The sequence below is a fragment of the Carassius auratus genome, chromosome 44 (assembly GCF_003368295.1).
Source record: "Carassius auratus strain Wakin chromosome 44, ASM336829v1, whole genome shotgun sequence".
Taxonomy (NCBI): Eukaryota; Metazoa; Chordata; class Actinopteri; order Cypriniformes; family Cyprinidae; genus Carassius; species Carassius auratus.
The window spans coordinates 12082292-12183299 of NC_039286.1; the positions used below are offsets into that span (position 1 = coordinate 12082292).

Here is a 101008-nt window from a genome sequence, read left to right on the forward strand (position 1 = left end):
GAACTGTTTTTTCATCGTTCTTCTCAAAGGGAAGCCAGCCATCACTATGTGACTTTGAGGCCATGATTATCTGTCTTCTTATCTGTCTTTTGAGGCATCAAGTGGGAAGCTAACCAATCAGAGATCAGGGCGCCGCCCAGCGTGCTGCCATAACCAATCAAAATAATAATAATAATAATTTCGATCATCGATTACGTGATCGATCATCGCTGTCACGCTCGAGTACTCGAGTACTCGATCACTGTTGCACATCCCTAATTAAATGACTCCATCATAATAATGATTGACTGCGTTTCTCCTCAGATGAGAAGTGTGTGAACATGGGTGAGCAGCTGAAGTTAGATGTTCTGTTGTCAGAAGCTGATAAAGTGCAGCATCAGAGCAGAAGAAGCACCGAGTGGATGAAGGTCTGGAGCAGAAGTGATGGAGTTCAGAGCCAAAGAATCAGCATCAGAGATAGAAACATGATCATTAGTAACTTTACAGCCAGAGACACAGGATCATACAGAGTCCTGGAGCCTTCAGGAGAAACCTTGATCACAGTCACAATCAGAGGTGAGAGAAACTCAGTGATGTGTAGAAATATTATCTTTAAACAGCAAATTCAGACTAAACTGTGAGACTTACCTTTCAATATTCTGTACAGAACCAAAGGAAACACTGGAGCACACTGATGACACTAAATGTGACGGTGAGTGAAACAGGAGGCATCGAGAGCTTCACAAATCTGTTAAAGAGTGAATGTCAAACTGAAAGAAGTGCTCTGTCTCTACTTCTCTCTTCAGCTGTCGTCTCTTGGATTGCACTGACTGTGGTTGTGCTTCTGCTGGCTCTGATTCTGACTGCTGTCACGTTACACAAGCGTCTGCTCAGAGGTTATACCTGCGCTGTCTCTCCAGAAGCACTGAGGGCCCATAATGATGTCTGCTGAGGGCCCCACAGACTCTGATTAAACTGGAGAGGTGTGCAGGACATTAGTGACCTCACTGCTGGACACTACTGAACTCACCAACACTTCAACAGATTCCGTGGATCAAAATCATGCAGAAACCCTGTAGTCTAGATGGAAATAGGGGTCCACGCGCACCCCCCGGCTTTTTTTATGCCACCTGATTTTTTTAAATCCTTAAAGTGTCTATTTTCATAATCTGCCAGGTGCCAAGCTGAAATAATGTCCCAAAGGGTTATTTTTTAACCCTTTGCTGCACCCAAACGGATCCCAAAAAATCGAAAAATGATATAGAAAGTGGCATAACATTAGAAGTAAACAACATACAGAGACAAATGAACACATTTTCCCATACAATTCTGACCCCAGGAATGTAAATGAATGGTTATTTTTGAGATATCTAAATATGATTTAAAGTGGCATAACTTTTAATGTAAATGACTCACAGAGACAAATGGCCACATTTTTCAATACAATTCTGACCCCAGAAATAGTTATTTGTCATGTTTTATAACCATCTGTGCTCAAAAAGAGCAAACAAAGTTCATTTTATTATACTTAACAGCCTGAAATAGGGTTTATTTGAACCTTTTACTTCACCTATCCTGAACCTAAAGAAATTTAAAATTAGTTTTACTTTTGAAGTTAACAAAACAAAGCAATTTAACTTAAATTTAAATAAATAAATAAATAACTACAGAAAAAATCCAAAAAGTTGACGGAGCATAAACTGCAAGTTTTTTAATTTTGGGGCTTTGCAGCTGGTGGTCGTCGGTTCATACCTGCAGATCGCCATCTCCCACTGCTCTCTCTTTTGGAAAAATTTCAGTAAGTATTTGAAACTATAATTAAGATATACCTTTGTAGTCATAACTTAAAGTGATTTTTCAACAGTTTTTACTATAATCACAAGCTTCCGGAAATCGAATCTGTATTCTTGACTAGCAGTGCTTTTCAGGCTCAATACTTCATACATACTTACCAAGGGAAAAATTAAACATTGTAACACAGCCGAAGTGCCTCCAAAGAGGATTCGTTCCCTAACACGTATTTTACATGTCTCAACTCTTTCTGAGTATGGTCATTTTACAACACTCAACACATGCAGGTGGGGAGGGCAAGCGAGAAGCTATCATATCTACACAATATATGAGATATGAGACTCTGTGAAGACGTCAGTTCACAGAACACATGAGGGATATTTGTGAACAGGTTCCATTGAAATTTGAGGACTTGTCTCTGGATACAATTGGCTATCACCAATACTGCTATAAAAGCTTTACAGGGAAAATACACTAACCTAAAGGATTTTTAGGAACACCATACTAACACTGTTTGACCCCCTTTCGCCTTCAGAACTGCCTTAATTATACGTGGCATTGATTCAACAAGTTGCTGAACGCATTCTTTAGAAATGTTGGCCCATATTGATAGGAGAGCATCTTGCAGTTGATGGAGATTTGTGGGATGCACATCCAGGGCACGAAGCTCCCGTTCCACCACATCCCAAAGATGCTCTATTGGGTTGAGATTTGGTGACTGTGGGGGCCATTTTAGTACAGTGAACTCATTGTCATGTTCAAGAAACCAATCTGAAATGATTCGAGCTTTGTGACATGGTGCATTAGCCATCGGAGGATGGGTACATGGTGGTCATAAAGGGATGGACATGGTCAGAAACAATGCTCAGGTAGGCCGTGGCATTTAAACGATGCCCAATTGGCACTAAGGGGCCTAAAGTGTGCCAAGAAAACATCCCCCACACCATTACACCCCCACCACCAGTCTGCACAGTGGTAACAAGGCATGATGGATCCATGTTCTCATTCTGTTTACACCAAATTCTGATTCTACCATCTGAATGTCTCAACAGATATCGAGACTCATCAGACCAGGCAACATTTTTCCAGTCTTCAACTGTCCAATTTTGGTGAGCTCATGCAAATTGAGCTTTTTCCTATTTGAAGTGGAGGTGAGTGGTACCCTGTGGGGTCTTCTGCTGTTGTAGCCCATCCGCCTCAAGGTTGTGCGTGTTGTGGCTTCACAAATGCTTTGCTGCATATCTCGGTTTGTAACGAGTGGTTATTTCAGTCAAAGTTGCTCTTCTATCAGCTTGAATCAGTCGGCCCATTCTCCTCTGACCTCTAGAATCAACAAGGCATTTTCTCCCCCAGGACTGACACATACTGGATGTTTTTCCCTTTTCACACTATTCTTTGTAAACCCTAGAAATGGTTGCCTGTGAAAATCCCAGTAACTGAGCAGATTGTGAAATACTCAGACTGGCCCGTCTGGCACCAACAGTGGTGTCAAAAGTCTTGACATTCATTACTCAAGTAGAAGTATATAGGGTTTAAAAAGACTTTTGTAGAAGTTGAAGTATCAACTCAAACTTTTTACTCAAGTAAAAGTGTAAAAGTACTGGTTTAAAAAACTACTTAAAGTATAAAAGTAAAAGTAATGTAAGGGAAAAAATGCTATTAAGAACAAAAGCTTGGGCCGCACCACAGGGGCCTATTGTGCACTACCACACCTCCTCAAAAACATTTTTCTAAAGGCCATAATGACTATAATGTTATATTAAAATTAGAGGTGGGCATAGATTAATTTTTTTAATCTAGATTAATCTCACTGTGATCTTGAAATTAATCTAGATTAAAATGGGTCATTCGAATTCTGCCGACGGCATTCAGAATATGTGTGTTACCCAAATAAAATTGACAAACAGTAAGTCTTTGAGAAGGGGTTTATCAAGCTAGGTGGTGCATTAGAAATGTACATCTCCTGTTTCCAAAATGCATCATAAGCAGCTTGAAAAAGCTGTAAACTAATTCCACATTGCACAAGGTGCAAACAACCTTACGCCTGTTTCACACATACTCCTTCTGCAGTGTGTATGCGTTGCATATTTTTTTACGCACCCATGTTAACGGATTCCAGTTGCATTCCAGGAGCGTTGTGTCTGCAGCAGTGCAGCGATCGTTTACATACCGAGGAGCGAACTGCAAACACGTCCTTTGTGAAAGCACATCGAGTCCGTGCTGCACCACATACGTAACGCACACGGACTGCATACGCACTGCAGACGGATTATGTGTGAAACAGGCGTGAGCAGGGCGTAGCTGTGTGTGTGAAACAGGCGTGAGCAGGGCGTAGCTGTGTGTGTGAAACAGGCGTGAGCAGGGCGTAGCTGTGTGTGTGAAACAGGCGTGAGCAGGCCGTAGCTGAGTGTGTGAAACAGGCGTGAGCAGGGCGTAGCTGTGTGTGTGAAACAGGCGTGAGCAGGGCGTAGCTGTGTGTGTGAAACAGGCGTGAGCAGGGCGTAGCTGTGTGTGTGAAACAGGCGTGAGCAGGGCGTAGCTGAGTGTGTGAAACAGGCGTGAGCAGGGCGTAGCTGAGTGTGTGAAACAGGCGTGAGCAGGGCGTAGCTGAGTGTGTGAAACAGGCGTGAGCAGGGCGTAGCTGAGTGTGTGAAACAGGCGTGAGCAGGCCGTAGCTGTGTGTGTGAAACAGGCGTGAGCAGGGCGTAGCTGTGTGTGTGAAACAGGCGTGAGCAGGCCGTAGCTGAGTGTGTGAAACAGGCGTGAGCAGGGCGTAGCTGAGTGTGTGAAACAGGCGTGAGCAGGCCGTAGCTGTGTGTGTGAAACAGGCGTGAGCAGGCCGTAGCTGTGTGTGTGAAACAGGCGTGAGCAGGCCGTAGCTGAGTGTGTGAAACAGGCGTGAGCAGGCCGTAGCTGAGTGTGTGAAACAGGCGTGAGCAGGCCGTAGCTGTGTGTGTGAAACAGGCGTGAGCAGGGCGTAGCTGTGTGTGTGAAACAGGCGTGAGCAGGCCGTAGCTGAGTGTGTGAAACAGGCGTGAGCAGGGCGTAGCTGAGTGTGTGAAACAGGCGTGAGCAGGCCGTAGCTGTGTGTGTGAAACAGGCGTGAGCAGGCCGTAGCTGTGTGTGTGAAACAGGCGTGAGCAGGCCGTAGCTGTGTGTGTGAAACAGGCGTGAGCAGGGCGTAGCTGTGTGTGTGAAACAGGCGTGAGCAGGGCGTAGCTGAGTGTGTGAAACAGGCGTGAGCAGGCCGTAGCTGTGTGTGTGAAACAGGCGTGAGCAGGCCGTAGCTGAGTGTGTGAAACAGGCGTGAGCAGGCCGTAGCTGTGTGTGTGAAACAGGCGTGAGCAGGCCGTAGCTGAGTGTGTGAAACAGGCGTGAGCAGGGCGTAGCTGAGTGTGTGAAACAGGCGTGAGCAGGCCGTAGCTGAGTGTGTGAAACAGGCGTGAGCAGGCCGTAGCTGAGTGTGTGAAACAGGCGTGAGCAGGGCGTAGCTGAGTGTGTGAAACAGGCGTGAGCAGGCCGTAGCTGTGTGTGTGAAACAGGCGTGAGCAGGGCGTAGCTGTGTGTGTGAAACAGGCGTGAGCAGGGCGTAGCTGAGTGTGTGAAACAGGCGTGAGCAGGCCGTAGCTGAGTGTGTGAAACAGGCGTGAGCAGGGCGTAGCTGTGTGTGTGAAACAGGCGTGAGCAGGCCGTAGCTGAGTGTGTGAAACAGGCGTGAGCAGGCCGTAGCTGAGTGTGTGAAACAGGCGTGAGCAGGGCGTAGCTGAGTGTGTGAAACAGGCGTGAGCAGGCCGTAGCTGTGTGTGTGAAACAGGCGTGAGCAGGCCGTAGCTGTGTGTGTGAAACAGGCGTGAGCAGGGCGTAGCTGAGTGTGTGAAACAGGCGTGAGCAGGGCGTAACTGAGTGTGTGAAACAGGCGTGAGCATGGCGTAGCTGAGTGTGTGAAACAGGCGTGAGCAGGGCGTAGCTGAGTGTGTGAAACAGGCGTGAGCAGGGCGTAGCTGAGTGTGTGAAACAGGCGTGAGCAGGGCGTAGCTGAGTGTGTGAAACAGGCGTGAGCAGGGCGTAGCTGAGTGTGTGAAACAGGCGTGAGCAGGCCGTAGCTGAGTGTGTGAAACAGGCGTGAGCAGGGCGTAGCTGAGTGTGTGAAACAGGCGTGAGCAGGCCGTAGCTGTGTGTGTGAAACAGGCGTGAGCAGGCCGTAGCTGTGTGTGTGAAACAGGCGTGAGCAGGGCGTAGCTGAGTGTGTGAAACAGGCGTGAGCAGGGCGTAACTGAGTGTGTGAAACAGGCGTGAGCATGGCGTAGCTGAGTGTGTGAAACAGGCGTGAGCAGGGCGTAGCTGAGTGTGTGAAACAGGCGTGAGCAGGGCGTAGCTGAGTGTGTGAAACAGGCGTGAGCAGGGCGTAGCTGAGTGTGTGAAACAGGCGTGAGCAGGGCGTAGCTGAGTGTGTGAAACAGGCGTGAGCAGGGCGTAGCTGAGTGTGTGAAACAGGCGTGAGCAGGGCGTAGCTGTGTGTGTGAAACAGGCGTGAGCAGGCCGTAGCTGTGTGTGTGAAACAGGCGTGAGCAGGCCGTAGCTGTGTGTGTGAAACAGGCGTGAGCAGGCCGTAGCTGTGTGTGTGAAACAGGCGTGAGCAGGGCGTAGCTGAGTGTGTGAAACAGGCGTGAGCAGGGCGTAACTGAGTGTGTGAAACAGGCGTGAGCATGGCGTAGCTGAGTGTGTGAAACAGGCGTGAGCAGGGCGTAGCTGAGTGTGTGAAACAGGCGTGAGCAGGGCGTAGCTGAGTGTGTGAAACAGGCGTGAGCAGGGCGTAGCTGAGTGTGTGAAACAGGCGTGAGCAGGGCGTAGCTGAGTGTGTGAAACAGGCGTGAGCAGGGCGTAGCTGTGTGTGTGAAACAGGCGTGAGCAGGCCGTAGCTGTGTGTGTGAAACAGGCGTGAGCAGGCCGTAGCTGTGTGTGTGAAACAGGCGTGAGCAGGGCGTAGCTGAGTGTGTGAAACAGGCGTGAGCAGGCCGTAGCTGTGTGTGTGAAACAGGCGTGAGCAGGCCGTAGCTGTGTGTGTGAAACAGGCGTGAGCAGGCCGTAGCTGAGTGTGTGAAACAGGCGTGAGCAGGGCGTAGCTGAGTGTGTGAAACAGGCGTGAGCAGGCCGTAGCTGTGTGTGTGAAACAGGCGTGAGCAGGGCGTAGCTGAGTGTGTGAAACAGGCGTGAGCAGGGCGTAGCTGAGTGTGTGAAACAGGCGTGAGCAGGCCGTAGCTGAGTGTGTGAAACAGGCGTGAGCAGGCCGTAGCTGAGTGTGTGAAACAGGCGTGAGCAGGCCGTAGCTGTGTGTGTGAAACAGGCGTGAGCAGGGCGTAGCTGAGTGTGTGAAACAGGCGTGAGCAGGGCGTAGCTGAGTGTGTGAAACAGGCGTGAGCAGGGCGTAGCTGTGTGTGTGAAACAGGCGTGAGCAGGCCGTAGCTGTGTGTGTGAAACAGGCGTGAGCAGGCCGTAGCTGAGTGTGTGAAACAGGCGTGAGCAGGGCGTAGCTGAGTGTGTGAAACAGGCGTGAGCAGGCCGTAGCTGTGTGTGTGAAACAGGCGTGAGCAGGCCGTAGCTGTGTGTGTGAAACAGGCGTGAGCATGGCGTAGCTGAGTGTGTGAAACAGGCGTGAGCAGGCCGTAGCTGAGTGTGTGAAACAGGCGTGAGCAGGGCGTAGCTGAGTGTGTGAAACAGGCGTGAGCAGGCCGTAGCTGAGTGTGTGAAACAGGCGTGAGCAGGGCGTAGCTGAGTGTGTGAAACAGGCGTGAGCAGGCCGTAGCTGTGTGTGTGAAACAGGCGTGAGCAGGCCGTAGCTGAGTGTGTGAAACAGGCGTGAGCAGGCCGTAGCTGTGTGTGTGAAACAGGCGTGAGCAGGCCGTAGCTGAGTGTGTGAAACAGGCGTGAGCAGGCCGTAGCTGAGTGTGTGAAACAGGCGTGAGCAGGCCGTAGCTGTGTGTGTGAAACAGGCGTGAGCAGGGCGTAGCTGAGTGTGTGAAACAGGCGTGAGCAGGGCGTAGCTGAGTGTGTGAAACAGGCGTGAGCAGGGCGTAGCTGAGTGTGTGAAACAGGCGTGAGCAGGGCGTAGCTGAGTGTGTGAAACAGGCGTGAGCAGGCCGTAGCTGTGTGTGTGAAACAGGCGTGAGCAGGGCGTAGCTGAGTGTGTGAAACAGGCGTGAGCAGGCCGTAGCTGTGTGTGTGAAACAGGCGTGAGCAGGCCGTAGCTGTGTGTGTGAAACAGGCGTGAGCAGGCCGTAGCTGTGTGTGTGAAACAGGCGTGAGCAGGGCGTAGCTGAGTGTGTGAAACAGGCGTGAGCAGGGCGTAGCTGTGTGTGTGAAACAGGCGTGAGCAGGCCGTAGCTGTGTGTGTGAAACAGGCGTGAGCAGGCCGTAGCTGTGTGTGTGAAACAGGCGTGAGCAGGCCGTAGCTGTGTGTGTGAAACAGGCGTGAGCAGGCCGTAGCTGAGTGTGTGAAACAGGCGTGAGCAGGGCGTAGCTGAGTGTGTGAAACAGGCGTGAGCAGGGCGTAGCTGAGTGTGTGAAACAGGCGTGAGCAGGCCGTAGCTGTGTGTGTGAAACAGGCGTGAGCAGGGCGTAGCTGAGTGTGTGAAACAGGCGTGAGCAGGGCGTAGCTGTGTGTGTGAAACAGGCGTGAGCAGGGCGTAGCTGTGTGTGTGAAACAGGCGTGAGCAGGGCGTAGCTGAGTGTGTGAAACAGGCGTGAGCAGGGCGTAGCTGAGTGTGTGAAACAGGCGTGAGCAGGGCGTAGCTGAGTGTGTGAAACAGGCGTGAGCAGGGTGTAGCTGTGTGTGTGAAACAGGCGTGAGCAGGCCGTAGCTGGGGTCAGCGGGGACACAGTGAAGGTTGTACCAGTGGGCCCTGTTTGAAATTGTTTGTAGGTGTCAATGTACAGAAACTAAATAATTAAATGTAAAAAAGCACTGGATAGTCTTCAATATAAAAATGAAATATACAATCAAACATTTATTCAGACACCTTCAACATTTCTCACATTATTACAGTTTTGCTATATATAAACTATATATATATATATATCTGGTGTCTGAATATTTTTTGGTTTGACTGTTAAAAGAGCAGTGAGTGATTTTCATTTTCTTGGATTAACATTACAGCAGCCAGCAGCTAAAATAGGCGCGGTCCCTTTAGAGACGATGAACGCATCCAATACAATACACATCCCATTTTTTTCCTCAACTGTTTACTTTCACTTAAGAAATAACTGACAGTTTTTTCGAGCATAATTTCCAAGGTGGATATTTTGACATATTTCGTATGTATTTGATCAAAACACTTGAACACGCTTATTTTTAGCGTCTCGAGACACCTTTCTCTGCGTGAGCCCTGAACACCAGAACACCGCGAGTACTGAATTGGGCTCTTTCACATTTTTTGTTTGTTCAAACTGCGATTTGTATTTGTTCGTTCAGGTGCAGGAGGGACTTTGAGGAGAACTTCGCAGAAGAGAGCTTCAGTTCAGTGTCGCTGTCCGTGATACGCGTCTCTCTCTCTCATACGCACCTAACACGGCACGCGAGTTACCAGCTACTCTGTTCAGTTTTTCCGTGTCTTGTGTTTGGATGCTTTAATGTTTAAGGGAAGGGAAGTCGTGGCCTAATGGTTAGAGAGTTGGACTCCGAATCGAAGGGTTGTGGGTTCTAGTCTCTGGCCGGACGGAATTGTGGGTGGGGGGAGTACATGTACAGTTCTCTCTCCACCTTCAATACCACGACTTAGGTGCCCTTGAGCAAGGCATCGAACCCCCAACTGCTCCCCGGGCGCCGCAGCATAAAACATTGTCAATCGCGTCATCAATCGCAAACGATAATTTATTAAAACTCATTTATTAAAACTAATTTATTAAAACGTCTCGCTACAGCAACTACCTAAAGTAGCTTAATTTGCAGAGGACGAAGAGAAAGCACCCATTTGGTAAATGAGCCAGTGAGAAATAATAACTTTTAAGTAGGGTCCAGTGCCATTTCGATACTTTCAAAATGGTACCGGTGCCTAAACGGTGCCTGAACTGATACTTAAAAAAAAAAAAAAAAAAAGAACCACAAAAAAACTATGGATAATTTTAAAGAACATTACAAATATTTAAAATAAATCCATAGCTTTCACCTTGGATGCTCTCATTTCCCATGTTGTGCTTCCCTTAATCTAAGGCTAATAAATGTATTTCACAATCTGGGTCATTATTTAATACAAAACCACACATAATATTTCTACTGTATCTCTGTCACTCACTCTGATATTTAGTTAACATGAGTGCTGTCTGTCACTGTCTTAAATCAGTTCTGTGAATGACTGTATGCTCATTCTTTATAAAGTAGCTACAATCTCGTTTTTAAAATACAGTACTGTGCAAAAGTCTTATGGAAAAGAAAAATTTGTATTTTCACCCCAAAAAAGGGTTTTAAGCCAGTTATTTATATCTTTTGCTGTGTGTCAGTAGGAATTAGTTTGCCATTAATTTTAATAATAATCTAGTGCAATTTTGAATGCACAAGCAGTCTGACAACTGCAAAATGAATGTTTGGAAATGGAAACTGATATTTAATACTGACACACTACAGCAAAATATATAAATAACTGTCCGAACACCATTCTTTTAAGTGAAAATACTAACGTGCCTAAGACATTTGCACAGTAGCTAGTGTATGAATAAAGTACGTATGATTAAATTAAGTATATTTAAATAAGTGTAATTAAAGTATGTGTTCGTTCATATGTGATGAGTGGTGACAAGCGAAAACTTACAGTAGATGAGAAAGCGACTCCTCCCTTGTGACCGTTTGTAAACTGTATTTATGTCAAAGAACTGCACAGATATGGATTCTAGCAATCTATCGATAAACACACACCTCATGTCCTCTGTCTCTGTTTGAGCTCGCGCTGCTCCGCGCGGTCTGCGGATTGAAGAGTGCGCTGAAAGACGGGGAGGAGACTGGTCTGACGCCGGTTTCATATGAAATTTAAGCGGACTGACTCTGAGGCTAACCGCTCCAGAGTTCGTTTGAAAGCATACGGAGACAACCTCTTCAAGCAGGTCTCGGTATGCTTGTTTGGTCCACTTTTGGTGCGCACCTGAGTGCGATTGCTGTGTTCTCACCTGCCCAATCGAACCGCACCAAAGGGAGAAACGCTCTCTGGTACGATTTAACCAAACTAAATGAGGCAGGTGTGAAAGCACCCTTAAAGGGGGGGTGAAATGCTCGTTTTCACTCAATATCCTGTTAATCTTGAGTACCTATAGAGTAGTACTGCATCCTTCATAACTCCAAAAAGTCTTTAGTTTTATTATATTCATAAGAGAAAGATAGTCTGTACCGATTTTTCCCGGAAAAACAGGAGCGCCTAGAGGCGTGTCGTGTGGGCGGAGCTAAAGAATCACGAGCGACAGTAGGCTTTTGTGTTGAGCGAGTCTGGAAGCTGTGACAGCTGTGAAGGCTGAAACTGAACGAGAGCAGCAGTAGCAAAGGCTTCTCTATGTGGTATGTACTGAAACTGTATATATTTGCTTAGTGATTTTGGAAAATGACTAAGTTCCACTTTGTTATATATATATATATATATATATATATACGTTTCCATAAAGAAGCTAATTGTTCACTTTATAGACGTAGCTGTTGTGATTAGTAATTAATTAGTTATTCTTCATTAGTTGGCCATAGTTCCAAAGTAGTTCTCAATGACGATATTTTTCTTTAGTAATTATCAAATACCTAATAAGGAACTACCTATGTCCTAAATGAGCTATTACTTACTGCTTAGTTAATCTTGCTTCTATATTAGTTAATAGTATTAAGTTAAGTGTTAATGTAGTACTACCTATTACTTCCTGCGTAGCTACTTATTAACAACGGACCATTATTTTAAAGCGTTACCAATTGCATTAATGAGAAATTGAACAGGTGTTCCTAATAATCCTTTAGGTGAGTGTAGATCTTTTACAAGTGTCAAAGGCTTCTACATCTGGTGGATCATTATCATTGAAAAGGGACTCTCTGCGCCATGTCAAATCACTGTCAGTTCAATCTGAAGGAGCTCCAAGAAGTTGTTCCTTCTTGTTTCCCAATTAGTGTTTTCTGTGACAAAGCAAAATCCAAGTTCAAGGGCAAGACTGAATAGCTTGCAAAGTTTCAAAGTTGGAAACACAAGGAACCAGCCGGGAAAGTTATTGAACCTAGGCTCTTTATCGCAAGGTGCAGGGCAATGACCTATTTGTATTGGAAGCTAAGCATCATCCATCATGCAGAAACAACTTCAACACAGAGTACCAAACCCATGAGCGGTGAAGGGAGAGAGTAGAAAATGCAGCAGACAACACTGACAGGCCCAGAAGATAGCAGAACATAACAAGTCATATTGTGTGGTAAAGGATTACATTCTTAGGAATGTGATTGAATGCAAAGAGGTTGTCCAGCTAAGATCCATATGCAACTTGTACATGAAGACATTGGAAAATCAAGGTTTTCCTAATCCTGAATACCGCAGTGAGAAATTGGCAAGACGGTTACAGGGAGACAAAGACATCTCTCATGAACTCACATTCTCCAAGGTGCATCAACATGAGTGTATGAAGTCGAACCTCATATACAGGTACAGCTCAGCATTACTGTAGATGAAGCAGTTGGATGTGCATACAATCTTGGAACAGCTGACCAACTTCAAGAAGCAGCACACACACTCCATTCTCTACACATCTTTGGCCATTTTTTGCTATTTTTGTCCAGAAATAAGGTCAATATGTTGTCAAATGTCAAAAATAACCAGTCCATTAAATTCCTGGGGTCAGAATTGTGTTGAAAAATGTGTTAATTTGTCTCTGTATGTTGTTTACTTCTAATGTTATGCCACCTTCTATATCATTTTTTGATTTTTCGGGTTCCGGTCTGGTGCAGCAAAGGGTTAAAAAAGAACCCTTTGGGACATTATTTCAGCTTGGCACCTGGCTGATTATGAAAATAGACACTTTAAGGATTTTAAAAAGTCAGGTGGCATAAAAAAAGCCGGGGGGTGCGCGTGGACCCCTATTTCCATCTAGACTACTGTCTTCAGAGTCAACAGATCTGCAAGATCAACAAGATTCTCTCAACATATTTCTGCTGTATATTTGTAATGTTCAGTGTGTGTGCATGTTTAGACCAGAGCTCTACATCAGGAATCAGTTTAACTCTATCTGCATTCAGTATTTGTGTGAAACTGACTGAAAGATCTGGACAGATCACTTCTACCAATCCGTATTCATTAACTAGGAATTATTGTTTCTATTCTAATCCACTAACAGAAAAACATAGTAAAGTATTTATAATATGATATAAATATAATTATAATATAAACAGTAAGCATGTATATCTGTGCCAATCTGTGAAAAACAGTGTGCTTGTAAATATGTATATTTATTACTTTTTTTCTATTTAAATATATACAGTTATTTTTATATGTTGCTTTCGTTTGTTTATTTGGGGATTTGCATTATTCTTTGTAAATCTGCTGTGAAAGAGTAAATATTAAACTGTTTTTGTAAGAAACATTTTTTATTGGTGTTGATTTGTTGGTTTGTATTTATATATGAATTAAATAGTTTTAATATTTTTTTTTACTAAGTTCAGAAAAATAATGCTTTATTGTCTTGATAACATTATGATCAAATATGTAGATGTTAAATTAGTTTACATCTGCTGCTCAAACTGTTGAGATCAGACTGAAATCATCAGAGATCTTGTTGAAAATGAACTTCATCTGTCTGTATCTGGACTCAACACATCTTCAGCTTTCACAGAATAACCAGCAGAGGACAATAAAGACCAATACTCTCCTTTAGTGGGAGGAGCCAAACACATACTTCCTCTGTGATGCATTCGGTTTTGTTTTCACTCATGTCTCAGTAAACGCCCAGTGCTTTTCGAAATGTAACGCATGTAGAATGTAAAACTCCTGCTGAACGTTTACAATGTAAGTTATTTTATCCTTTTAAATATAAGCTTGTATGTTTTGTGCTATTATACCAATCGTTGTGTCTATTTGTAAAAAAGGGTTGCCTGCTAACATGCTACTGATGCTAACGTTAAGGAAATGAGTGAACATGTTTACCGTTATGCTAATGAACGAAGATAATGATGATGATGTTTTTTACTACTGTGGTTATTAATGTATTTATTAAAATGTTCTACATTGATCACTCAATTCAAATGATTTCTACGTTGATTTGAGGATTGTTCGGTTACTCTGTGTCTGTTTGTGTCCATCATGTTGACTCAGATCTCAGATGATTACACACACACAGACACACTGATAATGTTTGTAGTCTGTGTATTGTGTGAGTTGTGTAGTATTTTCTCTCTCAGATCAGTGTTTTCTGTCTGTATTAATGTGTTTGTGATGTGTGTCTGTATCTGTCTCTTATTCTCATCAGGTTCAGATGCTTCAATCTTCTTCTGCTGCTGTTTTGTCTGGTTTATCACAGCGGTCAGTGTCATTTATGTTCATAAACTCTATTTATTCTTGGTGTTCAGTGTCAGATAGAGTTATTCTAGTCAATTATTTCTCTGTTGTGTCTCTCAACCAAGACTTTTGTTAACATTTGTGGATTAATGTGGAGATTTCACTGATTTATCTGCTGTTCATTTATTAATAAACATTGTTCAGGAATTCATTACAATTGCTCTCTTACATCTGATACAGCTTTATATTATTTTCATCAACATTTGCTAATATTGCTCTCTCTTATTTCCCTCATTTATATTTTTTTATATATTTTGAGAGTCTAGATGAAGAGCACAAAGACAAAATAGATCATGTCTCTGATGAGCAATGAACATCCTTAATATTTACATTCATTTCTGATCTTAAATATTAGAGAAACTCCTCCATCAGTTCAGAGATGATGAATTAACTTCCACTGAGATGAAATATCTGCAGCAGAGGAGAATATAGCTGAATAAATTAACTCTTAACTAGATTGTTTTATAATAACATTAATTAAAGAGAATAGACAGAAACACATTTATTTTTCAGTATTGATATTTTCTATTGATTGAATATTATACTGTATTTGCAGGAAACACATCTAAACCTGTGTCAGGAAAAAAGAGAGGAAACATCACACTCAGATGTGGACATGAAGACAATAATATTGTTCACATTAAGTTATTCACTCCATCAAGAGAAATAGATGTGTGTGAGACTGAAGAATGTAGTGGACGAGTGTTTAAAGAAGGAAACTGTGACGTCGTCATCAAGAATCTGATCTTCAGTGACGCTGGGAAGAACATTTTGAGAATCTATTACAATAATGATCGGACAGACCTGGAGTACCAACTTCATATTGATGGTGAAGACTAAACTGATCAAACATCAGCATCTGCTTCTTTAAATGATTACATCTGGTCACCAATCATAAATCTGTGTTTATGGTCTTGATTGATTGACAGCATTATAATAATGATTAATATCTTTCTGTTTCTCCTCAGATGAGATTTCTGTGAAAACAGGCGAGGAGCTAAAGATGTCTGTTCTGGTGTCTGATGCTGATAAAGTGAAGACAAACTCTAGTGGAGAGTGGAAGGAGGTTTGGACGAGAGATCACGGGGTTCAGAGCGACCGAATGAATGATGATAATGATGGAAACCTGATCATTCAATCATTTCTGGACAGTGATGCAGGAACATACAGAGTTCTGGACACTGAAGGAGAAATCTTGATCACAGTCACAGTCACAATCACAGGTGAGAAACTCAGATATGAGGAAATATTATTTATAAAGCTGAGGTTTATTCATCATGATCTGAACATTGACAGAAATATTGATATTAAACTGTGTGAATTACCTTTCAGCATCTGGTACAGAATCACCGGAAAAACACAAAAATGACACTGGACAACACAGTAAGTTACACAGACATTGAGAGCTTTACAAAATCATCAAGCAAGTTTAATAATGATTTTTTTTTAAATATATGCTCTCTTCCCATCTTCCTCTCTTCCATCTGTAGAGAACTGGATTGTGTCAGTTGTCGTGTGTTTGGTGATTCTGGCTGTGATTGTGATTGTGATTTCTGTCTTCATATGGAGACGTCAGCACAGAGATCACACACAGGTTCAGGAGAATACAGAGAACACACAGGAACTGGAGAAACTATAATGATCTTCACTGAACACCTGAGATCCACTGGTTACTTGTGATGTGTCTTCAGTGCCGAGACGACTCTGTCACATATAACAGCTGCCGGAGAGATATGTGTGGTTAAAATATATGATGTGTGAGCTGACATTATTAAGAGATGAAGTCTAGTAGAAAGCAGTTAGTATAATCTGAGATCATCAGAGATAAAGATGATCATCTTCATGTTGATTAGCACTGATCGTTGACTCTGAGATCAGCAGAATATGAATATGATCCTCACAGTATAACAGAGTAACTGATCTCCTGATTGTTCTGTCATTTCTGTATTTCTATGCATGTTTTGAACACATCTGTTGAAATATGTGTCAATGTGAGGAAGAGGACACACAAAGTTTCTTTCCATTTGAAACCGTGCTCGAAAAAAAACAAAAACAAATTATATTGGTTCACTCCGAGCAGAATCGATATTTTAACGTTTCTGTTCTGCGTTCCTCTGATATTATTACCGTTCCGAAACCGGTTTGGGAGGAAGAAATACCGGTTAATAACGTTATTTTGAAAAAAAAAATATTATTTGCCTATTATTTGCCTAATAATAATAATTTAATAATAATAATAATAATAAAGTATAGCTTTTTCCTTATTCAAAAAAAAGGATAAAAATAGAGATCTAACGCTTACAGTTTACAGCTTGCACCAGATTTTGTCCAAATGTAAGCTAGGCCTACTCAAAAAAAATTAAAAAAAATAATAATAAATAAAAAATCTATCAACACTTTAAAAGTATTTTTAAGATATTTAAAAAATGTTTACTGCATTGTTAAAAAAAAAAAACACTTCTATAAGATTGCGTTTTGAGAGTAAAAAAAAACAAAAAACATAAGTCACGGCTAACATTGCATTTTATAAGCCCTATTACTTTTCCTAAATAATGAAGGATAAAATGCCTGTAGTATAAAGCAAAATGTTTAAAAACATTATAAAAGCAGTTATTAGTTTCTCTTCAAATCAAATCCTCTAAAGTTTAGGCTATAAAAACCTCAATCCAAAAACTAATTAATGTAAGATGAAGCTGACGCCTACCTCTCTCAGAAGGAAACAAGATGCATTAAGAGCTGGGGGTGAAAACTTTAGGAATATGAAGAGCAATGTAAATTGTACTTAATTTGTGTACCGGGAAACATACAAGTATCTTCTGTTGCTTACGAAGGGCAGAACTATATTTCAACAAAATAAGACAAATTTGGCCATCTTCATCGTGTTCAAAAGTTTTCACCCCCCAGCTCTTAATGCATCTTGTTTCCTTCTGGAGCATCAGTGAATGTTTGAATCTTTTTAAATAGTTGTGTTTGAGTCCCTCAAATGTCCTCAGTGTGATAAGATGTATCTCAAAATCATAAAGTCACTGCTGGAAAGGGTTCAAATATGCAAAGATGCTGGAAAACTGAAGAATCTGCAGGAGCTTAAAGATTTTTCTGAAGAACGCTGCTCAGTTTAACTGTTCAGAACAAACAAGGGACTCATGCACAACCATCACAAAACAGAAAGACAGCCGAGGATCATCAGGTAACAGAACACAGTACTAACAACCAAGGGTTCACAAACTTTTGAGGGGGTTATTTTAATAGTTTCAAAAAAACATTTTTGTCTTGTGGAATAAATGTTAATATATTTTATGTACTATATCTTACACAGGACAGTACTAAATAAAAAAATAACATTCATTTCTTATGATCTCTCTTATTTTTTGAAAATTACTCATATTTTCACAGATTCTGCAAGGGGTGCACAAACTTTCGAGTTAAGTGTGCATGATGGTGTTGACAAATGGAGCTGATAAACAAGAAGCAGCTGCCAATGAACTGGAGAGATCCAAAATGAGCTTTTAAAATACTGCAAATTCAGAAATTACTGCCGCATCAACGAAGCATTAATAGTGGACCAATACATACAGAAGAAAAACAAATGAATATGCAATCTTAACACAAATATAAAGTAAAGAGGTCAGTGGTATAAGAGGAATGACAAATAGTTGTTTTAAGTGCGCACACAACAAACGTTAACAGAATTTAAAAAATAAATGGACTTCTGACAAGCCCCCTGAAATAGTCAGGCCTAACCTAAAGATTCATTTTGTGACAAGTTTTGTTTTTGGCTAGAAAAAGACTCAGGAAAAAACCAAGCACGTGTCAGAGCCAGCAAAAGCCATATAAAGAGTAAGTGAATAAAGTGAGAAGTGCTGTTTCCCACAGTGAACCTATCGTGGTAAAGTTCTTCTATAGGGAGGTATGAGTTGTGCTTTATCAACACCGCCATCATTTCACACACCACTGTGTCATGTAATACATAAATCCTGAAGCAGAAGATGCTAATATACATTTTACCATCGAGTCAGTGTTTCATTCATTATCTGGCTCAGCTCGTGTTCATCTTCAGTTCTCTCTTCACAGCAGTTCAGTCAATACTGTTTGAGTTCATGAATTACTCCGGGATATTGGTTTGTTTGAACTCAGAGGGAGTGTCAGACACATTAAAAAAGTTAACAGCTTAAGTAATTTGTGGATTAATGCGTATTGGAGACGCAAACCGTTTAAAACGATTCAGTTCGATTTGGTGAAATGGTTCAAAAAGATCCGGTTACATCGAATGATTCATTCACGAACCAGATTTCACAAACTGCTTTGTTTTGCACTGTCTTACAACAGACACGGAAGAGAAGACAGTGTGCTTGTAAATATCTATATTTTGTAAAAAAAAAAAAAAAAAAAAAAAATCTGTATATGTTTATATTTATATGTTGCTTTTGTTTGTTTAATTGGGGATTCGAATTATTATTTGTAAATATGCTGTGAAAGAGTAAATATTAAACAATTTTTGTAAGAAACATTTTTCTTGGGGTTGATTTGTTGGTTTGTATTTATGAATAAATAAAATAGTTTTAATATTTTATTAAACTAAGTTCAAAACAATAATGCTTTATTGATAATATTATGATAAAATATGTTGAACAAACTGTTGAGATCAGACTGAAATCATCAGAGATCTTGTTGAAAATGAACTTCATCTGTCTGTATCTGGACTCAACACATCTTCAGCTTTAACAGAATAACCAGCAGAGGACAATAAAGACCAGTCATACTCCTTTAGTGGGAGGAGCCAGCCATACAGTGGGAGGAGCCAAACACATACTTCCTCTGTGATGCATTCGGTTTTGTTTTCACTCATGTCTCGGTAAACGCCCAGTGGTTTTCTAAATGTAACGCATGTAGAATGTAAAACTTCTGCTGAACGTTTACAATGTAAGTTATTTTATCCTTTTAAATATAAAGCTTGTATGTTTTGTGTTATTGTAACAATCGTTGTGTTTATTTGTGAGAAAGGCTTGCCTGCTAACCTGCTAATGATGCTAACGCTTAGGAAATGAGTGAACATGTTTAACTTTATTCTGATAAACTAAGATTGTGATGATGGTTTTTACTACTGTGATTATTAATGGAATTATTCAAATGTTCTACATTGATCACTCAATTCAAATTACTTACGTTGATGTGAGGATTGTTTGGTTACTCTGTGTCCGTTTGTGTCCATCATGTTGACTCAGATCTCAGATGATTAAGAAACACACACACACTGATAATGTTAGTAGTCTGTGTATTGTGTGAGTTGTGTAGTGTTTTCTCTCTCAGATCAGTGTTTTCTGTCTGTATTAATGTGTCTGTATCTGTCTCTTATTCTCATCAGGTTCAGATGCTTCAATCTTCTTCTGCTGCTGTTTTGTCAGGTTTATCACAGCGGTCAGTGTCATTTATGTTCAGAAACTCTATTTATTCTTGGTGTTCAGTGTCAGATAGAGTTATTCTAGTCAATTATTTCTCTGTTGTGTCTCAACCAAGACTTTTGTGAACATTTGTGGATTGATGTGGAGATTTCACTGATTTATCTGCTGTTCATTTATTTATAAAAATTGTTCAGGAATTCATTACAACTGCTCTCTTACATCTGATACAGCTTTATATTAATTTCATCATAATTTAAAAAGTTAAAATGAGGCACTGCTAATATTGCTCGGTTATATTTCCCTCATTTATATTTTTAATTCATATTTTAAAACAAATATCTGGTTGCTGCAAAGAAAGTAACTTTTTTCAGTTCTGTCTTCATTATTATAAACGATTGCTGTATTTTTTGTTAAAAGCAGGAAGAGTTGAATCTCAGGTGTTTGTAAGGTAAAGCTCTGGAAGCTCATTTAGATTCTGATGAAGCTGCTGTTTTCTGTTCATTCATGAAGCAGATCTCATTAGTCATTAGTGCTTGAGATTCAGCATTTAATGATTTTATTTCATGTAGAGACGATGAAGAAACCTGAGGTTGAGAGTCTAGATGAAGAGCACAAAGACAAAATAGATCATGTTTCTGATGAGCAATGAACATCCTTAATATTTACATTCATTTCTGATCTTAAATATTAGAGAAACTCCTCCATCAGTTCACAGCTGATGAATCCACTTCCACTGCCATGAAATATCTGCAGCAGAGGAGAATATAGCTGAATAAATTAACTCTTAACTAGATTGTCTTATAATAACATTAATTAAAGAGAATAGACAGAAACACATTTATTTTTCAGTATTGATACTTTCTAATGATTTAATATTTACTTTATTTGCAGAAACCTCCTCTATATCTGTGTCTGGAAAAAAGAGAGGAAACATCAGACTCAGATGTGAACATGAGGACGATAATATTGTTTACATTGAGTTATTCAGTGAGTCAGGAATCATATCTGTGTGTGAGACTGAAGAATGTAGAGGACGAGTGTTTAAAGAAGGAAACTGTGACGTCGTCATCAAGAATCTGATCTTCAGTGACGCTGGGAAATACTCTTTGAGAATCATTTACAATAATGATCAGACAGAGCTGAAGCCAAAAAAGGAGTGGAAGTTCGATCTTCATATTCATGGTGAAGACTAAACTGATCAAACATCAGCATCTGCTTCTTTAAATGATTACATTTGGTCACCAATCATAAATCTGTGTTTATGGTCTTGATTGATTGACAGCATTATAATAATGATTAATGTCTTTCTGTTTCTCCTCAGATGAGATTTCTGTGAAAACAGGCGAGGAGCTAAAGATGTCTGTTCTGGTGTCTAATGCTGATAAAGTGAAGACAAACTCTAGTGGAGAGTGGAAGGAGGTTTGGACGAGAGATCACGGGGTTCAGAGCGACCGAATGAATGATGATAATGATGGAAACCTGACCATTAAATCATTTCTGGACAGTGATGCAGGAACATACAGAGTTCTGGACACTGAAGGAGAAATCTTGATCACAGTCACAGGTGAGAGAAACTCAGATATGAGGAAATATTATTTATAAAGCTGAGGTTTATTCATCATGATCTGAACATTGACAGAAATATTGATATTAAACTGTGTGACTTACCTTTCAGCATCTGGTACAGAATCACCGGAAACACACAAAAATGACACTGGACAACACAGTAAGTTACACAGACATTGAGAGCTTTACAAAATCATCAAGCAAGTTTAATAATGATTTTTTTTAAATATATGCTCTCTTCCCATCTTCCTCTTCCATCTGTAGAGAACTGGATTGTGTCAGTTGTCGTGTGTTTGGTGATTCTGGTTGTGGCTGTGATTGTGATTTCTGTCATCATATGGAGACGTCAGCACAGAGATCACACACAGGTTCAGGAGAATACAGAGAACACACAGGAACTGGAGAAACTATAATGATCTTCACTGAACACCTGAGATCCACTGGTTACTTGTGATGTGTCTTCAGTGCCGAGACGACTCTGTCACATATAACAGCTGCCGGAGAGATATGTGTGGTTAAAAATATATGATGTGTGAGCTGACATTATTAAGAGATGAAGTCTAGTAGAAAGCAGTTAGTATTATCTGAGATCATCAGAGATAAAGATGATCAGCTTCATGTTGATTAGCACTGATCGTTCACTCTGAGATCAGCAGAATATGATCCTCACAGTATAACAGAGGAACTGATCTCCTGGGGCCCGTTCTTGGTACGTCGCTAACTCAGTTAGCTGGATTTGATTGTTGATGATTTGATCTTGGATCATTTGGTTCTTCGAAGCTCATCCCAGAGCTGCTGTCATAGCAACAGGTCCGTTAGCTTAAACCTGCTCGGGAGCAGCTTATTTCATGTAAACAGGATTAGATCGCTTCTGTTCAACAAGAACTGATACTCAAAATATGTCTGCCACCACCGCAAGAGTATCGTACTGATCCAGGGACAATAATTTAAAATAATATTACGCAACCCACATCCAGTGGTAAATATATTCAATTCCAAACATCATGAAATTAACACATCAACCTCAAATAGATATTATTTTAACATGGTCTAAAAGGATCTGTTTTTATAATCTCACTCCAGATGCATCATTGCGAGGGTCTTTTAATGTGTTAAGAGTTCAGAAGGGAGAAACAATCAGTCTGAACTGCAGCATGACAAAACGATATGAAATCGCCTGGTATCACCTCAGATCTGAAGGACTCATTCTACTCTTTTCTGGTGGCAAGAGAAAGGCCATTATATATATTTTCTTGATATTTCAGTGTATATGTGTGTGTATATATAATTGGATTTCAGAGTACATTTTTAAGTCACAAAAATACAAAAGTTTGGATGCAGTGAATTGTTTTCTTGATCTGAAAAACAAATTATAAAAACGCTCAAATATCATTATGCAAAATCTCTGTTGCATAAAGAACAAAAAGTCACAGAAGCTCATCTTAACTCACTCTTCCATGTACAACTAAAACAACTTTGTATTTGTGTGTGTTTAATAATTTGTTCATATATTTATAGGTCTTTCTGTAACAGAAGTGCCAAAAGAGGTTGATGTCATAGGTAACACTTTGGTTCATATCTTTGTTGTTCATTTAATTTTCTAACTGCTGTGGAGATCCAACACTAATTCTAGTTTTCAGTTAACACTTTCTGGTTCTTCAATTCTTCTCTACCTCTCTGTAGATGGAGTGACTACGAAAGAGAGGGCGTTGATGTTTGGTGGTGTTGGTCTGGCAATTGCTGTGTTTTTTCTGGCTACAATCATTGCAGGAGGAATCATTCACTATCACGGCTGGCAGAAAGGATGGAGCGCAGCCAAACGCTCATCTCTGATTCGTCACAATTCAGCTAAATGACACATTTGTATGCTTTATTTTCCTGTCTGAGCTTTGCACTGCAAGCTAAACCAGAAATACTATACTACAAACTAAAATAAATGTCTAAATGCTTTTCCTGTTGGCCAGATCAAATTTTACATTGTTTTGACAAATGTCACCTTTTTCGGACACAAAATCAGATCGTGCTATTTCTCTTAAAACACAACTGACTTCAAACTTTCAGAGAAATGGGCTTCAACCCTTTGCAATGAACAACAAGCTGAGATTAAGAAAAAGTCCCTTACGAAAAAGAAGTTTATTCAAATGTGCTATTAGTATACTTCTTTTAAACTTAAAATAGGAAAGTATGCTTTTCGTTTACTTGTATGTACATCTCAGAAATTGGCTTTATGTACTCCTCATAAATATACTTAAAGTGACATTTAAGTATGATTGACTTACATTTCAAATTTGTGTAAGAACATTTGAGTTATACTCCTAGAATCTGTGTTTTCATTATTATACAGTAGAGGGCGCTAGTACACATCTTCTTCACAGAATCCCCCCCCCCCCAAAAAAAAAACAAGTGAAGAAGAAAAAAGAAACAGCAGATACTAACACATGTAACACGATCATCTGACATGAAACAGCATCAAAACTATAACGTTATGGAATAAAATGTCTACCGAATAAGAGGTTATAATTACAGTCCAGCTTTGGGGTGTTGATTGACTTCATCTACGTTATGATTATCATTCTGAGTTCAATTCATAGACTTTTTTCAGCTTTTGTTAAAAAAAAAATTTTTTTTATTTTTATGAAACACATTAAAGTGTTTTTAAAAAAATAACGCATGAAGCTAGAATAAAATGTGTTTAAAAGCAGATACCATGTTCTTTTTTTTTTTTTTTTGGATGTTTTGTATGTTCAGATATGAATATATATACATATTAAAACCTAAATATAGTATATTATATAGTAGTATATTAAGTATAGTAGTATACTTAAACTATGATGTAAAGTTCACTTAAAGAAAACTTATGAGTACTACTAAACTAGTACTAGTTCTAGACTATACTTTAAAGTGTACTAAGTATTTAATTAGTAAACTATCAGTGTACCTATAAGTTAACTTTTAGTATAACTGCAGTACAAACTACAAACATAGAGGTAAACCAGTTGTGTACTCAAAGTTTGCTACTGTTATACTTAAGGTATACTTTTATATACTAGAAATTTAGTCCCAAGGAGTATTGAAACAGTACACTTACAAGAACACTACTAGAACACTGATATTTGTATACTTACTACATAAAGTATACAAAAATATATACTTGAACTTCACTTAAGTATGCTTAATAAAATAAACTTGAAGTATAACACTTTTTCGGGGGAATAAATAACTTAAGATTTTTTGTAAAAAAATAAATAAATTGGGGTGGGGGGCATAACTTGATTAAATAAAGATGAGTTCATAGATAAATTTATTGGTAAAAGTTCTGATATGATAAACAGCAGCAAAACTAACAAATACAATGTATTTGTGCATTCCCTGAGCTTATAAACCTCTTCAAACACAATTGTGGTGTGTGTTAAATGATGTCAGATTTGTTCTCACATTTACAGAAGAACAACAACAAAAAAAGTTTCACATCAAGTTTCACAGTGAGCAATCATTTCCTAAAATGACTGCATTAAAATCATACAACTAAAATATGAGGGGAAAACAGGTCTGTCCGTCAGGCATGACGCTCACTTACACAAGAAAATGTTACTTGTGCTAAGAAATCACTATTTTTAGACAAGTCTAATAAAATGAAAACATTAATAAGAGTTTAAATCATTGGAAATATAGGAAGATGCCCTTTTAACAGCGTGATTTACAGCTACACTGTTTACTAAGGAAGTCCTAAGAGGCCATGGATTATACGAAATTTTTCTTTCTCATTTTGACTACGACTTAACGACTTAATTATCTTGTGATCTTGACATAAGTTATTTTCTCGTGATTACGACATAACAAAAGCTGATTATCAGGACTTATCACTCGTAAAAGCTTTGTTCGTCTTCCGAACACAATTAAAGATATTTTGGCTGAAAACCGGGAGGCTTGTGATTGATTCAAACATAACGTTATAAAGCGATGACAATAAGTTTTGCATATAGCTCAGATTTGCAAAAACAAAAAATGCATTCTCTATGCTACACTCAAACAGAGATAGGCCCATGGATAAGAATTGTGTGCGTACTCCACCCATGAGAGTTTCTTACTCCACGAGGATGGGTTTTGAGATACCAAACACCACAACATACGTTCCAAATCTTGGTTGGCCCTCTCCATCTGACCATTACTCTGGGGATGAAACCCAGAAGAAAGACTAACAGTCGCCCCTTACAAACGACAAAATTCTTTCCAAAATTTGGAAACAAACTGAGGCCCCCTGTCAGAGACCATGTCTACTGGGAGGCCATAAATACCAATGAATGAATGATCAATGACAGCAACCACTGTTTCTCTGGCTGAGGGTAATTTGGGCAGAGGAACAAAATGAGTTGCCTTCGAGAACCGGTCCACCACAGTCAAAACTACCATGTTACCCTGTGACGGCGGGAGTCCCAAACAAAATCTAGCGAAATGTGGGACCAGGGTCTCGAAGGAACCGACAGCAGCTGAAGGAGTCCAGCAGGGGGTCGACAGGAAACCTTAGAAGTGGCACAGACAGAGCAAGCCAAAACAAAATGACATATATCCCTGGCCATAGAGTGCCAACAGAACCGCTGTTTGACAAGAAATACTGTACGATTTATCCCTGGATGACAAGCTACTTCGGAACAATGGCCCCAATGGATGACATCGGACCATAATTCTTCTGGCAAAAATAAACTAATCTGTGGACATCCAGGCGGAGCATTACCCCTTCTAAGGCCCCTATGGACCTTCGACTCGATCTCCCAAGTCATACCAAATACCACAATGTCATGTGGCACGATAGATACGGTGGGAGCCTGCCTAGAATTTAACCTTTTAGCAGAAATGTTCCTCCGAACCCTCCAACCAATGACATCATTCTTCCAAAGCGAGCTTAACTGCCAGCAACTCTCTATTACCAATGTCATAATTACATTCGGCAGGAGAAAAATGATGAGAATAATATGCTCAAGGTGGAATAATATGCTCCGTGGAAGAACGCTGGGAAAGAACTGCACCAGTCCCCACCTCTGATGCCTTGACCTCCTCCATGAACTGGCGGAAGTGGTCAGGGGTCACCAGAATGGGAGCTGAAACAAAGCAGCTCTTTAATTTGCAGAACGCTGTTTCCTCCGCGCTAGACCACCTGAACGTCATCTTGGCAGAGGTTAAGGAAGTCAAAGGTGGCTGGATGTCATTGCTTATAAAACGCCGGTAAAAATTGGCAAAGCCCAGAAACCAAACAGCATAAGATACTCAAAATGCCCCCTGGAGGTATTAAAAGTGGTCTTCCATTCATTCCCCTTTCTTATGCGAACCAAATGATAGGCATTGTGAATATCCAATTTTGTGAAAAATTAAGCACCCTGCAGACTCTCGAAGGCTATAGACATCAACGTTAAAGGGTAGGTATTCTTTACCGTGATACTATTCAACCCTCGATTGTCAATACAAGGACGCAGGGAACCATCTTTGTTTTCCACAAAAAAAAAATCCCGCACCTGCAGGAGAAGAAAGATGAATGATCTTGGCTGCAAGAGAATGAGAAATATATTTCTCCATGGCCTCCCTCTCCGGTACGGAAAGTGAGTATAATCTGCCTTTATGCGGAGAAGTAACTGGCAATAAATCTATTGCACAATCATAAGGATGATGCGGAGGAAGAGAAGCAGCCCGGGACTTACTGAACGCTCCCTTCAGATCAAGATACTCTGCGGGCACGTTTAACAAATCCATATGTTCATCTTGCAACACAGAACAAGACACAGAAGAGCAAGCAGACAACAAACATGATGCATGACAATATTCACTCCAGGATGAGACTGTGCTTAGTTGCCAGTTTATATTGGGATTGTGTAACACTAGCCAGAGGTGACTCAAAACCACAGGAGCCAAAAGGGAATCAGTCAAATAAATAGAAATGGTCTCAATAGTGGCATCGGTGATGGGTGGAAGCGACTGACAAGAGAGGGCACTGACTGAGATAGGTGGACTAAGTGGGACTGCACGAATACCCAGCTTTGACGCTGTCCCACAATCCAAAGAATTACCTTCTGCTCCAGAATCCACCAGGACTTTAAAAAGGTAAAATGTCCCGGCCCCTCCATATTTGAACCGAGAGCAGAGTTACCATGGAGGAGGACTTCTGAGTGGTGACTCCGACCGTCAGTAGCCTCCTTACTAACGGGCTCTGGTTTTTACCGGGCACTGCGCAGCGATGTGACCTGCAGCATCACAGTATAGGCACAGCCTCAGGTTCCTACGCCTGTCCTTTTCCTCTGGAGAAAGGTGAGCTCTGCCCACCTGCATGGGTTCAGGATCGAAGCGGTGATCGGTCATCTTCACCATGGCTGCAAACTGGTCACGCTGGTGTAGTCTGGTGTCCCATCGGATGGCCAGATCGATCAATCCGTAGAGTGAAGTGGGTAATTCCGGGGTGTAAATCTCCTTAACGATCCGGTCAGCCAATCCATGCCTAAACATGTCCCACTGCGCTTCTTAATTCCATTTGCATTCTTCTGCCAATGCGCCAGCTCAATAGAATAATCCGTAACTGATCGATATCCTTGACGTAACTCTGGCAATTCCCTTGCCGCCTCCCTGCCCGATGCAGCCTGATCAAAAACCTTCCTGAGCTCCTCAGAAAATAATTGGAATGATGAACAGCAATGGTGTCCTTGTTCCCACACCGTTGTTCCCCAGAGAGCCGCTCGTCAAGACAGAAGAGTGATGATAAAAGCGACTTTGGACTCCTCTGTAGGAAAAGACGAAGGCTGGAGAGCAATGTGAAGAGAGCAAGTGGTCAAAATTGAACGACATAACAGGGGCTCACCGGAATAAACAGTCGGAGGCGGTAGACGGGGCTCAATGCCTCGGTTGGTGAAATCCACTGGTGAAACCGTCGGAGGATTAAGTGCAGTGGGTTGTTGGGCAGATTCAGGTTTTAACTGTCTGACCTGAGTGGTGAGATCTGAGACCTGCTTGACGAGTGCATGCTCTGCACGACCAGTAGCCATGATTTGCTCCTCCTGCTGTGCAAAACGACTATTGCTGCTGGTGAGAATGTCTCTCAGCTCCGCCATAGTTGCTGGATCCATCTTGGTCAGATCATTCTGTCACGTAAAGAACACAAAATACAATTGCAAGTAGAAGAGTTTATTTGCCGTAATGCAATACAGCAGGGTACTAGAAGCTGTCTCTGTAACACGGAGACTATGAGGCACTGACCCAAACCAACCCAGAGAATATTCCTGGGAAGAGGCGTGGAAGCAAACTGGGTGATCTCCTCAGCTGAGAGCAAGAAGAGAGATCTGAGGACTGAGAGCAAGACCAGCATCTACAACTACGAACAACAATCTGACAACATGCAGTAACAACCACAAGACAGATAAAGACAGGACAGAACCGACATCAGGTGGAGCCATGCTGATTAGCTCTTCAGCCCAATGACTGCTGGAGCAATGCTGAATGAGCAATCAGACAGATAACGAGAAAACAGACGTGTAGAATGAACACACAGATCTATGAACTGTGACAGATTGTGAATGACGTAGTTAAAATTGCATTTGGAAGCAATGTGAAGTCAGCAATACAGTCGCCACCAGTTAAACGGTAACACCAGTATGCCTGAGCATTCACTCTTGAAGCTCTGCCCTCTTCTGAGAAGGGAGGTGGGAGCAACAGTTCATTTGCATTTAAAGGAACAAACACAAAAACGGTGTGTTTTGTGTTTCATGAATAAGTGGCAATTTCAACACACTATAAAAAAATATCTGCAGTGTATTTTGGGCTAAAACATCACATACACATTCTGGGCAGCACAGAAGAAAAGGAAAGTGTCAGTGATTTATTTTAGTGAATATGAAGTGTTAGCTTAGTTTAATTACCATGATTTAAATGTTGACAGCTTATAATTTTATCTCACTGATTATTTCAGTTAGAGCATTCCATTTCATTACATTACATTTCATAAAAGCCATTACAAGGAAACTGCTGTATTTCTGTCGCTTCAAAACCACTTCCTGCTGGCAGAGTTGTATGAAGGTAAAATGATGTCAAAAAGATTTGCATATGCAGGGTAATATTTGTGGAAGTGTACATAAGACTGTAAGCATAAATTAAAGAGAAGAGAAGCTTTGTAAAGGTGTAAATCTTGTTTCAAGCACAATAATTTGTACAGTAAGTGTAATTAATGTATTGTGAAACTGCAGCTTCATTCTAATGCAAAATGATCTGCATTCGTCTGACGTCCATTCTTCCGCACTTACACTTTTAGCACGTTGTTTTTAGGTCATTAGGTTATGTGTTCATACTGAATTTTGAGCTATAGTTTCCTTCTCCTCCTCAACAATCGAAGGAACAGTCATCAGTCAGACAAGCATGAGACAAAGTGATGATGACAAAAAAAGACAGGAGTTTATTGCATAATCTTAGTTGCATATGTTTCAATGCTTAGACCAGTACAAATACAAAAAGTGTTATTTCAGCACAAGCCATAACAATGGTAAAATACTGCTTCACAACAACAACCTCTGAAATGGAGACATTCTCTGATCATTTACTTGTAAAGACAAAAACAAACAGTCACAAGACTAAAAAACAATGCAAAATAATATAAAAAAGTAAAAATTATAAATGACTAATCAATGAAATGAGTATATAAATGGTTTAAATGATTATTATGAATGATTAATGGAATAATAAGATGATTACATGATTAATGATGATGCTGTTGTTTTTGTCATGCTGTTATTGCATTGTTTTGTTCCATATTTCTCATATGTTTATCATAATGCAGTCCTGCCGAGTATATCTAGAATCTGATGTATGAATAAATGATGCACAAGATCTGATTTTAACAGTTTCAATGTTTGACTGACATGCAACAGTTGTTTAAAACATTAGTGATCCACAATGGACATGCACGCACACACACACACACACATACACACACCCAAAAAGTGTTCACCAAATTTATATAGAGAAGAATAAACATTTTTATCCAACATTAATAAGTCTTTTATAAAAGAATTAAGTGTTTCTATAGTGCAAATAAATGTAAAATAAAATTGTGCCATATACCACAGTTAAGTTAAAAACATCAAAACTCAACATATGTAAAAATCCCTGAGAACTAGGGATGTGCCCAAATGTAAATGCCATGTTCAGAAAGGAAATGACTCATTCTACAGCTCCCCTACAGGGACATGGTGAATTATTGAATTAAAGAAAACATTTTTAAATGTACGCTTGTTTTTCCTTTCACTTTCCGATTTGTAATTACATGTGCTCTGTGTGTATAGAGGGTATACAATGACTGAAAATCTATCTATCCTCCTGAAGAACAAATGGCTCATCATTATTGATGTATTTTTTATAAATGATAAATGCTTTACAGCTATGCATAATATAAAATAATAAATATTTAATTGATAAGTTGTAAAAACATTATATATCCTAGGGTATGAATTTAGGAGGTACTGATTTTATAAGATATTTGTCAGTGACACTCAGGACCTGTTCTGCATCAAATCCTTCGACATCATCATGTCAATCCTCTCTCCTTACTATCCTCGAGTGATAAGTGAAATCTGAAGTACTGTAATATGACCACAGCAAGACTAGCCATGTCCCTTTTAGAAAATCCGTAGATTGTGTTATTCATTATCCATGTTTTTCTAATTTTTAATTAGGATTTGGGCATCCCTACTGAGAACCTTGCTCAGTGCAGTTCTTAATAATTATGAAAACATTTGCATATATTTCAGGATTAAAGAGAAAACGTTTATCAAGTCTTTAAAATGTGTGCAGTTGTCATTATTCTGGCCCTTTTAATTGATTTTACAAGCAGAATTTTGGGACAAACAAACATATGTATGAAAAATGTATTAAGAAAATAAAAGGAAAAAAAATAGTTTGCACTTGCAGGTTTGATCTGTGGTTGTCCAGCCTATGAGATTTAAGTATAAAGGTGTAGAAAAATTCAATATGTAATCTGTTTAAACATAAAAGACCGACCCATCCAGATCATTTATTGTGTTATTTCTAAATTTTAAGTCAGTCGTCCAATTAACAGTAATGTGTTTGTAGTGGTCCTCTCAGTGGTCAGTAACCTTATCACTAATTGTTTCGTGTGTGCATGAGATCAAGGCTTGTAATGTCAGATTCGTGTGTAGCCCAATGTCCTCTTACAAGCACAATCAACTGCGAAAATGAACAGCAGTATAACAATTCCAATGGGTATGAAGGCAATGTGTAAATTGTAGAATGAATTGCCCAGAGGTACACCCAAGCCCATTAAAACAGTCCTGTGGAGTAAAGAACAGTTCCGAGTTCAGACAACCAATGTAGAATTTCTATAAACTCTTTTATGTTTTAAACACAATCTACTAAATACATACATAATTATAAAGAGAAACAATAAAAAAAAAGCATTTAAGAGTTTTGCATAATTCCAGTTTTCTCTTTCTCTTGTTTAAAATACTTATTTGCTAGTAAGGAGGATTCATTCATTTACTGCTTTTTGTATTTTTAGAGCAATTTTATGCTGATTGTGCATGTTTTTTTGCAGTAAGCTGTTATTAGTATATACCAAAAGACTTATTGCTACTTGTTAATTTGTGCTTAAATGGCAAACTGTACCACAGTAGTTTTGTCCTCTCTTCCATTTCCACACATTTCTCATCTTTAGATGTGCATTGTGCCATTGATATATTATTCTCTACCCTAACTATTTGTCTAAACAATACCTGTGCTATTCCCTCCAGACCAGGATAGGCTACTGCCTCCAGCCCTTAGTTATCAGATGACCTCTGTGAATATTGCACTAAACACAGGGCAGCAGAGAGAAAATGTTGCAAATCAAAGGATTCAGCTGATCTCAGCAGGAATCATTCACTGCTATCCACGTTTTCCACTGCAATTCACGCTGCCAAAACTACCTTTTTCCAAAACAAGATCAACAGCACATAAGACACACACAAACTCTTCAAAGCATTCAATACTCTCCTCAATTCTCTCAACACCTTAACTGCAGATGATTTTGCTAATAACCTCACAAACATTAATAATAATCTCATCTTTCAAAAGAAGAATTCTGTAAACTTATCCTCTCTGCACCCCCTCACATCTCCTACAAGCTACGTATTTCCCCTGAACTTCTTACTTCACTCACATAATCAACACATCTGTTCTCCCAGGCATTTTCCCCACTGCATTCAAGCAGGCTCGGGTAACACCACTGCCTAAAAAACTACACTAGACAGCACACTTGTTGAAAGCTACAGGCCAGTGTCTTTCCTCTATTTTATAGCAAAATTCCTTGAACAAACTCTTCAATCAAAAGCTGGACAATAAACAATCAACATCAATCTGGATTTAAATGTGGCCATTCAACTGAAACTGCCTTGGTGTCAGTCACTGAATCACTACGGAGTGCAAGGGCTGAGTCCAAATCTTCAGTTCATGGCATGGTTAATCATCAAATCCTTCTGTCCACCTTCTCATCTCTGGGCATCACTGGAACTGCACTCTGGTTTGAGTCTTACCACACAGATAGGTCACAGATAGGGGGAAGTCGTGGCCTAATGGTTAGATGGTTGGACTCGCAATCCAAGGGTTGTGAGTTCGAGTCTCTCAAGTTCTCTATATACACTACATCACTGGGGTTCCTCAGGGATCAGTACTTGGACCACTTCTCTTCTTTATATGTACTACATCACAGGGGTTCCTCAGGATCAGTCTTTGGACCAATCCTCTTCTCTGTATACACTACATCACTGAGGTTCCTCAGGGATCAGTCTTTGGACAACTCCTCTACATACACTACATCACTGGGGTTCCTCAGGCATCAGTACTTGGACCACTCCGTTTCTCTATACACACTACATCACTTAGGTTCCTCAGGGATCAGTACTTGGACCACTCTCCTCTTCTCTATACACTACATCACTGGGGTTCCTCAGGGCTCAGTATTTGGACCACTCCTCTTCTCTATATACACTACATCACTGGGGTTCCTCAGGGATCAGTCCTTGGACCACTCCTCTTCTCATTATACACTACATCACTGGGGTTCCTCAGGTATCAGTCCTTGGACCACTCCTCTTCTCTATACACTACATCACTGGGGTTCCTCAGGGATCAGTACTTGGACCACTCCTCTTCTCTATACACTACATCACTGGGGTTCCTCAGGGATCAGTACTTGGACCACTCCTCTTCTCTATACACTACATCACTGGGGTTCCTCAGGGATCAGTCCTTGGACCACTCCTCTTCTCATTATACACTACATCACTGGGGTTCCTCAGGTATCAGTCCTTGGACCACTCCTCTTCTCTATACACTACATCACTGGGGTTCCTCAGGTATCAGTACTTGGACCACTCCTCTTCTCTATACACTACATCACTGGGGTTCCTCAGGGATCAGTACTTGGACCACTCCTCTTCTCTGTATACACTATGTCGAGTTTGGCCAGGATCACCTAACCTTTAAAGACAATTTTGCAAAAACAGCACGATCATGCAGGTTTGCACTGCACAACATCAGGAAGATCAGGCCCTTTCTAAAAGTACATTTGACACAGCTTCTTGTCCAGACCCTTGTTATTTCTAAGCTAGACTACTGATATACTCTTCTTGATGCTTCTCAATGCTCTTCTCTTCTTCGTCAATGATTAAGAATGATTAAGAATGCAGTTCAAGAGATTAGTGTTTCTACATCCACTCACTCTTACAACTCTACATCCCGCCCAGAAGCCTTGTTGGTCTTTTGGTCCCATCACAGAGACGCTCAAAATCATTCTCAAGTCACTTTCCTTCACTGTTCCCAGCTGGTGGAATGGTTCTAACTTCATCCGGACAGCCAAATCCCTCATAATTTTCAAGAAACAACTGAAAACTCATTTCTTCCATGAGCATCTAGCTACATCCTCTTATTAAAAATAAATGATTCTAAAATAAAAATTTTCTTTGCTTTCATCTTTTCTATGTTTTCATTTTCCCTAATCCCTTAATCCCTTCCTGTTCTTGCTTTTACTATTTTGAACGATGACTGAAACTTTGTATAATGGGCACTTTTCGTGCTTATTGCCATCCTATGATTAATCACTTCTTGTATTCCTGAATTGTAAGTTGCTTTGGATAAAATGGCTGCCAGATGAATAAATGTAAATGTAAATTTGTGGATTTCCAATATTTCAAGCGTTAAGACTCAAACAAATCCACAAATAGGTGGATGATTCATATGAAACAACAGTATTTTGTATTTTAAGAAATATGAGCAGTTGATATACTTTAAACTTCATATCTTCAAATGAAAATGCAAAGTAGATGAAAATATGGGATTTATTGTTGTTCTCATCTGTAATTAATGTGAAACTAAAGGACACTCAGACACAATAAAAAAAATATGAAATGTAATATTAATTTCATACAAATATTGCATTTTTTATATTTTAAATTAAAATATTCAACAATAATTTAAAGGTATGGGGGAAAATGTACTCAACATTTTGAAAGAAAAAAATTAAATGTAGCATCTAAAATAACTGGTTTTATTCAAGTTAAAATATTGTTTAATATCACTGAACCAGCGTTTACACAATAATTTATACCAGTAATATTTGTTTAGCCCTTGAAAGTAATAATCACAGGTTACCACTTTTTACAGTGTACATATGTCCCTCAAAGACTATTTTTTATTCATTTTCTCAGTTCAGTCTCTAATGCTCCTGATGAGAAATGTCAAATTAACTCCCAGTGTTTGACTCACCAGCTGATGTATTTGGTGTCACTGTAAAAAACTGGGTCTCCAGGGATGCCGAAGCTGATGTTCAGGCCGTAAGTCTGAGGATCTTTTATGAAATACGCTTGCACCAGATGGGACTGAGGGATCTGGTCCTCGGACACAAGCTCGGAGTGTTTGCAGGGTGTGGGGTCCGGTTCTGGTTTACGATACGCCACAGGTTTCCACTGATTATAACCCCACACATTGTCACCATTTACTGGAACCGAGACCCAATTAGACACCTGACAGAAGAGATGGGATAAACGCCTGCTTTATACAGGAAAACATCAATATACATTCATAATAACTATGCACACTTTGGGGATATTGATTAATAGTAAGGAAAATAAGAATTTCCTTTCTTTTTTTCTTTTTTTTTTTTACAAAAAAATATTTAAAAAACAACACTAGAAAAAAATTGCATGTGTTTTAAATGCTTTGTTTATATTTGATCCATCAGGATTGTATGGCTAATATATTAGGATATGGTGAGAACATGGAGGAAAAAAATTTTTTTCAGAGACTCAAAGAGGCTGAATATGATGAATTAATTCTGATGCTTGTCATCTAAATAAACAGAATAGCAGATACTTACATAAAATGATATAAATAGCAGTGGTAACTCTATATCTCCATTAAAAAAGGTCAAAGTAAAAGAGATTTAAATAATCCAAACATATTGCAATGGAATCCAGTGCTTATTGAGAGCTGAAGAATTAAAGGCTCCCCAGAAGATACGAGATGTTTTGGAGGCTCGTGAAGATCATTCCTCCGCTGAGGAACAGTGAAAGTAAAGTTTCTGTAAACAAAAGCTCCTCAAAAGATCCTGAGGATCAGATTTGAGACTCTAAAACATGATTGATGGAGAATCAAGTAAAGCTGAGCTGCATCAGTAAATGTTCGCACGCTTTTACATGATTAAAAAAGTCTAAGCTATCAGACTGACAACAGAAGGCATGGAGATTGTGTGACAGGTTTAACTGTAACTGATCATTTTAAAACATTAGAAGTGTGTGTATCAAATATGATGCAGACAAAAATCTGAGACATTGTCCAAGTTTGCTAAAGTGTTTACCTGAAAGAAATAGGGTTTGTACTCATCGTCTATGCAGGTGCTGTCATAAGTTCTCTCCCTGAATACTGATTCTCCAACAGACTGAAACTCTAGAGCGAATCTGGAGTGCTTTCCTCGCGGCGTTACACCGTCCATCCACACACGCAGCTGCGAGGAGTTGGCGTTATGACGGAGATTTGGCCACACTTGATCACGACCCACTGACTCAAACGCTGAGAACTGACGAAAGAAGAGAAATCAGACACAACTCTACACAGAACCTGCTGTTTGTTCTTGTAGTTCTGCTCACCTGCAGACAGAGGGAGCCGTTGACGAAACTCTCCGTTTTCTCTCCACCGCACAGTGTTACCGTGATACCCGACTGATTAACAGTGATCTTGGGGTCAGACCAGATGAAGTTCTGGAGCTCGTATGGAGGGAAAAAGCTGGACTCTGGGGTCAGCTGGGGGTCGGCGGTGTTACGAACGTCATCGTACTCCCACACCTGAGAAACACACACAGAAGTCTTCATGTTTTGATTTATAACTATCATTTCTAGTAATAATAAAAATAAAAACTGTTATTTTAAGACTGCATATGTATACATCATGTATTCATATAATATTGAGTGTATTTACTCTGGTGAACACTAGCGCCCTGCTGTACCGCACACTGGTCTGCGGCTCCACCTTCAGGCTGCTGGGTGAACTGCTGTTGATGAAGGAAGGCCAGTCCACCTGCACTGATGACTGTGTGCTGTTCGTGTGAACCATTAACAGCGCTGGAGCTCCATGATTACACAACAGGAAGTGAAGTGTGTCACTTTGTCCCAGACCTCGCACATGAACCAGATTCACTCCAGGAGGAAGAACCCACGGAGGAGTCAGACCGGGATTCAACTCTACAGACACCTGACAAATCAAGAGAGAGGAGATGTTATATCAGATCCACCACACATAAACCTTTATAAATTAATTAGAATTGTAGATGTTTGCATTTATAATTGCATAACTCCCATCATGGCAAATTAAAAACGCAATAATAGTAAATAATTGAAGGGTTAGTTCACCCAAAATTTTAAATTGGTTATTAATTACTCACCATCATGTTGTTCCAATTCTGTAAGATTTTTGTTAACGTTTAGAACACAAATCAAGATATTTCTGATGAAATCAGAGAGCTTGCTAAGCTTTTGAGGACAGGAGATCATGAATCAGACATAGACAGAGATATTGTCAAAAGCATTAAATATTGTCATTATTAAGAGTATTTGGCATTTCTAATTAATGTAGGCCTGTTACATTCAGACTATTATTATTTAGGCTACTATTATTATTAGATTAATATTACAATTAATTTGTTGCAATGATAGCTCATAACTGATGCATTGTGAAGAGGAGGATCATAAGCGATTGGCTACTCCTCATTGAAAATGTTTAAAAAATGTATTTTAAAAGAGGATTATTATAGCTTAAAATAATTTATAGTCCTATAGCCTAAATAAAATAAACACTTCAGTCATCAATGGAACTTTATTTTAAGTGCGGACTTTCAAACACAAGCTGTTCAACACGAAATATGTTTCTTCTCGTTGTTTTCATGTTCGGGCCAGAAAATAAATATTAAGTAAATAAATTAAAAGAGTTATATATCGCATATTAAGTGGGAGATTCTGAAAATCACCGTCGTCTCTGAGAGAATATGCACCATTAATGTGAGTGTCGTCAGATATTTTTCAGACAATCACCAGCATTAAGTCTTGAACAAAGTTTGCATGTTGCTTATGTGATATCCAATGGCTTGCCTTCATGATGTAAAACAGAAATATTTCCAATATTGTGAAGCATTCCTACTAACCCCATCACTGGGGGGCCTCCGACGTGCTGTTCGCGGGGGGCCCTGCGTATTTGACTGTGGTCAAGCCAGCCGCGGTTTGAAAGTACACGATCAAGCCAGTCACACTTTTTTCTTGGTTTGTGCGTCTAATTGTGCACTTACGGTATGGATGCTGGAAGCGGTCAAAATGGATGTAAAGAAGCTGTCATAACCTACAGTATATATTAACATTGATAAATTATGCACTCTAAAAAAATGCTGGGTTAAAACAACCCAACTTGGGTTATTTTGGCAACCCAACGCTGGGTCAAATATGGACAAACCCAGCGTTGGGTTGTTTTAACCCAGCCGGTTGGGTTAAATCTTTGACCCAACTTGTTGGGTTGTTTTATTTAACTCCATTATTGATTAAAATGACTACATTGCTGGTTAAAAAACAAACCTGAAATAGGTTTATTAATAATAATAATAATAATAATAATAATAATAAAATCACAGAGAATCACTAAAAGAAACAGTAATAACTCAAAAGGTGAAGATTTATTAATAAAGAACATCCAAATGCAAGACATAAAAGCATATATAATTCATATAGCAAAAAAGCATGATATTTTTTCATGCTCAATGAACAATAAAACAGCATATAAAATATAAATACAACTTCCATTTTATAAATATTAAAAAAATAAATATCAATAAATTAAATTAGCTTAGATTTAAACATTTACATTATATACACAAGTATAAGACACAAGTACAATGCTTCATATATATTAGTTAGATGACTTTCCCCTTAATATAAACTCATAACTTTTTAGAGAGTATGTTTAACAAAGAGGCACACGAACAAAGTGATACAAGTAAAATGCTTTAGATATATGTATTAGTCTGACAAATTTCCTCTTAATATAAACTTGCATAACATTTTAGAAAGGGTTAGTTGTCATGGTTCCAGTACTGCTCAACATGACAAATATCCACGGAGCAGTCTTACAGAAGGAGATTCAGTTCCTGGGAGTTTGTAGACAACAGTCTGCAAAAACTCCCACACTGGTGCACACTGCTTCGGGAAATGGATGTCTAAAACATAAAAAAGTTTAAAGCACGTGTCCACAGCACCAAGGAGTGTGTTTTGATGCAGTGCCTGTTTGCCAACAACTACAAAGGCTTGATGGCATTGACTGTCATCCCCAAGACCAAGGACAAAGGGGAAGGGTTTAGTGAGCTCTGCCTCCTTCAAATATTCAACCATGTTGGTCCCAACCTGTTAAAAACAGAAAAATGTTAAAAACATACAACTCACTATACTTCACTATATCAAAATGCAGCATTATTAAACAAAATCAGTCATTAATATTTTATATATCGTGGAGTTGACTCAAATTACATTCTACATTAATTTGCATAATTAATAATTCAGTCTTTATAGGGTGCTTCTCAAATGGAAGGTTGATTCCTAGTAAGGCTGAGTCTGTCCAAGTCCAGTCCTTCTGAGGCTTCTAGGCTATAGAGTCCTGCTCAGTATTAAATGCTAGACTGCTAAATGCTAGTTAGTGCACATAGCTTCTCTATGTTATAAATGTTTTCACCCCCAATGTCAAGCAAAAAAATGTGTATTACAATTGGTGGTGGTGGTGGGGGGGGGTCTATTTCTATTAAAGCAATACAGGCAATTAAAAATGTTAGTGGTCTCCCAGTGGTAATTTACAACAGAACATGCCTTTATCAATCTTTTTTTTCTTGCGTTACATAATGACATAGTGACAAGTAGTCACACAATATCAGTCTATATTAAAACAGCTGTGATTTGGATGCAAGTAGGTACTTACAGCTGATACAGCTTTCATGTCTTTATTGAACAACCCATTAAACATGTAAATGAGCTAATCTTGTTGTTGTTGCCTGGATAGTCCACAACTTTTTATGTTTTGTAATTTTCATGAGTTTAGGATTTTGTGTTGTTAAAATATCATATTTTTTCCATTTAATACTATGCTTCAGAAGTTTGATATTTACATATTTCACAGAAGACAAAAGTAAAATGTAATCATAATTTTCAATGAGTTCACTCTCCCTTTCTTTTAATACACTGTGTTTCCTTCTTGATAATCAGTGAATGTTTTTACTCTTAGTAATGGGATGTTCAATAAAGACATAAATAATTATAATGATAAATTATAATCTTAAAAGACAGACTTCATCCAAAAATGAAAATATTTTTGTTAAAATTCCTCACTCTCACATGGTTTCAATCCCATAAGACCTTTGTTTTAGTTTTTTCGGAAGACAAATGAAAATATTCGTAATGAAATCTGAGGGGTTTCTGTTCTTCCATTGACAGTCTACTCAACTACCTTTCAACTTTCAAGTGAAAGAAATTTTTTCCACTTCCACATCAATCTCCAATGCGCATTCACAAGAGAACAACGACAAAAGCAGAGGAAGAGGGATGGCTGTATTCAAGCTTCACTAATTAATTTCTACATTGATGGTGCTTTAGGTCTTTTTTTTTAGCCAAAGTGAGCATTTTCTGGATGCCTTGAAAGTGGTAGTTGAGTAGGCTGTCAATGAAGGGACAGAAACTTCTCAGATTTCATTACATATATCTTCATTTGTGTTTCTTAGATGAACAAAGGTCTTACAGGTTTGTGGGGGGGGGGCTATCCTTTTGTGTTTGCATAATAGGAAATATATAAATCACATGACCAATTAATGCAGGAAACCAATTAATTCCAAAGGGTTCAAATAAGAGGTCGACTGATTTATCGTTTTTTAAACACTGAATTTCAAATTTCTCTTTGCCTCATTGTTCATTCTTGAAATAAACTTGTGTCCATTTGGTGAATAAATAAACCATTTTAGACCGCTGCTCGAGTTGAACGCGACGCGTCCGGAGTGTGTGTGATACCGGGGAGTTCTCCTATGACTCAAGCGCTGCTCTTTTATTTTGATTAGATAATCACAAAGTCTTTTAGTGACTTACTGATTCAAGAATATAAGCAGTTAAAGTGTGAGAGTTTACATTGTGCTGGGATAAATGTAGGGCCCTATGTTTTCCGCAATGCAGAAAACGCAGATAGAAGACTTGCTTTATGATTAAGAAACTTTAATTTAACTATTAAAAAGGAGTGGAGTAAAATTAAAAGGAAAAAAAAAACAGAATCCAGAAAATTTAATAACGAAATTTGGAAATAAAATGGAATTTAGGAAAAAGCCTAGAGGATACGGTGCTGGTGTCTTGGAAGGTGGGATGATCCGAGAGGTGGTGGCTTGAGACGATGGAGGAAGATGACACACACACACACGATGGGAACAGGAGCACACTGGAGATCACCGGAGAGAGGTAAGTCAGGTATATGGTTAGTCCTTAGGGTTAGCAGGTAGGTATAGACCTAGTTGCGAACGAGACCGGACAGTGACTGCGTGTGTGTGTGTGTGACTTTTGAGTGCTGGGGAGATTGCAGGTAGATGAGGAGCAGGTGAGTGTGATTAGTACTCAGGTGATGGCGTGCGCTGTGATTAGGTGGTGTTGGAGCCTGGCGTGTCTGTGACAGTACCGCCCTCCCCATGCCCGCTCCTGAGGGCCGAGGACCCCGATGTCGTGGTGGTCTTCCTCTTCCCCGTGGAGCAGGTCTGTCAGGGTGATTGGTGTGGAAGGTGTCCAGCAGGTTCGGGTCCAGGATATTGTTGCATGGGACCCATGAGCGTTCCTCTGGACCATAACCTTCCCAGTCCACTAGATATTCGAGTTGTCCACCACGGTGTCGGGAATCCAAGATCACGCGAACCTCGTAGGCAGTACCATCGTCCAGGATGAGTGGGAGGGGGGCTTTGGCTGCGGCTACGCCAGACTCTGTGGAGAGGGAGTCAGAAGGATGGTGAGGTTTGAGGAGTGATAAATGAAACGGGTGGATACGATACTCAGGAGGGAGGTGTAGCTCGTATGTGACTGGGTTGATCTGCTCTGCGATGGTGAATGGGCCAATGAATCTGGGACTCAGTTTGCGGCATGGTAGACGCAGGCGGATGTCTTGGGTTGACAGCCAGACCTTCTGTCCTGGTTGGTAGGCTGGAGCTTCGGAGCGGTGAAGGTCGGCCGTCAACCTGCGTCTACGTAGGGCCCATTGTAGCTGATGGTGGGCCGAGTCCCAGACCCTCTCGCTCTCTCGGAACCAGTAGTCGACGGATGGTATGTCTGTGGGTTCACCTGACCAGGGAAAGAGCGGGGGCTGGTAGCAGAGCACGCACTGGAATGGAGTGAGTCCGGTGGAAGGTTGGCGCAGGGAGTTCTGTGCGTACTCGGCCCACCCCAGGAACTGGTTCCAAGAGTCCTGGTGGCCGTGACAGAAGGTACGGAGGAAGCGATGAATCTCTTGGATTTTCATCTTCGTCTGCCTGTTCGACTGAGGGTGGTATCCAGATGACAGGCTGACGGCCACACCTAGGAGGGAGTGAAAGGCCTTCCAGACTCGGGAGATGAATTGGGGACCTCTGTCAGAAACTATATCCTCAGGGATGCCAAAGTACCGGAAGACGTGGTTGAACATCAGCTCCGCGGTTTCCAAGGCCGTGGGTAGTCCCTTCAGAGGAATAAGACGGTATGATTTAGAGAATCTATAAACAATTACAAGAATACATGTGCAGCCTTTCGAAGGTGGTAGGTCTGTGATGAAGTCCACCCCTAGGTGTGACCATGGATGGTTAGGAACGGGCAGAGGGAGGAGTTTGCCAGATGGTAGGTGACGGGGACTCTTCAAGATGGCGCATTCCCTACATCCTGGGACGGTTCCTCCAGGTTTTCTTCAGGAGTGTAACAACGGGATAAGGCGTCAGCCTTGACATTCTTGGATCCGGGCCGATAGGAAATTGAGAAATTAAAGTGGGTAAAGAATAGAGCCCATCGAGCCTGCCTGGGGTTAAGCCTCTTGGCCATGCACAGATATTCAAGGTTTTTGTGGTCTGTGAGTACTAGGAATGGGTGTTTGGCTCCCTCCAGCCAATGCCTCCACTCCTGAAGTGGCAACTTGATGGCTAAGAGTTCGCGGTTGCCGATGTCGTAATAAGCCTCCGCCGGGTTGAGCTTGCGGGAAAAGAAGGCACATGGATGGAAACGGCTGGGATTCCCCTGCTGCTGGGAGAGCACCACTCCTACCCCGTTGGTGGAGGCGTCGACTTCCACGATGAATGGCCTATCTTGATCAGGGTGGACCAGGAGGGGAGCTGTGGTGAAGGCCTCCTTCAGGGAATTGAACGCCTCTGTGGCGGCTGGGGTCCAGGACAGAAACTTGGGTTTATTTCGGAGGAGGCTGGTGAGAGGAGTGGTGATAGAGCTGTAGTCTTGGATGAAGCGGCGGTAGAAGTTAGCGAAACTGAGGAATCGTTGGAGTTCTTTTAGGGTAGTGGGTGTTGGCCAGTTCTGGATGGCATCCACCTTCCCCTCTTCCATCCGGATGCCACTGTTATCGATGTTGTAGCCAAGGAACTGCACTGAGGGGTGATGGAAGGAGCACTTCTCTGCTTTAAGATAGAGTTGGAACTCTCCCAGGCGTTGCAGGACCTCCGCAACGTGGCGTTGATGTTCCGCTAGGCTCCGGGAGTAGATGAGGATGTCATCGATATAGACTAGGACGACCTTGTGGAGAAACTCCCGGAGCACCTCATGAATGAAATCCTGGAATACGGAGGGGGGCGTAAACTAGACCATACGGCATAACAAGATATTCGTAGTGACCAGTAGGGGTGATAAAGGCTGTCTTCCACTCGTCCCCCTCACGTATTCGGATGAGGTTATACGCGCTGCGGAGGTCCAACCTGGTGAAGACAGTGGCACCACGGAGATGTTCCAGGACTGTTGGGACGAGAGGAAGAGGGTAGCGGAATTTCACAGTGATATTGTTGAGGGAGCGATAATCCATACATGGCCGCAAGCCTCCGTCCTTTTTCTCCACAAAGAAGCTCGAAGCAGCAGGGAAAGTAGATGGACGGATGTAGCCTTGCGCCAGCACCTCCTTGATGTAATCCTCCATTGCCTTCTCTTCCGGGATGGAGAGGGGGTAGATCCTTCCCCTTGGCACTGGCTCACCCGGAAGCAGATCTATGGCGCAGTCCCATGGCCGGTGTGGAGGCAGCTTGGAGGCCCGTTTGGGGCAGAAGACGTCACTGAAGGGGGCGTAACATGATGGGATATTCACCGATTGTCGTTCAACTGGGCTTTCAATGGAGGTGGTATAGACAGGCAGTGGTTCTGGAGAGGAGTGGATGCAACCAGAAGTCCAGACAGACAGCTTTGGAAACAGGAATCGCCCCACTTCAGGACTTCGCCGGTCCTCCACGAGATTAACGGATTATGCTGCTCCAACCATGGGCGCCCTAGAATCACGTCAGCAGTGGATTCCTCCAGAACCAGCAGATGGATCTTCTCCACATGAAGCAGCCTGATCTGGAGGGTCAGAGGGCCGACACCACGGCGAACTTGTCTCCTGCTTGGCAGTTTTCCAGTTATTGAATGGATCTGGTAGGCTGACGGCGTTGCAGTGGTAGTGAGGTGCCGGAGATGAAGTTGCCGGCTGACCCAGAATCGAGGAGTGCATGGACTGGAGGGGAAACATTAGCGGCAGTAAGTGTCACAACAGTGGTGAGTGGCTTCATCTGATACTTGGAAAGGAAAACGGCACTCAACATGGGACGAGGAGGGCGGACGGGGCATAGGGAGATGATATGCCCCTGAGATCCACAGTATAAACAGAGATTCTGGGCCAGCCGACTTTGCCGTTCAGTCATCGAGAGTCGAGTGGAATCTACTTGCATGGGTTTGTGGGCTGGTTCTGGGGAGCTGACGGTCTCTGGACGGCAGAGGGGTGAGTTGGCATGTGACTTGCCCTGGTGCTCTTCGAGGCACGACTGCATATGAGTGGCGAAGCGGATGGATAGTTGAATGAAGCGTTCAAGCCCGATGGTTTCCTCGTATGCAGCATGATGCAACCGCACTCAAGGATCCAATCCTTGACGGTAGGTGGTCAGCAAGGCTTGCTCATTCCATCCACTTGTGGCCACGAGAGTCCTGAACTTAAGAGCATATTCATTGACAGTCATTTTTCCTTGTTTTAAATTATAAAGTTTCTCACCAATGGATGAATCCCAGGCAGGTCTCCCGAAAACTTCTCGGAAGTGGTCAACAAAGCTTGAATATGACTGGATGACAGAATTGTTTTGGGTCCAAATGGAATTGGCCCATTTTAGAGCTTTACCTTGCAACTGGGAGAATAGGAAGGCTACCTTAGATCGCTCGGTGGGGTACAAGTGCGGTTGCATCTCCAGGACCAGCGAGCATTTGAGGAGAAATCCGCTGCATTCCTCCGCCGAACCAGAGAAGGGCGCCGGTTTGGCCATGGGGATGGCGTGCACGGTAGGGGAGGAAGAGGTGGTGTTGTTTCCGTAAGTGCTCGCTGGTGAAGGGGGTGATGGAATGCTGGTGAGCGTCCGACGCAACGCGTCAAAGAGGTCCTGGAAGGGGTCCGTGAGGCTCATGCTTGTGTCGCTCGGTCTGTGTCCGGTCTTCTGTTACGGTAGTCAGGGACCGGAGACTGAAAATGACAGGGAATGATGTTTATTTGACACAAGCAGAGGTGAAGGTGAGCAATGGTGAACCAATGGGTGAGGATACGGTGCTGGTGTCTTGGAAGGTGGGATGATCCGAGAAGTGGTGGCTTGAGACGATGGAGGAAGATGACACACACACACACGATGGGAACAGGAGCACACTGGAGATCACCGGAGAGAGGTAAGTCAGGTATATGGTTAGTCCTTAGAGTTAGCAGGTAGGTATAGACCTAGTTGCGAACGAGACCGGACAGTGACTGCGTGTGTGTGTGTGACTTTTGAGTGCTGGGGAGATTGCAGGTAGATGAGGAGCAGGTGAGTGTGATTAGTACTCAGGTGATGGCGCGTGCTGTGATTGGGTGGTGTTGGAGCCTGGCGTGTCTGTGACAAGTACAGTTTTTTTTTTTTAATTATCGGTTAATTTATCAGTATCAGCCAGTGTGGTCCAACCTAGCTATCGGTATCGGCAAAATCCAATATCGGTCGACCTCTAGTTTCAAATACTTTTTCTTGCCACTGTATATAGCTTTTGGAGTTTTTTTCTGATTCTAAGCAATGACAAATAAAGAATTTAATGCTGATGACAGTGACTTTATAAACACTTGATATGTTTAGCCATTTTAATTTGCTCTTAGTATGGTTTGCACGTGATGTGTCCAATACAAAATTACTTACATGCTTGAATTCAATGAAAGACTTGATATTTTCTTCCAAGCTTGGTTTGAACATTTTCATCCCTTTTTTGTAGACAGGGGTGGGCAGTATTACAGGAAGCAGCCTGAGTGCAACGTCACTTTGGACTTCTGTGCAGATTAATATTTTGTATTCATTATTTTGTCATCATTATTCTAATGAATAACTATCAGTTCTTGCATTCACAACTGTACCTGGAGACAAACTGTCTAAATTCTGGAGAAGCTCCTGCGCCTTTTTCTCCTGGCTGGCAAAGCAAAGGATTTTGTCTTTGAAACTCATTTTCCAAGTTTGGAAAAGTCTCTCTGCATGGTCGGGGAATAATACAGAGAAGTCTTGTGAAATCTGAAAATGAGAAATCAACAGGGCATTAACTTATTTAAAAAAATTAAAAGGCAATGCTCTGTCTTCAGCCTTCCAGTGTTCCAGAGCAGTACAGGTAAACTAATATCCCTATTTAAAAATATATCCCTACAAGAAACATGTTTATTTTTTTGCCACATCGCCCATCCTGATGACCATCAAAAGGAATTCAGACTTTCTGGAAAAAGATGCACAGATTTGGACCTACCATGCCTGGCGTATCAAGGAGTCGAGGGAATTCACAAGTTATTTCCTCGATAGATTTTGTCCCGTTAGCTCTTATCCACTGAGCCCTGTGGATGGCTGTTTCTTTCATGTAATCTGCAACTTGGTTAGCTGGCCACATATTATTTTTAAGCCATTCTGCAAGTTGTACTGCTCTGTCAGGTGAAATACTTGGCTCTACAAATAAATATAATTTTAACAACAAAATTAAGGATATTTGCCAAAATAATAAATACTTGCTTTTAGTAAAAGATAGCAAATTTAAATTTTTACCTGGTATAACCAAGGTGCTGCTTATGGCTTGAGAATCCTCTTTCTCACGGCTTGTGCAGTTTTCACGACGGGTTCTCTTCCTGACATTTCGCAAGCGTTCCTCCAGAAATCCAGTAGCTGGACGATGGCTTCGTCCAGGGCTGAACCATGCTTCCTTAAAACATAAAAGTAGTTTTTATTCTCATTTATTTGGTTCCACAGTTATTGCTGATTTTTATTTTATTTAAACTGTTTTTTTCTTCTTTATTATTTTACATGATTGTTTATGCCATCCTTTTCTCCAAACATTCTTATTTGTTTAGATAATAAACGTTCTGCTTTTCATAATTATTTGTTCTTCATTCATTACTGATTTTTTGTTTTGTATCTATACCTATTTAAACTTTGTGTTATTTGAGGTACTATAAAAGTTATTTGTTCTTTTATATTAGGCATATAGCATGGAGTATTTTTATTCGTTTTGTTAATAAAAGTTCTACGTTCTACGTTGTATTTTGTTGTTGCTTAAATTGAATCAAAGCAGTTGATGCCGAATAGCCGCTAAAAGTGAAAGTAAAATGTGCACGGTGCTTTTACAAGCCATTTAAGCAAAGGAAAGTGAGGGAAAGAGGAAAAACTCAAACTAAGATTCATATGACCCCCCCACCACGGTGATATCAGTATTACTGGTGTTGTCAAGTGTCGATTAACCAGTGGAAAAATTTCCTCACCGTCACAACCCTAGTTTGTATCCTGTAGGAACGTGACCAGAACTAAATACTTTATTTGGAAAGGCACAGATAATGAAAAACACATTCTATGGAACCCCTAAAGTAACATGGTGATGGAAAAAATATGAGATAGGAGGATAAATATTTTTTCAATGTTTTTGCATTTGCTCACAAATGTTTTATAAATGAAAGCAAAAGCATTAAAATATATTCTGTTCTCATCTCATTTTTTCCATCACCAAGTTCTTTTAGTTGCTCCATAGAATGCGCTACTCATTTTCTTCACTTTCCAAGGTTTTCAGCTTCAAGCAAATCCATAGTATCCTGTGAATGTAACAAGACCATAGACCAATTTTTTCCTTTTAAAATGAAAAGCTTTAGAAATGTGGCAATAAGAAAGTTGTACTCACATAGCCTTTACCCTGGGAGTCCTTAAGACAGGGATATTGCTCAACCAGAGAAACAGCCAAACACATCTTTTGCTCAGAGGATGGGCTAGAAATAATAATAATAATAATAATAATAATAATAAAAAGAATTCAGGAGAAAGTCACACATCAATTCAATACAGACATGAAAGAATTTCCAGCATTAGACAGACATAGGACTCATACACAATGTTTACATTTGGTTGTAATTTACCTTCAAGTGCTTGGTACTGTTATGTACAGACACAGTTCAGTAATTTACAGGAGCAACAACCACATTCTACAACAGGACTGACTCCAGAAAATAGCAGGAAGCGACAACTGCATTTACAGAAATTCTAATTTTAAATGTAGTTGTCACTCCTGCAACTTTACAGTGTGTACTTGGCCATAATCCACTATGGGAGCTCATGCAACAATTTGGCCTAAATTCACTTCCTTTTGCAAAAATGTATATGCAATAAAATATACTTTTTATCATGGACAAATGCATACATACTTTTCTCCAAAGTGATTCATAAGGTGTGAAACTAGTATCCTGACCATGCATCTTCGCTGATTTAAGGATAAAGTGTTCTTCTCAAGACTGGCCAATACGTCCTTGCCTTCGACACTGCTCATTAGGACCTCAGAAATATTCTGTTGTAAAAGACAAAGCAGCAAACTATTCAAGCCGCAGATCCTAAAAATTTGACTAAATGTTGCTGAAATATCCCTTTAACACTAGTGAAAATCTCTTTTACAAAGTTTCACATTTGACAGTTGATTTGTTTTTACTCATATATAAATTAGTAAAGCCACTGTTAATTTTAGTAAATGTGACAAAACTGTGTTGCACCTGAATGTGTATGATTTTATGTAAATTAATTTGAAGTACAGAAAGACAACAACACATACAAATGTTGGCACTTCCTCCACTGACATCTGAATTTCTGCTTCACATTGTTGGTCCACAGGAGGTTTGGAAGCTGATCCACTTTGGATCTGTTCTGGTTGTGGCTCCTATAAAAGTACATGGAAAAAGGGTTACCTACATGGACATGGTTTCATTTCTTGTAACAAATATAAAGCTACAAATTATGACATGCATTTTTTATATTGACGTTTATTCTACACACAACAGTGCTTCAATGCTAGCTTAAATTAACTAAAATAGTGTAGTGTTATAATATATTCTACATATACTTACGCAAAACATTGTAAAACAGAAATACGGTGAATTAAAGATAGCTTTCTAGGGGAAAAAATGGTTGCATCTCCAAAAAGTCTGTACAGGTGTGTAAACGGTCCAAAAAAAAATTGTCCTTGGAATTTCAAGTTGAAAAAGGGGACATTTAAAACAGCCGGTAGCGCATGGACACATAGTGGTTGCTGTCCCCTTCCTTGTATGACCTCACTACATGGAGAGGATGGTAATCATCAATGGAGTCAACATCAATAGAGTCAATGACAGTAGTGGGAATTACGCAGCATGCAAAATAGTGTCTTTCAAATCCTACTGTGTCCCATTTCCTAACAATGAAATTGATGACAGACTCAAAAACCACAATCTTCTGAATTGTTCCGAACTGAGGTTCACCATCTGGAGAATGAGACACAAGGAGGGTCATTCCTGGACGATATTCTGTCCCTTTCCACTTCACCCAAGAGGGTATATACACTTCAGTCAATGATGGAGTATGTTCAAATCTGTGGCAGACTTGATCAAATCCCTCAATGGAAGCAAGTGGAGTAGTGCAACCAGGACCAAGTTCTTTGTGATGTGCAAATAGGTGATCAGACAAAAGACTGTAACACAAAAACATTTGATGCCTGAAGGCCATTGTTTTGCAAATGTTTCTGAAGTTACATGTGACATGGGCAAGCCTTTTAAAAAAACCATGCTTGGCCTCAAAGCGCATGGACCAGTAGTGCATCAGAGGGCCCAGTCTCCTTATGGCACCTGGATAATGCAGCATGAAATGATGTTTTGGCTTTAGATGTCTATCAGGGAAGAGTTCCAGGAAAAGGCTGTGATGCTCATGAAGAAGATGTCTGAGAAATAATACTGCATCTTCTGTTAAGGATGGAGAAAAAATATATTCCATACAGGTCAACAAAAGCAGCAAGAGCTCCCAGTATTTGTTTCCCTCTGGAATTAGATCTCCTATCATCAAAGGAAGAAGCCTTAACAGGCACCACATTTGTGCTGCTGTCTGCTTCATCGAACTGTCTGGTGTTTTTATTTCTTGAGGTCGGATTGTGGATGGCTTGTTGGAAGACTCACAGAAGCCATAATCGTAGCTTGTGATTCGGTAATTAACCTGGTCTAAGGTTATTACCTTCTGAGAGATGAGAGAGCCTAATACCAATTTAACTTCATATGCACCTACTCCTTCAAGGATATCATGCATAATATCTGGTGCTACATTTTCTGTCACATGGAAGTATTTCAAGTTGTTCAAAACGCTCTGTCTTTTTAAGCCAGTTTCTGTTGGATTACTTTGCACCAGATCTGAAAGATGGCCATCCTTATCCCTAAGCAGTGACGGATCTTCCATTGTTTGTGTTCTCATGACAAGTTTCTTCACGTGGCACCATCGACAAACACTATTTCCAGAGAAGCTCTCTGTATAGCCAAGGATTGAATTTAGCCCCAAATTATCCCCACAAATTTGGGCAACCCAAACCTTCAATGTGCCTTTGAAGTGAGCCGTGTCTACTTCCACACCATTTGTTTCCAAATCATTGATATCATCAACAACTGACTTCAGGACAGCATCTATACCATACGTTTTGGCATCATCTGCCTTATACACTGCCAAAAGAAAGTGAGAATCAAGACTTGAAAGGCACTCTGGGGGAAGACATTTAAGAGTGAAATAGATGAATCCCAATTTGTGGATTGAGGTCTTAGAGCCTAGTGGATTAACCATTTCACAGTCATCATTATACAACAGAAGAGGAACAGAGGGCTCAGTGAGGAAGATAGAACTTGTTTTGAACACAGTGGTGTCATCCAGATTGTTTGAGTCACTTAGCTTTCTTTTCCACTCCATTATCTTCTCCATTGTCCCTGGACTCTCAAGAATGAGTTTCAGTAGTGGACGTAAGGGAATCCTTTGAAAAGTATCCTGCACTGCCACCTGTTTTACAGTGCCTGTCTGTGAGTCCCTCTGCTGGGTGTATGAGACACCAGGGAGAGGCTCCTCCACTGGCTGAACTAGGTACCCAGCTTGAACAAAGTATTTCATCTGCTTGTGTTCAGTATCCAAGCATTGAAAAGGTTGTGCTGCATTTGCAAATTGCTGATTCAGCTGTTGACCTTCAGGAGTCTCACTTTGGCCAATCCTTTGTAAGAATGACATTGTCTGTCTTTGTAAAGCACCAACAATATCAAAGACCAAACTAGATGTTTGCTGAACTACAAAGTTGACAGTAGATAGGGTCATAGATGATTTTGCCCTCAATTTCGATAAAAACAAGGCCACTCGATCTGTGATAGTGTTCTGCTCTAACTCATCCCATTCCATGTCATCAGCAGCATTATCTTCAGCAGCATTATCTTCCTCCTCAAAAGGCTCACTCTGAGAAGCCAGAGGTCTGCTATCAGACCTCAATGTCATTGTCTGAGTCAAGTGTGTTGACTGGCTGGATACTTCTGCCTCAGACTCTACACGGTGCTGTAGCAGATGCCTCTTAAATGATCTGCTGTAATTAAATGTCCTATGACACCCGGCTTGGCCACACTCAAAATAACTTGATGAACTATATACATTATGCATTCTTCTTAGATGCGAAAACAAAAAACGAACATTGGCCCCAACAGTCTTTTTGCACTTAAAGCAGATATATCCCATTCTAAATGAGCATTTCTTCACTCACAAGCAGCTCTCTCAGGTGCTTTTTAAATTTCAATCGCAGGCCTATTTTTGGTATCATAGCTTCTAGCGATTTTTCATCAAGTAGCAGGAGGGTTTCTTCATCAATTTGTTCATCTGTAAAGAGAAAGAGAAGAAAAAAGACAAGAAGAGAAGAACGTAAGAAAACTGTCTTACTCAGAACACACTAGGTTATAATGAACATATAGAGAGGTGCATTTTAATTTTACCTAAATAAAGTTTACCTTTAAAGCTTGGTATCAGGACTTCCAAGTTCCATTCTTTCAGCTTCTCCTGTACAAAATTATCCATTATTCTGCACCCTGTCAGTGGGAGTATGAGCAAAGAAGAGGCAGTGTCTGTGAATTTTAAGAAGGCATCACATTTAAAAACATTAAAAGCATTCAAAATTAGACACAATGGTCTTTATATCAAAAAGATAAGCACATGAGAAATTCTAATACACTTAACTTTTGAGCATATAAGCATATACAAAAAAGACAGCTTTGTACAAGGGCAGGGGTGGTCAACATCAGTTCTGGGGAGCCACAGTTCTGCTCAGTAGTGCCCCAGCCTTGATAAAAAAGGCCACCTGCCTGTGGCTTTCTAGTAACCCTTAGACCTTGATTAACTTCTTCAAGTGTGTTTGATTAGGGATGGAGCTGAACTCTGCAGAACTGTGGGTCTCTGCTTTATATATCTGCTTTAAGACATTAAACAAGTCACGATTGCAAACGTTACTTCTCTCTGTTTGTGGATATGACCAGTGCTGTAAGTATATAAGCTACTTCCCAGTCCAACAGGTGTAAAGTAACGTTAGTCAGATTATAGACACTTATTGTACGCACCCTAGTGTTTCAAGACAGGACAAAAACACGGTTTGGAAGATGGACTCATGATGTACTTAAGTTACTAATTTTGAACAAAATTCGATAGTTTATGGACACATGAGGCGATCGAGTGTCGCGTCGCATATAACGTTATAACTTAACATTAAATGTTTGCTTTATGACGCGACACTCGCGTCATGTATCTCAATATCTACCTTAAACCAACTAAATAGCTCATATACTTTAAGTCAGTGGTTCCCAACCTTTTTCCTTGGGGCCCCCCCATGTACATATTTAACAATCCGGGACCCCCCCCCCCCTCCCCCATATATATATATATATATATAAAATGTATATTAGTGCTGGGAAAAAAATGTATCGCATCAAAAATAAAAATGTTTGTGTTTGCATATTATATATGTGTGTACTGTGTATAATTATTTTGTATATATAAATACACATATATGCATGTATATATTTAATATTTTTATTTATTTATATATAAATTATTTATATATAATATAAATTATGTATTAGGCTACTGTATATACATTATATACATGCAAAAAAAATAATTAATACATGCATATGCGTGTATTTATATACAAAATAATTATACACAGTTCACACACATATATTATGCAAACAAAAACTTTTATTTTGAATGCAATTAATTTTTTTCCCAGCACTAATATATATATTTATATTTATATTTATATTTATATATAAGGGGTTTAACGGTTCACAAAATTTACGGTTCAGTTCGATATTAAAAATAACATAATAAAGTGTGATATTTTTTACTTTGAGTAATTCTGGAGCTATAATTTATTCTTCTTATGAGCATATAAAACAAAACAGCTTCTTGGAAAAAATGAAATATTGTAGTAGTTATAAACCAAGGTTTATTTTATTTCAGATTAACATTTGAGGGCAGCAATTGTATTCATAATGTCAAAATAAAACCGACGTAATGTTACTTGAAGGCATTATAGCCTACTTTCATGGTTGCAGTTAGTGTTACTACAGTAAATACATGGTGAATGTTGCAGATCTGGACACTGGATAGTTCATTCACGGCACAATGTTTCTTCCTGGTTTCCACGTGCTGTTTGATCCGTTAATAACAGAGAAATGTGAATGTTTCTCTCTAGATCTTGCAGCGATGTTATTACTTCTGTGGCAAATTCAAATGCTTTCTTTACTGGATCTCTTATTAGCGCTGTGTAGTAACAGCATCGCATGATCACGATCGGCTCGCGCTGCACTGGCCCAAACTGATAAACGGTCCATCAACCACACAATAACGAGCAGTTTCGTTCCGCTTTCATTATGTTTGCCATTTGATGTTGGGCACTGTTGTGGTCGCGCCGACGTATCTTACATTATGAGCGCGCTTGCCACGCGCAACGCGCCTATATTTAAAATAACGAAATTGTAATTGATATCGGCATTGTTAGCATATGATTTTTTTTAAAACTTTGAAAAAATATCTTTATATAAAATTATTAGTAGAACATTTTATGCTCCCGCGCCCCCCCTGTGAACTCTGGCGCCCCCCTGAGGGGGCGCGGACCCCAGGTTGGGAACCAATGGTGTAAGTAACGTATTTCAGAGGAAATGTTTACCAAAGGAGACGTTCGATTTATTCAAAAAGCATGAAAAAGCTGTAACATAACAGACTAGCCTACAAAGCTTACGAAGCAAGGAGTTACTTTTTAAAACTGTTAATGTCAAGCGAACCGCCTTATTTTGCATATTCTGTTATTTTATAGTTGTATAGATAAAAATAACACACACACATACCCTTTTTTCTCCGAATAACAGCTGTCCTCGCTGAAAAACGATGGCTCTCGACTCCTGAGGTGATTCAAAATGCCCGCGGCGCGAAGGTAGAGTTGAGGCGTCGAGGAGGGGGAGGGGTTCACTGTGTCAACTGTCACTAAAATTGACCCAACTGGTAACCCAGCGGCTGGGTTACACTAAAAACTACCCAACACTGAGAAAATAACCCAATAAAATGACCCAACAGACTTAACCCAGCGGTTGGGTAGAAAAAATAACCCAACATTTTTTAGAGTGCACTCTAAAAACTGCTGGGTTGAAAACAACCCAATTTGGGTTATTTTGACAACCCAGCGCTGGGTCAAAAAGGGACGAACCCAGCGCTGGGTTATTTTAACCCAACCAGTTGGGTTATCATATTTAACCCAGCCTGCTGGGTTGCCTTTTTTATGGTTTAAAATGACTATATTGCAGGGTTTCAAAAACCAGAGCGGGTGTTTTTTATCACTGTATTTCAGAAGGAAAACTACTGTATTTAGAAAATGTTCGATATCATTTCGCATGTGCTTGATAAGGCAGCGTTTGTGAGCTCAGTACCGCTCTGCAGCCGTTACCGGAGAAACCTACCTCTCCCGCTCTTAGCGCCTCCTGCTGGCAGAAAATAAACTCGCAGAGTGCAGCCATGTGGGGAAACAATGGATTTCTACGTTAAAATTAACCCAAATTGAGCTAGGCATTAAACCTACAAATGTTGTTCATTTTAAATATCACTTTTACACACAAATAATAATTACCAAAAGGAAAATATTTATTAAAAACAAGAAAAAAGTCAAAAAGTAACATGTTAGAAGAAATGCAGAAAAGGATTGCATTAACAGCTACAGAGTTCATAAACAAAGCATTGAACATTTGATGAATATAACTGAATTAGGTTTTTTTCCAACTATTCTGGCACGACAGTACACAAATAAATCACAACATTAACTTTGATATTATAACATTTAACAGACGCGTGTGTGTGTGTGTGTGTGAAAGAATGTGAGCAGGTGTATGAATGACAGAGTGTAAACTCTTCTACTAAACAACACAGAAAAAGCATTTAACTTTTTTTTTTTTTAACAAATTATACACTTACAGTTTGTTTCATAGTCCATGAATACAGATCATGCATCACGGTCAATTTTCATGATCTCTTTAGCATAACTGATGTAGTCATGAAGAAACCCCATCAGCACAGCATGTGACATCTACATCATCCAGGGCAGCGTCCTTCTTTAAAACCACCACTGCATCAGTTTAGGGGAAAGAAGATTCTCCTCTCTGACCAGGATTCATCCCAGTCACCGCCTGTTCTTCATCAGTGGCCTAAGAGAAACACATTTGAAAAAATTAAACATTTAATAAAACTATCGATTTTCAGGTAGAGGTGTATTCACATCCGTAAGGATAGGTAAATAATCGGTTTTTAAAGTTTAAACACTTTGTGCGGTTGTTTAATGTCTCAGTCCACCACAGCTCTCGTGAAGGCTATAATGGCAGCACTAGTGTGAGGACAGGTGATATTGTTTGAATAAATATCGCTTTCAGAAAGCTTCTTTACTGAAACATTAAAACAGTCATGACATTCACATACCTCACAATATTCATGTATGTGGAGGGCTGTTCTTCAAACCGTTAGTTCACCAAATAATTAAAATGTTCATAATTTACTCTCCCCATGTTTTTCCAGACTCATACAAAATCTGCTCATTTTTTGGAAAACGTATGAATATATTTAATATTCTCTTTTTGTGTCCTCCATTGCTGGTCTGGGAGACCAGTATTTTATTTTGAACATACATGTTTGCTATCATATAATTTAAGATGTATTCATATATAAATATCAGAATTTACTTCTACAATAACTCTATATTTATGAAGCTTGAAAATACTGATTATCTAAACTATAAATGGATTAACAAATATTATGAGAAAACTAAAAATATATTAATTTATGTTGTAAAGACAGACAAAAGTCTTATAGGTTTGGAATGACTTGAGGGCAAGTAAATGATTTTTTGTGTGAACTTTACCTCTAAGAGCGAAGACCAAGAATGATGACTCTCCAAATCAGACAAGACAACTCCAAACTTGGTTTGATTTCTGCAATAAAAAACACAGACATCAATGGTCTTAATGAAATGAGCACGTAATCACACTGTTGTTGCATCAAAATGTGAAGTAAACCGGCAGGAGACAACAGAAACATTTATTTTCTAAAAATAACTTACATAAAATCTCAAAGGAATGATGCTCTCCCATGTCTCTTGCTTTTAACATCTACAAAAACAAATATTATTTTACTCTTAGTAAAACACAACAACAACTGATAACATGAAATTATGAAGTTTACTTGCCTTAAACGATCTTTCCCTCTCTTCAGAAGAAGCTGAGAAAACCACCTCCTCACACAAGCAGACTTGTGTGTCCTTAACTCCAGTTAGTTTGAGTTCTGCGAAGAGGGACATCAATGGTTTCAATAAAATATTAACATATACATACATATATATACATACACACACATACAGACATATATATATATATATATATATACATACAGACATATATATAATCACACTGTTTTTGCATCAAAATGTGAAGTTAACAGGCAGGACACAACATAAACATTAATTTTCTAAAAAAAAAAAAAAGTAATAATAACTTAACTTACATCAGTCTCAAAAGAATGAAGTTATCTTGTCTCTGGATTGCAACATCTAAAAAAACAACATTATTTTAGTCTTAGTAAAAATAAAGATAACTTGATGTTATTCTGAAGTTTACTCTCCTTAAACCGTCTGTCCCTCTCTTCAGAAGAACACCTCCTCCTCATCCTCACACAGGTCTGTGACTCCTCACACAAACAGCTTCTGTGTCTTTAACTCTCGGCGCGAGGACAATGAAGACAGGAGCTGGACAAGTCTGAAATATTACATGTAAAACATACTTTTAAAAGTTACCACTTCAACAGCCTCAAAATAATTATGCTAGTCTTTACTACACAATGCCGTTTCCTTTAGGAGACAAACATACATTCAGTTTAACCGCGAAAAAAAAGACAAATTCACATGACCATAACCGTGACCATAACCGTCTGTTAAAACGCCTCAAAAAGTACAGATAATGTAAAACCTTGTGTAAATATGACAAAATACATTTACAGACGTTATATTAAAAGTACATCCTCCGTTCAGTACCGTTACATGAGGCAGTTAAGACCTCCGTGTCTGAGGCGAAAACCGCGTCCGTTTTATTTTAAAATATATATATATATATATATATAACGTTAAGCTCCTTTGTTTCCGCCTTTCATAAAACCTTCCGCATTTCATACAACCGGGTAAACAATAAAAGATAACTTTACATTTTGAATATTTACTTACCATAGTCTTTCACTCGCTTCTCGCTTCTATCACGCTGAGAAAATGGCGGCTGCTCGCACTGGAGAGACGTACGATCTTGACGTGACGTGCGTGCTCTCCTTCACGTCCGCGTCCTCAACCCAGACCGCTGGGTTAATTTTTTTTTTTTTTTAAACCTTATTTTCAACCCAAACTTGGGTTAAAACATCCCAAAGTCCTATCCAACGGCCTCAACCCAGCAGTTGGGTTGAAAAAACAACCCAGCGTTTTTTAGAGTGTAGGTTTGCTCATTCTTTCAGTTGATTCCTGTTCTTAGTGATCCTAATTATTACTGTTTTAAGTTTTAAATATTTGTACTGTGTAGATTTGGAGAAAATTAATCGCAAATTCACGCCAAAAAACAAAGTGCATTCTAGCAGTTGGACCATTTCCCATTTTCAAACACGCATAAACTTGTTTGCTTTATAGGTTTGCTCGTTCTTTCAGTTGATTCCTATTCACAGTGATCCTGATTATTACTGTATGAAGTTAAAAGTGTGTCTGGCTTGATCGTGTACTCTCAAACCGCGTCTGGCTTGACCCCAGTCAGATTCGCGCTGCGCCACTGACCACGTTCAAAGCCCAGGAAGGTAGTGACATCGGTAAAATAGTCCACGTGACATCAGTGATTCAATTGTACTGTTCTGATAAGAGAATAGCTTCTGTTCTCTGTGTCAGCAGAACCAGGCGCGTGCGCAGTGGGACTCTTTACGCGGATCGAAGACACAAAAGAAAACCAACTATTGAATTAAGTTTTTTTTTTCTTTGCGTAAACCATTATTCTTGCAGTTTCATATGCCACACGGACTTTTATAACGATGTTCTTACTACCTTTCTGTGCCTTGAACATGCTAGATGTGTATTTTTCTTGAAAATGTATTTATTTATTATTTTGTTGTTGTTGTTGTTACAATTACTCCACTAAGTCAATTTTCTCAGTGTATATGAAAATGTCATTTTCTAAACTGTCTATGTTCGACAGATTTTTAAGGATTAGCCTAGCCTATTTGTTCTTGTTACACTCGTAGGCTAGTTTCATTTCTGCTTTAGCTATGATTTATTCTTACCTTCCGTTGAAACATATCACCGCGTGTCAGAAGAAAAACTATACAACTAGCCACACCGAATAAAACAGAAGTTATAATTTTTCCTAAACACCCAAACATGTTTACACTCTGAACAAAAATGGATGGATCCTCTTCTTCTTTTAATGGCGGGTTGTAAATGGCAGTGCATTTACACAACCTACTGTACTGGAGCATGGGCAAGAGATTTGCATTGTCATGACTTTTTCCTGTTTGTTAATAACTGTGGTTTAGGAAGGTATGTGAATGCTCATTGTACTACAGCTGTAAAGCCATGAGGTGTTAAATGTGGTCCTACTGAAATAAACAGAATAAAATATACATCAGTATCCTACATCTGCCAAATGTAAGTTAAAGACATGTGAATAACTTGCCACTGACAATGTCCTCCAAAACAAGCTTCAAATCACTTTTTTTTTCTTACTGCTGAAAATTAGATCACTTATTGTAAAAGCAATTTTCTCTCAGGTGCATGCGGTGTAAGCTACATTACTCTTGTCATTGCAGACCATAGCAAAAAAATAAATAAAATAATAAAAATAAAATAAATCTGGACTCCAGGGGTTATTTCAAAAGAAAGACTTGATTAAGATGCTGTAACCATTTTCATTTAAGGTTGGGTGGCAATTTCCTCCAGATGTTTTCGCGATTTTTTTTTTTCAATAAAAGATAAGACTAAATAAACAATGGATTCATTGTTATTTTTCATTAAAAAGCACAATAACATTAAAAACATGATACAATTACAAACTATCTTACAAAACGTTTATTAACAAAAACGAATAAGATGAGGCATGGCATACACCACATTTAGCAAACACAGAGGAATCATATAAAAATAAATTAATAAAAGAGAACCTCCATAGCATAATGTGAATAAGTTTTCATAATGAAAACAAAAAGAAAAGTAAAACTAAACTTGCTGACGTTGAAAGTTCTTGAATGTTTACAAGAATAACGCGTTACTGTAACGCAGTTCCTTTGACAATAGCCTAACTAATACTGTAATGCATTACTTTTTAAATAAATTAACTCTGTTACCATTACCATATGGTGCATTGTCCGTTACTTTTAAAAAAAAATATTAATTTTGACTGAAGTGCAGCCTAACCTGTTTGCAGCAGTGAAGCATTGTAGGCAGGGGTGGTTCTAGGGTGAGTGGAGATCCGGGGCTTAGCCCAGAAAAATCCATGTATGTGACTTTTTATTTGAATAAATCAGAAATATTTACCTTATTTAAAATATTAAAAAACAATAAAAACAAAAACAAATTTAAAATTTTTTATTTAAAGTATTGAGGAAAATACATTTGCTTTTTGCAAACAAAAATTAAGAATTGCAAAACAAATGAAACAGCACGAAAGCAGTGATTTTGCAATACATATTTTCCATGGTCATATCTATTAATTTATTTGCAACGCTGCTTTTATTTTGAGTGTCAGTCTAGTTTGAGCTTGCAATACCATTTTTCCTTTGCGCTTCACTTTTCTGCACATCACTCTTTGTGGCACTGTTTTGACGTGGGGGCGGAGTCAATGGACGGGGGCGTGTACAACATGACTCCATGGAAGTGACGTCATTGGCCTGAGACGCAGCTCACTGATCCCGGTCCTGTCATGATGAGCAGAGACTTTCGACTGGATAGTTTGTTTTTATTCAGTAGCATTAAAACATTCATTTTTTGTTTTATTTACTTTATTAACATGTGTATTAGCAGCGTTTGCTTAAGTTAAATAAGTTGTTAACATGAACATCTGCTGTTTATTTCTCTCGATGTGCACACTTTTATAGCATTGAGTCACTTCGGGAGTTCGTAGCGGGTTCGCGAATCATTTGAGTCACTTCGGGAGTTCGTAGCTGGTTCGCGAATCATTTGAGTCAGTTCGGGAGTTCTTAGTGGGATCGCGAATCATTTGAATAAGTTCGGGAGTTCGTAGCGGGATCGCGAATCATTTGAGTCAATTTGGGGATCGTGAATCATTTGAATAAGTTCGGGAGTTCGTAGCGGGATCGCGAATCATTTGAGTCAGTTTGGGGATCGCAAATTATTTGAAACAGTTCGGGAGTGCGTAGCGGGATCGCGAATCATTTGAGTCATCTGACTCCAGTTTGGGAGTTGGAGCGGGATCTCTAATCATTTGAGTCAGTTCGGGAGTTTGTAGCGGGATCGCGAATCATTTGAGTCATTTTGAGGATCACGAATCATTTGAGGCAGTTCGGGAGTTCATAGCGGGATCGCGAATCATTTGAGTCAGTTTGAGGATCGCGAATCATTTGAATCAGTTCGGGAGTTCATAGCGGGATCGCGAATCATTTGAGTCAGTTTGGGTTCGTAAATCATAGCTGTATATGGATAGGCATTTGTAACTTATTTAGTAGCTAGTGATAATTACATTTTCATTGTTTAGGTGCGAAATGTGAACTCATATTTTTTGTTTTAATGATGTGCCTTTTAACAGTATCAAGCATATTCAAAAACGAAACAAATCGTGCCTAAAAAGTGCACGCATCTAGGCTAATGTAAAGTTACATGATGAATTCATACTAGTGCTCGTGTGCATTTTGTGTGCGTTCTTTCACTGCATTATTCGATGTATTCAAATGCATTTATGAATGCATGTAAATGACCACAAAATTGAAGATATTAGGGTTAGAAAATGTATATATTTATATCATTTTATGTAGTTAATATCACACGAAGAGTGCCATTTCAGTTTTTCTCCAAAAATCAGCATGATTAAAATGTGATATTAAGACAAACAATAATTTAATTACAAATACAAAATGTTGCAGAATAATGTAATATATGAATGAATAATAGCCTAAAGAACCTTTGTGCCAAAATAGTTATTTCTTGTCATTATAGAACCTTTTAGCATAAAAGGTTCTTTGGAGTTGAGTAAAGAACCCTATGGTTCTATATAGAACCCCAATGAACCCTTTTTTCTAACAGTGTTGTCCAGTGTTGGGCAGTAACGCGTTATTAGTAATGCGTTACTGTAACGCAGTTACTTTTGACAGTAACTAATACTGTGACACATTACTTAACTATTTACCTTTACCATATGGTGCATTGTCCGTTACTTTTTTAAAAATGAATTAATTTTGACTTAAGTGCAGCCTAACCTGTTTGCAGTAGTGACACATTGTAGGATTGGTGGATGCCAACCACTGTAAACACGAAGACGCACTGTGGGCATTTTTCTGTTTATTCAAGTGGGTGTGGCAGTCATGTCGAGTCAAGGCGAGAGCAACACGAGTTTCTCAAAGTGGAAATATGCTCATTATTTCACTTTAGTTGAGCATAAAGAAAATAACCTTTTAGTCAAATGTAAGCTGTGTCTTCCTGGTTCGAATGTCCTATCCTAGCCCTCCAATTTCCAATCCGTGTGCTCAGATTTGTAAACTGTAGCCTACTCACGGATTCATGCAGCAAGCTCCTACGTGTTGGGGTGGGGGGGGGGGTATGCATGAAATGCTCTTTCATGCATACTGAGTTTTTTACACTGTTAAAGAGTTGGATTCCCATGCTAAACATGGACAAAGTTTCAAAAAATTAAGTTGCACGTTTGAAGGAGTATTTTTGTTCCAAAAATACCTCTTCCGGTTTGTCACAAGTTTCGGAAAGTTTTTTTCGAGTATGGCTCTGTGTGACGTTAGATGGAGCGGAATTTCCTTATATGGGTCCTGAGGCACTTCTGCTGGAAGAGCGCGCTCCCGTATAGCAGAGCACTGAGAGCACAACAGACTTCACTGATCAGAGCGAGAGCGTCGTGAAATGTCACAAAGGAGTGTGTTTTTGGTTGCCCGGGCAAGACAACCCTGCACAGATTACCAAAAAGTTGCTGATGCTGCTCTTGTTAAATTTCAGCCTCGGGATCTGATTCTGGATCATAAATAAACGGCTGAATCTGACTGTTAGCCATGGTTTGTTTTGGCTGATGTTTTTTTTTTCCTCACGGTAATGTCACAGCTTCCAAACGCTCTCAACGCAAAAGCCTACTTCTGCTCGTGATTCTTTAGCTCCGCCCACACGTCACGCCTCCAGCGGCTCGTGTTTTTCCGAAAAAAAATTGGTACAGACTATCTTACTCTTATAATAAAACTAAAGACTTTTTGGAGATATGAAGGGCAGTACTACTCTATAGGTACTCAAGATTAACAGGAGATTGAGTGAAAACGAGCATTTCACCCCCCCCCCCAACATACAGTTTTAATGAATATTATTATGTGGAATGGGTCAACAGCAAAGTGTCTTAAGTGATTCTCTGTATGTTTTTTTCATACAGGTGAAAAATTGTTGAAAACATGCAGCCTGTCTCTAATATGGAGTCGCCGGCTTTCAGTCAGCTCCTTAGCATGATAACATAGATTTAATTTTTAAACAGCATTTATATATATATATGTATATGTATATGTATATGTATATGTATATGTATATGTATATGTATATGTATATGTATATGTATGTATGTTTCTCGAAAATGATTCTGAATAATTCAGATTGCTTTCATTTATTTCTTAAAAAATTTTTTGATGATGATGATGAGTGGATAAAGACTAGAGTAATCAAATAGTGAGAGAGTGATCTGCTCACCTGGTTATGTTCGTGGATGTTTCGATGTGGAAAGCAATTCGGAATGGAAATATTGATATTGATATAACATACTTTTCGTACCTTAATTTCAGTAAATGTTATGAAATTACAGAACTAAGCCAATAGTAGCGCTGGCGGTGTCATTTGATTTGGATGGGAACTTCAGATTGTAAATCATTTGAGTCAGTTCGGGAGTTCAGAGCATGATTCATTTGAGTCAGTTTGGGAATTCAGAGCATGATTCATTTGAGTCAGTTTGGGAGTTCAAAGCGGGTTTGCAAATCATTTGAGTCAGTTTGGGAGTTGGGAGCATGAATCATTTGAATCAGTTCTGGAGTTCAAAGCGGGTTCGCGAATCATTTGAGTCAGTTTGGGAGTTCAAAGCGGGGAATGATCACAAAATTCAATTAAATTAATTTCTAGCGAGAAATAAATATTGCAGTAATTAAATATCCACTTAGTTATTACCAAATCTCTCTATATTTTTCTGCAGATCATTAAACCATTACTCCGCCCGGAAGCCTGTCCGAAATCCGTTTCATGAGGTGCCTTCGGGCAAAAACGCTGCCTGCAAAGTCATTGCCTGATTAGAAGTTTTCGGATGCAGCCAATATGTGTTTCAGACACGGGTCACGAAGAGGCATTCCCCATAGCGACCCCTAGAGGACGCAGTGTCTCCATCCCTACTCAGGGAACCATGGTTACATTGGTAAATTCCATTCATTCCTATGTGGGGGCACTTTTGTAACTTTTTTATTGCACCCATTTAAACTCCTCGAGTAATATTAGTAATAATAATAATAATAATAATAATAATTATTATTATTATTATTATTATTATTATTATTCCCGGTGCAAGTGTGACAAAAGTGGAGAAATATTTTTAGATTTTTTTTTTTTCATTTGGATTAACGCAACAATTCTATCTCCATAAATCATGTCCAGTCGTACACTCTGGGAAACACCATCTATCCCAGTGTGTGTAGCTCAGCTCTGATTCTTTCAGTTTACACGTGCAGTGTGGGCGAAGTGGACGCCTAGAACAAAAAAAAACCAATCAGAACTTTAACAATGTAAGTATTCATGTTTAATGATATTAATCTAGGCTGTTTGTGTTCGTGTTGTTATCGTTGTGTTTTATGTTCGTGGTGATCTAAACCCGCTAGTGATGCTGAAGTCAGTGAACCTGTGAATGAATGAGTTCATCAGTGTGATTGCGATGATGACAGTGATTATGAGCTTCACTCGTGCGGTTATTCATATAATTACTAAACTGTTCGCAGATTTCTCGACGAATACTGTATATTGTGGTCAGTTATATAGCATTTTATTCGTGTATGACTTTATTATGTGTATAATGTGTCTGTTATGTCACAGCTGTTTGTTTTCTCCCCAGGTCTCATCTTTTAATGCTTCTGTCGTTTTGCTTCATCCATCATAGCGGTCAGTCTAATTTGTTCATTAAATGTATTTTCAGTTCGAGCTCGAATTGTAGTCGATTGTGTTTCTGTTGCAGCACTTAAGTCACGTGATGTGATGACTTCTGTGAATTGATGGGAATTCCCCAGCATATTATATCATGACATCACTGACATATCTTTGCAGTTCATTCCAGTTCATTTATTATTGAACATTGTTTGGTCAGGGATGACTGTCATGAATGAGGCTTGTTTGTTTGCTCTGAAAGACAAATAGGACACACATAAGAGGAACAGTTCTGAAGTCTGATGAAAGTGAATAATCACACACATACTCTCATGTTGTAGCTCATGGCTTAAATCAACAACCTTAATCTTCACATCTACTTCCGATGCTAAATATTGGATAAACTCCACCATTCGTGGTGAATCGTGCTTTTTTTTAATTCATAGATTTGTATTGAATGAATCTGTATTTGCAGGAGCCTCCACAGTGAGTGAAAAACAGAGAGGAATCGCCACACTGCCATGTAAATATGAGGCCAAAGACATTTCAGATATACGCTTTATACGACAAGGAAAACCTGTACACTTTTCTGTTTGTGAAGAATATAAAAGAGGAAGTGGCCGAATCTGTCAAAAAGGAGCATGTGACATCATCATCCAGAATCTGAGCTTCAGTGACGCTGGGAAATACATTTTTAGATTCAATTACAAAAGTGCTCCGATGGATCAGACGTACCAACTTCATGTTCATGGTAAAGTCAAAACTGATCAAAGCATCAGAATGCATGTGCTTTCTGGACGTCCTTCAGTTCTTCTGTGGTAATGCATGCTGGACTCTAACCATCAGAATCAGTGAATGGGACACGTCCTGAATAATATCAGGGTTAGAGGTCACCGGTAAGCTTTTCAGTGGCTGATGATTACATCTGGTTCCATAAATCTTAATATGTGCTTATGGCCTGTATGACAGTATTATGAGACAATATTAATAATATTCTGTCTAATAATTTGTGTTTGTCCTCAGATGAGATGTGTGTGAAGATCGGTGAGCAGCTGAAGTTAGATGTTCTGTCGTCAGAAGCTGATGAAGTGCAGCATCAGAGCAGAAGAAGCACCGAGTGGAAAGATGTTTGGACGAGAGGCCATGGTGTTCAGAATCAGCTCCTGAATGATAGAGATGGAAACCTGATCATCAATAACTTTACAGCCAGTGATTCAGGAAAATACAGAGTTCTGGGGTCTGAAGGAGAACGCTTGATCACAGTGACTGTTAGAGGTGAGAGAAGCTCAGGACATCTGGAAATATTATTCATTCACCATGAGCTCTGTTTATTCACTGAGCTTTGAATATCTTGTACAGAATCTAAAGGATCTTGCTCAGGTGAAAAACTCAGTAGTGATGCTGCACAACACAGTAAGTAAAACCAGAGGCGATTAACAGTGTATTTAAGCAGTGAGCTTGAAACTATAATGTTTGTCTCCCCTTCTGCTGTAGGGCACTGGATTGGACCGGCTGGGTTTGTTTGGGTGGTTCTTTGCCTTTTTTAAAAGAAGAACGATACACTGGTGTCTAGAGGGAGGTCTGAGTAGGTCCTACATGTGCTACATCTGCCATATTGTAACGTGACCCGTCCTAAAAGTAGTAGAACGTCCAGGTAATTTCTGACAGCTGTTTTATAAGTATTACAAGATTTTATTGCCATCTGAATCCAGAATGTCAGTGTGTTTCTCCCACCACCCGTATAGTTCCCCGACCGAATTACCTACTGTTTTTTTAACAAACAAAAAGGTCATGTGGTAATTTCACTGCATTTTTTTTGGCAGCAGTAAACATCTACACTTTTATTACTGAAAGATATATAACATATTATTGCACCAAAGGGCATGTTATGCAATTTTTGATGTTTGTATGTATGCATGTATTTATTTATTTATTTATTTATTTATTTATTTATTCATTCATTTTCATGGACATGTTATATAATCTCTTTGACCCTAATGTAAATGACCCCTTTGACCCTCAAATGGAACATCAGTGTCTTTAATGTCAGTGTAAGTCCCTCGATTGTCCACCAGAGGTCTCACTCACCAGAGGATTGACTATTGGACTACAGTTCCCAGCAAGCCTCACACCTGGACTAATTTCTGCTCACCTGATACTTGCACACAGATTATTTAAAAACCGTGTTTTTGTTCTTCTTGAAGTCTTTTTTATTGTGTATCGACACAGCTCTAGCTGCCTGCCCTGGTCTGTTGTTTGCTGTGTTTGTTAGGCTTTACTGCCTAAACCACATGGATTCAGCCAGAGTCTGTGTTACAATCAGACTGAAACGATTAGGGATCTTGTCTAAAATAAGACAACTCATATGTGGAATCTATCAGCTAGGAGCTGCACAATGTTTGACATATTTTACATTGTTATTGTCAGTTACGTAGACAAACTGATTAATACTATTGTTTTTATAGTGTTTAGAATTATCCCTTATTACGAAAATAAATAAATAATTGTACAATCTTTACTGTGTGCGCCAAACTTGTCATTTCCTAAAAATCACACTGTATAAATCTAAACAGTTTTCTCATATTACAAAATAAATGAGAGCATGTGAATTTTTAAAAACTGTTTTTAACTTATTTTTGCACTAACTGCAAATTATATGAATAGTATTTTTAGTATTTTTTATTTTTTTATTCAAGCAATAATAAGAAGAAAATAAGAAAGCATTTTAAAAGGAAGAAATGTTAGAAAGCACTTTTTCTATGAGCTTTCATGAAATCCAAACGGTAAGAGCATGGCGCTTGCAACGTCCTAATCATGGGATCGATTTTTGGCCAAATTTGATCAGATTTCCTTGGATAAAAAGAATACACCAAATACATGTGTTAAGAGGGAGGCTGAGGAACTGACATTACAAAATACATTTAACATGTTTTTATGTTGGGTCTATTATGAACATCATAACCACAATAGATATTTTGGACACACAATACACAACACATTTGAGTGCCAAACTTCATACACATGTTCATGTCCCTAAATAAGAAAGAAAATCACAAAACATCATAACCACTATTTATAGAAAGAACATCTCAAATTGACCAAGGGTTTAAACATATCTAGTAGCTATTGCCTCAGTGTGTGCAAATCTGCTTTGAAAGAGTATGTTTTGTGAAAAACACTAAGAAAATTAAACAGTTTAAGAAATAATATTGCTGGTATTGTGGGTATGTTATTTTATGCAGTTGATCATGACACTTTTTAAGTGATTACACCTCGGCTAATTGTTAGCTAGCACAATAAAAGCCTGACAGCTCTAAATGTGTTCAGGTCTCTGACAATATAATTCACATATTTAGGTGTGTGTAGGCTATATATGCACTCTAAACAAAAATGGTGCTTAACAGCACTAAAGGTAGTTCATTGGCTTGTAATCAAACGGGAACCACTTAAAGCGCTTCATAGAGCACCAACTTTAAAGCTACAGCGCCTCCATCAATGTAGAACAGAAGAGCAATCTAACTCTCCTCCTCAGATTTTAGAGATGTCTCTTTAGAGATGTTTGCTATAAATGGGAATTTACTACACTTCTGAATCATTTTTATGTTTATCTGAGTTTAAAAAGTCTCATGTGGGGCCCTGGCATCTTTCCTTATTGGGGGCCTTGGGGGGTTATCTTTGGAAAATACTACAGAGAATACTAAATACTATATGAAGATTTATTAACAAGGTTTGGGAGGAGCACATCAGATACTGTGCCTAATTAGCACAGATGAAGCACACTTAAGATAATCAGCACTAGGGTATAAATACAGCTGATTTACTTACAGTGTGTGGGTTTTTGTGCATCTAATACACACTGCATGCTAAAGTCTCATACACCCACATCCTGGTCACATGAGGAGCACACGTCTGCCTTCAGATGCTCAGGGCAGAAGAATCATTGAAGAGAGAAAGACGACGCATCATAGAATCGATGTTTTCTCCCACCTCTTATCTTATATATGAGATTAACAGTGGACTCAAACACACACAGTGAAGACCTCAGGTCAAAGAAATGAAGTGAAAGTGTCTTGAAATGATCGATCGCTCTCGAGGCACTATTAAGAGAGACTGAGTGAACACTTAACCTGTCAGATTCAGTCCTCTCTACTCCTACAGAGATCCACGATGTTTTGATGCCAGAGCACGCAGAGCTTTTACAATGTAAGTGTTCATGCTTCTTGTGTATTTGTGTGCTGTTATACCAAGAGTTGTGCTGGAAAACTAAACCCTAAATGAGTGAAATATCTGTTACTATGATGATGATGATGAAGATTTTGGTTTTTGGGTGTACTAATTGCAATTATTAGAGTTCTACATACTCTGATGATCAGCTCATCGCAGAAAAGATTTATAGTAAAGAAACTTGTCTATTGGGTCATGTTGAGTTTTGATTACACAGAAATAATTGATTCAACCTAAAATAAACATTGCAGTGCAATATTTGTTGTCTTTTTTTTTTTTTTTATCAATACTGCGACACTGAGGAGTTGGATGTAGGCCAGTTGTGGTTTTGTGAGTCTGTCACATATCGCTCTTGTCTGATCCTCAGGTTCAGATGCTTCAATCTTCTGATACTGCTGTTTTGTCTTGTCAATCAAAGCGTTGAGAATCATTTTTTGTTCATAAATCTTTACCATTTTATATTTTCAGTGTCGGGTAGTTACTAGTTGTTTGTTTCTCTTTTGCACAAGTGACTTTGGTTGCCCTAGTGGGTTGATTGTGAAAACTCACCACCTTTTCACACAACACACCACGACTCACCTATGCGTTTAATGGCAGTCTATCCACCAATAAACACTGCTCAAGAATTCACTACAACTGTGCTGACACAATTGAAATGTTCAAATGTGACACTGCTAATATCTTTTAAGAATTCATTCGAGCTGTTGTTCAAAACGTTCATGTTTGTAATGAACCCAAGTGCAGTTTATTGAACATGAAGTAAAACCAGAAACATAATCTCACAGAAAAAGGATTGAGGGAACCGAATTAAATCATGAGGGCTAGACTATACAGGTCACATGAGACGATCCACGCAACCTTTGCTCTCTTACACACGTTGTCTGGTGTCATATTTTGGGAAGATCACCCACCTCAGCCACACTTTTCAACCAGCTGTGCCACTTCCTTTCAGCGTTACATCAGTGTTTCTGATGAGGCCTACCACAAGTGTGGCACTTATCATAATTGGGGTTTGTGCTAAGGGACGGTGAAAGACCAATAAGACACAATACTGTCCTTGAACCGGTCTTTACACTGAAGAAAGTAGAATTGAACTAATACAAAGTTGATAACAATGAGATTATTTATTCTGTCAGAATGAAGAATGTGAAAATAAGACTGAAAATGCAGGAGTCTGTATGAGAGGAGCCTGTGACCTCATCCAGCTGTTTGGGTTTGGTTTGAGGTTGGTGTTGTGTGGGCTCTGATTGAGTTTACTGTCATCATGACACATCAGCATCTGAACAGGAACAAAGAACATGATTCCTAGCAAGACGTCCCAATGCTGAGCCCAGTTTACCTAACGTCAGCAATGCTTATTAATAATTTGCTTATTATTAACAGCCAAAAGATCAGCAGAGGATCATGCCAACAAATCATTCCTGACTGAATCAGCTGATTAAAGTAATCTGTTGAATGAATGACTTTAGAGGCAGCAAAAAGTGATGTCCATCTACTGGAGCTTTTAGTTTCATATTTAGGGTAGAATTATTTTATATTATTCATCTCCTAGCATTTTTAATTCACGCGCAGTGTACTGTGAGTCTACATTAAGCCCTGAGAGAGAAGTCAAAGAGTGAGAGAGTTTGTGACAAGCTAATCTTCTTTTTTCGAACTGTTTGCAAGATTAATATTCTTTGCCAGTCACATGCAAAACAAACTTCACTTTGTTTTGATACTTCGGTAGCAGACTTTAAACTTCACATTTTACTGCTTACCAAAGCATTTTTATGACATTAAAAACTGTGCATAAACTTTTTTGAAGCTTGTTTACTTAAATTCCATAATTGCTTTTAATAGAGTATTATTTTGTATTGTTTTATAATGTATTTTTATACGGAATTTTATCTTTTAATTTAGATTCTTCTGAATGTTATTTTCATGATCCGGTTCTTGAACATTGAGTTTATTCACCCCCAGAGGTCATCATTCACCACACAGACTCTCACACCACACAGTCCACCCTGGACTACATTTCCCATGCTCCATTGCACCAATCACAAGTACACCTGATAACAATCACACTATACACCTGAGACCAATCACACACACACACACACAGCACAATCATCAGACACGTTTATAAGCAGACTTCCTCTCACACACTGCTGAATATTGTTTAGCACGCTCCTAGTGTTAGTGCTACTTACCAAGCCTTCTGTGTTTGTTTTCTGTCTGGTCTCGGTATTGTTCTGCACATATCCTTCTCCTAGTGAAGCTCTGGATTACCCATTTTACTTAGCTCTCTGGATATTGTACGCTCATTGCAGACCACTGCTTGCCCTGGGATTACTCTTTGTCTTGCCCTCTATATGCCTGTTTGCCAGTGTTTGACCCAGGCCTGTTATAACCACGTGTCTTTCCAATAAAAGATTGCATCTGGTTCCGCATGTCTCATCGCTCCCGTGTTACAGTTATTTACTTTACAGTAAAAATTGAAGGGTAAGCTTCCTGCCTCACATTACCTCAGAAAACAATCACTTCCTCTATCACTTAACCATTACATGTGTAAATATGACTGATAGAACTGCAGTCTGTGTAAAGTTAAAAAGGATGCACTCTCATAAACCACGTTTTGTTTTAAATATAGCCATATTTGTAAATGTTTGCATTTTATAATATGTTCAAAACAAGTGTCTGTGCAAGCTAACAGACCGTATCCAGTATAAACTACATTGGATAGGTACTTTGATGCAAAACATAGTTGCCTAAAACTATAATTCTCTGGGAAGGAAATGGAAACGTTTGTGGTTTACTGTCTCTGCATTATACTGTAACCTCTAACACCATTATGCATTAGGCGAAAGTCTTTTTCTTCTTCTGTGTATTTTCTTATCGTATTGTGTCTTTCTCATCCAATGGTAAATATATTTTGTTTTAAACATTTAACTTATCTTAAATGCAATATCTATAATTTTTTGCACAGTCTAAAGGGATCGGTTATTTTATCGACGTCTCTCCAGAAGCGTCAGTGCGAGGGTCTTCTGATCTCCTGAGAGTTCAGACGGGAGAAAGCATCAGACTGAACTGCAGCATGAGAAACAGATACGAAGTCGCCTGGTATCACCTCAGATCTGGAGAACTGCATCTACTGACTGCTGCAGAGAAAGACAAAACGGGAAGAAAGCTTGTGACTAACTACAATAAAAACAGTTCTTTAGTGAAAATGACTGCAGACGCATGGGTCACCAGAGCCACGCTCGAGATCTTTAGAGTAACAGAGTCAGATTCAGGTCTTTATTTCTGTGGAACAAAGTCTGATGCTCCAGAGATGTTCTTCGACAAACCCATCAGACTAGAGATCGAGGGTAACACATTTCAGTTTTTCCATCATATCTTCATCTTACAGAGCAATAGTTTCTGATTTAATCCATATATATAATATATATAATTAATACATATATTTAGACTGATATATATTGAATGAATGTTTCACACTCCTTTCAGAGTAAATTTTAAGACCACAAACATACACCTACAGCACATATCTCTCTTGATCTGAAAAACAAATCCTAAACTTCCTGAAATGACATTATCAATTTTATTGCATTAAGGACAACTTTAAAACTACAGAATCTCATTTTAACCCATCTTCAGAACAGTTTTGTGTGTAAACTGATCATATATTTCCAGGTCTTATTGTAGTACAAGAGACAAAAGAAGGTTACATCACAGGTAAATGATTGTTATCTTAGTTCTTTAATTCATTGTCCGTGCTCATCTGTGAAGATCAAACTCTAATTTTAGATCTTTCAGTTGTAGAAACATGAATATTTCTTGTCTCTGTGTAGACGGGGTGACGCTGACGGAGCGTGTGCTGATGTTTGGTGGTGTTGGTCTGGCTGTGGTTGTGTTTTTTCTGGCTACAGTCATTGCTGGAGGAATCATTCACTATCGCGGTTGGCAGAAAGGATGGAGCGCAGCCAAACGCTCATCTAGGATTCATCACAAATCAGCTAAATAACTTCTATCTCTGCTTTGTTTGATAGTCCAACTCAAGATATCCCTGTACTTTGCTTTGCTGTATCATAAATTAAAGCAGAAACTGTGGCTCAGATGCTTTTGCTGTTGATCAGATTTACTTTCACTTTAGAAAAGCAAATGTTGCATTTTTTTCAGCACCAGTAAAAATGACAAAATCATGAATTGTTGTTTTTATTATTCAGGCTTGTGTGGTTCACTTGTTGTTGTCATATTTAGTTTGTTAAATGTAAGTCTCTTCTGTGTTCATGTTAGGTAAAAAATGTTAGCCTGAATGCACTGTAAGTCACTTTGGATAAAAGCGTCTGCTAAATACATAAAATTTCTGCTAAATGCATAAATTCTGTGGGACATACAGCTTGATTAAATAATGTAATCAGATGTCTTTGTTAAATGCATTATTTACAGAAATCAGTTGAAAATTCTTCTGCTGCGTTTGAAGATTTGTCAAAAAATGCACAAATACACACAGTTTCTCAGTTTTACAACGGTTCATTTGAACTGTAGATCAGGGGTTCTCCACTTTCATCTGGTTTTTTTGGGTTCCTGCAGGAGTGGATGGTAATGAGGTGGTAGATTGCAATGAAATAATGCAGAGATCACTTTCACTGTGAATTAATTTGGAAGTATATATGTTTGAGATTCAGAAAATGTGGAATTAGGAGATTTGACTTTAGTATCAAGAAGAAGGGAAGAACCAAAATATACCAAAGACTCCATAAAGGAATCACAGAGTTCAGTGGCAATTACATAAAATGTAAAAGCATCAGAAAGTCCAATGTACCAGAAATCTTCCAATGGGGGGTGTTTATACTTCTCATCATGCAGTGACTTTCACCAATCATAACAGTAGTGCTTTACTAAATAGAAAAAAAATGCATTAACATTATAATTGAGTTTCAAGGAACCCAGTAGTCAAATAAAATCCATGACCAATTTAAACGCAGATCATGGATCTGGGCGGAGCTTCTCACTTGGGGAAAATGAAAGATAAACAATGTGCGCTTACGAATTGCGTTTTATTACTTAATTAGAAGAACCACAAATTAAAATTGCCATGTTAAAGGCACTACCGAACAGACATTTAGGAGTTGATTTTAAAACGCATAGTATAAAATAAAGCTATGTAAACACTTCCATTTTTACAGTAGGGGAGAGCAGGGGCAAAGGTACAATTTTTCAGAAAAACTTCATTTTAAAAGATAATGTTGTAGACAGAGATATATTTCTGCTGTGGCCAGTAACTCAGAAGTGTGGTCTAACAATACCAGGTGGTATTTTGTAGAAATGTAGAAAGACTTCAGTATAATTTCACTTTGAACATAAGTTGCACATTGTTACTTTCGACCCCATCGGTTGGGACGAAAGTAACACAACAATATAAGCTAGATTTTTTTCTGTCAGTCTTATTTTTCTTAAGTATACCTGATTGTGACCTTGTTAATAAACAACTGCAAACATATTTTGTCCTTTATCTTTGCAAAAAAATGATTAAATTACATTTTCATATTTTCTTTTAAAATTTAAGTTTAAGTTTCATCAGATGTCTTAAAACCTGACTGTATTTTTTTATTGTAAATTTCAATGTATTTTTTTATAATAATAAATAAATTCTACAGAATGCACAATATAAAAATGAAATCACATTAGCATAATAAAAAAACTCTAAACATAATGTAACAGTAGGCCTATTTATGTTTCCATCCAGTTGTTTTTATGCATGAATTGAAAATGTGCATTAAAACATCTGGAAACACAGCAAATTCACAGGTGGAGGTGTAAAGGCTAAGATATGGCTAAAACCTAAATATAAATGTGACGTAGCAGCTGCCCAGAGAGAGATGTTCCTCTATGTCCAGAAACACCCTCTCAAAAACATCTGGATAAAACCAGACCTCTGTCTGTCTTTCTGACCCTCACTGAGACATGTTTTTTTTGGTATAATATGACATTAACATTTGTAAGAAATGATGCAAGACACAGAAATTCACAATATAGCTTGCACTGGAACAAAATAAATACTTTCTGTGACTGTAGCGGGACATAAGTAACAACTGTTACTTTTGTCCCGACAGGAACTCCTGACATTTAAACTCGATTTAATTTTATATATAAAAATGTTTTTTGAAAATGCAAACTTTAGGATGTGTTAAAGCACTAAATAACCTGTAGATTGATCATTACTTTGACACATGAAACAAGAAAAACAACACGACTGATAAAAATAATTACCTCTTCAATAATTTACTTTTTGTACTCGAAAACAGTTTTGCGGACCTGACTTCTGGAAACGATGAGGAAATCACATGATATTTCTCAGCTCCATCAAGGATTGCATGCTGAATATGCTGTCATAGCTGGGAATGAAAATGTAGAAAGAATCTCTGACACAGAGAAGAGTGAAAATCATCATGTATAATTGTTGCTGTTAGTATATTAGGGGGTTACCATTAACTTAATTAACAAATATTAACATACAATTAACATACAATTAAATATTTGTAAATACGTGTTAACAGAGTCTATTGAATAATATAAAATGAATGTTGTATGAAATATATGAGAGACACGTGCAACACTAACCATATATTTTTGTGAGTTTATGTAATCAGAGGTAAATCTCTACACGTGCATGATTTCACATGAGCAGCATTAACTACACAGAGCCATTAGAGCTGTAAAACTTCCCTCCAAAGGTGCCATTCCTCATTGGCTCACCCGAATCCTGAGGGTGTGACATCATCCCCCTGTATAGATCAGTGATCACCAGATCAGGCGGTTCTTCCAGATTCAGGAATCCCAGGAGAAGATGCTGAGCTAAGAGCCTTCAAAACCAAGCTACGCTTGTGCCATGGCTTCGGCCTTGATTATTCATTCATCAAGATCCTCTGATTCGAACTGGTCTTTCTCATCAACTCACTTCAGCAGAGAACAACTGGAGCCCCAAAGTGCATCAGGACTCTTTATCAAACAGGCAAGACTCGCAAGTATCAAACTAAGTCTTATTAATTTATCCATTAAGTATCATGTAGACCTTTTACAAAGGTGTGTGTGAACTAAGAAACTACTCTGTTTTTGTTTTGCTATTTTGAGGTGTGTCGTTTTCTCTAATACAATGCATGTGCAGGTGTACCCCTTGCTTTTGGAATAAATGACATCTATTCTGGGACAGGCGACAGCTTGTGTGACATCAAATCCTGAACACTTTCAGCCAAAGCATTTAAAGCATGCTATATATTCTGAAGATAATGGCATCCATAAGCATTGTACAAACCACACATTCATTTGTTCACGTTGTTATGTTGGTTAAAATGTATTAACTTCCTCTTGTCTTTCTAGAAAAAATACTGCATTCCTTGCTTTTGTTTGAAGTGATTTTGCAGATGGCAGATACTGACCGTGCATCAATGTTCAGGTTTACATGCTGTATAATTCTGTTCCATGCCAAAAAACAAACAAACAAAAAAAAAAACTGTTCTGTGTTCCAGTTGAAGTTCTAAGCATGTAAATGCAAAACACTTGGTTGTCTTTTTATTGTAAAATCTACTAAATATAATGGAACTGTTCATTATAACTTTTAGTCCTGGTTTCATATACAGGGCTTGGATGAAGCCAGGATTTGGCCGTAGTTAAACTGGAACATTTAAGTAGCTTTTATAAACATGCCTTAAATCGAAACAAAAAAGAAACACTAATCTGCACCTTAAGACAAAACCATGGCCCTGACATATTTTTGGGTTTGTATATAATGCCCAATAGTTGCTAGATGCTGTCAGACATTATTTTTCATGGAGGAGGGTCTTTGGTTTGTTCCAAATTCAGAAGTCTGGTGTATACAGACTCATTTCGAAAGAAGGCACACTTCTGTTGGCTTGACAGTATGCATTTTCTTTTACACATTTGATTAGAGGTTTGAAATGGTGTTATACCATTCAATTTCTCAGTGTCTGGATTTTTATCTCTGTAATAATGCTGTTTTTATGCCTCTAATCTAAATATACAGGTGTAACAAAATGTAGAACAAGTCAGAGCCATGTCAGGAATTCATCAAAATGTACATACTGTGATGCCACTGTGATGAGGTTTACAACAACTGCATACCGTGTGCAAATTAAGCATGAGAATGTGTAACCTGGTAGATACATGATGACAAAATGCAATGGGAATAATCATTAATATGGCTGTGCATGCATGTCTACTGTTAATAAAGCCATTTAGGTATAAATGTCACAATTTTCTTATGAATAATAAAATGCAGCAGCAAGAGTTCTTACTAGAATCAGGAAGTATGACCAAATTAGCCCAGTTCTGTCTACACTTCACTGGCTCCCTATCAAACATAGTATAGATTTTAAAATCTTAAAATATATTAATCTGTTTTTCTCTTGTTCTGAGGTCACCGTAGCCACCAGATCCAGTCTGTGTCCAGATCAGAGGGTCACTACAGTGACCCGGATCCAGTACGTATCCAGCCCAGATGGTGGATCAGCACCTAGAAAGGACCTCTACTGCCCTGAAAGACAGCGGAGACCAGGACAACTAGAGCCCAGATACAGATCCCCTGTAAAGACCTTGTCTCAGAGGAGCACCAGGACAAGACCACAGGAAACAGATGATTCTTCTGCACAATCTGACTTTGCTGCAGCCTGGAATTGAACTACTGGTTTCGTCTGGTCAGAGGAGAACTGACCCCCAACTGAGCCTGGTTTCTCCCAAGGTTTTTTTCTCCATTCTGTCACCGATGGAGTTTTGGTTCCTTGCCGCTGTCGCCTCTGGCTTGCTTAGTTGGGGTCACTTCATCTACAGCGATATCGTTGACTTGATTGTAAATGATTGCACAGATATTATTGAAACAGAACTGAGATGATGACATCACTGAAATCAATGAGGAACTGCCTTTAACAAACAAAAAAAAAGTGTTTACCATTGTCCTTCTGCATTATTGACACGCTATTTTCATATTTAATTCTTTAAAGTTGCTTTGACAATCTGTATTATTGAAAGCACTATAGAAATAAAGGAGACTTAACTATGTCGGAGGACTAAAACGAGGAGAGATGCGCACTCATCCAGAGTTCTGTAGTGATCGGTGCAGATGCTGCAAAGAGTTACTCAGTATAACTCATCAGTTCTGATCTGAGAGTCTTGGAAATACCTCAGGATTGTTGTTAGTGATTCTGATTGATAATTATTGCCTGCTTGCTTACTGGCAGTATTTTATACTGTTAACAGTGTATAGCACTGACTTTGACAACATTCCAAGTTTAACAGCTACTTTATACTATATGTGTATATTTTACATTCATTCATTTAACAGACAGTTTTATCCAAAGCGACTTACAAATGAGGACAGTGGAAGTAATCATAAAGGACAAAAAGAGCAATGATATATAAGTGCTATAACAAGTCTCAGTTAGCTTAACACAGTACACGTAGCAAGGGCTTTTAAATAATATAATAATTAAAAAGAAAACAGATAGAATAAAAAAAGAATAGAGCAAGCTAGTGTCAGAGATATTTACACACACAGACAGACACACACACATACAGACACATACACAATGTGTACATTTTTTTTTTAAAGAATAGAATTAGAATAGTGAGTGTTAAAGTTAGAGGGTCAAATAAAGATGGAAGAGATGTGTTTTAACTCGATTCTTGAAGATGGCTAAGGACTCAGCTGCTCGGATTGAGTTGTTTCTTGAAATACTACAAATGTAAAAAAATATATATAACAGCAAAATATGATTTTAAATAAAGGTCATTGATGAGACCACTCTCTTTCTGGTCATTTAGGCAGGTGTGTGTATGTAGACTATATAGGCTACTAAAATATATACAACATACACATAGTAAGTGCCTCTCTCTCTCTCTCTCTGATATACAATACTGACATTTATATAATTATTTAAATAATTATAAAAAATAATTATACATGGAAGCATCCTCAAATTTCCGGTTTTTAGCAACAGTCGTTGTTCGGTTAGTGGCAGGCACTTCCTGCTGTCGGGTTTTTCGTCGAAGCTCCTCTCATTAGTAGTTAAGTACAAATACCGTGTGGGTGTTCGTGGTATTTGGACAAAGCTAGTTAATCATATTGTTTGTTTGCCAACCGCCATAAAACTCCAAAAGAAGAAGAAGAAGAAGAAGAAGTGTGAATCATTTTTCCAAGCAAGTCATTTTATTCAGTTTCGAAGAGTCTTTACTGGAACAGCACACCCAACACGACGGCATCATGCATGTGGGGGAGCATTTTCGGAATTTATACAGAGAAAAAGAAGTTGTTAATGGAGAAGGCAAACGGGAAAGTATATCAAAGACTAGAATTAAGAGTCTGGCTGCTTTAAATACAGAAATAGGTAATAGGTCGATTTTGACACATTATGTTAAAAGCACTGGATCAATAAATCGGATATATGGAGTTATGAATTACAAAAAAGGGATTTCAGCAGATGTGAAGTATATATTGAGTAGCAAATGAACTGGAGGCTGTAACAGAAACTGGATCTGCGGCGATCACGCGATGAAAGGGTGAGTAATGCACTACACCATCTGAGCCCTTATTATTACAGTTAATGCATCCCAAAACAGGAGAAAAAAATACTAGTTAACATAGCTGTGTGTGAATTTTCAAAGACGCGATATAGAGAGAAAATAGTAGATGAATCAGCTATTCAAGCAAACATGTGACATACAACAACCCTGACATCAGTTTGGCGACGTTAATGTCTCAAAATAAATAAAATAATTATTAAAGTAAAAATAAAAACCCAGCGCATGTTCCCAAACAAAACAGGCCACGACACACATACACGCTTATTTGATTTTTTTTTACTATTTGGTTATTCTATTTAATAGATTGCACTTTCAATACAACAGATACAGTGTTTTATGCTTGGTTGAGCGGAGTTTTACATAATTTTGGCTAGCAGGCGTCTCCGAACGCGTGGGCTTTCGAAACTGAATTTTTTTGCGAAGAAATCGTTTCAGTTGATTCGAAAGTTTGAGTCTCGCGATACTTTGATAGTCACATCATAACCCCCCCCCCCCTGCCTGCCTTGAAACCGGCACTGATGAGTTTAAATCCAGGAAAAAACAACACGCCAGATTTTTAGATTCATCTCTACAACACAATTTGTAAGTAATTTTTATACTTTTCGGCTAACGTTACTGGTCTATGAGCGCCTTTTCGCATCGAGCTCGCGTTTTCAGCAGCGAGTAAGTTAACCACGTGCGTATCCTTACGTAGTTTTTTTTTTTTTTTTTTTTTTTTGGTCACTCTTTATAAGCAGCAAAAGCGAACCGGCGGTACTAACGAGCAATATGAAAATATCTTAAAGTGTTTTTTTATCTTTATTTATTTGAAGAAATGTAAAATGTAACAATGATTAAAATGCGATTTCGCGTGATCGCTTGTTTTCGTGTTTAGTGACGCTCGCATGAGCTTCGCGGGAGCTTTTGAATGAATTAAACCCGAGTGACAGCCAGGCATGTGCTGGACTCAGGGAGCACCAGTGTCTTGTCATTTTATTCTTCCCATCACATCGTCCTATCAGGGGTTATTGTGCATGAACAAATCAATATTGCGTCAATTTCCTCATGCTGAACAACACATAATAACTGTATTTGCATTACTGTAATGGTAGGTTTAATCGTTAAAAAGCATATTCTGATGGGTAGTGTTATTTGTTTTTGGCATTGTGCTAAACACTTTTTCAATGGGAGGTAGAAACATGGGACAGGATCCAGGGGCTTTGCACAAGATCCTGGGCCCTATGCATAGGCAGTCCTGATGGGTTCCCATGCACCCCCTTATGAAAATATCCAGGTAAAATAAAATATATTACAGACTTTTCAAGCGTCCTCTCTTCGTTTGGGGCCTACATCGGTATTAGTTTTACCCCCAGTCCGACACGTAAAATCCCCTCACTCATATAAGTATTTAAATGACTTCGGATCCTAATCTGGAAAAAACGATAAAAGTCCGTGACTGCTTGTGACCTTTCGCTAATTTGATTCTGGGAAGTGGCACTATTTTTATAATAAACTCATTACTGCTTACTGTCTTAGTCTTACGTGAGTCATATGATGCGGTTTTGCTTTCTCTATGGAGTGTTACAATCTGATTGTGAGAAGATAAAATACCTAAAGTTGAAAAGACTAAAATCTCAAACCCGAAGAGAGATTCTGTATCAAAGAGAAGACTTGTCTTCTTCCTCCTAAAACGTCTCATTTAAATGTCCCCACGTCTACTTCTATGTTTGAAGATTTGCATAACACTGCCCAAATGTTCACACAAAGAAAGGAGGAGTAACTTTGGTTCTCACTGTAGTATTATTGCACCATGTTGTGACGTTGTTTTGTTTGCGAAAGTGAAACTACTTTGTTCTTACAAAAGAGGACACAACTAGAAATCTGTGGTTAAGTTGTATTTACAAAACTGTTTTAACATGACCTATTTTTATACTTTATATTTTATCTGTATAATGTCTTACTGTTTGTGTTATCTGTATGCACCAATTAAGTGTCTGAGAGTAACGCTGCACATTTAATGGAGGACTGTTTCCTGATCCCAGAAGAGTAGATTACAATGCCGACTGTTCTCTGTCTGTAAGTATGTTTTTTTTTTATTTTTTTTTATGTATATATTTAAAGAATTTTCCACTGATTCAAACATGAGTTTTGAGCAGTGTAGAGTAGCGCTTGTTGTTTGTCTTTTCTCCGATCACAAATGCAGACATGCATTTCCGTCACGCTTGAGGAATTTGGCCAATCACAACACACGGCATAGCTGGCCAATCAGAGCACACTGTTGCTTTTCAGAACGATGAGCCTTGGGGCATTGAGGAGAAACAATAATGTAAAGTATGTGGAAAATGTTTTTTTTTTTTATTTCATTTTTTTACTTTGAACCACATAAGCATATTAATATTAAATACACCAAATAATGTTGTTGTTTTTAGCAACATCATATGAACCCTTTAAAATGCACACACACTTTTTGACAGATCTAATGTCCTCCTAGTGTTATTCAGTCTTCAAGTGGCATGTTAATGTTGATTTACAGTCTCGAAACACACAAACACACACAAATGCTATAGACTAATTTCAGTGTTTGCAAACCATTAGGATTTTTTTTTTTTGTGGGCACGATTAATTATTGAATGCGTTTTGTCATGCACTTTTTTTAGTAAAGCCGGTTCTGTAATCAGTAGTAAATCTCCATCCCCTGCTTTCAGATAGAGCAGCATTTACTACACAGGCGTAGTTCACTGACAAGTCATGCATTAAAAAAAGCGTGATTAATAAATCGTTTGCAATTAATGACAGTGCTCATCTTGCACTGTTCCCCAGCCTGCTGCTTGACTTACGATGTTTCTCTTTGCACATGTACAGTACTATGTGAAGCATTCGTATAGTCTATATTTTTCTTTTTCAGTCTTTGTATAGGTAAAAAAATGTATATAGTATATTCATATTCAATATCTGTCAGTAGGTTAGTTGTGCATAGGTACAGTGTTTGTATATTGTGTATTTTTTTTAGTTCATGTATAGGTAAACATTTATGTATAGTATATTTAAAATCAAAATCTGTCAGTCGGTTAGTTGTGTGTAGGTTTATACTGTTTTACTTTATTGTATGTCTGTATTTATGTAGTGACCGCTCAACCTGAACTTGATCTGAAAGCATGTGAAAATACCACATTTGATAACATATTTTTACTCCAAACTCACTTCATAACGTCAGTCAAGTGTTTGAAATAAATCCTTCTGTGAGATGTTGTGCTCAGAATAAGGCATGCAACATATTTCATAGTATTCTAAACCGTGATAAAGGCATTGCATTATAAATATACTTTATTTGAATGAAATTATAATAAAAATAACTCAGATAAACCATATATTTTCATAATCATGTGTTTATTTAGCTGCAGCTATATGGGAGAGTCGTGGCCTAGTGGTTAGAGAGTATGACCCTTAACCCTAGGGTTGTGGGTTCAAATCCTGGGCATCCAATACCACAACTGAGGTGCCCTTGAGAAAGGCACTGAACCCCCAACTGCTCAATCAAAAACAACAAAAGCGCAATGATATATAAGAGGTATAACAAGTCTCAGTTAGCTTAACACAGTACTCGTAGCATGGGCTTTTAAATAATGTAATAAATAAAAAGAAACCCGATAGAATAAAAAGAGGAAGCTAGTGTCAGAGGTCTAATATACACACAATTGCAAAATAAATGAAAAGAAAATAGAAAACAAAAAGATTAGAAAGGTAGTTAGATTTGGCTGTATGCCATTTCACTTTCACTTATTTCCTGGGTTTCTTCTATGAGGCACATTTGGATTTTCAGCTCGAGAGCGCCCTCTGGCCCTTGAATGGAGACTTACTGTTGATCACAGAACTGTGCTTCTCTGAGAGATAAGCATGTTTTTCTACCACCACAATGCGCTCACAATTGCTAGTGTCATAAATGTGACATCTACTCTAAATTGGTCTATAGAATTAATACCTTAAAGGTCCTGTTCTTCGTGATCCCATGTTTTAGACTTTAGTTAGTGTGTAATGTTGTTGTTAGAGTATAAATAATATCTGTAAAATTCTAAAACTCAAATTCAATGCCAAGAGAGATATTTTATTTAACAGAATTCGGCTACTGAAAACGACCCATTTGGACTACATCCCTCTAGTTCCTGCAGTAATGACGTCACTAAAACAGTTTTTTGACTAAACTCCACCCACATGAATACACAAACAGGGGGCGTGGTCTTGTTGTGATCCAACGGAGAAGAGGAAGAGTTGTGTTTGTGTTCGTCATGTCGTTGAAACGCTGTTATTTTAATCTCAGAGTCCAATCATCTTTGTTTGGGCTTCCCAGGGACGCTGTACTTGGAGATTAATGGTTACAATTTTTGTTTAACTCTGTTCCCGAAAATTATAATGCACAGGTAAAACTATGTGCATCACATTTTGTTGAGGACAGCTTCCTCAATCTCACGGTTTAATCCCGGATTCGCACAAAGATTATCTTCTAGTCTAGATAGTCATCATAGACCAAGACTAAAATGAACATAAACAGCTGAGAAAGAAAATGCATGTGTATCGATAAATTGGGTCTGGTAGCTCTTAAAGTGACAGTAGACAGTATTTCTGCTGCTGTCTGTCTATATAATGTTAATCAAGAAAAACAGAAAGTCATTCCCTAATCTTGACTAACTTCACTAGCTTTAAGGATAAATGTAACTCAGTTTGGTAGCGTTCTACAAAATATTGTCTTTTGTGTTCCACAGAAGTATGTAATGCAAATTTGGAACGACATGAGGGTGAGGAAATCATGACCGTATTTAATAGAAGTACATTTTCTGCTTTCAGGCTCAAAATCAATGCTTTACTGTCAAGTGACAAAAATGCATTATTAAGTTTGTTGCATTTGCCTGAATTCATTAGCATCTATTTGTTTCTGTCCTGTTTTATTTATTCACTTATTTACTCCAATTGTTCTGTTTTATATATAGGCTAAAAGTGAATTTGACTTTGTATTTTATTGTGGCATTCAAGCAGTTGGCACTGAACTACAGCTAATTCGAAAGTGAAAGTAAACTCCGCTTGGTGATTTAAGATAATGAGGAAAAAAGGGACTGCCCCTGTTTTGATTCCAGTATTTATAACCTGTGTCTGGGAATAACTGGTGAGAAAATTTCCTCACTGTCAAAACCCTACTCAGCAGACAGATGTTATGATTCACGTGTGACAAGTTTTTAGTGTAATGAGTTGGCATATTTTAGAAGTAGTCTAAGAAAGAGTGGGAGAGTGAATCAACTCTCAAAACGGGAATCATTGTGAAGTGAGATGACAGGGAGGACTCTGTCTGGCTCGTTCACTAGTGTTCACAGACATTGTGAGGCCAATCTTGTTCACTTTCAGTGTTTAAATAGACTGACGCTAGACACAGGAGTCAATGAAGTTTGTGCAGTTAAAGAAGTGAAGCAGTGTCAGTGTTTCTGAACAGTATCTCTAGAGATCTGAGGATGACCCTGTTTTCTTTCTCTTTATCAGGTGCCTGCTGTTTTTCCTGCCGTCTGGCCTGTCTGGTGAGTATGTGTAATGTAAAGAAAAATTGGATCGGTGACATTAATAAGAGCAATATTCACTAGAGCTGAAACTAACGACTTTTTTTTCTGTCGACTAATCTAACGATTATTTTTTATTACAATAAATAATTAATCTAATGTTCTTTTTTTTAAAAATAAGTACAACTTCTAATATAATATTTCAACCTTTTCATTTTCACCTTATGTAGTTGAAGTTTTTACAGTATAAAATAAATAAGAGGCAAAGAAAATTATTTTACTATGGTAAATATGAGCTTATGATAGCATTTATAATTAAACTACAGTAGCCATAAATTTACAGTTGTCTGAGACGTCATGACATGTTCTTTAGCATCACAAACCATAAAATGTAGTCAGGGTTCTGCTATGGTTTAGCATGGTTTCCAGAGATCTGGAGCTGATTCGGGGTAGCTCGGTGGTTTGTGACTGTTGTCTCGTGGCGCGCTGTCTTTTAAGGGGCCGTTCACATATCGCGTCTATTGTGCACTCAAGTTCGTTATTTCCAATGTAGGCGCGTGATAAGCGCGCTCATAATGGAAGCGACGCGGTGCGACGTGCTAATTTTTTCCAAGCGCGTCCGCACCGCATCGAGTTAAAAACATCTCAACTTTTCAGAATGCCACAAGCACAAGTATCAGACCTGAACCAGGAAGTTGGTCACCAGATCACGTGGTAACCAGTTAAACCGTAACACCGGAGAGCGCCAAGATGTTTTCCTCTGAGTTGCTTGCGCATCGCAGTTGTGCTGCCGTGGTATACCATATCGGTTTTGTGAAGGGAACAAAGGGCCATTTTATTTGTCCTGTGTTTAAAGTATTCCCATACTTTTGATAACAATGGTCTCTGTTTTTGTGATAGAATGCAACTTTCTCCATTCCCAGTATGCCATTACGTGCATACACAAACAGTGTGACGCGTCGACGCATTTCACGCACGTCGACGTATTTTTGTAGTCTACGTTATCGTAGTCGTAATCGACGCGTTGTTGCAGCACTAATATTCACCACTTTATTATCAATACTGCAGAGTGATTCAACACTTTTTATTTGTAGGTGAACACTTCAGTTATTCATCTTTGACGGGACCGCTGGGCGGCAGTATCACTCTGCCGTGTAATTACAGCGACGCAGAGGATTTATCCACTGTTCTGACATGTGGGATCCAAACTGCTTATGGTACTGGTCAGAGTAAATACTACGAGCGCCGCGTGCTCAAGACTGGCACCTGTGACCTCACTCTGCACGACTTGAAGACCACCGATGCTGGCAGATGCCATTTAAAAGGTTATGTCAACGATCAACTACTAAGAAGCTACATTTTTGACATCTCTATTGATGGTAAGGTCAAAACTGATTTATATATTGATTTGGGATTTTTGTTGCTTTTATTTGTTACCAGTGTTTATTTCATATTACGTGTCATACATCATCAGTATTATGAAAGCATCATTCACAATTATGTTTTATCGTTTCATTTCTCTTCAGTTCCTTTAACAGCACGTATAGGTGAAGAGGTGATGTTTGATGATCTGCCGCGTGATGCTGAGAGCGTCAAGCATTTATCAAACACCAGCTCGATAGATGTGTGGAGGAGAGAGCAGGGTGTCCTGACTGATCGACTGATGGACAAGGATGGTCACCTGATCATTAAAAACTTCAGATCAAGAGACGCTGGAACATACAGAGTCCTGAACTCAACAGGAGGAGTCCTGGTCACTGTGATGCTCACAGGTGAGAGAAGACTGATGGATGTTTAGAAATATTCATTATAAAGTAGACTGGTGAGGTTTAATCATGATTTGAACAGTGAATAAATACTGTCATTAACCTTTTAATATCATATACAGAGTGGAGTACAGCATCAAAGGACAAACAGGACAGCACACGTGATGATAACACTAAAGTCACGGCACGAGATCGTAAGTAAAACAGGAGACATCAAGAGCTTTATGAAATTAGTAAAAAAATTAATAAATGTAATTGTTCTTTCTTTTCTTCCAGATGTTTGTACTTGGATTGTGATTGGTCTTGTGGGGGCTCTGATTGCATTAATTGTCATAACACATCAATATCTGAAAAGGACTAAGGAACGTGATTCCTCTCTAGAGTCTGAAACTGTACAGGAGCCCAGATCACCCAATGATCACCTTACTTTAGCAATGAGTTCACCTTCAGTGCCAACAGATCTGCAGAGCTGCATATCCTGCAGTATTCACACTGGAAGCGTTTCTACAGCATCACCACAGCAGCATATGCTGACCCATACTCAGAATTCGTGCTCTGCATTTAACCCATGCAAAGTGCACACACACACTGTGAACACACACACACTGTGAACACACACCCAGAGCACTGGGCATCATTTATGCTGCGGCGCCCGGGGAGCAGTTGGGGGTTCGATGCATTGCTCAAGGGCACCTCAGTCGTAATATTGCCAGCCTGAGATTCGAACCCACAACCCTAGGGTTAGGAGTCAAACTCTCTAACCACTAGGCCACGACTTCCCCTAAAAGGCACATATAGTTATGTGTGTATTTATTGTGTCTATAGCTCAGTTTCTGTAACTCTGGAACTGAAAATAAATAAAAAGTGCAAGTTTGTCGCTTCAATCGTAAGAGAAAGCACGTGCAATATTTACAGAATACAATATTTGCAAAAGCTGACAGTAATGTATGATCAATGAACTTCTTATATGCTGCCAGTGTGAATGCACTCATTGCTTTCCAGTTTTAATCTTAACCGCTCTTAACATCGAGTGTGCACTTGGATGGTTAGATGCATGATGAGCTAGTATATATATAAAAAAATATATACTAATGTTCTTTCCAGCATTAAGCTAATACGGTGTTTTTTGTTTTTTTTTATGTCTTGTCTCAGTTACATAAAATGATAGCCCCTTTTGTATTGCGTTGCATATCAGGGATGACAGATTGATTTAAAGAGCCAGTAAGATGAAAATTCTAAGCTTCCTATCACTGTTTAGAAGTCCTGTACATTAGGTTTAAATCCATCCAAGGGTAAAAAACATCGTCATTTTGTCAAAATATAATTTTAAAATTACCTCAATTCTCAGAGATCCCCAAACGGTTCGCGCGAAGCTGTTCAAAAGATTCAGTTTCCTTAAACCCCACCTTTCGGTAGCATACTGTGTCCTGATTGGTCAACTGACATAACCAGTTTTGATTGGTTGTTCAGCACACACCTCTACGGTAAACTATGCGTTAGCATCTGTTTGGGGTGAATTATGTCTTATTCCTCTCATCGCGAAGCAAACAGTAAAATAAAAAACTTGAACAGTCTCGCTGCTTTTTCTTCTGTGTGGGTGTATTCAAGCCACGCGCTTCAGTTTGAATCTGAATAGCGCTTCAGCGCCGGGGCGTGGTCAGAGGTCAGTTTCTCTCAAGACGGTAGGCGGAGCTTATTATGCAAAGTGTTCCTAGTGACCGTACATAGAGATGGGCAGAAGATTTGAAATCTATAACTACTTGTTTCAGCGATTCAGAGTCGACTCCTTACTTTAGAAGCCAATAACTTTATAAATCGTGTACTTTTTGGTTTAATTACTTTGCACATTGTTTACACTGATGGACAGCTACATCATACACTGTTATACAGCTAATTTTTGATTTCCCATCTGTGTGGCTCTTTAAAAAAATAAACATGCTATTTGTGACCTATTTTTCCTATCAGTCCTGCTCAAATGAAAAAAAAAAAATTGTGAAGACCTCTGACAGTCTTGAAAAACATTTCAAACTGTATTCAGTATGATAAGAATGTTATGTTACATTTTATGTTGTGTTATGTAATGTTTTCATTGTTTACAATGACAGCGTCTGCCATTTTGACACTTTGGCTTATTGTCTCTGATTGCACTTTAACCCCAAGGGAGAAACCCAGATCTAATCCCAGAGGGTAAAATCAAAACAAAATAAAGTTTAAACTTGTTTTGAACAATTTGTTTTGTCATCTGAGTATTGATTTTAAGTAGCAGGGAAAAAAGGCGTGTTGGCTTGACACGCTAAACCGTTCTTGACCGTCAGTTCTGCTTTCTGGTCTATTTTAGGAAACCAGACCTTTGACCTGAGCAATGTCTTAGTTTTTACAATGCCCTGGTGTCCTTCATGGGCTAGCTGTAATACTCTGTGCTCGAGGGATGCACGGATGCCAATTTGTGTACCTTGCAGGATGATGTCATCAATGTGGGACACAGTGAGCTCCCCACTAACATCTCTGTACTTCTTTAGTGTTTCAGCATGTTGTGTGTCGCCTGTGATTTTGTGTATTTTCGATGCTTCAAAATATTCTACCTGACCCTCTGATGTCACATAAACTACTTTGATGATGTTTTTCTTACCTTTCTGGACATGGACAGTGTACCGTACACACAGCTTCAATGGAGGGACTGAGAGCTCTCGGACTAAATCTAAAATATCTTAAACTGTGTCTGAAGATAAACGGAGGTCTTACGGTTTGAAACGACATGAGGGTGAGTTATTAATGACATAATTTTGATTGTTGGGTGAACCAACTCTTGAAATTGTTTTTAATTATGTACTTTAATATGGAATTTGGTCACATTGCAGTTTTGCTGTTATTTAACAATATAATCTTGACTTCATGCTGTATGTTGAATAAAATATGTATATTTAACAGCTATAACTCACTAAAGGAAACATTTGTCAATATATTACACAACTAATTACACAGAAAAAGTAAGTTATTTGGACTCTTGAATGTTATTGTAGATTTAAAACATTCTCTAGCTTTGATAGCAAATACATTAGAAGTTATTTGTCACTGCAATACAGCAATCGCTCACTGAGTGGAGCAATATACACAAACATAACACATGCAGGCAACCACCAGCACTACTCTTCAGCACAACAGTAACCACAGAAGCATAACTGAACTCTAAACACTAAACTATATGATGCATGACATTATTCCACTTCATAGGCCTATAGCCTTCAGACTTCTAATGAACAGAAGAAGTGAATGGTCTGTTCTAATGAGGGACATCCCATATGCACACATATTTTACAGAAATGTGACATAGTTTACCTTCAAAGGCTTATAGAGAAGTGTAATCTAGTCAGTGGGGAAATAATATCCATTTCTTGCAATAAAGCACCTAAGGGCACCACCTCTTGTTCTCTAGTGCTCCAACAACACACCTGTCTGTAATTATCAAGTGCTCCTGAAGATCTTTATTTGTTGCTTCAGATGTTTATCTAGTTTCTGAGGGTCATATATGTGATGTGATTTAACCACATTTAGCGAGAAGGCGTTAGCTCCCTTTCATAAGTGCCCAGAAAGAAATACCATTATTTTACTACTTGGGTTTCATTTTTGAGCATTTTGAGTTTGGATTCACACTTTGTTTGTGTGTGCTGGTACTGTAGGAGTTTAAATAATTTTTTTTTTATTTTTTACCAATGTTGCTAACATGAATTAGCGTGTTGCTAGCATGTTTTATCATGTTGCTAGCCGCATATTGTTAGCTCACTGCTAACATGAATTAGCATTTTGAAATTTGTAACATGATCTAAGAGACTGCTAGCATTGTTTAACGTTACTTTTGATTCAGCCCATTGCTAACATGTTTTATCATGTTGCTAGCCGCATATTGTTAGCTCACTGCTAACACGAATTAGCATTTTGAAATTTGTAACATGATCTAAGAGACTGCTAGCATTGTTTAACGTTACTTTTGATTCAGCCCATTGCTAACATGTTTTATCATGCTGCTAACATTATTTATCTATCATGCTGCTGGCAATTTAACATGTTTCTAGCATAAGAAAACATCATTTACCATGTTGTTCCATTATATACACATTGTAAGTATGAATTTTCATGTTACTTACCTTATTTAACATTAACGGCTAACATTACTTAGTACATTGTTGGCCTGTTTTAACATGCTACTAGTGTGTGTTACTGTACACCCCCCCATGAATGCCCTACTTTCCTAGTTTTGGTCATTTGGTTTACCAAAACATTGAATTGATGAGAAAAAGAAAATACAGCAATCAGAGTCAGACCGGTTTGAAGGTCTGAGCCAGGTTTGGTGCTTCGCTTGAAACTGACTAGATTTAGTCTCAGAAGAAGAAATAGTCGATCAGTAATAAATCCTCTAATGGGATCAAGTCAATCCAACAATTTTAAGGTCAATATGTAAATTGGATTCTGACTTGTGTATGAATGGTACATTATCCTGGATTTCGTGATCTGAAATAAACCATATTGGGTTGGGAGGAAAATACATGGTTGTCAGTGTGTACTGTGGTTGTTTATGTGCATGGAAAACTCTGTGCAGCTACATCTGAATTTACAGGCAGTGTATTATCTCATGCAAAACCACAACTGACAATGGCGTTACATAAACAACGTGTTTTCACAGCCCAAGACAGAAAAGTAGCAGGTAGAAGCGATTACGAAGGAAATGGCAAGCAGTTTATATAGCAGGAAACGAATAGTGGTTTAAGTCTTCACTTCATGCAAGGAACCTGACAAGACATGAAAAACATAATTTTCTTCTGTGTACTTTGGTTTGGAAACGTCCAAATTCCTTCAAGTGGTAAATCTTCAAACTTATAATTATTACTTGTTTTACTTATTTTAGTAATTATAATTATTTTATTGCGATTATAATTTTTAACAAGTGTAGTAATTATCATCATTGTCTCTTCAGGTGCATCTATATCAATTCAAGGGTCTTCTGATCTGCTGAGAGTGCAGAAGGGAGAAAGCATCATTCTGAAATGCAACATGAGAAGCCGATATGAGATCGCCTGGTATCACCTCAGAGCCAACCGATTCAATCTACTGATTTCTGCACAGACTGACATAACGGGGAGAAAATTTCTGACCACTTACAATCAAATCCAAACTCGTCTGAAAATTGCTGCAGACCCATGGATCACCAGAGCCACGCTAGAGATTTCTGGAGTAACCGAGTCAGATTCAGGTCTTTATTTCTGTGGAACAAGGTCTAACACTACCGAGATGCACTTCGATCGACCCATCAGACTAGAGATCGAGGGTCAACAAGCCGAGGATTTGAGTACCGGTAACAGATTTCAGTTTGACTTCCAATTACACCTTCATTAATTTATCAGGGAAGGGAGGAATGGGTAAAATTAGATTTGCACATGATTTTTTAGTTTGGGATATATGGATGTTGCAGCATTTAGTATATTCACAATATGTCATATTTATCACCTCCTAGTTCTTACATTCACCCTTACTAATAAAATGTAGTTTGAGAAGTCATATTTCGGACTACTTAAATGCCCATCTTCCCTCACTTTTATGTAGTACTTATATTGTTTTTAGGGTTTCTGCAAGTTTTAGAAAGTACATTTAATTGAAATGAAAAGAAACAATGTCAAATCAGATTTTAAGTAAATTCAAAGTTTTAAAATCCAAATTCCAACCAATCTCTGTTAATTTTTTCATTAGTTTTACAAGAATATCTTTAACTGTACTTTCTGATCATTAAAAAGCATCATCAGTATTTTGTCTTGTTTTCCAGTGGAAATGTAAAAGATCTTTAATCAAGATTAAATAACATGATAAGAAGTCTTGTTTTCTGAAAAAAATTATCAAAATGAAGAGAGCCTGTAATAAAAAAAAATAAAAAATCTGCCAATCAGCTCAGAAATATCAACTTAGGTTTTCATTCCCCACTGGCACATTTTCTTTTCTTTTTTTTTTATGCAAAAACTTTTTTTAATTCAATTTTGATTTCTCAAAAGACATTGCTTTATATCTTCATTTTGCATCTTCAGTAAATGTATCTTTAGTGTTGAGATTAGAAAACAATACAAAAATACTGACGTTTTTTCAGTGCATGCAACATTTAATGCCACGACCAATTTAAAGGCCTTAATTTGTGGAAGGCTGAATTAAGACTCTTTAAGCCCTGTGTTTTGATTGCTCACTGTGTTTGTAATAAAGTAACATATGTTTTCATGTCTTTTTGTAACAGAACGGCCAAAAGAAGTTGACGACACAGGTAATTGTTGAGCGTTATGTTGTTTAATTAATTTTTAATGGTGTAACTAATCTACTGTGAAGATCCTGAGTAATTCTCCTGTGTCTGTCTGTAGAAGAGGTGACGCTGACGGAGCGTGTGCTGATGTTTGGTGGTGTCGGGCTGGCTGCGTTTGTGTTTTTTCTGGTAACAGTCATTGCAGGAGGACTCCTTCACTATCATGGTTGGCAGAAAGGATGGAGCGCAGCCAAACATGCTGGTCCTGCTGATCAAAAATTACCTTAATGACACATTTATGTGCTTTATTTTAAAGACACAATAAATCTCTGGACCCCGTATTCACAAAACATTTTATCTTACCACTAAGAGTTCTCCTAAATAGCAGTAAAAGTTTTTAGATAAGTGTCACTAATTAAACAAGTAGGCTATATATTCAGCTAATTGTCAGCCTCTTATATGTATGCTTCTCATAAACAATTAGTCAATATGCATTAGGGCTGCCCTCGATACAAGGTTTTTCTGGCCTCATTGTTTTTCTATTTAAATTGGTTCATTTTGAAAAAGCTTTCCATATATATTTTTATTAATGTCTGTAATAAAGCAAGCATCCACACAGTTTTGTAGTGATGCACTCAAGTTCACAGAGTCGGAGACTGCAGAAAGCGCTTCATGTTTGCTTTATTTTACAAAAGCACAAAATTTTGTTAGTGCACACAAATAAATTTAGAGTCTTTACAGTTAGAAAAATGTTATTACTCTTATCTGTATGACCAAAAATGTATATTTTTGTAAATGTATTTTAACACTTTATGTGGAATTTTATTTTCCTAAGCGCCTAATACCAAAACAATTCGAAAACAAGTTTCTAAAAATGTTTCTATTCCGAGGTAGACTGCTGGGAAAAGCCATTTTAGGGTATTTCAGATTTGGTCTTAGTGATTTAGGAGTCCTCTACACTACTCCTAACATTTCACAGGTTTAGGAGCTATTTTTAAGCTTTGTGAAATACTCCTAGAGAAAAATTTAGGAGTCCTAAAATCAGTAAGTTAAGAGCTACTTTTAGCCTTAAGATGTTTTGTGAATACAAGCCCTGGCTCAAATGTCTTTTCCTGCTGGCCAGATCTTTTCATTTTAGAAAAGTTGAGACACTGAGCACCAGTAAAAAATTTTATCTTAATAATTATTTCTGTCTCTTTAACCTATCTTTGTCTTCAAATGTGATCTTATTTAGAGATTTTAATATTTGTATTGATAATGCAGATAGTATATCTGCAAGGGATTTTTATTGTGACTAAACAGCATTGATTTAAAAAAAATGTATGCATTTTCCTACCCATTAAAATATGCTGCATGAATCTTGTGTGTTGTTCAGGTGTAATTCCTTATAATTGCATTATTTCCGATGTGTCTTTGTCAGATCATATGCTGCTGTCCTTGAATGCTCAGTTACCTGTATTCAAACTCAATCTATGTCCTTCCATTATATTTTGGAAAATAAAGAACATTGATGTCTCAGTTTTTGCTGAAGGACTTGCAACTCTTTCTCGCATTGGCCATTTTTCAACTGCAGATTAACTGTTTTTGCATTGGATTCACATTTACAATTTGTCATTTAGCAGAAAGACAGTTGTGGTTTTGTAGGCGAACATCAATGCCTTGAATTGTATGCGAGTAGCTATTGGTTGCCAGTGCAAGTTGGTAAACAGAGGTGTGACGTGTATTCTTTTTGGCTCTTTGAAAATGGATCTTGCTGCCGTGTTCTGGATGAATTGTAAATGTTTGATAGAATGGATGTTTTTCCATTATCCATTCATTTCAATTTGGAAAAGTCCTTCAAGCTGTTGTCACAGTTTGTGAAGTTCTATCAGGTCCATCCAAGCCATTGTGGGTCTCAGGGTTTCTAGATCTTTTAGGCTTGGAGTTCTGGATCTCGTACATCTGGAAATCTCTCGATTTATGGTCTGGATCATTACTCTGTTCTTGAAAAAGTCCCTTCTCTTGTGGAAGACCCATGGCTCCATTGGTTTTGCCGGCCTTCTTGTTCTTCAGATGACTGCATCATCTTTCTCTAGGAGAATACACATTTCAAACAAACATCTCGATGCTATATGTTATACCTAAAATGAGATAAAAAAAGAAGATACCTCCCCCTTCACCCACAAAAATCTTTTTACATCCAAAACATCACAGCTATAGACATTTTATGAAAGAATGCAGTTAAATTATTTATCATAAATTGTATTTAAAAAACAATGCCATTAACACAATTGTTATGAATTGTACAGAATCATCCCCTTTTTAATTGATTTGATTTGTCTAGAATATAATACAATCATAAAACAATTCCTCCAATCCCCTCAGCATCTGTTTGAGATTGTGGTTCAGTCATGTTGTTTATGCGGTGCTGTGTCTAGCAAGGTGTGAATGGCTTCTTCCTTATTTCCTTTCAACAGAGCAACTGGGTTTCTAAACTGATTTTCTTGAGCAAATCACGATAGCTCATCCTTCTTTTGTGTGAAGAGTGACACTCTCTTGCCTTGTGTTCCATACTTCTACAAACAAAACAAACAACTTCCAGATCCTCCATGGAAGTCATGGTGTAATGGTTAGAGAATCAGACTCGTAGCCCAAAGGTTACAAGCAAAACATGCAACACCTCATGCAGTGCAACCAAATTTTTCACGTCTCCGGACACGACCACACTGCTTCGGTTCTTACCCTTCACTATTAAAAATGTAACACAGTACTTTGGACAAAACCACACTATTCAGGTTTTATGTTATATTTTTAAAACAGTTGACTTTAACGTCGGGTTATTTAATTTCTGTTAGAAATTTAAACAGAATTGTAGAGAACAGAATTAAGCACCCCTACCGCTAATACTGGAAAAACTAGATTCTCTTCTATCCTTACAATTTCTTATCTAGATTTTTTTTTTAATGCGGGGGTTCCCTGACAAAACCAGCAAAAGCAAAGACACTACTTTTCTTACCTTTCCCTGCTTCTTGGAAATCCCCACACTGGGTGGCTCGCCAATGTAAGAAAAAGTGTTGAGGATGTTGAAGATCTCAATGAAGATGTTTATTGCAGCATAGCAGTGACAAAGTACATGTAGCACCTTGGGTTCAACTGAGTCGGAATGAACCCAGAACATCCTAAGCTCAAACATTTTATAGTGTAAAGTTTAGTTTTCAATTTAATTTCACTTTAAATTTAAATTAAGTATAACAATAAAAAAGTGATAGCCTTCCCACATCTTTGGTAGACTTTCAGGAGGGACCAAGCAAAGTTGATGTGCCTAACTTGATGGTGAAATTGTGATGAAATTATGGGTTTGCTGGAACCACAAGCAGTTTTTTCATGGCAAGGTTGAGTTGAAGGTGATGGTCCATTCAGTAAAACATATCTGTTAGGCAAGCTGAGATGGAAGCAGCTATTGTGGGATCATCAGGATGTTATGAGAGGTAGAGTTGAGTGTCCATCAGAATAGCAGTGGTATGAAAAGCCATGTTTTTTGAATGACAGAACCTAATGATGCCATGTAGACAGAGAAGAGAAGTGGTCCAAGAACTGAGCCTTGAGGCACCAGTGCAATTACACCAAACAGTTTCGTTTGCTTCACTGTTAAAGGTCCCGTTTTTCATGCTTTTTGAAGCTTTGATTGTGTTTGCAGTGTGCAATATAAAATGTGTTCATGTTTCGCGTGTAAAAAAACACAGTATTCTTCACACAAAACCTCTAATTTATACTCTTTCCGCTTTTTAAACTTCCCAGCACACAGGAAGTAGTCTGTTTGTTTCTAGTCTTGTTCCATCTCCACTAAAAACTACTGCGATAACTCCTATACCTAAGAAACCGTGGGCTGATTCAAGTAACTTTGATAATTTTCAATCCATTTCTAATCTATTTCAAGATTTCTTTCTAAAATACTGGAAATGATTGCTCTGACAATAGTCTGTACAAGGAATTTCAATCTGTCTTCCGTTCACGTCATAGTGTTGAGAATGCATTAGTTAAGATTTCCTGTGACCTACTGGCAGCTGCTGATTCAAGAGTTTTTTTTTATCTAAACTCATTCTGCTTGATTTGAGTGCAGCATTTTATACTATCTCACACAGTTCTTGTTGAACAGACTGGAGTGTATTGGAATCATGGGCACTGCCCTGACGTGGTTTTGATCTTTTGTAGTGGGTTGTAATTAATTTTCACAGCTGAAGCAGTTTTCAATAAAGCCTTTACTTGTTACTAAAGGGGTTCCACAGGGCTCAGTGTTGGGTCCGTTTCTTATTTGTTATTTATCTTCTATCTCTTGGTAACAATTATAAGAAATTTGTTAATTAAATCCACTGCTATGCTGATGACACCCAACTTCACCTATCCTCCAAACCCACCTGTACTTTTCCTCAGTCTATCCTCTCAGATTGTGTAGCTAAGATTAAAGAGTGGTTTACATAAAATCGTCCCAAAAATCCTAAACTGAATAGAAATAAGACTGAAATTCTTCTTGTTGGCTCCAAAAAACAAAACAATCTTACCAAGGCTAAATGTTCCTCAGTGAATACTGTTATTTTTCCAATTTCTGTGTCTAAACAGTTTAAAAGTTTGGTGCATCTTTGATGATACTTTATAATTCAAAAGGCATATAAATCTTTGTGTGAATCCGGCATTAAACTGATTGAGATTGAGGAAGCTGTCCTCAGCAAAATGTGCTGCACATAGTTTTACATGTGGATTATAATTTTCGGGAACCGAGTTAAACATAAATTGTAACCATTAATCTCCAAGTACAGCGTCCCTGGGAAGCCCAAACAAAGATGATTGGACTCCGAGATTAAAATAACAGTGTTTCGACGACATGGTGACAAACACAACGGAGCTCTTCCTCTTCTCTGTCGAAGCGCAACAAGGCCACGCCCCCTTTTTTGTGAATTCATGTGGGCGGAGGTTAGTCAAAAAACTGATTTAATGTGACATCATTACTTCCGGAACTAGAGGGATGTAGTCCATCCATTTTTTGTAGGCGAATTCTGTTAAATAAAATATCTCGCTTGGCATTGAACTTTGAGCTTTAGAATTTTACAGATATTATTTATAATAATCTGGAGCATCTGTCGTCTGGAGCATCAGAACTGGATTTGTGGTACTTAGTTTAATTAAGTCTAGTGAAGGGAACACCAGACTTAAGAAACCTTTTTTTTATTGTATATTTCTCCAGCCAACAGATTATTTCCCTGTGATTTGTACTCTGCTGATCTTTGTGAAGCGTTAATGTGTTTTTTTTTTTTTTTTTCAATAAATATAGAAATTATTTATCAGCTGCAAATTTAGGTTGTTGTGCTTTCAGCATTTGTTCCGAGCAACCTCTAATTTATACTCTTTCCGCTTTTTAAACTTCCCAGCACACAGGAAGTAGTCTGTTTGTTTCTAGTCTTGTTCCATCTCCACTAAAAACTACTGCGATAACTCCTATACCTAAGAAACCGTGGGCTGATTCAAGTAACTTTGATAATTTTCAATCCATTTCTAATCTATTTCAAGATTTCTTTCTAAAATACTGGAAATGATTGCTCTGACAATAGTCTGTACAAGGAATTTCAATCTGTCTTCCGTTCACGTCATAGTGTTGAGACTGCATTAGTTAAGATTTCCTGTGACCTACTGGCAGCTGCTGATTCAAGAGTTTTTTTTTTATCTAAACTCATTCTGCTTGATTTGAGTGCAGCATTTTATACTATCTCACACAGTTCTTGTTGAACAGACTGGAGTGTATTGGAATCATGGGCACTGCCCTGACGTGGTGTTGATCTTTTGTAGTGGGTTGTAATTAATTTTCACAGCTGAAGCAGTTTTCAATAAAGCCTTTACTTGTTACTAAAGGGGTTCCACAGGGCTCAGTGTTGGGTCCGTTTCTTATTTGTTATTTATCTTCTATCTCTTGGTAACAATTATAAGAAATTTGTTAATTAAATCCACTGCTATGCTGATGACACCCAACTTCACCTAACCTCCAAACCCACCTGTACTTTTCCTCAGTCTATCCTCTCAGATTGTGTAGCTAAGATTAAAGAGTGGTTTACATAAAATCGTCCCAAAAATCCTAAACTGAATAGAAATAAGACTGAAATTCTTCTTGTTGGCTCCAAAAAACAAAACAATCTTACCAAGGCTAAATGTTCCTCAGTGAATACTGTTATTTTTCCAATGTCTGTGTCTAAACAGTTTAAAAGTTTGGTGCATCTTTGATGATACTTTATAATTCAAAAGGCATATAAACAGTGTAATTCGCTCTGAATATTTCCATTTATGTAATATTAATAAACTTTATCCAGCTCTTTTGGTAAAGAGCATAGTTCTTGTTCATGCTTAAGTCACTTCCCATAATGATTCTTGTAATGCTCTTTTTTTATATAATGTGACTTCTTAGTACAGAATTCAGCTGCACAAATCATTTGCAGAACTCCTACTCACACTCATCTTCCGTATTTGCTATTGTTCTCCCTCGAAAACGATACCACAGGATATGCAAAATTCTGAAAAACTTTATTGTTTTTAGTTCTCACCTTAAGAGCCATCTTTAAGGCAGTCTTTTATGTAATTGCATGTATACTTGTATCAGGTCTGTACATGCTGTAATGATTATTCTTGGGTGTCTTTGGTGATTATCCTTGAATGTCATGTAATGTGCGTATAACTACAAAATAAAAATAAAAATCATCATTAATGTGTGTACTTATTATTCAGTTTTGTCCAGTTCATTTGTGCTTGTCAGCACTATTCAAATAAACAGTAAAGTGCTGCTATTGTCACTTTCTTTAATGCAGCATTTATTAATTTAACATATATGATCAATATTCAAACTTAAAGTAGCTTTTTTTAAGAAACTGCAGTTTTAATAGAGAATGAGCGAATATTAAATACCATTAGACTGTATATTTACAGCATTACTTTACATCACATATCTGTTTCATGGCACATTGATTAAAAATGTCTTCAATGTTAAATGCGTTTGATGATCAAATAAACAACAGTAAAACAAAGAAATCGCACATGCATGTGCATTTTCTTACGGTAAACCCAATCAAACAGAACTGATACAATAATTTAAGTCTGTTCTCACAGTTTCAGCAAAAACCAAAAAAGGTTTCACATCAATGCCGTACAATGTACATGATTTCCCGACTGACTGCTTTAAGATCTTATAAATGAAACCACAAACATGTAACATGAAACATTTCCAAACATTCAACTTTTCTAAATAATGAAACATTTCCACAACCCGATACCGCAACCTGTGTTAAGGTAAGTGATTTGTCAAACAATACCGAAACCTTGAAAGCCTAAGTCCTGGAAACGGAAGGTTTTTGAAATAC

The 101008-nt window shown here is 38.7% G+C and overlaps 5 protein-coding genes and 1 long non-coding RNA gene across 15 annotated transcripts; 4 read left to right on the forward strand and 2 right to left on the reverse strand.

Moving 5' to 3' along the window:
- The first annotated feature begins 13646 nt into the window (after window positions 1–13646).
- LOC113062514 (uncharacterized) lies at window positions 13647–23673 on the forward strand. 4 transcript variants are annotated; one of them, XM_026232421.1, is made up of 7 exons: window positions 13653–13769; window positions 19681–19733; window positions 20609–20899; window positions 21039–21281; window positions 21393–21443; window positions 21548–22843; window positions 22967–23673. In XM_026232421.1, coding segments are annotated over exons 1-6 (789 nt in total). In that variant the 5' UTR covers window positions 13653–13767; the 3' UTR covers window positions 21697–22843; window positions 22967–23673. The 4 variants fall into 4 exon arrangements, with proteins under 4 accessions (XP_026088207.1, XP_026088206.1, XP_026088204.1 ...); XM_026232419.1 differs by lacking the exon at window positions 13653–13769 and adding an exon at window positions 19097–19238; XM_026232422.1 differs by lacking the exons at window positions 19681–19733; window positions 20609–20899; window positions 21039–21281; ... (1 more) ...; window positions 21548–22843; window positions 22967–23673 and adding exons at window positions 14230–14282; window positions 14875–15147; window positions 15287–15541; window positions 15651–15701; window positions 15809–16404 and having other exon boundaries at window positions 13647–13769.
- A 6009-nt stretch (window positions 23674–29682) lies between these two features.
- LOC113062499 (glycosylated lysosomal membrane protein-like) lies at window positions 29683–59433 on the reverse strand. Its single transcript, XM_026232400.1, has 6 exons — window positions 59244–59433; window positions 36773–37045; window positions 36445–36639; window positions 36156–36374; window positions 35066–35322; window positions 29683–31596 (listed from the first exon to the last, which is right to left on the reverse strand). Exons 1-6 carry the CDS (start codon window positions 59340–59342, stop codon window positions 31449–31451), a joined length of 1191 nt encoding a protein of 396 aa, XP_026088185.1. The 5' UTR covers window positions 59343–59433; the 3' UTR covers window positions 29683–31448.
- Window positions 38659–55037, reverse strand: LOC113062495 (uncharacterized). Of its 4 annotated transcripts, none has more exons than XM_026232394.1 (11): window positions 54758–55037; window positions 52367–52444; window positions 52126–52238; window positions 49159–49263; window positions 48761–48900; window positions 48244–48328; window positions 47124–47277; window positions 46834–47027; window positions 46457–46607; window positions 46245–46372; window positions 38659–39234 (listed from the first exon to the last, which is right to left on the reverse strand). In XM_026232394.1, exons 2-11 carry the CDS (start codon window positions 52431–52433, stop codon window positions 38932–38934), a joined length of 1440 nt encoding a protein of 479 aa, XP_026088179.1. In that variant the 5' UTR covers window positions 52434–52444; window positions 54758–55037; the 3' UTR covers window positions 38659–38931. The 4 variants fall into 4 exon arrangements, with proteins under 4 accessions (XP_026088179.1, XP_026088178.1, XP_026088180.1 ...); XM_026232393.1 differs by having other exon boundaries at window positions 52367–52480; XM_026232395.1 differs by lacking the exon at window positions 54758–55037 and having other exon boundaries at window positions 49451–52238; window positions 52367–52431.
- Window positions 59434–64819: 5386 nt separating the features above from the next.
- LOC113062537 (uncharacterized) lies at window positions 64820–67787 on the forward strand. Of its 2 annotated transcripts, XR_003278552.1 has the most exons (7): window positions 64820–64931; window positions 65255–65301; window positions 65759–65806; window positions 65885–66179; window positions 66307–66558; window positions 66643–66696; window positions 66778–67787. It is a non-coding gene; the product is annotated as an uncharacterized LOC113062537 (long non-coding RNA). The 2 variants fall into 2 exon arrangements; XR_003278551.1 differs by having other exon boundaries at window positions 65759–66179.
- An 11740-nt stretch (window positions 67788–79527) lies between these two features.
- LOC113062509 (uncharacterized) lies at window positions 79528–88014 on the forward strand. 2 transcript variants are annotated; one of them, XM_026232412.1, is made up of 7 exons: window positions 79528–80058; window positions 82053–82137; window positions 85585–85619; window positions 86693–86977; window positions 87125–87370; window positions 87487–87558; window positions 87641–88014. In XM_026232412.1, exons 2-7 carry the CDS (start codon window positions 82118–82120, stop codon window positions 87973–87975), a joined length of 993 nt encoding a protein of 330 aa, XP_026088197.1. In that variant the 5' UTR covers window positions 79528–80058; window positions 82053–82117; the 3' UTR covers window positions 87976–88014. The 2 variants fall into 2 exon arrangements, with proteins under 2 accessions (XP_026088197.1, XP_026088198.1); XM_026232413.1 differs by lacking the exon at window positions 79528–80058 and adding an exon at window positions 80107–80664.
- A 2043-nt stretch (window positions 88015–90057) lies between these two features.
- Window positions 90058–96043, forward strand: LOC113062540 (uncharacterized). 2 transcript variants are annotated; one of them, XM_026232448.1, is made up of 4 exons: window positions 90058–92219; window positions 92334–92711; window positions 93633–93659; window positions 93757–96043. In XM_026232448.1, exons 1-4 carry the CDS (start codon window positions 92159–92161, stop codon window positions 93921–93923), a joined length of 633 nt encoding a protein of 210 aa, XP_026088233.1. In that variant the 5' UTR covers window positions 90058–92158; the 3' UTR covers window positions 93924–96043. The 2 variants fall into 2 exon arrangements, with proteins under 2 accessions (XP_026088233.1, XP_026088232.1); XM_026232447.1 differs by having other exon boundaries at window positions 90062–92219; window positions 93754–96042.
- The last annotated feature ends 4965 nt before the right edge of the window (window positions 96044–101008 follow it).

Excerpts from the sequence above, each read along its gene's own strand:
- LOC113062509 (XM_026232412.1), top strand. The coding sequence starts at position 82,118 with ATGCCGACTGTTCTCTGTCT. Across the intron at positions 86,978-87,124 it reads TTTTGACATCTCTATTGATG|TTCCTTTAACAGCACGTATA; the intron begins GTAAGGTCAAAA and ends ATTTCTCTTCAG. Across the intron at positions 87,559-87,640 it reads TAAAGTCACGGCACGAGATC|ATGTTTGTACTTGGATTGTG; the intron begins GTAAGTAAAACA and ends CTTTTCTTCCAG.
- LOC113062540 (XM_026232447.1), top strand. The coding sequence starts at position 92,159 with ATGAAAAACATAATTTTCTTCTGTGTACTTTGGTTTGGAAACGTCCAA. Across the intron at positions 92,220-92,333 it reads CGTCCAAATTCCTTCAAGTG|GTGCATCTATATCAATTCAA; the intron begins GTAAATCTTCAA and ends TTGTCTCTTCAG. Across the intron at positions 93,660-93,753 it reads AAAAGAAGTTGACGACACAG|AAGAGGTGACGCTGACGGAG; the intron begins GTAATTGTTGAG and ends GTCTGTCTGTAG.
- LOC113062495 (XM_026232392.1), bottom strand. The coding sequence starts at position 52,100 with ATGGGATATATCTGCTTTAAGTGCAAAAAGACTGTTGGGGCCAATGTT.
- LOC113062499 (XM_026232400.1), bottom strand. The coding sequence starts at position 59,342 with ATGTTTGGGTGTTTAGGAAAAATTATAACTTCTGTTTTATTCGGTGTG. Across the intron at positions 37,046-59,243 it reads GTGATATGTTTCAACGGAAG|GTGTCTGTAGAGTTGAATCC; the intron begins GTAAGAATAAAT and ends TTGATTTGTCAG. Across the intron at positions 31,597-35,065 it reads GACACCAAATACATCAGCTG|GACTGTTTTAATGGGCTTGG; the intron begins GTGAGTCAAACA and ends TTTACTCCACAG.
- LOC113062514 (XM_026232421.1), top strand. Across the intron at positions 19,734-20,608 it reads TTGTCAGGTTTATCACAGCG|AAACCTCCTCTATATCTGTG; the intron begins GTCAGTGTCATT and ends CTTTATTTGCAG. Across the intron at positions 21,282-21,392 it reads AATCTTGATCACAGTCACAG|CATCTGGTACAGAATCACCG; the intron begins GTGAGAGAAACT and ends CTTACCTTTCAG.